The sequence below is a fragment of the Micropterus salmoides genome, unplaced genomic scaffold (genome assembly GCF_014851395.1).
Source record: "Micropterus salmoides isolate LMB-PRFRI ecotype aquatic unplaced genomic scaffold, ASM1485139v1 Ms_hic_scaffold_9, whole genome shotgun sequence".
Lineage (NCBI taxonomy): Eukaryota > Metazoa > Chordata > Actinopteri > Centrarchiformes > Centrarchidae > Micropterus > Micropterus salmoides.
This window is the reverse complement of record NW_024044681.1, coordinates 1,959,125-2,084,833: the sequence shown is the minus strand read 5'-3', so window position 1 is coordinate 2,084,833 and position 125,709 is coordinate 1,959,125. Positions and strand designations below refer to the sequence as shown.

The following is a 125,709-nucleotide window of genomic DNA, read 5'->3' as shown; positions in this document are numbered from 1 at the left end:
CCAAAAGGTGACGACGCAGTTTGCAGCTCTAAGAACTGAACGTCTGTCCGACGCTGCTGTTCCTGTGGGAGGAGTTAGGGAGCGTCTGAAAAGGTTTCAATCATCAATAACCAGTTAGTTTTTCCATTATGAAAATCTCAAACCCCTGCCAATATAGATAGTGAACACCCTTAAAAATGTAACACCTGTGGGTTTGTAAAGAAAAGTTTAGAAAATTAAGTTAATAATTAATATTATTAAATATGTACAGGTTGTAATTTCAACATCTTGCTCATTTCTAAATATATTCACATCAAACCACCTCTCACCTGTCCTGGACATCCTCTCTCAGCGTTCACAGCTGTTCTTTGTAAAGTTTAAATGTTTTTATTAAAAGGAGTGTTTGTTGAAGTACAATGTTTTGCTCTTTACCGTGGTATCCAAGTTGATATTGAGAATCAGGGAATTTTACTGGTATCAACTGCAAAATTCCTTGTATCCCTGCCTTGTGCCAAACAAAGGTGTTTTTTAGGTCTGAAGGATATGATGTGCCCCGCGACCCGACCCCGGATAAGCGGATGAAGATGGATGGATATGATGCGTCGGTCAGGACGTCTCGCAGGTTAGCCGTTCAGCATCAGTTACCATGACGATGTACCTGAAAACCTCAAGTTACCTGGCTGACCTGACATCCTGCTTCGTACTACAGGACTCTGTTCATATGAACTCGCCACCGCGGACCTCCGTCACGCTCGCGTTTACACACAGATTTGAAAATGTGTTCAGTTATCAGTGTGACCTTTAAATCCGCCCGCAGAGAAAAACAAACCCATCAATTCTCAGAGCTGAACGCCGACTTCCTCAACGAGCCGAGACTAAAATCACAGGACACAATAAAACACCGGTTAGTCATGAACAGCAGCTGAACGCAGGCCAAGTACCTGTCTGGTCTGATCTGGTGTCTGTATTTGTTACGGCTACTAACAAATACACTGTGCGAGGATCACGGTCACTGAATGCAGCGCTGATGCTGAGCGTGAACGTGGAAATAAAAGTAGTGTTTGAGGAAGAAGCTGGGTAAACATTACGGAGAAATCAAATTGTTCCTGTGTCCTAAATACTAACTTCTGATCTTACTCCTTGAATGTCCTTAATACTCCTTTAAAATCAAGATACGTTATTTATAAAAAGAAACTTAAAGTTAAGTTAAAGCAAAAGTTAATCTGTCATTTTTAAAAGATAAATTTATTCAGATGTTGCTTCCTGGAGGCTCTAGTGAGCTTGTAATGTCTTTTATTGATGGTTATAGGATTTTATTGGTTTATTATTGAAAAAAATATCCTTTTAATTAGTCCCATTACAGTATTTCTAACTGTTATTCTTATTGTTCTATTGCTATTAAATCCAGTTATTTTGTTATCTGTTGTGTTGAGCTGTATCTGTGGGATCAATAAAGCCTATCTTATCTTATCTTATTAAATAACCCCTGGTGTGACAATTGAGGAAACTTTAAAGGAACAAAGACTATGAGCATCTAAATTAGCCCTTAAACACACAAAAGCCTTTTCAGGCTGCTTACATTTGTATTACATCATCGTGGGGCTGCACCTAGCAATTACTTTCATAACCTGTTAATTATTTTTTAATAGATTGGTTAATAGTTTAGTCAATAAAATGTAAAATCCTCAAGTTAACTTCTTCAAAGGTTTTGTCAGCCCAACAGTCAAACCCCCCAAAATATTCAGTTTACCTGATATAAAAATCACAGAAAATCTGAAACTCTGTAAAAACTGTAACCAGAGACAATGACAGATTAATTTCAGTAACATTCGACTTAAAGTTTTTCAAACAAAAACAGCAAATATTTTAGTTCAGATGTTTATGAAGAGTTTCTTCCTTCCTCCATCTACTAACAACTTTGTTAATTTAAAGGAGGTTTGGCATAAACCAAGTTAAGACATAACGGAGATGTTCAACTTTAATGACAGCTAATAAAAAGTTGTGAAAACAGTATTTAATAATTAATTAGATGAAAGAAATAAGGGTCAACTTCTACAAGAGTTTCTATTCAAAAAGAAGTTTGGTTTGTTTAAGGTGGTATCAAGAAATAATGTGAAAGTAACCTACACTTCATCTACTAAAACTTTAAAGGAGGTTTGGAACAAACTAAGTTAAGACATTAATGGAGATAAAGGGTTTTAACTTCAATGTCAGCTAAGAAAAAGTTGTAAAAATAGTATTTAATAAGTAAATAGGTTAATGAAATGCGTATGGGTCAACTAATACATGAATTTCTATACATAAAGATATTTGGTTTGTTTAAGGTGGTATCAAAATATAGTGTAAAAGTAACCTCTACTAAAAACTCTGTTTATTTGAAAGAGGTTTGGCATAAACTAAGTTCAGGCAATTAATGGAGATGTATGGTGTAACTTCAATGTCAGCTAATAAAAAGTTCTGTAAACAATAAGTAAGTACACGTGTAAACATTCATGTATTTAGTTACACATTACAACAAATGTTTGTTTTGTTTAAGGTGGTAAAAAAGTAACTTATACTCTCCATCTACTAAAAACTCTGTTTATTTTAAGGAGGTTTGGCATAAACTAAGTTAAGACATTAATGGAGGTGTCGGGTTTTTACTTCATTGTCAGCTTACAAAAAGTTATACAAACAGTATTTAATAAGTAAATAGGTGAATGAAATGAGTATGGGTAAAGTTATACACAAATTTCTATACAAAAAATAAATAAAGTTTGTTTTGTTTAAAGTGGTATCAAGAAATAGAGTAAAAGTAACGTAACTAAAAACTCTCTTTATTTGAAGGAGGTTTGGCATAAACTAAGTTAAGACATTAATGGGAGATTTAGGGTTTAACTTTAATGTCAGTTAATAAAAACTTGTGTAGACAGTATTTAATGTGTATAAAGACAGACAGGGTGAAGTTTTAGACGACATTTTCATCAGTAAGCGTTTCTTCTAACGTTAGCTAGCTGCTCTCTGACATTTTCTTGGGTCCGTTTCGATGTTAACGACCGACTGACCGCCAGGCCAACTCCTATAAAAACAACATCTCACTGCGGATAAACACTCGCACACGGTGTTAACTTTCTCCTGAGCGGACACACGGACAACACTTTAACTTTAGGCCCCGTTACAATATTAACTTTACCCGATGCCGCCGCTGTTTTACACTTTGACCAGACATTTCGGTTAAACTCACCGTTTGGAAACTCGACGTCAAGAAGTCCAAACGCGTCTTCAACCGCCGGGGCTGGTTTAAAAATGGAGTCTGACTTGGTGTAACGGTGAAGGGGTTTGTAGAAGAGAAAGTAGACACGGTGTAACAGTTGGAGCTAAAGAGAGAAGACGGTGACTCTCGGTCGGTGAAGTCCTCCTGCTGCCATAAGAGATGAGGTCACCTCGGTAAAAATAAAAGGATGCCGTCATCGAAGCGCCAGTCAAATGAACGCAACAGGCGTCTTAAAGGCGCAGGCACCGTTCCAACTGAGCCGACAGAAAATAACTAACCGGACACTGTGGTTTATTTATGTTTTGGTCATTATAACTTCAAGTTGTCAACAGAGACACGCAGTAACAACAAAAAACTAATTTCCCCTTTTTTCCCTTGTTGTAATTTGATATTTTTAATAATTGTTCCTCGGAAAAATGCTACTGCTGGTCAAAAAGCAAGACATATTTTAAGATATATATTTGGTTTTTAGCTAGTAGTGGGTATTTTTTCACTTTTAAAAAAAATTATTTTGTTGTTTATTTTTTATATACATGTTTTATTCTTTATATGTGACTTTCTGAATTGGCAACATTCATGCCCATAAAGCATATTGAATTGAATTAAAATATAACTCTGCCCTACGCTTATTTCTGCTGGGGGGGAAACAGATAAAGTGTTAAGCAGTGGTACTGTAACTAAGTACTGTACTTAAGTATACATTTGAGGTACTTGTACTAAAGTTGACTATCCATTTTATGACACTTTATACTTCTATGCCACGTCTCAGAGTCAAATACTGTACTTTTTACTGCACTACATGTGTTTGGCAGCTTTAGTTACTACTTTAGACAGATTTAAAAAAAATATATATATATATAGTAAAAAAGAATAGAGTTCATCCATCCATTTCCTGTCCATGTATCTCTAGATGTTTGTGATAAAACGAATATAAGGACAAAGTCGAGGTACTTTACTTTTCTACTTGAGTATTTTCATTTCATGAAGCTTTACTTCTACTCATTTACTACATCTCGGAAGTAATATTGTACATTTTACTCCACTACATGTGTCTGACGGCTTTAGTTAGTTGGCGTTAAACTGCAGGATGAAGAGTTCCTTCATATTCCTCGTCCTCCAGCTGGATAAACTCTTTAAACCTCCTTGGATCAGCGGGAAAATGCATCGTCACAAAGCTGACAACATTCTGTTTTTCTGACTATTCAGAGATACTGCGTCCTCAAACACATGATGCATTGCTGCAGATTAAACTACTCAACAGGATATAAAGGAGTTAAAATGAGCTCCACTTTAATGCAGCAGGAATATTAATCCAGAAACATCAGATATAAAAGAGAAACACTGCAACACGAGTACTTTAAGGGTCTTTTCTGATTATACTTGCACATTATTATAACATACTTCAGTAAAGTTTTGAATTCAGGACTTTAACTTTGTTTTCACAGTGTTATTAGTAGCTTTTCTGAAGGAAAGGATCTGAGTATGTGATAATCACATAGGGAGCAGCCTAGTAAAGAACCGTAACTGTTTTGTTGCAGAAAATCTTGGCTTGCTCAGTGATTTGTAATCACAGCTTAAACCAGCAGCTCCCTGCTATTGAAAAAGACTGACTGCATCTTTATTTGGTGAGTTTATTAATCAGCTAATTCTCATGCAGCTTCTGAGGTGCGGCATTTCAGTTAATTTCAGTTTGAGCAGACTGAGGACAATGGATGTGATGAAAGCAGAAGACAGCTGAAAGGTTTTTCATACTGGGGCAATTAGCATGCATGCATAACTCTGACCTGATGAATGTGAATGAAACGATCAAAGCTCTGAGCTGCTGCAGAGCTGGAAGACACCAAGATACTGAACCCAATGTTAGTGTAATCACGCTGTCCAGGAAAAGTGCGTTTTAAATGGCTTGGCTGGATTGTTAAACTGAGTGTTTGTGTCAGGAATGAGCTTCTGAAGGGTCACTCACATAAAACAGCCATAGTTTTTTTTAAAAGGAGCAGAAGTTTTTTCAGTCTGTTCTCACCAGAAAAACAACCATATGGGTCGTTTGTTGAAGCACGTTACCATGTGCGTTTGAGATGACTGCGTCTGACTTTCAATGACTTCATCAAAAGTCAAACACAAGCTGCAGGCGACTGCAGGGGTGGCGTTTAAAAACACTGCCGCCAAGCCGGAAACACTCTACTTCCCGTGGAGTGTGTGAGCTTTGAACAACGTCCAATCTGGCAGCATTGATAAATATTAATAAAGTATATCTTATTAGCAAAGGCAGATGTGATGGTGATGATCAGGCAAAAGATTCAGACTCAGAAAACTTGTGAAGTCGGACATAATTTCTAACTAACAAGCCTTATTTTAAGTCCAGCATTCATCATGTTAAGCCAGCGTTGCTAATCGCCGCATTAAGTCACCCATTATGACCCACATTTACACTTATTGTGGCTGAAACCTCTAGTGGCCGTAAGATGGTAGCAAAGGAGGAAGTACTTTTGTTATAATAATAATAATAATAACAAAGCAGAGCCAAGATGGAGACGGCCAAAATGCCAGAACGGTAGTCCACAAACCAACGGGTGACGTCACAGCGGCTTTGTCCACTTCATTTGTTCATTCTTAACATTTCATTAATTTTTTTGTTGGCAGAAATGAGCTTCCATATCGACAATATCAGAGTGAGAAGTGAAAAGATTTGGCAGAAGTGGAACAGGGAGGTAAAGGGAAGAGAAAGTTCTAATCTTTCTGTCAGGTGAACTGAGGTTTCTGTTCATCTGACCAAACTTAAGCTGAGTCACTGAACAATGACAAAAATCTCAGTTACAGGAAGCAGAGACAACTTTTCATAAATGGACTTTTTCACAGAATGTACCAGACAGAAAAAGTTGGAGACAAATTTTGTAAAACACGGGTTGCTTTGTTTTAACATGTGAGAAATACACTAACAATAACTTTTATTATAAAGATAATATTAGGCTTTTCTAACATTTTACCTTCTTTGACAGTGGACAATGGTTCCACATTGGCAAAAACAAACTCCCAAGTTTTAACCTTTGTGTAGTCAAACTCTTTTTTTATATTACTGAGGTATCATTTCAAACAACCCTCTATTATACAGCCGCACATTATAACCATTTATAAGGTGTAATCATCTACAACATTAAAGTTGTCAAAAATGTAACAGCAAAAAATAACATTTTGAATTAAAAAAAAACAACAGACTGAGCTCCAACTGGACATTAAGAAAAGTATTATTAGATAAAAACTGAATCATTATCAGAAAGAGCTTTATTGCAAAGTAGTATTTCACACGTACCAGGAATCATAGAGGAAAACATAGACATAAACATAGAGTTGACATAAATAAATGTAAAAGTATATATATATGGAATAAACAGAGTTATAAAAGAACTGTAAGAAAAAACAATGTGGCTGTTATTTACATGTGCATTACTACAGATTTGTTGATACAGGGGGAGAGGATTTATATTTAAATGTAAAAATTGACAAAATATAAAAATGAAAGAAAAATAAAGGAAATGTGGAATATGGCACAGTTTGTGCAGTGATATGCAAAATATCAGAAGGGGCCTGTTTGGATTTTCGCTCTTAAAAAAAAGAAAACAGGAGGATAATGTGATTATTTAGATAAAATAAATAAGAAATTAAACAACATTTCCAATTTTATTTCCTCCCTTACAACTAGTTTTACATCTTAGAGATTTAAAAACAGGTGCTCCTTTCAGAGGTCCACTTCTCACCCCTAGATACCACCAAAACTTACACACTGAACCTTTAATGCACAGGGTTTGACTAGAATGAATAGAAGAGTGGAGAGCGTTTTAACCACACTAAGGTTTGATCATAAATAAAACATTGTTTTAATAAGGTGAAAGTCAATCAGGTGAACGAGAGGACAAGAGGATAAGTCAGAAGATGAGTCAGGCAGGAAGGAAGTGGAGGTTTATTGGGAATTAGGGAGGTGGTGATGGTGCAGTGGAAAAGACACGTGCCTTTTTAAAACACTTAACCCCTTGTTGCTCCAGAGGCGTGCAACCTCTTACATATATCGCTTTGTCAGTCAGCTAAACGAATAAACATAAACGTAACAACAGGAGATGGGGTAACAGACAAGCAGAAACAATCTGAAGAATATAGTGACATTTTATAGGATTTAGGTTTTTATTTTTATTTGTTTTATTTATTATGATGATGATGATGATGTAAAAAAGTCCTCTCAAACAGGCTACAATTCATGCTACATCCTCCGGTGCAGTAGGGGGCGGTGTGCACCTTTAAAGTTCAACCCGCCATAAAATAAAAAGAAGAAGGAAGCTGACGTAAGCGCGTCACGTCAACAGGAAACACGATGTAAACACAGTAAAACAAACATCACGCTAATTGTCTCGGTTCGCTTTTGTTCCGTTAACGCGGACTGACTGAAGTTTATCTCATTTATTATCTCGCGGTTTTAAATAACTGCGCCATTAGCTGACTGCGGCTAACGCGAGTTAGCTGCTAGCACGCTAGCGTTCACCACAATGGATGAAAACAAGGTGAGAAGCTAACAGAAGCTAACACACAGCTGCTTTGTTTTTATTATATTAGCGACATGCTAACTCTTAATTTACAGTTTATAATTTAACCAACACTAGGTTACAGTCCAAATGAGGCTACTGGCTGTAAATTTAACTGTCTAAATGTAAACTGACTAGCTTGTGTGAAGCTAGCTGTGGTAGAATATATGTACGTAACAGTGTGGCTAGCTAACACGGCTAGCAGTACAGTAAGCAAACACGTAGAAATCCTAACGTTGGATTTCTGTCACTGGATTTCTGTATAAATGGATCAATAACTTAACCAGATAATCTAGGGTGGTTTGCTCATGTCCTTTTTTTATTCTGATAAAATGTCATGTGATGTTAAATTTACTTAAAACTTTGTGGTACTTCTTATTTTTAGAGAAGAACTCTAATGTCTGATATAAGTTCTAGTTTTGTATTAACCAGTGACTCGTGGTGTTATTGGACCCAGCTGCTTAATGTCCTCTTTACTGTGAGTGAGTCTGGTATGAAGGTTAGCCAGCTGACATTTTGTCAGGTAGCCCCAAGTCAGCTGAAACAAATGCGGTCTAATACAATAGTCCTGTAATAAATCCTCCCTTTGTGAAGGTCACTGAGTTTTTGTTGGATGTAGTTTGCATTATCAATGAGGGCAGGCTAAATAACAAACCCATTTTTGTATAATCATTATTTTTTAACAAAAACAACAACTACGTCCAACACAATGACCACACAACAAAAGATAAAATAAAGAGAATAAAGATGAGATAAAAACAAACTGTTTCAGACTCTCCTCTCTGGCAGGAGGCCGCTATCCTCATCAACAAGGCCCAGGTCCCCCACTGACACTCCCCCCTTGCAAATAATACGTGTGTCACTGCACACAGTATACACTATTTCATTTCATATCATGCACAAACCGGCATATTGCGCACAAATCCTTGTTCTATATTTTTATATTGTCACTTTATATATTTCGTTGCAATCCATCTGCACAACACAAACCCAGAATAATGAATTTGTTCTGCAAATAGTTGTTTTATTTTTCTCTATTCTCTTTAATATTCTTATATAACTTGCATTGTTTATTCCATATTTAGATATTTCTACATTTATTTATATCAGTTATATGTTTGTCTGCGTGTAGCACCTTATCACCAAATTCCTGGTATGTGGTGAACACTACTTGGCAATAAAGCTCCTTCTGATATTCTGAAATGGTGGACAGCAGATCTCAGACCTGTTTAACTCAAGCTAAACCCAATTACTAAATTTGGGAAAGCTGCTTGACACTACTGTGCACCTTTTTATAAATGGAATTATAGTTGTGGTTCTGAAAGTGGTGATACAACCTGATCTTTTCAGTTGTCATCATTCATAATAATTCAGTCATTATAATGTTAAAAATACCACTAATGAGCACTAAATTCACACTTTACACACTCATGATGACAGTAACTTATTTAGTACATGTGACCCTGAACTGGTCTCAGCTAGGAGGAGGTGCTTTTCTCTCAGTTTTAAGCTGAGGTGTGGACTTCACACTTCACACGACTCGGACTCGAGTCAGAAATATGATGACTTTAGATTTAACATGACAAAATCCAAAAAGACAATGACTTGGTCCCAACTCTGGATAATACAACTTGATCGTTTTAGTTTTTATGTGTGTGTTCCTGATTAGCTGTAATACACATGTATCTGTTATGTTCATGAGGTGATCTGTGATGTCTGGATGGTAGAACAGGTAGAGATGCAGGAGGTGAGGCAGTTGGAGGAAATGTTTATTCCTGCCCTCTGTTTTTTCATAAAGATTGATGCAGCAGACGGATTATTGTTGAAAAATTCAGCCCAATAAAAACTATGTGAAAATAACCATGCTGTCATTCTAGGTTGAGAAATAACTCTGTTGTCCGTGTTGTCAGATGGTGGCTGGTAAAGTTAAGAAACCGGGCAAACGTGGCCGCAAACCTGCAAAGATCGACCTGAAGGCCAAACTGGAACGAAGCCGTCAGAGCGCCAGAGAGTGCAGAGCGAGGAAGAAGCTGAGGTACCAGTACCTGGAGGAACTGGTTTCCAGTAAGGAGAGAGCCATCTGCGCTCTGCGGGAGGAGCTGGAGATGGTAACGAAACACTTTGGTCATGTAGTCATTAGTAGCACTAATATCCAGATTTTTAAAAAAATACTTTGATTTACAAACGCTTGACGCTAGAGTCACACGTGAGGACAGTAAACAAGATTTTGACAGAAACGAACAAACAGGATGTGAAGAAGGAACAATTCTGATGTAGTTTTTTTTTTTAGACCCAGGATCTACTATTCAGGAACTAAAAGGTTTTAGAAACCTCCTGACTGATGAAGACTTTAAACAATAACTCTGGAGCCAGTGTTTAGCGTAACTCCATCAGCTGTTAGCTGTAAACACACAGCAGGAATCGCTGCACACCAGCTGATGTTTCCCAGCTATAAATATGATGCCGACGTACGACATCGGAGAGACTTGTGTGCTGTCTGGGTGCTGATCGTGATTTATTGGTTTGCGAATGTCATTGAGTCAACGTTGGAAAAGAGACAAACAGTAGCAGCAAAACGCCTGAAATGCTCGACTCAATCAATCAGAAATGCACCGCAAGGCACTTTGGGAAAGTTCTACCACCCTGGTATTTAGACTCTGGTCTGGTAAGTTCAAAGGACTGCTGATGTTAAATTGTTAAAGAACTAGGTTAGTTATTCTTGACATTTTACACACGAAAAATACACAAATGACCAAAGACACAAAAAGGAACTGACTCAACAAGTTGAATAACTTCCTGTAACTCAAGCCATGAGTCTAGAGTATATAGGTGTAATAAAATACACAGGTAGGGCTGTCGCGATAACCGCAAAATTGAAATACCGGTCTACAGTGGAGGACGGCAGCAACAACGGCAGTGTTCATACTTTACACTTGAGGTCGTGTTCAATTAATAAATTAGTGCTTCAAAAGGTCCACAGCCGTAACGAGCTCTGTTTCAGGCCAAGGACGGAAACATTTTATATGTCAGAGGCGGCAGCTAAAACTCTTTCTGGAGTCACTTATTCCCCAGTAATCTGACACAACATGTCCGACTGCACGAGTGAGAAGAAGTTCGACCTTCCCCGCTGTCACTCGTTACTTTTGAGATCGTTTTTTTTTCCTCCATCATTTTCCTGATCTGTGGAGTTTAAAGAGCTGCGAACGACACATTTACTGCAGTTCCCGGGGAGTTCAGAGCTCCGGCGTGCCTCTCAGGTAAGAAGCAGGTTAGAGACACTGAGCGCTGGTTTCTGGTGAAGCACGCGGTGAACGGCAGGGCGGCCACGCACGCCCTCAATTAATGTAGTTTTGTTGATTAAATTCTCACGGGTGAATAAATGATCCATTATTTAGAGCTCTGGTCATTGTTGCGCTACATGTTAACGTGCTGATCGTCTGATCTGGGTCAGAAGGGCTGATGTGTGTTTCCCAAACGTTTCCTGAGGCTACATCCACACTACTATGTTTTAGTTTTAAAACTAAATAAATCTCCGCCCACACCAGCACTTTAGCTGCGTATGAGAATTGATCTCCATCCACAGACCCCTCCACAAGTATTGGAACGGTGAGGGAAACTCTTGTTTTTGTTGTTCACTGAAGACATTTGGGTTTAAGATCAAAAGATGAGACAAGAGTTAAGAATTTCAGCTCTCATTTCCTGGTTTTCACTTGTAGATGTGTTAAACAACTCAGGACAAACCACCGTTTGTATCAGACCACAGCATTCTTAGGTGGAACAAATAATCTTAAAGTAAATAACATTTAATATTTGGTGGCAGAACCTTCTTTTGCAATAACTGCCTCAAGCCTGCGACCCATCGACATCACCAAACTGTTGCATTCTTCATGTGTGATGCTATTTCAGGCTTTTACTGCAGCTTCTTTCACTTCTTGTTTGTTTCGGGGTGTTTCTCCCTTCAGTCTCCTCTTAAGGAGGTGAAATGCAGCTCTGTTGGGTTCAGGTCAGCTGATTGACTTGGTCAGTCTAAAACCTTTTTCCTCCTGATGAAGTCCTTTGTTTTGTTGGCAGTGTGCTTTGGCTCATTGTCCTGCTGCAGGATAAACTTCCTCCCCATTAGTTTCAATGCATTTCTCTGTAAACTGGCAGACAAAATGTTTCTGTCCTCTTCTGAATTCATTCTGCTGCGACCATCATCAGTTCCATCATCAATAAATATTAATGAGCCTGATCCAGAAGCAGCCATGACATCACCTCCAGCATGCTTCACAGATGAGCTTCGGATCATAAGCACTTCCTTTCTTTCTCCACACTTTGGCCTTTCCAGCACGTTGCTAGATTAATCTTGGTCTCATCAGTCCATCAGATTGTGTTCCACAACTTTTGTACTTCTTTGCAAATTTCACTCTGTCCTTCTGATTCTTGCTGCTGATGAGTGGTTTGCATCTTGTGGTGTGGCCTCTATATTTCTGCTCTCTGAGTCTTCTTCCAGCAGTGGATTGTGATACCTTCACCCTGCACTGTGGAGGTCGTTGCTGATGTTTTCTTCACAGCTCTCACCATATTTCTGTCATCAGCTACTGTTGTTTTCCTCGGCCGACCTGTTGGACGTCTGTTGCTCAGTGCACCAGTAGTTTCTTTCTTTTTCAGGACGTTCCTTTGTCCTGAGTTGTTGAACACATCTAGATGTGAACACCAGGAAATAAAAGCTGAAATTCTGAACTCTTGTCTCATCTTTTGATCTTAAACCCAAATGTCTTCAGTGAACAACAAAAACAAAAGAACTTGCCTTCCTGTTCCGATACACGTGGAGGGGGCTGTATATTAAAACGACTCACTTCACGTACACTAGTGGGCATGCACGTCCCGGTGTAAACAGGAAGCAGATTGTCTACTCCGCAGTTGCAGAAGATTCGTGGGCGTCATCGTTTTTAAAGTCCCCTGTTTTCACCTGTCCGCACTAAAACGCTACCCTGCAGTTTAAAACCAACACGGGGTCAGACCTCTCTGTTTTAGCTGTTGCGATCCACCGTTTTAGTCTCGACTCAGAAGGTCTGAGGTTTAAAACAAACATAGCAGTGTGGATGAAGCCTGGGGGTGTTTGCTGTCGGTCAGTCAAGCAATTATTGCAATATGATGCAGCAAGTAATGACACGTGTCCCAGTTCATACTGTCTACAATATGTACTATACTACGTACTTGTCATAGTTATACTCTGTTTTAGCTGGAAGTTTAAAGCCTGATTGTTGTGTATTTCTTTGTCACGCCTCATCTCTGTTGTTGTTGTGTTTCTCTCCTCCAGTACAAGCAGTGGTGTTCGGCCATGGATCAGGGGAAGATCCCCTCCGAGATTAAAGCTCTGCTGACCGGAGACGACCAGAAAATGCCTCAAGGCGGCAGCAGCACCAAGTCGTCCAAGAACAGCAAGAACGGCATCAGCAGCAACGGCCAGGTGTAATCCGGCCCTGCGACAGAGACTGATGGAGGGAAACTGCTGCTGTCGATCGTCTACAATCAATATAATTAAGCATTCATTAAGAGCTGAAGTGACTCGCGGGAACATTCATGTACTTACAGGCTTATTTTCTACATTAGTTACTCTAATATCTTTAACAGTGAGATGCATTTATGTAGGTAATTCCTGAAACTTTGATTTTGATGTTTTCAGACCAGTTTAAGCTTCAGAATTTAAACATGTCACTCATTTCTCCTCCAGTTCAACACTTTTTATTCAACAAGCCTTTTTAACCCATCTGTTCTTCATCAAGGGTCGGAGACGGTTTCTCACCGTCTGCTTTCTAGAGCTTTTACAAATCCAAAATGCCTCTGAAGGAAGTTTCAGCCTGAGGCTACACCCACACTCCTACGCTTCAGTTTTAAAACGCAGACTTTCGGCTATGTTTACGCCTGCCGTCTGGACTGAAATGGCAAATCTGAAAACGAAGAAGTTTGAAAACGCTCACCTTTTGGCTTCCTGATTGGCTCTTATCAGTCATGCAAATATTTAGTTTTGGTATTTATATTAAAATATTTTGTACTGTGTAAATAACACTTATACACCTGTACTGTGCATGTCGCAGTATTTACTTTGCGCCGCCGCCGTCTCTCTGTCCTCCCGTGTTCCTTTCAGTAACCGTTCCACCTCGCTGTCGGTCCGTGCAGAGAAATCTCTGCTGTGGTTCTTCTCCATTGCTGTTCTTCGTGGATGGAGATCGTAGGAGTGTGTGTTGAGAGAGGAACCGTTTTAAGGAAGACGTTTTAATAAGATGAGATAAGATTTTTGAGATTTTTACCCATTCATGCTGTGGTTGAACTGAATTATTTTTTAATCAGAGCTTAACAGTATCAATTCCAAAATATTACCTGCAGTGCGACCTTTCGTGCATGTTTCTCAAGACTTGCTGCTGCATCAAACATGTTCAGCTTTGCACAAACGTCCACAGAAGTCCGCAGTTCTTCTTCTGTTCTTCCTGTCCAGCGGGGCATTGCATGCATGGGTTAAAAAAATGCTTCTCACGTGTTTCAGTAAAAAACTAAACTCAAATCTCTAACATCTTTTTTCCATTCTAGTGATCCTAAAGAGAAAATTCTGCTCTTTAAAACTCATTTCTAAACACAGGATACTTGAGACATCCGTTCTTTAATCTCTCATTTCATATGGAGTTTCCTTTTTTTTCTTAAAATTTTCCATGTAAAGCTAGTGAGTATTAGGGCTGAACGATTAATCGAAATCTTTTCAAACTCACTAGATGACCTGAAATTTTCAAATCGCAGGAGGTGCAATATTTGTTAAAGATGATTTGTGTGTGAGAATACCGTTTTAAATTAAACATTTTGCTGCAGAGACGTCCGGGACTGCACATGAAAATCTACAGACTTAAGAAAACGTCTTTGTTTGGTACAGATCCTGGAGAAAAAAAAAAAAATCACACCAGAATTCATTTTAAATATGTTTTTCAGTGAAAATGAAAATAATCACAGTAAGATGTTTTTTTTCAAAATCGTTTAGTCCTATTGTGAAAAGTTCCTAATTTATGAATCATTTAGAGAAATTTTGGATTTGTAAAAGTTTTCTAAGCAGACTTTAACTTCAACTAACGATTAGTTAGATAGTTGTTTGATCCATGAACTCAGAAAATGGTGAAAATGTCGGTCACTGTTTCCCCAAAGCCCAAGAGGACGTCACGACCCAAATATATTCAGTTTACTGTCACAGAGGAGCAAAGAAACCAGAAAATATTCACATTTAAAAAGCTGGAATTAAGAGTTTTTGCTTATTTTCTTTAATCGTTTTGAGTCTTTTTTTTATTTTTATCGATTGACGAATAATCAACTAATCGGTGAAGCTTTACAGATTTCTAAACGTAGTGTTTCTGAGTGACTGACCGATCGCTGTGATGAAGGTGGAGAAAGAAAAACATTTTGTGAATGGACCCGTGTTTTAAACTTAAAGGTATGTTGCTCTTCATGTTTGTGGATGTACTTTGCTCTTGTTGCTGCCCCGCTACATTGTTAGGAATTTAAATCTCGTCGTGGTTCTACAGTAGGCTATATTTTTTTAAACGTGACTAAAGATGGCCTTCCTGCTGTAGCGTTATTTTAAAGATCAGGAGGACAGGGAGTCGGAATGTACAGCGATGTTGATAAGTCTGTTGGATAAATCTGGAGATATATTTTTGTATTTTGTATATCTGCTCAGAGGAAGCGTGTGCGAGTGTTTTGTGTTTTTGTTCGAGTCCGTCTGTTTCAGCACAACAGGTTGGACTTATTACTTAGGTTTTTCAGAGTAAAATGATGTGGTGACGATGAAGTACACAGAACAATGAGTGGGTTCACTGCCCAGAAGCTTCTCTCATCATTTAGTTTCCACATTTCTGTTTGTTGTTTCTCACTTGAATCCAGTAGTTGCAGCATGCAAATCCTCACAGGCGTTAATTTCTGAATGTGTTTCAGGATTTTGTTTTTTGCCGGTGAGGTAATGTAAATGTAATGCCTCGTGTCTTACTGCTTTGATACTAGTTTGATGCTTTGCAACAATAACTGTGTCTGAACTCTTTTAGATGTCAAAGATAGTAAAAGAGTATTTGACTGATGCTCGAGTCCCGTCTGCTGCTTGTCTTGTAGAAGTACTAAATACAAACACTAAAAATGGCTGTGTGATGTGTTATTTAGAAGATAGAATCACATATTTACAAAAATGTGAGGGGTGTGTACTCACTTTTGTGAGATACTGTATATCTATTTCCGTTTTGTCATTTTCGTCGCTTTTATCCAAAGCGACTTGGCGCTTACAGCATCAATGGGATAAATAACTTAGAGGAAGAAGTAAGAGTGAATCGAAAAGAGCCATCAGTACCACATGAAGTGCATGTTAGGGGTGTTAACCACACATCTATTTGTATATGGAGATTTTATCTACTTACAACATTTCATTATTATTTCTATTTTCTTACCATTTTAATTATAACACAACATTTTCCCCTCGGGGAGGAGCAAAGTGTTTCTGGTTCTGAGGCTGAAATCCAGTAACTGCCAGCAGAGGGCGCTGTATCAGAGGTTCAAGGCTGCACTTCAGAAACCTCCAAACCTGTTTGGTAATCATGGTCAGTTAGGGTTGGGACCTGAAGAAAGCCATTACAGATGAACAGTAACAAAAACAACGGTCCTATCTTAACTTATCCCCAAATCTTAAATAAACTATCCGAACTTTAGAATAACTGTTAAGCTGTCTTATCACTTTTCCACCAGGTTGCTAACTTCTTTAATCCCCACGGCTGCTCTTTTAATCTAACCAAACGTTGCATATTTATTCTTGTCTAATAAATCCAGAGCATCCCTTAACTTTACAGCTGTGGTTCTCATACTTCCAATAAAGAACACAAACTCTCTCTCAGCCAGGCTGTGATGTTTAGTTCAACTCGTGCCAAGATGACCGGTGGTTATCTGCTATAACTTGCTAGACACCACAAAGCAGTCCACCTGGGGAAGCACTGCGCTGCTGTCATCCTCTTACGCTCTTAACATGCTGTTTAAAGTTAATAATGTTGGATTACTATTTCTTATTTCATGGGCTATTTGAGATTTTGGTGTAATGCATACATAATAAGTTTTAAAAACAAAGCATTCAGTTTTTAAAAGTTCAATAAATAAGTAAATTATGTTTATTCGTGTTACATAATAGTGATCTCAATATTGAACAAAAAAAAATTATCGTGATTTGAAGATTTTTTTCATTTTTAACTCTAAAAATATGAAATGGTATTTGGTGACGAGCACATTGACTTGTTTAGGACTCGAAACTTGGAACTTGTCGGTCTCGACAGGTGTAGACTTGAGACTTGTGTCTTGTAAAATAATGACTTGGTCGCACCTCTGCTGAAGGGTACTAAGGGCGTTAAAAAGCAACACCGAGGGGTCTTGACAAAGTGTCCGTATGTGACGAGAGAGAACTTATTGATCTTAACTTAAGACAGGAAGTTTCTGTAATACAGCCCCTGACTCAGGATCCTCTGGACCTCCAACTTCTCAAGGACTGACCAACCTGTTAAAATACTTTGTGAATCCCACTCGGACCAAAACCTGCCCTAAAGTCAGGAAGGTGTGTGTCCATAAGTTAGGACTTCTTCTCCTGACTCGGGTAGTTAACAGCTACATTTAGCCTCGAAATGTTTTGGAAATAGCTCCAGGTTTATGTTCAGATAATTTAGGAACCAGCTGCACCTTGAAAAAGTATGAAAATGGCGAGACTCCAGAGGGACGATAAAGCTGCATTGATGAGCTAATCAAACATAAGAGTTGTGTTCTTGTCAGTTACCTTTCTTCCCTCTGCTGTTCAAAAGCCATTTTAATTTTTAAATTAGCGTAGTCATGTATTTAATTTTTAAAAGGACACAAAAGGATCCTCAAGATTTTTAAAATAAACTGACAGAAACAAAGTATTAATAATAAGCCCCACTTTATGCACACTGAATTGGAAATACAGTCCAGATTCATCAAATAAAGAAGAAAGAAATGGCACGTATTAATAACGTGGATAAGTTTATTTAAAATAATAAAATAATTTATTTGTACATAGCACATTATCTTGACAAAACTTCAAAAGCATTGGAACCACGTGTACTGGAAATGTAAATGCATCTCATGTTTGAACTGAATTCATTTTAAGGATAAAGCATGGACCTTCAAATCACAGTATAGTTGACAGTTTACAGAAAGTTTCAAAGACACAATGTTTTTTTACAAGCAGGTAAAGCAGAGAAGACAGGTGAGAATCATCTTTGGACAGGTAGATCAGACTGTAGCGCTGTGGAGTCTGACATACATCCCTATTACGTTTAAAAGAAAGTAACATGACTAATCTTTGAGAAGGCGGCCATTTAAAAACATCTCAGACCTGTCAGACTCGGCTCTACAGATCTGAGCTATCGTCATTCTAAGCTGGACTTAATCTGGGCTTAATGCACGCTAACGTGCTCGCTCCTCGTTGCAGGTCCTGTTTTCACCACCGGCCAATGGTGGCGTGCGAGAAGACGTGACCTAAAGAGGAAGGTCAAAGCAATGCAAAAACGCACACATGAATTCCGACTCTAGAAAGCAAAAGCTGAATCCCAGACATTTTGGGCGATTTAGAAAACCTGGCTGGACGCATTTTTTAGGTCCCAAAAAGAAGACCTGTCCGGGAAAAAGAGGGACGTATTGTCGCCTTAGTTGTCTCATGTTATCGTGTTAGCATACTGACATGCTAATGATAAAATGTTATTATATTAGCAATAATCCAAAACTACAGTTCAGCCTCAGCTGATTAGAGTTCAGCTGACAAAACAATGCTGCGTTGCTGCCGTGGTGTTGAAGAAAAGTTGAGCCTGGTTCAACTTGTTTGCTGGCAAACCGATGTATTTGCATACTGTGAACAGTTAACGTAGTGCGGCCATGTTATTATTTAGTATGTTAAATCAAGTACAGCTGAGTCTGACAGGAATTAAAAAATCTATAGCATCTAGTGTAAAGCAGGTTATCAGCACAGGAAGCCTGCTAACATGTAGTGTTGTAGTCAAGACCGCCCAAACCGAGCCCAAGTAAAAAGACCAAGACCGGAGTTTATCAAGACCGAGACAAGACCAAAACTTTTAGGGGCTGAGACCGAGTCAGGACCAAGACCGAGGGAGGGAGAGACCAAGACCAGTTCCCCACATTACATGACGCACAATAAAATGTGGAGGGAGATCAGAGGTACTCAAATTGATCTGAAAGATCCACATTCCCATTAAAACACCCATATACAAACACTAAGAGGTGAAACCAACGTAAACATCTTTATTCAATACTCCTTTTCCATGCTGACCATCGCGGGGACGGTCGTTAACAGTAACAACACATTTTTAATTAGGGTTGTTGGTTGCATTTGGAGCAATACGTTTCAAATGAATCAAACAATGCAAAAGCAATTAATTGATATTCCCAAAGTTATGGTCTTGACTGGTCTTGAAATAAAATCCCAAGTCCTCAATGTCCGAGACCAAGAATAAATGCGGTCGAGTCTGAGACGAGAACAAGACCATCAAAAAGTGGTCTTAAGACCGTTCTCGAGTACGACAACACTACTTACTTACATGTGCAATGTGACAAAACTGTGATGAATAAATAAGTAGTATTTTGAAGAGCTTGAAGCTGATTGTGATAAAACACCACATGGAACTGGTTTGGTGACCTATAACACAGACCTTTAATTCATGTAGGCTTTTTTACAAACCCCAATCTTTCCCTTAACCCTAGCCCTTAATTTAACCATAGTTTATTTCCTGTAACCACAGTGTTTTCCTACCTTTAACCGTACTGTAATTGCCATGTGCAGATATTTTATTCAGTATGATTTTGAAAAGTAAGCATTGGCCTTAAAAAAAAGAAAAAACGGCCTGTCCTTGAATATATTCCAGAGTTTGCATATGTGTTTTAGCCAAATGTGTAGTTGCCAAACTCATCTAAAACTGATCTGGAATTTTAAAGAGACTTAAACAGTTGAATGTTTTATCAGGTTTCTACAAAGGTATAATCTTCAGCTACGCTCTCCCTTAGCTGAGCACACGTCTAAGCCTTTGCCAAAAATGACCCTGAATACTCCTGAACCTCCTCCCACTTTTCAACTCTTACCATCTCCGTTACTCTTTATTAAACACAAACACCGTGAGTCTTTGAGATGAGTCAGCCAGAATACACTGCAAAGCAGACGATGCTAACGTTAACATACGGCTAGTAGCCACTACTAACGTTAGCTTCTACCACACACATTACTGCAGCAAATCAGATGCATTGACAGGTCACTGATAGATGGCCTCAGACTATGGTTAGCTAGCTAACAAGCTGAAAAAAAACACAAACTCCGATGCATCAGTGGCAAAACGGTCCATCAAAACACAGCACAGAAATAAATTATGATTAAAAGTATAAAAACGGCTAGCTGTTCACAGCTGTAGAGAACCTCAAACGGCTGCCAAAAGGTGTGTTACGTCAGAAAAGAGCCCTTTATACAAACTGAACGCATTCTGTTTCTGGGAGATTTTGTCTTAGTTGAATACAAGCTATCATGTTAGTCTCCAGCTAGCCCACATGCCAACACTGATGTGCTGTTGAAGAGAAAAGTTTTAGATTTTTGTATCTCCACAGTTTCAAAACCGTCCAAACTCACTTAGACAAAAGTATTCGGAGGGTTGGCATTAGTGGGCCAGGCTACTTTCTTTTCCTTTACATCTCGGTCAAATGTATCGGGGGCCGTCTTTGCTTGCACTGGGATGTCCACCACGCCAATATAGTTCTTTTTGGCCATCCGGGAACTTGCCGTGATGGTGTACGCGTTACTGCGGTAGCATTTCATGGATGACATGCAGAAGGTCTCCCTCATGCCCCTTCTGAAGTTTGCATTGAAGACCGAGTACAGGGTTGGCTTGGACGCAGCGGAGCTGAAGGAGACCCAGGCGATGGCTGTGAAGAACAGCAGCCCCTGCCTACCGGGTCCATCAGACTCCCTCGGGTGCCACAGCTGGGAGATGTAGAAGGGCGTCCAGGTGAGGAAGAAAACTGAATTGAGCATGAGGAACATCTTGATGGTCTTGACCTTAGTCCGTGGGACGATATTCATTGTCCGGCGCACCGTGTGTCCATCAGCACTGATCCTCCAGATGTAGCGGACCACCCGCTGGTAGAATGACACGATCAGCGCCACTGGGACCACAAAACCAAACAGGAGGTGAACCGCGGCGTAGGCTATACTGCCCCAGCTGTCCGGAAGGAAAAAGTCACAATGGCTGATGTCTGTAGATGCGGATCCATAGAAGAAGAGGCAGGGCGTCACGAAGGCTGCATCAAACAGCCACGAGGCCAGGATCATCTTCTTCGCCTTCTCTCTCGACACCTTGAAGCTGAGGGGGTAGACGATTGTATAGAAGCGGTCTACAGAGATAGAAAGCAGGACATAGACCTGCACACCCGGACAGAGGTGCTGCAGGTAGCGCACAGCCTTGCAGGCAGGGGCGCTCAGCGGCCATCGTCCTGAGGCGACCTGCAGGAGGATGAAGGGGGCGCAACCCAGGCTCATGAGCAGGTCTGCACACGCCATTGACACCACAAAGTAGTTGGTGGTGGACTGAGTCCGTCTGCTCCGATGGATGACCAGGCAGACGAGGGCATTTCCCAGGATGGAGACCAGCCAGAGCACCCCGAACACCAAGCCCAGGACGGCGACCTCGCCTGAAGTCAGCTCGTACGAGGCAGAGGTCCTGTTCGGCTGGCTGGAAGATGAGCCCTCGAGGCTGCAAAGGGGAGTTGTGGGTAAGGTTGCCAGGACAGTCGAGTTTTCCCTCTCAGAGTAGTTAAATGACATCTGATACGTGAAAGATGGAGAATAAAAGGAGGGATTGACACCAACTGTGTTTGATGACTGGGCATACACCATAGCTAGACTGCTGCACCAGAGAGGAGCTGTGGAGAGAGAAACATTTGTCATTAGTACGATCACTGACTGACTTTCACAGCTGACCAAAGACTTTTTGTGACCCTCAGCTGTAATTACTGTATGTTGTAGACCTATATCCTGACGAACAGCAGTGTATCTGTCCACCCAGTGCTTCTGTGCAGTGTCTCTGGCTACGAAGGGGTTTGCCAAGTACAGTTGGTGAGCACTGGTTTTGGTTTTAGTCTCTCTACCGGCGTGATGATCTCAAACCTGGCAAAACCAAACCTGACGACAAGAAGCTGCACACAGCACTGTCAAGAAATAGCACCAACATGTCAGCATGCAAGGTTGGTTGGTAGATTTCTTTCTTTTGTGAGATTTCTGATACCAGAGGGGCTTCCAGAGAAATGATCACCCAACTTCTGGCACATTACTTAGGACTTTTGGCACATTTCAAAATGTGTATGAAGATATTTGATTGGTAGGTTGGTTGTGTGATCCTTCTGTCAGTTGCTATATGTTTCGGTTAGTTTATTGGGCGGTACGTTGGTTAGTGTTTTGGTATTAAAGTGATGTTCTGTAACAGCTAAAAGAACCCTGGTGAGGATGCTTTTCCTTTGGCTCCAATGAAGACATAGATAGGACTGATGGTATCATCTCTAATTAAGAAAGCCACCGTCGCTGACAGGAACAGCAGCACGCCTCAGCTAGCTGTCGCGGAGTTCAAATAACAGAGGGAAACATATGATTAAGACGTAGTTCCACTTCAGGAGTCCCATCTGGGGAAATGTAAATTCTCAAGAAGGCTTCTTGCGGTTGCAGTTCACAATAATCTCCTAATAACATCAGTGAAGGGAATGCACGGGATTTAGTTGCTCTTAGTACTAGAAGTTTTATAAATATAACCACCTAACAGCTCAAACCCTTCAGCAGCAGCTAATTAAAAGCCAGAGCTGCCGGTTGATTTCATTAATCCTTCGCAGGGATCCACTTTAGTGGCTACAGGGATGATGCTCTTCCCCGAGGTCGTCCATTAAGGGTGTGAAGAAGCCCATGGGGAAAAAGCTCTGTTTATCGTTGCCTTTGTGTTTACACTCCTGGATTTCATCCTTAGTAACCTCATCCGTCCTGACTGATGGTTAGTGGGGTTAGTAGGTGAAACAGTGAAACCAGGCCAGCGCATGACACACACACATATACATAAAGACTTATACTAGACTTTGATTATTATATTAAAATAATAATAATCATAGATTAATCATTACATTAATTAAATTGCAAAGAGTCCCACTTCATGGTCAGAAACAATATGAGTGAGTCCAAAAAAAAGGTAAATAAAGCACAATTAAAAGTATACTACTTTAAGTTTGTGTATAAGTTTTAATAATACATTTTATTTAAGGCACTCAAGGACACCGTACAGGGATGCAAAGACATTTAGAAGCAGCAAAACTATTCAGTATGTTAAATATTAATAGTCTTGGGATAAAAATATGAACGGTTGCATTCAAAATGTTTGATGGATTATTTGTGGGATTTATGTTGGCATCAAAAAAATCCAGTTACGAAATGTATTTATTAGATTTCTGAAGGTGCCGAATTTGGTAGCTCATTACAGAACGGAAGCAAATCAGTCAATTAATCAATTAGTCAATCAGCAGAAAAAGCAATCACTGAAATCAATTTTCAAGAAAAAATACCAAAATATTTCTGGTTCCAGCTTCTCAAATATAACTTTTTACTCTTTTCTCTCAGTAAAGGGAATTAACCCTAATCCTTACTGACGACGTCACTTCAGGTTATGGATATTTCTCTTTTTTTCCCTCTTTTTCTCTTTGATTATTTAAAAAGGGACGGTGTCCATTAATCAACATTAAAACAATGTAAATGTACGCGAGTTAGCTAAAAAGTAATAATTTTCAGTTTTAATCAATAATAAAATAAATTGTTAGATGCAGCACTTCTCAAAATATCTCAAGTTGTACGTCATCATGATCTAAGTTGTAATAAGCCAAGGGTTCTAGTCCATTGTGAAAGTCGAAATGTTTACAATAACGTCTTGTAGGTATGAAAAGTACTTATTTTAACCCAAACCACCTGTTTTTTCAAAACCAAACCAAGTGGTTTTGTAGCTTAAACCTATGTACAGTAAGGTAGAAGTAGCATAAATGGAAATGCGCAATGTACCACAATATTGTACTTGTATTAACTCAGTCACTTTCCACCACTGTTTGAATATGAAATATTTACCTTCCTCTGAAATGTAGTAGAAGTAGAAAGTACATGCATAAAATATATCAAGTTTACTGAGATAAAACACAGAAAACCAGAAAATCTCATTCAGTTTTGTTTGAAAAATGACTTTAAGGATGAATTAATCATCAAAATCAATTATTTAATGATTGTTTCAGCTCTGTACATAAATAAAGCACCTTTAAATTTGTACTAGAGCGCTTAATTGTGTAAAGACAGCTGTACTATATACAGTAGTAATATATTTAAGGTAACCACAATCAAATACTGCGCTCAACACTGTTTACATCTTTACAATTCTCACTTTGAGACATTAAAGGCAACAAACGTCCCTTAAAATGAATCATGTCTTTAATATAAACTGGCCCCTTTAAATCCTCCTGCTCTCAGTGATGAAGACCTCTTCATGGAAAAACACTGAGAGCTGCTGTCTGCTGGTTCACCTCTTAAAGTGAACTGTTATTTACAAATTATTATATTACTTAAATTTAAAAATGAAACATTTAAGGTGTAAAATGAAGCTGTTTTCAGCGCATCACAACACTGTACTGATGGACAGTACTTGAGTACTCGTGTACCTGCCAGAAAACAACATGGAGCTCGTTTCAATTCAATCTGCGAACTAAATGTGAAATTTGTCAATGAAGAAACTTAAAAATACACAAATATGGTTAATAAAAATAGATCTATCTTACACGTCGGACACATTAGAGCGTCTTATCTTCATCTTTAGCCTTAAACATATTTCATCCATCCATCAGAAAGCAGATAAAGAGCCGCGGTGCTGCCACAGAAAGCGGCGGAGCAGCATCGTGCCTCCGGCCTGTAAAGACGCGCTCCTGCAACGGAGGCTCCGCGGTGGAGGAGGACCAAAGCAGGAGAACCACGTCTTTTCAAATCACATCAAAACACCGCACACAGAATAAAGACACGAGCAGGTTTCCCTCCGGAGATCTGCGGCTGACAAGCCGTGCTTCAGACGCAGCTTGGAGCTGGAAACAGCCGCGCACAGCCTCCGTGCGTCGGCGCTCCTCAGCCCGACTGTCAGCTGCGGCTCTGGGGTTAAATGTGGGGAGTTTAGCGGCGAACTCACCGTTTCAGAGCAGAACAGGAAGAGACGCTTCATCTTGTTCATCTTGGAGGAGACGAGCAGCAGCAGCCCGGAGGAGGAAGAGGAGGAGGTCCGTGAGGGCAGCAGACATCATGTCTGTCTGTCCACCACCTGTATGTTTGTCCGTGTCTGCTGGAGGATGAAGCTGCAGCTGATGAAGAAGAGGAGGGAGGTTTTCTGACAAACCTTGCAAAACAAATCAACAACAAATTTTTTTTCACCCCGAATCACAGAGATGCCTTTTCACGAGGTGCTAATGTGATCACATGACTGGTGTTTGGCACAAGCGGGAAGAAGCTCCTTAAAGCTGCGTCCTCTCTAGCAGCCAGCAGGGGGCGACTTAAACCTGCGTCCTCTCCAGCAGCCATCAGGGGGCGACTTAAACCTGCGTCCTCTCCAGCAGCCATCAGGGGGCGACTTAAACCTGCGTCCTCTCTAGCGGCCAGCAGGGGGCGACTTAAACCTGCGTCCTCTCTAGCGGCCAGCAGGGGGCGACTTAAACCTGCGTCCTCTCTAGCGGCCAGCAGGGGGCGACTTAAACCTGCGTCCTCTCTAGCGGCCAGCAGGGGGCGACTTAAACCTGCGTCTCTCCAGCGGCCAGCAGGGGGCGACTTAAACCTGCGTCCTCTCTAGCGGCCAGCAGGGGGCGACTTAAACCTGCGTCCTCTCTAGCGGCCAGCAGGGGGCGACTTAAACCTGCGTCCTCTCTAGCAGCCAGCAGGGGGCGACTTAAACCTGCGTCCTCTCCAGCAGCCAGCAGGGGGCGACTTAAACCTGCGTCCTCTCCAGCAGCCAGCAGGGGGCGACTTAAACCTGCGTCCTCTCCAGCAGCCAGCAGGGGGCGACTTAAACCTGCGTCCTCTCCAGCGGCCAGCAGGGGGCGACTCCAGCGGCTGCAGAAAGAAGTGTGATTGTATAGAAGTCTATGAGAAAATGTTTCTTCTTCTCAGCTGATTTATTCCCTCAATAAACACTTTCCTGATGAGTTTATGGTCTCAGTCTCTAGTTTCAAGTCTTCTTCAACACAGCATGATGTTCATTTAGTAAATTATGGTCCCATTTAGAGGAACAGAGACCAGGAAGCAGGGGAGGCTTTAGGGCGGGGCTAAAAGTCTCTCTTGTAGTGATCACCTACAATCAGGATAGAAGCGACTTGTACATTTAATCAGCGCCGTTGAAAAAGCTTATTAGGAGCTGGTTATTCATTTTTCCCGTAAGTATGTTTTGTTTTAAGCCTGTTTTTTGCTAGCCAAAATTAGCATCCCAGTTAATATCACTGATTTCCTTGAATTACAGATGCACCTAGCTAACCAAGCTAGCTAGCTCCACCCTCTTGCCCAAATATGGTCATATCTTGTTTCAGTAAAAACAAGATGGAGACGGCCAAAATGCCAAACTCGAGGCTTCTAAACGGTAGTTCACAAACCAATGGGTGACGTCACGGCGTCTACACCCACTTCGGGCTGTGGTTTGGTGAAATATGGATATGGAAGGTAATTTGCGTTCACATTTTTTACTTCACAAACTACGGACATAGCAGATTCGCACAGGACAAAGATCGCAAGTTTTTTGACACAATCTTTGAATGAGTTGTTTCATTTAACTTAAAACTTTTCCAGCTCATTTTTATCTGGTTTGTTTTGGCCCACCACTTTAACAGAAGAAGGCTAACACGCTAGCACGCTAAACATTAGTATGTTAACGTACATAAAATAACCAACAAAATATAACTGGTACATATTATTACTATAGCATGAACACACAAACTCAAAACAACTTTTCATCAAGTCTTTACCCCGTACGTAGACTTAGACGTTGTAGTTTAGACGTTGGGTAAGTTGTCTTGCTAGGTGGGATGCGGTCAACACGCTGTAGGTAGTTTATTGTAGAATCATGTTTTGTTATATTTGTTAAAATTCTCTTTACATATCGACAGTGATCAATAAATCAAATGCTCTGATACAGAAATGAAAGAAATCGGGTATCTGTGGCTGCTGCAGGACTGTGAGACGCACGGCAATGATTGGCTGGTCTGTCTACCTGCCTCCTCCTCATCATCGACATCATCCTCCTCATCTTCATCTTGATCATCCTCATCATCTTCATTCTCCTCTTCCTCCTCCTCTGTGAGTGTGGCTGTAGTTTAAGATGATTTTATTGAGATTAAGAAGATGATTTATTTAACCGTTTTATTCATCCATGTTTTCTCCCTTCATGTGTTATGTATGCTGCTGCTGGACAGACAATTTATATTGATCAATTAATATTTTTCCAGCATGCATTACAGAAGCAGGGTAACTCTGAGGTGTCGCCCGCCGACCTTCACACCGGGACGAGTCTCTCTCTCTCTCTCTCTCTCTCTCTCTCTCTCTCTCTCTCTCTGCCTGCAACATGTCTGCTCTATAAAAGGAAATTATGCTGTCCATCTGCAATTATTGGTCGGATGCTGACGGGGGTTGCTTTCGCAGCACGTTGCCATGGCAACCACAGCGCCGAGGAGATGGCGATTTTCCAACAGGGCCGGGTTGCCAAGGGAAACCAACAATGGTGCTGATGGGAGGGAGGGAGAGAACAAACAGGGCTCGAGAGGACAATATTATTTTATTTAAAGATTTTAGTTCTTCAACAAACCGTGTCGACGTCAGTAAGTCAACATGAACTTTTCAAAGAACGTCTGTAAAAGATGTTGGCGTGATTTTAATTCAAATCAGCATGATACTTAATAAACACCTTAAAGGTATGGAAGCTCATTTCTGCCAAGAGAAGTAAAATCACAACAACATATGGATTCCAAGTTTGCAACAATGAAACTAAAAATCTGCTCCTGGTCAGTCACAATTATCAATCTAATCTCTTAATTTGGACCTAAATTATGAATAATTATGTAATTAATTTCTTTAATATGTACAAAAGTTTGTCTTTTTCATAATTTCAGTATGTAAGTGTCAAAATTATGACTTGTTACCATTTAATTTAATAATCTTGTACTATTAGTTTTTTTGTTTCATACATTTTGTCAATGAGCTTCCACATAAACGTAGCATCATATCTACAGTCCTGCCTTTCATAATCTTAGTAAATCCATATTTTATATATATAGTATCCTATAAATTAGATTTTTCTTTATCTAATATTTCATGTACTTTATGGGCTTTAAATGGGCCTCCAAATCACATCTACAGTGCTACAAGTGTTTACCATCTTATCAGAGAATTTAAAAAGTGACTGTGCAAAGTGGCTGTGAAACAAAACAAAAATTTAGTCTGTATGTAACCTCCATATATATATATATGATGATATACATTTCAGATCAGACACATGCAGACCAAACTGCCACTTTTAAGTCAAAAACAATAAAGGGGCTTTATTTAAAACCTATATGGAAGCTAATTTCTGCCAAGAAAATAAAAACAAACACAACTGAAAAATAAAAGTTTGACTTTTTAAGATGAGACGTTTTGAGATAATGAGTAACAATTAGGTTTACCTTTACCTTTTTGTTGATCTAAGTTTGGCTCTATCATTTGATTTTGACTTAAGTCAGTATTTTTGCTTGAATTTGGATTTAGTGAGTTACACATCTGACTTCTCATGATTTTAATTTAGTGATCAAATATATTGCACTTAGCTCTTTTGACTTTGTAAATCTCAAACATTTTATTTAATAATGTAATGTACTGTATGTTTGTCCCGGATACAGGATGTTCACCATCTTACCAGAGACGTTCAAAAGACTGACCTCCTGACTGGACCAGAGTCAGTGAACTTTGGACACCAAACAAACCGCTTCTCAATCAGACAATAAGAAGGTAAGGTACTTTGTTTGATCCTCAAATGGAAGCTAAGTTCTGCCAAGAAAATAAAAGCTAACACAACTGAAAAATGTAGTTACAAATAAAAAATTTCGTTTACCTTTACTGTTTTGTATCTCATTAGTTTGACTGTATCATTTAATTTTGACCTATTAAGTCAATACTTTCACTTTATAATAATAAAATTTTAATTTAGTGATCAAATATTTAGCACCTATGTCTTTTGACTCTTTAAATCTGTTCTCAAGGCACACTGCCCTTGGTCGCTATCACTGTCGTCTGGAATGACTTACAAAAGATTTTACAACTTTCATTTCACAGTATTTGCTTTCAGGAAATCACTTGTATTAGTTTTTTCAAATGTTTGCAGTTGTTTTACAACTTCATCCTTTTAGAAACTTGTGCCATGTGTTTAAAGTTTTTCTAAAAGCCCCTCACGGCCTGTTTTATCTTCTAATTCACTCATAACCTTTTAAAGTGTGTTCCATCCTGCTTCCACCATGATGTTATTTGATCATATGTCGTCTTGCTGCCCTGTTTCCCGTTGTGAAGATTGTTTGTATTTGTGTTTTGATTCTTATATCGTTTCATATGTTATGTCTCATTAATCTGATTGTCTCTGTTTATCTTTTTTTTAAAAACCCTTTATTTCTGTATGTCCCTTCCTTCAATAGGAGGTATTTTTCTTCCCAGGTGGTTGTAAACAAGAATTTGTTCTTAACTTGCCTTGTTAAATGAAAAATTATTTATTTAATAAATGTAATGTGTTTGTCCCTTATACAGGATGTTTACCATTTTACCAGATGTACAAAAGACTGACTTCCTGACTGGACCGGAGCCGATGAACGTTGGACACCAAACAAACCTCTCTTCAGTTGAACAGTAAAAAGGTAGGTTTTGAACCTCGTATGGAAGATAATTTATGCCATAACAATAGAAACAAAAGTATTATTGGTGAAACAAAACTGACATTTAAAACTACTAATAAGTTTTTTTTTTTTTTAACTTTATTATATTATTATAACATTTTATATCTTTAACTCTCAAATCTCAGAGTTTAGACAAAGGAAGTCAAAATTTTCATTTTAATTTAGTAATCTCGTAGTTTTAACCTAATATCCGTTTGAACAGAACACAGACATTTTTTTATATTTATTTATTTACATGTCATTGAGCATTTTCAATGTTGACAAAACAAAACATTAACAAAACCGAACATGAACATCTTCTAACGAGTAAAAGGTGAAGATGATCTGAGGTGAACGGGCAGGAGGTATTTCTGCAAGTTACAAATGATCGACCAGCAACTTCTTGTCTGGAGAGAAAATGTGACAAGCTAATAAACTCATAATGATTATTGATCGCCCTTTTAGAACAATAAATAAACATCTAATATAATCAGCATTTTTCAACTTAGTCCCGTAAAATTCTTACCCATTAATAGTTAAGGGAGGAGATGATTAATGTATTTTTAAAGGATTATCTGCACAGTTGAAGGCCCTTTTAAGGGACTGAAACCCCTTAATTCTTGATATTTAAATTATGAATTTGAATTTAAAATTCAGTTCAAAATATTATTTGGTCCATTTTAAGGGTGCCTATAACTTTACAGTGTTCATTTTAAGGAGTTTTTACTCCAAAGACACTTTGTAGTAAAACTCAAACATGCATAAAACCTGTATTTATTACAGTCACCATGACATAATAATCCTTAATTTACACCTTTAATCTGAATCAACATATTCTGTTAGCCCGAAGTCCTTAATTTGTCCATTAATTTAACAAAGGAAAATCCTTTAACACTTTAGTTTCAAGACCTTAATTAACTAAATGAAGTAGATTCTAATGTACACATCAACTTTTTAGTATTTGTCAAATCCATGAATGATGAATGTAAGGTTTTAAGATTTAAGGTGTACGCTAGACTTTTAACTACAAGTTAATTGTTAAATTTTAAGAGATTCTTATTCAGTATTAATTCCATGTTTAAATGTAAAAATGAATTAGCGATTTAGGTATAAACAAAGGGGGACCTGTAATGTCGATTTTTAAAATTTAAGGGGTTTTTTTATGCCCAAAGAAAAGACATTAATGTATATATTGCTTTAAATCAATAAGAATCTCTTAAAATATAAATCATTAACACAGAATCCCTTAACCCTAAATAGCACCTTGATTTTATCATTATTGGATTTGTCAAATATTCCACATTAATGTTTAAATTAAGGGGACAGTTAAGTGTCCAATAGAATCTACAGTATTTTATTGGCTAATTAAGTGATTGCTGTGTTTTCAAGGGTAAGTTAAGAGTTAATGAAATAGTTCTGAGTTTGTTGACTGACCATCAGGTAAACAAAGCATTTGAGGCCGAGCGAGTCTGCAGGAGAGTAACAGCGCCTTCATACAAAAAGCTTCGTCTTACAGTCTCAAGTTATTTACAAGATAAACACACTGAATATTTACAACAATTGTGTCTCTCAGCCTCTCAGACCTCCGTCCAGCGTCAAAGTCCCGAACCTGCAGGAGAAACACATGTCAGCATCTCATCAGCCATCGCGTACTGGAGGTAGTGATTAGCTTAGCTTAGCACAGAGACCGGGCTTAATTTAAACTTCAGATTGACTTAATGGATATGTCTGTTTTCTTACAGGTTGAACCCAAATTTAGAGTCATTAATAGATATTAATCTATAGGAATTTTAAACAATAAAACCCCTAAAACCTTAAAATTGACTAAATATCTTGAAAGCTGCTCTTGAACTTTGACCGTAAACAATAAAGTATCGGTTCAAAACTCAAATGGGAAATAAAATAATTCATTTTAATAATTTCAATCAAGCAGGGAAAGTGTCTTAAACCTGCGTTCTCTCCAGCAGCCAGCAGGGGGCGACTCCAGCGGCTGCAGAAAGAAGTGTGATTGTATAGAAGTCTCTGAGAAAATGTTTCTACTTCTATGGTCCCATTTAGAGGAACATAGACCAGGAAGGTGGGGAGACCTTAGGGCGGGGCTTCAAGCTAATTAACAAGTGGCGACCTGTCAATCAGGATAAATTACATTTTTTTAACTAGATAACAAAGAAAGAACTGAATTTGCACCTTAACAAGTCAATTTGAAGTGCAAATTCAAAGGTGCCCTTAATGGAGCCAGGCTAGCAGTTTCCTCCCGTTTCCAGTCTTTGTGCTAAGCTAGGCTAACCATGTACTTGTTGTGCTGACTGACCTCTCTAAGAAGTGGTTGTTCTCTGCCAGCTCTTTGACCACTCCCTCCATCTCTTCCTTCAGCTTCTTCATCCTGAAAAACAACAAGTCACGTGATTATGTGATGAGGTCACCAGAGAAATTAATATTATAGGAAAATTGATATGTAAATCATTACTAAAAATAAAGTTTTTTTTGTTATAAATAGTACTTTAAATAGAAATAATAGTGTTTTGTTTTTTCCCCTGTCAGATGTCCGTAATGATGATGAGATCTCACCCGAGTGTCATCTCCACCAGCGTGTTCTGACTCAGGTAGGCTGACTGAGGCTTCATCCCACTGGACACCAGAGGAAGAACTTTCTGAGGCAGCTGTTCCTGAAGCTGCACAAACACAGTAAAACCTCGTTTAATGTACTACAGCTCGTTAGGAAACCAACATCTAATTAAAGCTTCAAGCAGTGTTGGATGGGCCCTCGCATGTCGGGGCATGTTGCGGCGACAGGGCAGTTGCTCATCAGCATGGCTCTGAGTTATCATGTGCTTTTGATGCCTCACGAAGAAGTTAAACGTCACTTCCTGTGTCCCCTGTGGCGCTAGAGAACATCCGCAAAATCTACCAGTACAGTAAGTAAGTAAGTAAGTGTGTTAAATTAAATGAGCACCATCATACAAAGCGTACTTCCTGTTGCCAGTAGGGGGCGCTATAACATTAATTGAATATCAGGTGCATTTCAGATGATTGCGGCTCGCTTTCGCCAACTTGATGACTGCAGGGGGGGGGGTATAAAAACGGCGCCGTTAACTTGGACACATTCTACCTGTGTGAGCTTACTGTGAGCTGAAATCAATGACAAAAGGTGATTCCAACTTTGTGTAGCCGGAGAGCAACTGCGGTCGCTGGACTCCTATGCTCCTGTGAGGTTTTAATGTCATGTGACATGGTGACGTTTTGCAGCGCCGGTGAAAGTCAGAAACAATTTCTAACCAGCATGCAGTGGAGGCTGGCCAACAGAGGGAGCTAGGGCGCCGCCCTCCCTGGTGGTGGAAAGTTTTTGATTTTTCTTTTCAAAATAAACATTTTTGAAGTAATAATAAAATAATATTGGCGTTAAATAATTTCTGACTATTTCACTAAGCGCCGGTATCCTGCAGTTTGTGCTGAACTGTATTGGAACGGTTACTGGAACTGACTGGATATGGCACAGCCCCACCTAAAATATCTTTCACTAGTCAGCGCTGCATGAAATCAAATGCACCTCTTGGCTTGTAGGTGTCTTCAGAGCGGGACTGTCATCACACCTGTCAAATTTGTAAAATATGTGAGCATGTACACTGAAGTTATAACAACTTCCCGTTTTATAGCGAATCATCAATTTTTGACCCCACGCCACGGACACGCCCGTCGACGAAAACTCACAAATAGCACAACTTTTCATCGTCAATGCCTTTAGAATGCAATGCAAAAAATGTATGTTGATCGGATTCATTCTCTATGAGGAGTTCATTAAAGTTTGGAATCACCAAAACTTTAAATTAAAATTTTTAAATTTAAAATGAAACCGACTTCCGGTTGGGTTTTTTAGTATTGCTCCAAGAGGATTTTTTGTAGGTCTGGATATGATGCACCTTCCACAAAAACTTCATACAATTTGGTGAAACGCGGCCAAGGGGCTGCTTTTATCTCTTTCGCCACGCTGGAATTTTGGGCTCTAATTACGGAGTCTTCCTCAGTGTACGTGGAAAATTACCTTGATGGCTCTCTCCATCAGCATGGTCACCTCCTTCTCGGTGCTGATCAGCTGACCGGACAGACCGAGAAGCTGCTTCTTCACGTGATGAACCTTCCTGAAAACATTAAAACGAGACGCTTTTAACACACCGAGCACGCACTGTTGATGCTTCACTAAGCCACAGAGAGACTAGGGCCACTTCCTGTCTGTGGTACATAGGTGAGGTGTGGAGGAAGAGGAGAAAGTTTCTGTGTTTTACCTCATCCACTCTTCACTCTTAGAGATGAAGAGACGATACTTCATGGCACACTCCTCGGTGAACAGCGATCTGGCTTTACCGGCGTGAAGGACCAACTTCTGTCTGTCAGAGAAAACACACACACAGGTTTAAGACTTCGAAATAAAACCCGACAGAAGGAAGTTCACACTAATGGGATTTTTATATCTTTTCAGGATGATTATTCCCACTGTCATAGAACCCGCACAATATCCGAGAACTGCAAATACTGCCCTAAATACTGCAGTATCTACAGACATGTGTTCCCTCAGCTTTCTGATGCACTTTAACCCGTTTAGTGTGATTATTTTTTACAGTCCATAGCTTATAGAAATCCACTTTTACTGTTTAAAGTTTATGTATGTCAGAGTACAATTAATATTTATACTAAAGAGTACGGAAATGCATTGCCAGAGTACTGCCGTAAAATATATCTACTCGTGCCACAAACTGAGGACAATCAGTAGAAACTCAGACTGATAAATATCTTAAATAATGCTAATTTAAATTTTTCAAATTATTATTATTTTAGTTATTGTTCCTTTGTTTTTTTATATTTATTTTTTGTCTATTAACACACACACATTTACTGATTTATTTATTTTATGAAAAATATCAATTGAATTCCCAACACACAATTACTGTTTGTTTACTTTTACTTTGTTTTCATATTATATATTTTTATTATTTTTTAACACTTACTGTTTTTTTTAATATTTACTTTTACTTTGTTTTCATATTTTATGTATTTTTTAATATTTACTTTTACTTTGTTTTCACATTTTATGTATTTTGTATATATTTTTACTATTATTCTTTGACAGTTTTTTTTTACTTATTTAATGAAATGTATGAAATTAATTGTTCTTTTGTAATTTTTTTTTTTAGCTTTGGCAATATTGTTGTTTTACATTCATGCCAATAAAGCTAAACTGAATTGAAATTGAATTGAGTGTAGTAATACCCAGAGTGCAGAGTAACAGCTAATTTAGAAATCTGTCTTCACAGAAACATTTCTATGACATGACTTTCAAACAGAAGTCAGATACAGGTTAAAACTACATGTTGACCACATATGCAGGTCACAATTGTTTTGCCTTTGTAGGGCAGTACACATGTATACATGTCAGCGATATCTCATAAAAAACTGCTGTTAATTCACTTACTTGTCAAATTTATGGATCTGTTCTTCGTTGTACGGCAGACCTAAACACAGGATGTAAAATAACATCTTACTGATCATCACAAGCAGCAGAAGAAACAGGCAAAACAGATAAAGAACTATTTAAAGAAAATAAATGAAATCTTGGTTTTAACAGTGTGATTTTCTTTAGATTAAATTAGCATGCTAAATTAATCCAAGATGGCGAACACATAATACAACAAAACTAATAAGGAGAGCTAACGTTAATGTTAGAAAACAGCTGGGTTTTCGAACACGCTGTATCCCCCCCCCTCCGCTGGCCACAGTTATACTGTCCTTCTGTGGGAAACACTGCAAAGATTTTTGCTTCGGTACATTCAAAGTAAAAACTATAACCACAACCGTACTCTAACAATGTCTGTTTAGAATAATAAAGCAACAGTCACCTTTCATACTTCTGTAGTTTATTTTTCCAAAGTGCTTATAAGTTTTATTTGTGGAGAATGTTCTGTAGGCGACAGCACGAGCCAGATGTTTCTTGATTTACTTTAAAATGTTAAAGCATTACTCAGATTGCAAAGACAGAATAACAGCGGTACGAACACTGAAACTATCTTACAGCTGTGGCCTTTCCTCTGCTGATCTGTTGTTGTAACTGGGACCAGGGCGCTCTGTGGGCGAGACCGGCCGACCACTAACCTCGCGGGCGCTTGTGGAGCTTCTCAACCCCCGAAAACATTTTTGATTCGCCATCAACTTTGGTAAAACTGCCGATATTCAAATTCTACTCAGTTGATTTCTCGCCTCAAAAGAGTATTTAGTGATGAAATGTTATACAAAACTTGTAAAAACAAAAAACGTTCAGCTGTTCTGCCTCTTTCTCCGCTGCTTTCCGCTTCTGGCGTGACAGCTTCTTCTTCGTGAGTAGTCAGTAGTCGACACTGCAGTTAGCAATCTTCATATTAGGAACATTTCTGGCTGTTTATTTCTATCCTCCCTTAGGCCCTGATCAGACAGAAAGCGTAGGTTCGAAAACGCAGAAGCCCCTTTTGGTTGAATTTGGAAAAGGGCAGTGCGCTGCGTTTTTTTCATGTTGCTATAATCAAAGATTATAGCGCCAGCGATCTGAAATCTCCGGTTTGCTGCTAAGTTATAACGGTCATATTAGCAGAAACTTGATCACAACTCACAGGTCTGAGTCTTTTGTTGCTAAAAACATCTGCTTTAAAAAAAACAGACAAACGCAGGGCGCCTGCTCGGGCACTGTTTGAGGGTGAGAGGTGAACAAACACGCAGGAGACAGGAAACGGAGATCTGTACCGCCAGCTGGTCCAGGGGCTTCGTCTTAATGATTGTCGGTTCAAGGATTATTTTAGGATGACTCGGGGACAGATTGTTGCGTCTTCGGACAATCCGAGCAACTTCCGTCAGCACAACTGAGGACTCGTCTGTCCTTTCATTCGATTGGACAATGGGAAAAACAACGCGGGTGACGTCAGGCGCTTTTCTGCCCAGAGTTGAATTTTTTTCAACTCTGTGTGCTCAGAGCGCTCCTTCGAAAAGGCGCAGCAGGCGGCCAAAACGCAAGACGCCCAGGGCGCAAAAACACACTCTCACTGCAAAAAACCCGTTCTGTCTGATCCGGGCCTTCAACGGCATCTCTGTAACACGCGTCTACAATGAAATTTCACGTCTACGAATTTTTTATAATAATCGACGCCTTCGATCACGCCGACTAATCGTTGCAGTCCTATTCGACCTACACAGTCTATGAAAATCCTAACTAAGAATTTCACTCCAAACTACTGAGTATGACTGGACTGGATATATAATATATTAGCCCCCCAGTTTTTACAGCTAACGAGCTCTTTATTAGACTATTGTTTGTTTGGGAGAACTCACGTCTTTCTGCCTTGTCCTTCTTGAACTGTTGGTAGATGGCCGTGATGGCGTCCAGCAGCACTTTGATTTTCTCCACACTGCAGAGACAAGCTCACCGTCACACATCTAGTTATACTGTACCATGCTTATATTACACATTACTACATGTAAACACACACAGACAGACGGCCTTACTTCCTGTCCTCGGGGTGTGTCCCCACTTGTTGTGTCCAGAGGTCAGTCAGCAGGCCTCCTGGGAGAAATTTACTCTTGATGTCTTGTGTTGTTCGTTCAATGGGCTCCAAAGAGCTGGAGATCTGCACACACACCAATATGTAACACGAGTACATACTAATAAACACCAACAGACCACTCAGTAACACCTTAGCAGTCAATATAAACATCTCAGTCAAATCTAAAGTTCCCCATGTCGCACGGCTGCTCTGCCTCAACGCTTTATGTGATTTGCGGAGTTTGCTGACAGAGATAGCGTTACTTGTTGCTAAAGTAACCGCGGCATACTAGCTGCTGTTTTCTAGCGGTGAGAGCTGACTCAGTCTGGACTGGGAGCTCAGAGCACCTGGGGTGTGTGTTAGTGTTAACGTTACACCCCTGGAGGTTTTCAGGCCGGCCTGTATTCCCTGTCGTCGAATTGGCCTCCGTCGGTCTTGGAGGCTGTGTTCAGACCCGGTCTCGCTGCAGTGTTCATTCACTGGGAGCTGGAACCAGTCTGCATGAGGAGGGGGGGGGGGGCGTAACGCACATTCAGCGCTACTGGCTACTGTAAACGCCAATCAATATCCGCAACAAGTCCCTCCCTGTCTTTGTGATTTTAAATATGCAGAAGCAAACGGCACGTTCTTTCTTGGTCTTACAAACCAACATGAAAATGAATTGTGACAAAATCGTGATCCTGCCTGAAATAAATCGTTACCTCTAGCAACCACAGAGGAATGCCTTGCTCGCAATGTAGTCACTTTACTTAAAGACATGAATGAAGTTCCCGACCATAAACAGCTAAACATGTCAAAACCTAAATACAGCGAGCGCTCACTCTGAGAACTTTCTTGTGCATGTCTGCGATCTCGTCGTATTCTGATGACATCACGTTGGCCCGCATCAGCACCTCAAACCTGCGCGACAGGAGACAGGAAGTCAGGAGGTCACATGACACGTGTAAAGTTAAATTCTGTTTATTACTGTGCGTGCGAGTCACTCACAGCTGTTCAGTCTTCTCCAGGATCTGTGTGCAGTAACTACAAAGATGGAAAACCTCCGACTTCTTGTGTTGAATCTCACTGTAGTCCTCCTTCATCAGCTCGCTGGATAAAGACAGACAAGAGATTGTGTTTTCAACATCAAAGCACTACCGCTCAAAAGTATCACAAACACTAAACCTTAAATGGTACATAAGGAAAATAAAAACAATATTTACCAAAACAGATATTTTCAGATCTAAAATTAACAATTTAATTAAAGAGTTTTGTTCATTATTTCACTGTAGGATCAACTGATGACCAGCTGCTCCGTCTGCCTTCATTAATATATAATATATATATAATAAAAGTACAAATAAAGCCTCTGGGGGTGTATTAACAGGCTGTTCCAAGGTGCTTCTATAGAAATGGGTTTCAAGGCTTCATTTCCTTCCACTGCTGCAGAATAACCAAAGAAGGTAAAGACAAAGTTTAGGTCAACAAAACTGGGGAAAATTGTAAATTTCAGAGATTTGCAATATTCAGGGATTAATAATGAGTTAACAACTTCAAGTTTTCCTGCAGCAGTGGAAGGAAAGTAAACACGTAACAGTAAGCACCTTGGAACAGCCTGTTAATTAACCTCAGAGTTTTTATTTGTACTATATATATATATTAAATAATATTAATGAAGAAACACAGAGCAGCTGGTCATCGGTTAATCCTACAGTGAAATAATGAGCAAAACTGTTCATTTTAGATCTAAAACTGTCTGTTTTGGTGACGTAAACGTTTTTAACTTTGTCAGTTTGCTTAATTTGGTACATTTAAGGTTTTTCACTGGACTTGAACTACTTAGATTTACATAAAAACTAGAAATATGGGGGCGTTCTAATATGTTCACACACATAATAATAATAAATACACGTAAGTAATGTAAAGTATATGTAAATTGTTTTGTAATAGCTTGCAGTGTTGGATAAAGATCCCTAAAAAGATTTCTGACCAAAGTCACTTGTTTGCATCAAGATGTTTCCTAAATTCTTATCGGTTTTCTTTGACTGACTTGATTTTTCTGCTCAGGAAGTGAGCTAAATCTAAACCAGTCTGCTCACTGGGCGGACAGTCAGTCAGTCCTTCAGCAGACGTGTTTATTAGATCATCTGCATCTTTGAGTCAAGAAAAACCCAAACAAAAAGGAGTCCAAGCTGATGCCTTTATACCTGGAAAAACCTTCATGCACAAACACACAGAGTCTGATGTGAACTCACATTAAACCACGAACTCCTTTCCGTACTAGTTCCTGATAGACCAGCAGAGACTCTGAAGTTTTCCATAAATGTCCAACATCACCTGCAAAAGTCTGAACAACAACATCAGCGAGTAAGTTCAGCTGTGCTCAAACAGTGTATTCACTTTAATAAAGGGCACTTCAGGTTAAACTGTTGAGGTGTCCAATCACGTGAGCAGGATTCTCAGCGGTAGATCAGATATTTAACAAAAGGCAGAGAAGTGGATCTAATTTTACTTTATGGAGTCAAATTATCGTAACGACACACTGGATCTGTTTCTGTGATAATCTACTGCGACGTCTGGACTGTCACGCGGTGAAAGTAAAGTATCTTTTTTTGTCCATGTAACAGGTTTGCAAAGTGAAAAAGTCCACCGCAAAGAGAGTTCCCATCTCCCACAGAAAACTCTGTTCCTGAACTGAAAACAGCTCGTTTGTAGTGCAGCCTTTAGACCGTCCACACAGTCAGAGGACATAAAGCTGTTCCTGTGATGTAGAGACGATAAATAAATGTGTTACAGATTAATAACTTGCCACTCTGAAACTCTTGCTCCAGTCTAGTTTGTGAAGCTGGTTCAGAAACATGTAGATATGAACTGAAGCCTTTGGCCCAATCCCAATGTCCCCCCTAAGCCCTGAGCCCTGAACCCTCACAGACTTTACTGACGTCACTTGGAAAGTGATTGATTGCTCAAAATGCTGTAAACAGGAACAGGACAGCACTTTGCCACTTTATCATGTTACCTGCTGAAACACGTTGCAACCTTTTTTTTTTCATGTTTTTGCCTTATTTTTAAGTCCTGCAGGCTCTCGCCCTACAGAGTGGAGGAGAGGTAGCCTAAATGTCAATATATATTTGTAATTAATCAATACACTATTGTTGGTCAAACAGCATCATTAAGCAAAAACTAAAATAAATAGTTGAATAAACTTAGTGTGTAATGAGGTGATTGCGTTCCTCTGACTTCATGTGTTCTATGCAGCATCTTAAGTTAAGAACACTTTCAACAGTTTTAACATCAGCGTTGGTGTCGATGCTTGTTTGTTTACTGTTTTCTTCTTCTCTTAAAATGCGGATTTGCCGTCATACTTCTCTCTCTTCCGGGCTTCCCCCAGTAACCCCCGTGTTTTACGTCATACCGCTATGAACTGTGGGCAATTCCCTCAGTCAAAGTCTGCAGAAATACGGACTTACGAAAAGGGTCTATAAAGGGCTCAAAATGTCCGCGAGAGAGCCCTCACACACTTGATGATTTGACAGCGGGACGGCCCTGTGCAGCCTTTAGACCGTCCACACAGTCAGAGGACATAAAGCTGTTCCTGTGATGTAGAGACGATAAATAAATGTGTTACAGATTAATAACTTGCCACTCTGAAACTCTTGCTCCAGTCTAGTTTGTGAAGCTGGTTCAGAAACATGTAGATATGAACTGAAGCCTTTGGCCCAATCCCAATGTCCCCCCTAAGCCCTGAGCCCTGAACCCTCACAGACTTTACTGACGTCACTTGGAAAGTGATTGATTGCTCAAAATGCTGTAAACAGGAACAGGACAGCACTTTGCCACTTTATCATGTTACCTGCTGAAACACGTTGCAACCTTTTTTTTTCATGTTTTTGCCTTATTTTTAAGTCCTGCAGGCTCTCGCCCTACAGAGTGGAGGAGAGGTAGCCTAAATGTCAATATATATTTGTAATTAATCAATACACTATTGTTGGTCAAACAGCATCATTAAGCAAAAACTAAAATAAATAGTTGAATAAACTTAGTGTGTAATGAGGTGATTGCGTTCCTCTGACTTCATGTGTTCTATGCAGCATCTTAAGTTAAGAACACTTTCAACAGTTTTAACATCAGCGTTGGTGTCGATGCTTGTTTGTTTACTGTTTTCTTCTTCTCTTAAAATGCGGATTTGCCGTCATACTTCTCTCTCTTCCGGGCTTCCCCCAGTAACCCCCGTGTTTTACGTCATACCGCTATGAACTGTGGGCAATTCCCTCAGTCAAAGTCTGCAGAAATACGGACTTACGAAAAGGGTCTATAAAGGGCTCAAAATGTCCGCGAGAGAGCCCTCACACACTTGATGATTTGACAGCGGGACGGCCCTGATCCCTCACGGACTTCCCGGGAACGCGCCTCAAAGTCTGTGAGTCTGTGAGGGGGGACACTGGGATTGGGCCATAGTTACCTGCATGCCAGGACCCGCCCTACTCAGCTTCTGATTGGCTAGTAGTCCTAGGTACTGCGCATGTGCAACTCCCAACAAAGATCTTGCGGAAGGGAGATGCTTCACTCCGTAGCTAAAACGGAGCGTTCAACACAGGGTGAAGAGAGGAGCTGCAGCAATGTGCAGTCTGACAAAAATATAGTGTTTTTTGAACCATGTAAACCTGTTCTGGTACGACCCCTAAAAACAATATGAACCTGAAAATGAGCAGAATATGTTCCTGCCGCTTTCAGCGAACTGTGGATGAAATCTGTGGCTCTGAAAAGCAAAAACTGTCCTTTCTACATTATTAAAACACTGTGTGGTGTGAAGGTCACTGATCTGTTAACTTGTCGCTTCTTTTGACTTTTTAAATGTTTTCAGCAAATGTAGATTCATCTGAGATTCTTTTTTTAACATGATGTAGTTAAATCAGTACCTTTGCGTAGCTGGCGTCCAGATCCAGATCGTAGCGAGGCTGAACTTTAGGAGGACTAGCTGTGAAGACAAAAAAAAAAAGTTGCGAGTTAAACTTTCCATCTTCACGTTTAATGATTTAGGATTTTCCAAGACCTGCACACGCAAGAGATTCTCCAAATAAAGCATGACAAACCATTTTAAGGCTTCCTGGAATTTAAGTTAATGCCAACTTAAATCCAAAACACAAACGAAGCTAAGTTAAATGAGCCTCTGTCTAAATAACCGTGACGCACATTCTGAACGTGGTCAGTGTGTTTGATAATGTAAATCACTGCGCTGCTGACCTGCAGAATGAAGAGATAACCCCTCTAAAGATCTACTTCAGTTGTTTTAAGACCTTTTTAAGTTCAGCCCTGCAGGCCACTCTGCAGCACTACGTACGGTCTTCGAAGATTAGTCCCACAGTGGCGACGGACTCGCGGCTGACGAGCATGATCGGGTTGTCTCTGGAGGTTTTGGGCAAGGACTGCGTCTGGCGGTTGGGGTCCAGGACGAGGCGGCGGCCCTCGTACAGCAGCTCCTGGTTGTGCAGCGGGATGCTGGTCCTGCGGGTCAACAGCTCCTGGAACAGCGCCGCCCTGTGGACACAAGGAGACACACAGTGGGCAAAGAGCCAGTCCAACCCAGGGGGAAGCCTGATCTGAAGTTACAGGTTTTAACAATAAACACAACATTATCAGAGATTTTGGGATACTGAAATGAATGAAACCAATTAAAGAAGGCTTGTTGAAAATGTCTCCATCCTACAAACTAGTAAACAGAATATTCCCTCTTTCCTCTCTTACGTGTTGTATTCGTGGATGTAAATGTGGTGCAGCGTTGCCTGCTGCAGACTGAACACGTAGACCACGGTCCGGTGCAGGATGTCGTTGGTCTCAGCGAAGAACTGGTCGAAGCCCCAACACTTCTCCTGATCGGCCTCCAGGATTTTGGCGAGCACCGGAGTCAGGAGGCTCTGCAGACCCCTGAAACACCAAACCACAGGACGCAACAGGCGGATTCACCGCTATAATTTAAGATTTTCATATTTGAGATTCTGGTATCAAAACTTTTTGTTGATGGACAATTAAGAGAGGTAGAGATAGATTGTTAGATTTATTCCCAGATTTAATAAATGATTTTTCTTGGATCTCTACATTTGTACATAAATATATATGATCTTAATATATTATTTGTGTTGTGCCCATAAATACACAAACTATTTATGCAAAGTAACTTAAACTACAAGTTACTTTTATGCTAATCGTTTTTTTCTCTTAAAATAAATATAAAAATATAAATGTATAATTTTTTTTTACCATGTTAACACTTCATTAAAAATGTTTATCACAATGTAGTTTTTTTTATGGTAGTTTTTTGCTAAAGTTAATTGCTTTATGCTGATGTTACACTAACCTTAAACACTTTATTTTAATGTTTTGTTTGAAACAAATCTTGCTTTGTCCTCCAAAAGAAATAAAAATATATCAGTATAATATAATTATTATTAAAATGCTTTGTTTACCATGTTTACGCATTACATAAACATTTGTGTTAAGTTACATTAACCTTTAACACCTTATTTGTTTGGAATGAATCTTGCTTTGTCCTCCCACTAATACTATACTATAATTTCTAATTCTTAAATACTCCGGAGGTCCAAGAACTCCTGGTTGGGGATCACTGGGGTAGAAAACAACTTGACAGAAGGTTTGAATGTCGGCAATACACGACGAGATCCCAAACACTGACATGTATTTACTGCGCTGTCTTACTTGGACAGACTGCAGGACACCGGCATCTCTGTGCTCCACTCGATCTTCCCGTTCTCACACTTCTGAAGCCCGGAGATCGTCCCAGACGGTTTCTCTGTGATGATTTTATACCTGAGGAACAAGCAGCTCAGTCACTTTAACTCTCTTTAGAAACAAGTTAACGTTGCACTCGAGCGGGAACCTCTGCGTTTGCAAAGTGAGGCCAAACTGAAGCTCCTTAAACCTGCGTTCTCTCCAGCAGCCAGCAGGGGGCTGCAGAAAGAAGTGTGATTGTATAGAAGTCTGTGAGAAAATGTTTCTTCTTCTCAGCTGATTTATTCCCTCAGTAAACACTTTCCTGATGAGTTTATGGTCTCAGTCGCTAGTTTCAAGTCTTCTTCAACACAGCATGATGTTCATTTAGTAAATTATGGTCCCATTTAGAGGAACAGAGACCAGGAAGCAGGGGAGGCTTTAGGGCGGGGCTACAAGCTGATTGACAGTCAGGATAGAGGCGACTCGTATCCGCTGCTCTGTGTACATTTAACCAGCGCCGCTGAAAAAGATTATCAGGAGAATTTTTCCGGTAAGTGCGTTTTGTTTAAAGCCTGTTAGCATCCCAGCTAATATAAAACAAGATGGCGACGGCCAAAATGCCAAACTGGAGGCTTCATAACAGTAGTTCACAAATGGGTGACGTCACGGAGGCTACCTCCACTTCTTTTACACCGTGTGATTGCACTCTTACATGACTTCCTTGTTCCTGCGTGGTCCTTCAAACGGTCTGAACGGGAGGCTGCCGGTGGCGGCGTGGTAAAACGTGACTCCGATGCTCCACAGATCCACCGTGGCTCCATATTTCTTCTGGTGGTCTTTTCTCAGCACAGCCCGCTCGTACATGTCGGGGTGCTACACAGGAAACACATGAAGAAGACGCAACAGGTCAACAAGACTTTAAGACGTCACCTTGGACTCCTGGGAAACTGTGATGGGCAGCTAACTTTACTTTTTGATGTTAAAATTTTTATGCTAGCATTTTTTATGCTAACTTTATTTTTATATGCTAACCTTACTGTTTAATGCTAACATTTTTATGCTAACCTTACTATTTTATGCTAACCGTACTATTTTTATGCTAACTTTACTTTTTATGCTAACCTTACTATTTTATGCTAAATTTACTTTTTATGCTAACCTTACTATTTTATGCTAACGTACTATTTTTATGCTAACCATAATATTTTATGCTAAATTTACTTTTTATGCCAACCTTACTATTTTATGCTAACCTTACTTTTTTATGCTAACCTTAATATTTTATGCTAAATTTACTTTTTATGCTAACCTTACTATTTTATGCTAACCTTACTATTTTTATGCTAACCTTACTATTTTTATGCTAACTTTACTTTTTTTATGCTAACCTTACTATTTTTATGCTAACTTTACTTTTTTTATGCTAACCTTAATATTTTATGCTAAATTTACTTTTTATGCTAACCTTACTATTTTATGCTAACCTTAATATTTTATGCTAACATTTTAATGCTAACTTTACTTTTTTATGCTAACCTTACTATTTTATGCTAAATTTACTTTTTATGCTAACCTTACTATTTTATGCTAACGTACTATTTTTATGCTAACCTTAATATTTTATGCTAAATTTACTTTTTATGCTAACCTTACTATTTTATGCTAACTTTACTTTTTTTATGCTAACCTTAATATTTTATGCTAAATTTACTTTTTATGCTAACCTTACTATTTTATGCTAACCTTACTATTTTATGCTAACCTTACTATTTTATGCTAACCTTACTATTTTATGCTAACCTTACTATTTTTATGCTAACTTTACTTTTTTTATGCTAACCTTAATATTTTATGCTAAATTTACTTTTTATGCTAACCTTACTATTTTATGCTAACCTTACTATTTTTATGCTAACTTTACTATTTTATGCTAACATTTTAATGCTAACTTTACTATTTTATGCTAACATTTTAATGCTAACTTTACTTTTTTATGCTAACATTTTTATGCTAACTTTACTTTTTTATGCTAACCATCCCATTTTATGCTAACATTTTTATGCTAACCTCACTTTTTTTTGCTAACCATATGTATTTTCAATCTAACCTTTTCACTCCACTTTTCAGTGTGGACGTTCAGAACAACTATATAAACTTGATTTTTGCCAACAGCTCGTTCTTTTCCAGCTTGAACTGACCATTCGTTGCGCAGTGCAAACTTTACAAAATATTCAGTAACTTTGAACAGTAAATCTCCACCTACAACAAACTGGTTCCTAAGAAATGAGGAAGGACTTTACACCCAAACTTAGGAATTAGCTCCTGAATATCTCCTGCTGGTGATTCAAACACAGATCTCTTTTCTGACATGTTGATACGAAGAGGATTCAAACTGACACCAGATGTCAGATGTTTTCTCTCACCAGGTATTCCTCGGTGCCGTACAGAGACACAAACTGCTCGTCGTCCTCCAGCTCTCTGGCTGCTCCAAAGTCTGTCAGTTTGTAGACGGACCGTCCGTCCTCTCCGATCACACGCATGATGTTTCCTGGTTTGATGTCCCGGTGAACGATACCGTACTCTCTCAGGTGGTTCATACCTGCCACTGAAGACACAACAGCCAATCAGAAAACACCTCAGAGTCATCAAAACACAACAGGTTAGTGTTTTAAAGGCATCCTTATGCTGGTTTAACACACAACGTGATGACAGTGCTTGGGGCGACGCGATTACATACAAAGTCAATTCAAAGACGATGCGGAGTGCGATAAATCACGTGCGAGTTGAAATATCTCAAAACAGGAGACTGCTTGGAGAAAAGTCAGCAAGGCAGTTGAACTACCGGGTAAGTAAAGAAAACTTGATTACTTGATTCCTGCTATCGTTGTACTTTGCTATGAAAGACGTTAGCATAGCATAGCATAGCCCCGATTGATCCAAACTATATTCGGAAAACAAACATTTTAAAAATTGTAAGCTTGTAAACTTGCTGACAGACCTGATTAAGCATAACTTAATATGTTTAACATATCGGCATCTTGATGTAGTTACATTGGCATCCGTTTGATCCGTTTATTGAAACTAATTCACAGCAAAATGTTTATTTTGGGTTCATACAGTAATGCTGTAGTAATGTTGGGTCGCGTTGTGTGAGAACACTCATGTAGCCGCTTGAGTGTTCTCCATCATTAAAACTCGTGCGATAAAAGCGATGCAAGTTTAAAAATCGTGTTGTGTGTGAAACCTGCATTAGAGTCCTAAATATTTCTCTGGTTAAAATACGTCAAAGTAGAAAGTAGAAGTGACGGTAACTAATCAGTGAAACAGTTAGTGGACTATACATGCGGAACATGAGGTGAGTTTCCAGGTAATCGAACTGTCCCTCACCCACGTCGTGCAGAACTATGAGGAACTCGTCCTCAGGAAGCCCGTAAGCGTTGGACGACTCCTCTAACACCGTGTAGAGACTTCCGCAGGGACAATACTCCATCACCAGGACCTTGTGACGGGTGTTGGACTGACAGGAAGAGGAGGTCAAACACATGTTAACGCTTTTCTAGGCATCTTAAAAAAACACTTTTCATTTCATCATGATGAAAAACACAAGTCTAAAACTAAACACAAAGTTTTCTAAACACACTGTTTCACCTTATTCATTTGTCTTATTCAACAATCTGCATGGATCTGAAGAAAATATCACTTGTTCAGAAGTTGATCTATCTTTCTATTGATAACAATCATCTTATGTTCAGTAATGTTGAGGGTTGGGTATCAAGAACCAAATCTCCAAGACCCGTGGACTGGATCAGACCCGTGCGTTTGGATCCTGCTTCTCGGTTCCTGACTTCCTGCATATCTCAGCTCCTGACTGAACTGCAGTCAGCATTTTACAGCCCATCAAAGTGTCTCTGATCTGCCAGGAGCTGCTGCGCCGACCTAACATTTGTTACGACGACAAAGCATGAAGAATAGAGTCCTTCTGGTTCCGGTCTTGGACCGTGGCGGGTCGCAGCAAACGCTCCAAAGTTTGGTTTAGCTTCACCAAAAAAAAAAAGAGAACGACACAGCAAACTGCAGCAGCTGCAGTCAGGAGGTTTGGTGCGAAGGAGGAAGCAGCTCAGACATGACGAAGCGTTTCCTTCAACGCGGCGTGAATCTGAAGGAACGCTTCACCGTGTTCAGCGTGTCGCGCTCTCCAGCTAACGCCAACAGTAGCAACGTCTCAGGTACAGAACACAGGTGAGCCGACGTTCACCTTTTATACTGAAGGGAAACCAATGAAGGTTACAGATGAGACGAGTCCCAGAGACGCCGCGATATATAAATTATGGTAACTAGGACAGAGACTCCTTTCACTTTAGAGACATGAAGGAGGAGGAGGAAGAAGAGGATCCGTGAACGGGTTGAAGTCAGAGCCGAGATAAGTAGAATCTGAATCGATAAAATTGAAGTGATACCCAACCCTTGAAACGTTGTGTGTGTCAGGTTATCTGATGATTAAATTAATCTACAGTTCGACAGGAAGCAGCAACAAAACAGCTGAGACCTGAGAACAGTGTTTATAAAAAGCTAAGCTAACGTAGCTTCGCTGCAGTTACTGACCTCTTCCTCCACCGCGAAGAGTTTGACGATGTTCTTGTGGTTGAGTTTCTTCAGAACCTCGAACTCTCTCATCTGGACGTCCAGCGGCCTCAAAAAGCTCAGGTTGTTAAACACTTTGACGGCGTACAGGTCCCCAGTTTTCTACAATTAAACACAAAAACATGAACTCAGACACATTTTATACTCTGAATGTCTAAATGTGGAGTTCCATTGGAAGATTTTGCTCCGTCACAATCCTCCTTCTCAAATTACTCATTTTTATAATAATAATAAAATTGATAAAATCTTTAGAGCACTTATTTTCCGCAGGTTTCCTGAAATTGTGTGTAAACTCCTGGAACTTAATAAAACAAGTGGAGACGTACCACACCCCGCTTTAACTTGATCTGACAGACCTGAGGCGACGACGTTAAATGAGACGTGAGATCCCAAATTCAAACAGAAGATCATGTTCAGACGGATCCGCAGACTTTAAAGATTCAGGTCTAACGCTGTGGGAAATTCCCCCTTTGGTGCAGTTTACAGGCTGACGGCTCTTCTGGATCAACTATAAAAACAAACTGTGACGTCTGAGAGATGAAACCTGAGTGTTTTAGATGTAAAAGAAGAGACAGTTCACATGTAAACAGAATCTGTGATTTCCATTCAGATTTCCGCCTCCTGCGTGAGGAACCACAGGTGTATCCTGAGGAGGTTTTTACTGGACAGCAGCACCTGCTATCTGTTTACTGATTGGTCAGCTGCTCTGATGGGAATCTAACACTAGCTAGACCTGCAAGCATAACTTGCGCATTTTTAGTTTATCCATTTCATACTGGATGCACAAAATTATAACCAGACTTCAGACTTTCCCCCGAGCTTCTTTTATTTCAGTCCCAGTATGATGCTATCAAAGCTCTAAGCCCCGACCAGAAACTGCTATAACCCACAACCATGTTGGGAAAATCAGGAAACCTCCACCCTTTTCCGGGGAAAACACCTAAAATAAAATACCTAAAATGAACCAGGAATAACTCCTCAACCATTAGGCCTAGATGCAGAATTCTAAGGAATATAAATCCATTGTAAATTCACATATTTATTTTACCATTACAGACTAAATAGAGATGCAATAAAGAAAAATATGATATTTTCATCCTTGCCTGGTAAAAAAAAAGCTTTATTTTAATGCAATAAACCATCAAAACCATCATAAAATAGATTGTAATGCAACTGAATATCTTCTAATGCACCTGGAATGCAATTGTAACTGTAAATTTGATGAAAATGAACTACAGTTATCTTATCATTTAAAAATAATAAATGTATATGAATGTCCATATTTTGGCCATATTTACTGTTCCAATGTTGACTTTTATTGGGAGTTATCTTTAAAACATTTCTGAAATGTTGATAAAAACAGTGAATATAGATCAATATTCCTGTGACTAAAAGCACACCCATGCTTTACAGGCAGATAACTTCAGAACGGACCTTTCATTTGATACCCAGGATCTCTATTTAGCTACTACGGGTCGGCTGTCAGACCACGAAAAAGACTGCGTTTTCCAAAGCGGCACTTCTCCTCCTCTGCAAAGAAAAGGTGAGAGTATGCAGCCACAGCTCCCAGGAATATCAGATTATTTTATCTTTAATACACAGATGATGCTGAGACACTAATAATTTAGTCAAGACAAAAAATTATGGTAACTGATGTATTTTGCATTGATTCCTCGGTTCGTTATTATAATGTCAACTAGCTTGTTGAGCAGCTTGTTGTATAGTAAGTCTTGCACTAAAACTAACACGGCGATAAGCCTGCGTGTGAACTGATATCAGGTTAATACTTTAGATCTACCGTTGGGTTGGGTTTTTCTCAGGATGACGTAAAGTGGCAGATCAGTGCTGCAGCTGAATATCTCAGTAAGAGACGTCCTCTGTCCCAGACAACCTATAAATCTAAATCAGACTTAAACAACTCTCGCTTTGTGTAGTTGGCCAGATAAAACCACCGCCATGTAAGCACAAAAAGTCCCCATATTAAGGTGATTTTGTAACATCAGTGTTTGCATGCTACACTAAGAATATCTTATGCAACTGTTTGAATTTACGCCCGTGCCGTCAGAGTCTGGTGTCAGTCGGTACCTTGTGTCTGCCGCGGTAAACGTTGGCTGTCGCTCCCTGACCCAGCAGGTCTGAGATGAGCCACAGGTAGTTGGTGGTGCTCTGCATCCTGACGGCTGCAAGGGATCCTGGAAACACAGAAACAACGTCCGGTCGATAAGATCAATACTCCGGACGGGCTGAGTCACTTACGTGCATCAAATGTCTGATCAGATTCTGCGTCTTGTTAAGTGGAACCTCAGATTTGTTGCACCACCCGCCTCTAATGCTGCAGCCTATAAATCAAACTAACCTCTCATTCCTGTCATGTTGTGAACTGTTTATTTCATTAACTCTGTAGTCTTATTAATTTGATTATTCACATTTACTGTATTTTCTTGCACATTTTTAACCCCCATATGACATCTGTTCTTGTAGCGTTGCAATTATATAATAGTGTTTTTAAATATATCCATATTTGTTCTGTTTTATTTATCATTTTACATATTCATTAATCTTATATAATCGTATTGAGTTACATACGTTTGTATAAGTTTTACGTTGTGACATTTACTTCTATCTTCTTGTTGTTCATTATTTTATAATAATATAATAATATTAAAGCTATATTACTTTCACTTCTTGTTGTATATCATCATTATTTTTTTATATTTTGTCACAAAGCAGCAACAACAGTAAAAGTGCAAAGCAAACTATTAAAATTAATTCAAGTTCATATTTCTTCATATTGTTTTAGATATGTATTGATATTATATAATACTATTAAGTTAGATATCTATATATATTTTTACTTTCTTTTATATTTTGCAAACGTTATGCAACAACAGTAATTCAGCAAAACAAACAATTAAAATCAATTAAAATAAAGCTTCCCTATATTATTTTTTGTATTTATTTGTTACATATCTTTATAAATGTTTTACTTTGTCAGATTAACTTCATCTTTTTAATGTATATTATTTTATAAGTATTTATTTTGCAAACGTAAAAACAGAAACAATAATAGTAACACTACAGGGCAAAACAAACAATTAAAGTTAGGCTCATATTATTCTCTATATTATTTTACATATGTATATTGTTACATATCTTTCTATATGTTTTACTTTGTCTTCTCTTTGTATATTATTATTATTATTATTTTTATTATTTGCAAACGTTTTGTGTCAGAATGCGGCAACAACAGTAACACTGCAAAACAAACAATTAGAAATAAATTTAAATAATAGTTACGCTGCCTGCTCGACGTTCACACACGTCACTACGTATTACGCGGCGTCACGGTGGGAAATTCCCGTTTCAGGCCTCAAACAACAAAAAGCTGTTAGAAACATAATTCGCCGTGACTCGACAATAATGCAGCGGATTATGATAAATCTGATTTAATGTAAGTGAAGTTGCTGTTTAACGTAATGTCACAGCAAAACAGCTACACATAAATAAATATCTTCCAACATCGGCGGGTTTAAAAACGAGCCAGGAACATTAAAGTAAGTGATAAAAACACAAACACACGGCGGAGTTCAGCTCCTGGCTGTAAATGTCTTTAAATGTGAGCTGTGTTTTATTTTCACTTCCTGCGGACGCGGAACGGAACTGATTTAAAACTGCGTCGTGCTAACAAGCTAACCGCTTTACCTGTGACTCAACACCGGGAGCGTTAGCCAACAAGTCGAGCTACGAACCGGCACCGGTGAATAAACCGCCATCACGGGGCTTAACGTTTAAAATTAACCATTTTTATTTTGTTTATTTCCTCACCCTTCTTTCAGCGGCCGAGTCCTCTTCTTCCGCGGTCATGTGACAGACGCGGGCCAATCAGCACACATTGCGGGGAAAAGGGGGCGTGTTTACGAACACCGTAATGATCAGAATAGCAGCGGGAAATAAAAGTTGTGCGCCCGCTCTTAGCTGCAGATGTGAATTAAAAAAACAAAACAATGCAGAATCCCCCCCCCCCCCCCCCCTGGTTGCTCTTCTTGAACCTCTCACCTGCAACCGTGTTACTTTTTTTGTGGATTAACAGTTTCTACTGCCGGGGGGCGGGCTCTCATAACGGTTATTACGGTAGCTGCAGAGGAACCTAAAATGAAGAAGGAAATCAAAACTTAAGGGCGTTTTGTTATGTAATAACTAGGGTTATATTTAACACTGTGATGATAACTTCACTCTATACACGCAGATATGCAAAGTCAAAATCCCTGCAGTGAGTCACATATGATACATATCTTTTACAGACCTCTACATCATCAGTGTGATAACCCCCCCCTCAAAACCCCCTTATGTATACAATCAGATACATGCAATGCACCGATCATCCACCAGGGGGCCGATATTCATTCACCATAGGCCCTATAATTGACACAACCAAAACAGAGGTTTCAAAAAATTCAGATAAGTTCAGATAAGAAAAACATTCAATTCAATTTCTGATACTTTAATAGCAATATTTACTGGATTGATGCAATTTATAATTACGTATTTCATTGTAAAATCGTGTTGAAAATGTGTGTATCAACTTAGATACAGCAGATATGTAAGGTAATAAATGTATACAAATGTAAATCATATTTTATTTTCCTTCATTATGCATTTAATTAGGCTGCATACACTTTTTAGATTATTTAAGTAAACTAATTCAAGGTTTAGGATAAACTTTATTAGACATATTTAGAGCAGAAATTTAAATATTTTTAGCATCTATTGCATTTTCCTGCTGTATCAAGATAATAAATGATTCAATAATTTGTTTCCAAGGTTCACTTCCTAATAATTGTCTGTTGCTCATTGATTTTAACTAAAAACTGAGCAATTCAGAGAATAGGCAGTAATTTGTGTTTGGTGTGTATTTGTCAATTACTTTCCAAATATATAACGTAATCCTAAACAAAACTCATTTATGCAAAGTGATATTAATTAATTTTTTGCCATAAGGTATAATAAACGCTCTAATTTCAAATAATTAGATGTTTCACAGGGTTAAAATGAAACTAAAATGTAAAAATGCCTCTAGATAATGCGATTAGATGGGACCGTATATTGTGTAGAAGAGTCATGTTTTATTAATCTATTTATTCTTTTCATTTAGAAGTCACTTCTGCTTCTGTAGGTTGTCTTTTGTAAGATAATAAATAAATAAATGAACATTAAAAAAAACTATTAGGTAGTTGTTTTAATTATGACTGAAAAGTAAAGCTGCAAAGATTAGTCACTTAATGGATTAGTTGTCAACTATTACAATAATTCCCAGCTATTTTGATAATTGATTCATCTCTGCGAGTCCTCATTTAAAGCAAAAATGTCAAAATTCTCTGATTCCAGCTTCTCAAATCTGGATATTTCTGGTTTCTTTCCTCCTCTATGACAGTAAACTTATATATTTGTGTTGTGGACAAGCAAAGATCTTCGAGGACGTCATCTTGCGGTTTAGGGAAACACTGAAACACTTTTTACCATAAAAATAATCATTAGTTGCCGCCCTAATGACAAATACGCATTACGTATAACACAAAACACATTTAATAATACCAAAGGTTTAGTTTGTGATGTACATTTTGGTTTTGGAAACTTAAATTCAAACTGGTGAAAACTGAAAACTGATTTTATACATTTTGTATTCGGATTTATAAACATTTTTATTAAAAGGAACCAGATGAGAATTTTGTATATAATATTAAATACATAACCTTAATTTAATCGGGGAAATATTTTGCTTGTAAAGCCAAAATTTAATGAAAAATGCAAAAAGTTAAATCTTGTAAATTAGTGATTTAAGAAAAGTTTAGATTAAGGATGTAACATTTTAAATGTCAAATCAACATTTACATTTTGTTTTAGAAGAAACAAATTACTCAAATTTCATGCAAATCTCAACAGTAGTTCAAACCCTTGTGTGGACTTAACTCCCCATTTTTATGTGTGTTTTTGTGGTGATTTTATAACCAGGTAGTCAAAAATGATCCTAAGACAATATTTCTACCCAGGTGGTTTACAGCTTACGTGAAAATATGAACAAAGGCAATTTTTTTTAATTCACTCATCAAATTTTCAAAGTTGGAAACAAATATTATTTAGTTTTCCCCCCTCTGCTGTTAAACAAAAGGGGCAGGTCAATTTTGACCCTTAAGACAACACCAGGTTAAGAAATTTCCTCTTTGCAAAATTATATTGTGAATGATTAAAAAAGTGTCAGCGGCGTTAATCCAACCCCCCCCCCCCCAAAAAAAAAATCAATCAGCACACAGACGCTCATTTTAAGTTCACTCACTTTATATTTAACAAAAAGGGAAAGAAAATCAGCATTTCATGAGTTACAACAGCTTATAGTGGTAGCTGGATGAGATGTACAGGTCCATCTGAATCTCTGGCTTACAGGTGAAGCAGTCATCGTTTAAAAACTTAGACTTTTAGTGGAAATTAAACGAAACACGACGCACCAAATGTTGGTCGCCTCCACAAAACGTCCTCGCAAAGTTCCATGAGAGCAAAATGACGAAGGATAGCGTTTCAAAAAACAAAACAAAAAAACAAATCTCTGTTTTCCTGTCGAAACCTCAGATAAAACCGGGAGACAAAAGTGCTTTGAAAAGAAAAAAAAAAATTGACAACCTTTTTTTAATCTTTTTACATTTCTACTTTCTTTGCTTTCAACCATGTTCGTCTCAATCTGTACAAAATGTCCATTTTCAAGTCAAATCACGTTTTAACGACACGCTGAGGCGTCTTGATTTTGTCTCGTTTCACTCAGCCAGGTGTCGTCATTACATATTTATCTTTTACTGTACCTTTCTGTCAAATCTGTGAAGCCCTAAAAGAAGACAGGAGTTTCGAAAAGGCCGGGTATCGAAGCGAAACACTTATTTGCACCGAATTCTGTCCACAGCACTGAGGTAGTAAAAGTTAACATTAATCAGTCAGTTTGAGAATCTTGTTGAATTTTCTTTTCTCACGATTAAAATGTAAATTTGCACGTTTTCGTGGCGTCCAGTAAACATCACGTCATCCCTCTACTGTCAGCCGTCAAGTCAAAACATAAAATGCCCCTAATTAACAATATAAATATAAAAATGGCAGAATTTAAACTTTATTTATCTGGACAAAGTTCTCATTTTGGCGGCTTGAAAGTTGGCTCCAAATAAGTGTTTCTATTTCTTAAAGTAAGGTTTAGAAAAAACATTTTGGTACAAAGATCCGTAACGCGACACCCAGCCCAACATATCAATAATCAGTGATTTCACTCCTTCAGTTTAGTGATTTATACCCTCAAAGCTGGGATTTTTCTTGGTTCCCTTAAAATATTAAATCAAGTACTCAGATTACTTAATTAATTCCCTAAAATTCCTAATTGTGTCACTTTGAGTGCTTTTAGATTCAGTAGTTTCATTTGATCTTTGTCTGAATTAAATGGATTTTGTCTTAATATTGTCACCTTTGACATCCCGTATCACACATCAGGACGACAGATTGTTTCACTACGTTTGTGATACTTCAGATGTTTTCCCAGTTCAAAAAACTATTTTTTGAAGAAACAACTCCGCTCAGAGGAGAACACAGAGTGATTTAGCCTTTAAACAAAACTGTACAAATCATTAATCCAAGAGAGCAATGAGGTAAAACTGAAGGTTTGAGTCACTAAATTAAGGACAAATATAAGCATAGCAAAATAAAAAATAAGCATAGTGAGCTCAATTTATTTGTTTGAGGAAACAATTTACCAAAGAAAAAAAAAAAAAAAAGTTCCTCGACACCAACCAGACTATAAAAACTCCTCTTCCCCAAGTCAGTCATCAGTTTCGGACTCCGTTCACAACTTTCCTCCAGCTGCACGACAAAATTGAAGTTCTGTACCAGAAGTCAAGATAAAAAAATAAACGTCCTGTAAAGTGCAGTTTAGAGAATGAGAACGTCTCCCCAAAAATGTTCGTGTGTGTATGTGTGATGCTTATGAGCGCCGTCGGCATGAAAACACACCTGGATGTGTAGTGATTGTACCACAGGTAGGTCCTCAGCTGTCCGACAGGTGTGGACAGATGCTGAGGAAGTATGGAGGCAGCAGGGAGCCAAAAAGACATATTCATGCACTGGTCCAAGGGGAACTGGACTATTGGCATCTTCACTGGTTCTGTTCTGAATAATAATAATAATGTTATGTAAAAAAACCCGACTCCTCTTAAATGAGCAAAAAACTGAAGGGAGTATGGTTTAATTATTTCACTGTTTTCCAGAACAAGTCATTCTACGGAGCCGCCTGAAGCCCATAAGTATAATATATTTCTTAACACAAGAATTTGTGTAAATTTCTTAAATTATCTGGGCCCACGATTATAACTTTGGCGCCCAACATATCAATATGTGCCCCGAAACAATAGATAATAACTGCATCACTAAGACAATAACTTAACAAAATGTTAAAGTTTGTGTCTTGTGTGCACACAAACTAACAAGAATGTTTCAGAACTTCGCTGGCTCTTTAGATCTTTTTATATTCCTCAAAGAATAATAATAAAAAGGGCTTTGGTATCTGTTCCAAAATGTCAGGTTGTATCGGCAAACGATACCCGGCTCTAACCAATGGTAGGATTAAATGAGCCGAGAACAGACGCCACTGTTCAGAGATGATTTAATAATCTCTGGAAAACGAGAGGAATTGTCTCTTTAAATGAAAACAGTAAAATGCCTCATTAAGACAGGATGTTTTGTGCTTTCAATGTGAAGAAAAGAAAACGACCTTTGTGAGTAATGAGCCTGAAGTGGTGTGTTGATGTGTAAAGCATTGAGATTGTCAAATTCATGCTGGTGTTACTTTTCTCTTTGTGACTTTCAGAAAACAAAACAAACGGGTCGCTCGCTACGAGTCATTTTGAAAAATATATTTCTGGTCGTCACGAGAAGCATAAAGTCAAGAACAGATTTACAGAAAAACTGCGTAAAAAGGCAACAGAACGGATGCCGCCTCCTGTTTGGCCTCTGGTCCCGGCTTTCTGCCTCCACAGCGTTAAAAAAAAAAAGAAAAAAGATCAACAGTCTTTCAAACGTCAGACTGACTCGAACAGACGCTAAAAAACCTGGATATGTTCTTCGAGCTGACGGGTCTGAGATTGTCGGCGTACGTTTGAAGTGATATTCTGTAGAAAAATATAATGAGGCAATATAAAAAAAGACGGAATGAAAAGTACTGCAAGAGTTCAATGGACAGATTTACAATGATTTTTTTCTATATAGCTTATAAATACGTTATCTACACAATATGTGGTACAAAAATACTATATAGCATTTAGTGGGCACTGGATTTCCTTTGTGTTTTTTTTTTTCTCAAAGTACCAACAACATAAAACATTTAAAATAAAAAAAAAAGCATATGAAGATGTTGTAACTGGTCAGGCACAAGATCGTGTTCTTGGAGGGAGACGCTGCTGCTTCCTCCGTGTTTGACAACAAGGGGTTAAAAAAAACAAACAAAACAACAAGATTAAAACCAAGAGGTGGAGGGAGAGAGTGACGGATGCAGCTTTGGGTCGTTTTCACTTAAAACAGTTGCAGTCGAGCATTCGAACGTTTCAACGAGACAGGAAATGTCACACACGAGCGTGCGTTTTGGTTTAAACCGTATGGGATGCGAGTCATGTTCTCAGCGGCCTGATCTCTTAGCGTGTAGTGGGAAAAAAAAATTTGATTTGTGCGTACGGAGGCCCTGAAGGGACAAGCGGAGTTCTGCTAAAAAAACAAAAACAAAAAAAAGGCAGATTGTCTTGAGATCTTCGGGACCTTCCCCTCGTGTCCCTCCAGGGCCTCCGTACTCTAGCTCTGCAGCCTCGCCAATACTTGGGTAATAAATATGTGCCTTGCGTTAGTGTTATTGCTTCACCTTTCAGAACCTGGTGTCACATGACTCACATCCACGACAGACACAACCGTTTTTTGTAAAACGAGGAGGTAAATTTTTAAATCAAAGACCCAGTACCACGTTCTCCAGCGTTCCAGTTTACATGGTAACTACAGACAAGATGGCCGCCTCCGGGAGGGCGGGGTGGGGGGCTTTTCTCTTCTTCTCCTGTAGCGATTGATGTTTTTCATATTTGGCATCGGATAAGTTAAATCGTCCTGCTGTTTGTCCTTCAGCCTCGTTCTCCTCCTGCTTTTAAGGCAACTTATATTTGTGATGATTTTAATAAAACATTTTTCTTAAAAAAAATTTACAAATTTCTTAATACAAACCTCGATGGCGTCATCAGTAAACACTGTATAGAAAATATATAAATATGCTTTTTCTCTTTTTCACTGTACAAATGTTCTGCAGCTCCTCCTTTTTTGTTCCTCTTCTCGTCTCGCGCCTCCTCATCAGTCTCTCTTCCCATTTTTAACCTCTTTATATGCACAATTGCTATTTACAGTGAGGGGGCGGAGCCGTGCCGAGGGAGGGGGGGGGGGGGTTAGCTCACGAGGAGTCCGTGCAGGGCGACGGCGGCGGCGGGTAGAGGTGGTGGGAGTAGCTGCGTTCGGTGTAAGGCGACGGCGGGCAGCTCTCACAGTTCTCCTCCGCCGACAGGTACTGGCTGCGGGGGGTCGGCGGCGGCGGGAAAGGCTCCGAGTCGTAGTTGAGGTCGCTGGTGTAGCCCTTAGCGGCGGCGGCGGAGCTGGACTTGAGCGGCGCCCGGCGTCCCGGCGTGTAGTCGCTGTCGCACACGTCCGTGCTGCAGGGGGTGGTTGGGGGGGCGAAGTGGCGGTAGGTGTAGGGGCGGTAACTGAGAGAGAGAGAGAGAGAAACAACACAATGAATGAGAGGCGACGTCTTTTTTATTTTATCCCCATTCAAGTTAGCCGAGGGCTGAACAGGAAGACTCGACGCAGAAGTATAAATCAGGCTTAAGGTCTCGAGTTGTGTCTCAGGTGAAGAAGCTACAAACGGAGCTGCGAAGGATTTAAACCCAGCGAGCGTTCAAGACTTGAAAAGCAAAGAAGCAGACTGCAGTTGAAAGCAGCTCTGTGAGATGGAAAACAATGGGAGCAGTTTGTGGATTTCAGGAATCAGTTTCAGTGAAGTCTGCGAGTACCTGTAGGATCTGTGTGTGGAGGGACTGTTGGAGGAGTAACCAAACTCCATGGTGTACTGGGAGCGGACCGTGGCAGGAGACGGAGGAGGATTCAGGATCTGTACCGAGAAAAGACACGTCAGTTTCACTCTGAACAAAAAGGCTATAAAACTAAATAACCGACGTTATCTGCAGAACCGCAGCGACGCTTTATGATCCCTCGTTTCACTTTCGTACCAGTTGCGTTTAAAAGCAGTTTGCTTTCTTTAAATTTCATTAAAGCTGCTTCATTTAAACCCAAGAAAACAAATTAAAAACTGCTGATATTTTACTTTTAATCATTATAAACGTGATTCTTTCCACCAAACCTCTTTGAAAATAAAGCGAATTTAAAGACCCGTTAAATAAGTTGTGGAGTCTGATGTTTGTCTGAATTAAGAAGCACTCAGGAAATAAAGATGAACCTCTGACAGAACACTTGACCATGGATGATTGATGCAGTGGGAGGAGCTGAAAACTCACCGGGGGGAAGTAGGTGCCCTTGGTGCTGGACGAGCTGCTGGACGAGGCCCCGGTGACGTGAGCGCGGTCGTACGGGGGCCCGCTGCTGCCGCCCATGATGCTGAGGGAGCCAATCACAGACTTCCCTCTGGACATACCTGCGAAAGTGTTTTAGAAACGAGCGTCAGCGTCACATCCGTTAAACGAAGAGTTAAGAGGTAACGAACGCCGTGTCGGCCGCCCCACCTGGCAGCGAGCTGGACAGCGAGCTGGGGTGCGGCACGTATCCCAGCGGCACAGACGACGGCCCGTGGACCACGAAGTCGTTGGTGACCGTCTCGCCGTCGTCCTTCATCTGGGGACAGAGGACGCGCTGACACACGAAATACACGGCGCCCACCACGAACAGCGCCATGACCACGCCCACGATGGAGCCGATGGTGTTGTTGGACGGAGGAGGCGGCTCCTCTGTCGGATCTGAAACCACAGAAGAAGAACAGAGACATCAAAACACGTTAATACAGATTAACAACATAGATGAGTCCCAGAAAACAGAGTTGTTTAAAGTTTCCTCACTAAAATGTTCAGTTCAGCACATTAAATACAGAAATACACAAAAATATATGAATATTTATATATAAATATGCTAAACTATATATTTTTTTACCGAACCACAAATGTGAAAAGCCCATGAAATTAATCTTAATTTATAATATAAGGTCGACGGTAAGCAAAAGGCGAACATCGCACAGTCTGTGGCGTGCACATAACGTGACCCCTATATTCAGCATCACTGCTGCTAAATGAACGAGCACCGTTATTAAAATTTCACACAATCATCTCTCTAATAAAAGGAAGAAATCTGTGTGCGTCTGTTTGCATTTTAATTATATCAGGAAGCGTTCAGTCAATAGACTTTCAAACGTGGCGTGTGTGTGTTGCCGGGAGTGGCGTGTCGCATTTGTTGCTATTTGGACACGCAACACGTTCAAAATAAATAAATATTAGGGCTTAGGGCTGATCGCAAATAGTCGAAGATTCGATGCTTCGATGGGCGGAGCCTGATTCGCCTGTCAATCTCACAGTCGAATCTTCGCAGTGGCGTTATGAAAGTAGGATGATATAATTTTGGCGATATGGGGGAGCTCGACGACTCATTTTACATAGAACTACCGCTTTTATCCCAATAAGTCAATATGCAGCCTATTATGATACAAAATTCAACATTTAATGCTGTAAATAAAACTGAAAAGAAAGAAACTTTCAATAAATATTTTAAAGAGCGAGAATGAATCCAAAGATTTAATTGTATTTCATATTCTTTTTTATTTTATATAATTTATTTATTATGTGTAATTATGAAGTTTGTTTAAAAAATTGTAAACTTCATAATAAGCCAGCAGTAATTTAATATTTGCATTTTTTTCTCTCCTTACTGTATGAAAATAAACCGAACCATAAAAACCGAACTGTGATTTTTGTGTACCGTTACACCCCTAATAAATATACTAGAGAACAGAGCAGAGCGGCTCACACGGCGAGGCTAATGTGCGCTAGAATAAATAAAACTAACAAGCGGTGGTTTGGAGGTTAAACAGCTGTGACTCCCTGCCAGTCAGGAGCCTGTCCAGCTGCCCTTGATTTTAACCTTCCTTGACTTCCTTGCTAGAAATTAGAAACAGGTCAGACGCTGAGATCCGACAGCAGGTGGAGACTCACAGCAGCCGAGCTCGTCAGAGTTGTCCGTACAGTCCATGTTGTGGTCGCACTTCTTGTGTTTCCCGATGCACTGACCGTTGGAGCAGGTGAACTGGTCGGCGGGACATCGAACTGCAAGACAAACGTTAAACCATCACGAAGACGCTCGTCAGCCGCGTTTACCCACAGGCGCCTCTTCTGTCACATACTGAACATATTTTCCACACACGACATTTTCTACTTGTCAACTTTTTATAATTATTTCTCTCTTTCACATCTTGATCAGCAAAGTGATCAATACACGGCGTCTGATTCTAAACGCTGCTTCTTTCTTTCTTTCTTTGTTAGGAGTTTATTCAAAGCTGCGTCCCAAAGCTCAACAGGACTTGTTTTTTCCACAACCCAAATATATTCAGTTTACAGTCAGAGGAGAAAATAAACCAGAAAATAGTCACATTTTAGAAGCTGGAATCAGAATTTGGACGTTTTTTTCCTTTAAAAAAAGGCTGAAAACAATTAATTGATTATAAAAATAGTTGGTGATTCATTTAATAGTTTGAAACCAATCGATTAAATTGACTAATTGTAGTCAATTTAATTCGCAGCACGAACAGCAACAGTTCACAGCAACGAACACCTTCAAGAGGTTTAATAAGGGTAGTGCTTCACTACATGGATCTGACAGCTGTACAGATTTTCAGATTAAGATTAAAAAGAGTAGGCCTGGACAATTAAACAATAACAATAATTACTGAGATATATTTTTTTTCAATAACAATATAACAAATGTTCAAAAAATATTCAATAAATTTTTGATTTATTCTCTTGAATTTTACATAAATTGGGACTTTGTTGAGAAAAGAGGACTGAAAAAAAGCTTTTACTTCATTTTACTTGTGCGTATTTGTTGACAAAGATTTTATCCTAATTGTTTTGAATGTTGTGATGTGATTCACTGTTTGGCCTCAAGTGTTGCCCATAAAGAAAAGTTTAAAACCACAATTAACCATCAGGTTTCTTCAAACTGCCTTTAAACTCAAGAGAAATAACAATTTGATCCTTATCGTGATTACATTTTTGGCCGCATCGTCCAGCCCTAATGAAGAGTTTATAAAATATGATGTTTTGTTATAAATCTCCAAGTACAGCAGAAACGATTAGTCGGTTAATCACTTACTCTATTGACAGAAAATTAATTTTGCAGTTTCTCTAATGTGAAGAATTTGCTGTTTTTCCTTTAAATGTTTTGAATAATGTTCATTTAATAATCATTTAAGCACCAATAAATATCTGATCGGTCTCAGCAGATGATCAAAGGACCAAACAGAACATGTCCACATGATACCCGTCCCCGAGCAGACGTCCTACCTGCCTCACCTTCACACTTGTTCTCGTCGGAGCGGTCCTGGCAGTCGTTGTCTCCGTTGCAGCGCAGGCTCAGGTCGATGCACTGCCGGCTGTCGCACTGGAACTCGGACTCGGAGCAGACGGGACAGTCGTCCTCGTCGCTGCCGTCGTCGCACTCGGAATAGCCGTCGCACCTCCACGCCTGAGGGATGCAGTCCACCTCGCCGGACTTACAGGAGAACTGCTCCGGGGAACAGGTGGGGGGCTCTGAGGGAGGACCACGAGACCGTCAGATTCATGTTCGGTTTACCTCTGAGGTCGGCGCTGGGAATGACGGCGTTCCAGTACGACAACAGATTTACGTTGGAAAACCAAGATTGATGCCTCTGGTCATGCGTCTACCAGATCATAACGATTTTGCACATACAAACACCGCAGCAACACGTCCACAGATGTAATCAGATAACGTTACCACAGCTTCACTACTGTTGCTTCCGTGGGTTTTGGAACGCACCATCAGCCCTGTGAAAACCAGTAAGTGGATCTTGATTTAAAGGGTCATTTAGCGACACTTACCTCCACAGGTGAGCTCGTTCTGCAGCAGCACCAGGTGGACGGGACACGAGCAGCGAGTCGTCCCGTCTCCCTTCACGATGCAGATGTGGGAGCAGCCGCCGTTGTCCCAGGTGCACGGGTGTTTACCTGCAGGGACGGAGGCTCAGGTGAGGATTTACAGTTTAGTGTACCAAGCTGGTGGGAGGAAGGTGACGTTCAGGTCTTAGCCGTTAATAATACTTACCAAAATGTGATATATCTTTTTACAGAGCTTCGTAAGGTGAAACACAGACAATGCTCTGGTCCATTTTCAGATTTTGCTTCCTTAACATGTCTTCTTTCAGACTAGTGGAAAGAAAACATCCAAAGATACATTTAAGTAGTTTATTTTACTGCAGTTCGTCTCCGAGAGTCTGTAGATTTCTGCTAAAAATTTCCAACGTCTCCTCCCGCTCACCGGCACCGATGGAAAGCTCTCTCCCTCCTGCCCGGATCCAAATACGGTTATTTCTAGAGATGCACCAAATGTTCGGCCACCAAAATTAATCGTCCGAAAATAGCAAAAAAAAAAAACACTGAATAAATTTTACCGAACAATTACGTTGACATGTCGGCAGTGTGGAAGCATTTTAAAGTGTCGCCGTTTGCAGACGCTGTTCTGCTGAATCGTCTCCCAGCACATCCGCTCCATCTGTGGCTGACTTCTTAGAAAAGAACCGCTGTGAGTGTTTCTGTCTCTCGTCTGTGAGAAGCTGATTAAGCCAGCTAAATTTGGAGTGCACACGTATTCAAGCCTTTACGGTAAGTGAAGCGGCCCAGAGCGAGCTGACAGGCAGGTTAGAGACTTTATCCTGTCAGTTTGTCTCTTTAGTATGAAGAGAGGCTGTGAAGACGAGAACCACATCCAACATTATTTATCAGACCGGGTCGGACTGGATGGATTTAGCGCGAGGAGGAAACACATGTGACAACGTCCAGTTTTCAAAATAAGGCGTCTGGACAGGATGGAAATAATATTAATTGGATTATATTCACAGAAAGTAGAAAACATATTACATGTGTCCATTAAAAATAAATGGACTCATGGAATTTACTTCACCAGACCCCCTCGGGCCCCGGACCCCCCGCCATAGTCTCTCCACATCCAAGAATTTCTGTGCATCCCTAGTTATTTCATTTGTACCAGAAACAAATCATGAAAGCATAAAGCTGGATTTAAGCTAAGCCTGAAATCTCATTGGCTAGTGTCAATTTCTGACATCGTGATTGGTTTAGATGCGTCACGTGTCTGTGTGACTGTTCAGACATGCTGTTACTCAGTTATCAGTTTAATATGTTTTAGATGTTCTATATTATTGTTGTTAAGGATTTGATCAGATATTGGTCTTCTAAATATTGATTTTTGACTTTGAGCCTGAAATTCAGCAGTTATATACACCAAATTTCCCAGTTGTCTTCCTGACTTTATTCTGAAGGTGTTTACAGAGGGGTTTGTTCATATACCATTCAGCACCTGAATTATAGAACAATTTATTCCCCAAAACATGGCGAAAATAGATTTTTATTAATGCCTGTTGAGTATTTTCTGACTTATGAAAGCATAGATATCCAAAATCCCCTCTGTAAAAACATTTGAGTCTAATATGTCAACAAAATAAACAATAATTTTGAACCTGACTTAATCCAGTGTTCAGATTTCAGGTGTTAATAGATGCAAATTAGCGCATATTTAATTAGATACGGCCTCATTAGCATATTTAAACACACAATCTCCGAAAACGTGTAATACAAAAAAATATTGTCTGAATGTAAGTAATCAACTAGGAAAGTTTCATGGCGATATCTGTTAGTTAAATTTTTTACCCTATTCACCTGCAGCTTCAGGAACATCCAGTACAGTTCTAAGATAAAACACCAGCCTGTTTCCATTTTGTATTTCTAAAACAAGACGTTGCTGTAAAGACCTGGTGCTGTGACGGGGACTCACCGTACTCCCTCATGTCCAGCTCGTGGACGGCGTGGATGTCGCTCAGGTAGGCGATGCGAGCCTGGATCTTGGTGCGTCCCTCCCTCGTCGTCTTGTCGATGCGTTCGATCATCTGCTGCTGCTTGTCGATCCAGTACAGGTGGTTCCCGAACACCGTCAGACCCACCGGCTGCAGGATGTTGGAGTCCGCGATCACGATCCGATTGGCTCCTGGATTTTTATTTTTATTTTTTTTTAAAGAAGCACAGAGGGGATCGGGAAAAAAAACAAACAAAACAAGGTTGTAGGGCAAAAAACCTCAGGAGCAAAGGCAACAAAACGGGTGAGAAACTGAGGGGTGAGGCAGGAGGGGAGGCAGGAGGAGTGGACAGCGATACACCGAGGTCAGCTACAAGGCAACAGAGAACAGACTACAAGAGCTAAACACCAGAGTGTGGTCTTTCACCCAGCTGGTGTAGAATTTATTTAAAATAAATGTCACTACACTCCTAAATTCAAACGTTCTCAGTGCTCAACAGTGGCCCTTCTGCTTCCTGGTTAATTCTGGTAAATGGAGTCAACGTGGTGAAATATTTGTTATTGATGGGAGCGACCTGACGGGGGCAGCAGCAGCCTCTGCAGAGTAAATCTAAGTTTCTCTAAACTGTCCTGTTCAGTCTTGCGTCTGGAAGCGGGAGCTCAGGAAACCAGGACCCAGGAGTGACGGTGTGCTGTTTACAGATGCTTTACATTCCTGTCGGCCTGCGTGGGGCTCCGGGGAATCGCAGGAATGTGCTGAGCATTTGAGGCTTTCAACGCACAAACCTCCTCGAGTGCTTCAGCTGCTGCTCGACTCCAGAGAAAACTTTATTCAGAGCACTGATCCACCTCCCTAAAGCCTCGTTTCCACCAAAGTACCCGGGTACTACTTTTTAGTCCCCGGATCTCTTTTCATGGAACTAAAAGGTTCCTTCACCAGCGAAGATTAGGCAAATTCACCAGCTGACGTAGGCTGCAGGCCTGCACGCCGTACTAAGCGTTGTACAGGCATCATTATTTGTAACCATGAGCAACATTTATAAATGAACATCAGATTGACGGCAACATAATGAAAAACTACAGGCTGTGTTTGACCATTAAAGCAGCTTTTTTTGTGTGGGGGTATAATAAAGAGACGCGATAAAGTTTGTTACACATTTACACGTCTGTGTCGCCTGAGCGTCGGAGGAACGGGATGTTTAACGAGCTTTATTACCTGCTGTAATCAGCTGTCCGCTTGTTTTGGAGAGGAGGAGACTGACTTCAGCTCCGTGCAGAAACCTCCTAGATCCTAGAACTAAATTCAGACCCTGGTCCCTCCTCCAAAGGTTCCTGGTTCCGGGTCTAGTTCCTTTGGTGGAAACGCGGCTTATTTCAGGTGAAGTTTGACTGGGGCGGTGTGGCGGCCTAGTTACCTTTGGACAGGTGTTTCCCCCCTTTCTAGTCTTTATGCTAAGCTAATCAGCTGCTGCTATAGTTTCTTATTTAGCGTAGAGACACGACAGAGCATCCAACTCTCAGGGAGGATGAGAAGAAGAACATTTCACTGAATGTGGAACTGCTGCTTTAACAAATTTACTGTAGTATTTTGGTCTCTGCCTTTGATCAATGTAGGTCATCGCGATAAAAACTTGTGGATGTAAACAACTACTTTCTGTTTTTTACTGTCTTAAAAGACTTAATTAAGAAATTCTATGAGGAACGTTTATTTTCTCTGACAAGAAAATACCTTATTTTAACTTCAGTACTCTCTCCCGCCCTCCTGTAACGGCGCCCTTCAGACTCACCTGACAGGTCGCTGCTCTCGATGCGTCGCAGGTCCGAGTCGACCCAGAACAGCTTCCCCACCTCGTTGTCGATGGCCAGAGCGACGGGTTTCCCCAAACCGCTGAAGAACAAAACCTCCCGCTCGGTACCGTCCAGCGCCGCCCGCTCGATCTTCGGAGAGCGCTCCAGCAGGTTGGTGAAGTACATGTACCTGCAGGACAACGAGCAGGGAAACGGCTCCATGAAACCGGAACCAGAGCATCCTAAATAAAGAGCCGGACCCGGAGGACACTCACCCTCGCTCCGGGTTGACCACGATGGCTCTGGGCTTGTCGTGCTCTCCTCGCAGCACCACGCCGACTCTGCTGCCGTCCGTCCGGGTGACGTTGATGACGTTGGTGACCTCGCTGGTCCAGTAGATGAAGCGGCTGTAGATGTCGATGCTCAGGTCGTACAGCTGCAGACCCTGACTGGGTCCGGTCAGAGAGCTCGACACCACCGTCATGCTCTGACAGGACGAGAGCAGAGAGACGCCGCGGGTCAAAGACACATACGGGTTCTCTGAACAGTTTGTGTTCAGAGGCTACTGGAGAGACATCTTGTGGAAGCTGAACGCCACATTTTTCTGGTCTCCTCTCACCTGGTTTCCGTCCTCCTGAGCTCGGCGGATGACGTTCTGCTTGGAGTCGATCCAGTACAGCTGTTTGTCCAGCGGGTCGTAGTCGATGGCCCGGACGTTCCTCAGGCTGTGGATCGGCAGGATGATGTCGGGACTCTGCTGCTCGTCGATCACCATTCGGTTGATGGCCGTCTTCTGGCTGAACAGCAGGAAGGACGTCGGGGCTGAACAACAAAGAGGGAAACATTAAAAACATGAATGTCTAATTATACTTTTACTCCAAGTGGGGTAAAAACAATATCAAGTCTGGCTAAGGATGAACCAGGTCAAACCTCCCGACGGTTAACATTACCGTACACATTTTAATTATTATGATAACCGTGTTTGATTAGCGCGCTTAGGAAAAAAAACTCAACGTGGGTTTGTTTGGGTCAACGACAACACGGCGGAGATTCTTCAGCTGCTCTGAAGCGTGGTCGTATTTAGGTTTTTATAAGAGTGCTGAAGGAAACTTTTAGCTTTGGTTTGTCTGTCTGACTTGCATAAATACATTAATTCTAAAAATACAGAAATAGCCTTTTTCTGTAACAAAAATATATTTAATTTTAATTTATTTATGTATTTAATTATTTATTATTTTTGGTCGCCCCTAAAATGAAGAGCTGAGCTACCTGGTGAGTTCAGAAAATATGTGACTGATACTTTATTCTAGCAATTGTTGCAGTTAGCATAGTGACTGAGCCAAACTCCATTCGGAAAACGAGCATTTTAAAACTTGTTTGCTTGTCATATTTGCTGACAGACCTGAAAAAGCATGAATTAATATTTTTAACAAATCAGCATCATGATGTCGTTTTTTCTGCATCAGTTTGATCCGTTTATTGCAACTAAATCACAGCAAATTGGTTATTTTATTTTATTTTTAGCTGTGGCTGGTTAAGGTCTAAGTGACGCGTTTTGTGTGAAACCAGCATACGATGTTGTATAAAGGTAATAATATTTCATTACTATTTCTTATTTGATGGGTTATTTGGGATAAAGCATAAAATTAAGCATTCAATTTTAAAAGTTTAATAAATGCAATAATGATGTTTCCTACGTCAACAAGTAATCGTGTTTAAAAATTGTAAATGTGACCAAAATAATCCTGATTATGATTCTTGCGATAATCAAGCAGCCCTATAAGGAACTTCACCGATTTCTATTCGTCTCTTAAGTTTCCTGGATGCGTTTAAATATTTCACAGCTGCCTCAGTGTCTCAGATGTTGTGGTTTGAACAGCTCATGTTATGCAGGTTCACGCCGGCCTCACCGCTGCAGGTCTTGTTGTCGTAGTTAAGGGAGAAGTGGGCGGGGCATCCGCAGACGAAGCTGCTGACGGGCACGGCGAGGCACAGGTGGGAGCAGTGTCCGTTGGTGGAGGCGCAGGCGTTCCAGCCGCCCTGTCTGGACGAGTGGAACACCAGGATGTCCATGACGTAGTCCAGGTGGCCCTGGATGACGGTGCGGTTCTGACCGCTGGTCTTGTTGGCCCGCTCGATGCTGCGCTGGCTCCAGTCGGTCCAGTAGATGTAGTCCTGGTACTGGGTGAGGCCGAAGGGGTGAGGGAGGTCGTCGGCTATCACCTCGCGGTCCTGACCTGCAGGGAATCAAGACACACGGGAGACGTTTTTGTCAACTGGCTGAAACGTTTTCTCCAAAAACTAAATAGAAAGTGACTCTTTTTATATTCTTATGTTTGTCTCTGTACAGTTTTATGTTCATCGGATAAACGCAGGAAATGTCTGGATCTGCTTGACTTGATCAAAGCCTGGTTTATCCGCCAGGTTTAATTATGATATTTATATAAGTTGTCATGTTTGATTTTATGTATTTCAGACAACCGTGTTCACAACAATCCCACAGGAAAATAACCTCCGAACCAAAACCAGACGAAGTCTAAATAATGAGGAACTTGTGAAAACAAAATGTTTTGCAGATTTTCTCAGTGAACAAAAACTAAACAATGTCAAAGACTGTTATTTAGCTGCACTAATAAGCAGCAGCTTTGTCTCTCTGGTGGTAAACGTTGGCTACAGAGATAAAAAATAAACCCATATTTAGCCGACAGAAATATTTCCAACACTTCTAAACTTGTTTCAAACATGTCTTCACGGCATACAGGAAAGCACCAATATCACGATTCACCACTTGGAAGGACTAAAAGTTAAAAATACACAAAGAAATAGAGTAAAATTTTGAGCTAAAACTCAATTAAAACCAAGTGCCAAACTTTACACTGCATCACAAAACAGATGAAAAATAATAAAGACTCTGGTGCAGCAGACGTCTGCCTGTGAGGGTTATTTTCTGTCCTCGCCCCGAGCCAAGACCGAGGCCTGCACACAAAATTGGTAGTGTTGTAAGAGCAGTGAGAGTGTGTGCTGAGCCTCTGGTCTAATAACAGCGTCGTTTTAGGAGCTTTCTGTGAGGAATATTTTGGTCCTGGTTTAGGTCCACCGACGTGCTGAGTGGGGGAAACACTTCAGGACAGAACTCCACAGAGCACAGCAGCTTTTGTTTCTGCGGCAGCAGAGGAAGAAACAGTAGAAACGGTATAAAGCAGAGAGGACAAGAAGAGGGACGACAGACTGTTGCAATTACACCTTCAGCATCTTTAACGTACTGACGGCCGGCAGGTCCTGGTGGCAGCTTTCGGTCTGTGCACGCAACTGTTAAGTTCACAGTCACATGATACACCGTTGGGAAGCTTAAGTCCTCGTGATTCGACCAATGCAAACCAGTACAATCAAGATAGACGTGACTCACCTATGAAGCCTCATAGAAATCCACCGATTTATTATATTCAGACTTAAACGGTCTTGTTACGTTGTCAAAGGTCCAGACGAACCACTCCAGTAAAAACATTTAGTCCAAAACACATTATTCCATCAGTAAATCCCCAGGGACTGCTGCCGCATCGCTTTCCATTAGCTGACAGAAGTGCCTAATATTTCATTATAACCGTAATAACTCTGGTTTGGAAGTAAATAACTGCGGTATCTTGATTTCAAAATGTCTGCTGAACTCTGACTTTTTGATTGACAGCTAATCCAATAGGAGCTCTCACAGTTTCACAGCCTACAACAGCCAATGAGAGCCCGCGCTGTAAGGAAGGGCCAGCCCGTTAGTTCCTGGGTAGGCCAAGCCAATTGCAACCAATTGACGCTTTGTGTAGCCAATAAACTTCTGAAAATAAAGCCCCTTTTCCACTGCACAGTAACAGCTTGGGGCGGCACGGTGGTCCGGTGGATAGCCCCAGAGTTTGCGCGTGATCCGCCTTTCGCCTGATCAGCTGGGATTGGCTCCAGCCCCCCGCAAGCCTGTACGCAGGATAAGCGGTTGACGATGGACGGAACCATCTCGACTCGCCTCTGTTTGGTTTTCCATTGTGGAAAAGTTGTACTTGTACCTGCTACCAGGTACTTGTTCGTATCACATCTGTCACGGTTCCAAGCGAGATGAGAAGATACTAAAATGTGACGTGAGGTCAGAGAGAGTCGTCACTATTCACTGCATCATCACTGCGCGCCGGACAGAGGCCAGCAAAAGAAAGTTTTATATTTTACAGGTTTCGTATAGAATTTCAAGTTTTGAGGTGAGAAATCTATGACAGCCAGCTAAATTGAGGGGTATTATCTGCACTGGAAAACGGAGCAGGGCCAAACCGAGTCGAGTCGACTTGAACTGGTACTGGTGATGGAAAAACGGCATAACTGAAGATCTAGTTTCAGCTAGGAAGTTCATGATGTACCGGCAAACGAACATCAGCGGAAAGTTGCCGGCTAATATGGAGGGACGCCGTTTTTGAGAAAAAAACAAAGCTTAGTCATATCATCCGGCTGTAGTTTTCTGCATGCACGTGTTTGCAATTACTTTCAAGTGGAAATGAAAATCGATTACTGTGTGTTCAAACTTAGGAGGTTAAACTCATTAAAAACCAAGTCAGGGGCTACTGTCAGTTTGTGCCAAGGCCCCTGTGAATCTGTCTCCTGACATATGTTTAATTAATTAATAAATAATGAAAAGCAGGTCAGAAAAATACCATTCCAACTTTTTCTGCTGAATCTGTGAAACTTAATTGTAATAATTGAAGAAGTCTATCTTCGCATTGCTGTGGTGGATGTAAACGCCACGCAGGAGATATTTATTCTTACAAATGTCGACACTCACCGAGCATGTTGGACGATTCGATGAGCGTTGTGTCGAGGTCGGTCCAGTAGAGGCGGCGCTCTGCGTAGTCGATGGTGAGTCCGTTGGCTCGGCCCACGTCGGCCACCAGAGTGATCCGACCCGTCCCGTCCATCGCCGCTCTGTCGATCTTTGGCTTCCCGCCCCACTCAGTCCAGTACATGTACCTGCGGAGAGGAAGCACCAGGCGCTCTTACTCGTCTCTGATCCATTTCAGCCTCTTTTATTGCTTATGCTTCAAATGACTAAGGCTGCAACGATTAGTCGACGTGTCGTTACATAGATGCCGTTTAAGGGAGAGATCGCAATCTAACCGCAGTGCACTACAGGAAGTGCTGGGAGCAGTATCGCTTCCTCTGTCTGCCATGACTGCTCACGAAGAAGCGGAAAGTAAAGTAGAAAGAGGCGAACAGCAGAACGGCTTTTGTTTTTACACGTTTTGTTCACTATTTCATCACTAAATACACTTTTAAAGCAGCTTTGAGGAGAGAAATCGACTGTGTAGAACTTGAATATTGGCAGTTTAACCAAAGTTGATGGCGAATCGAAAATGTGCTCAAACGTTTTCGGGGTTGAGAAGCTCCACAAGCACCCGCGGGGTTAGCGGTGGCGGCCGGCCGGTGCCAGTCACGCCCACAGAGCGCTCTGGTCCCAGTTACAAAACCACTGCAGCAGCAACAACAACAGAGGAAAGGCAGTGTTTCCTATACGTTTATTTTATACTGATACTTATACTGGCCTATTTAAAATCTTATTTGATTGCAGCTCTGCGCCGCAGCGTCTCTCCCCACCTCTCCCTCGTGAACACCGCAGCACAAATCTGTCCAACGCAACGCTGGCAATGTCGGAGACCCAGCTTTAAAAAACTGTTAGTAGTGAGTAATGTACGTCAAGGAACATCTGGCTCGCGGTGTCACCTACAGAACATTCTCCACTGAGTTACTGCCTAAAACCTATAAGCACTTTTGAAAAAGAACTTTATTGTTCTAAAAAGACATTGTTAGTGTACAGATGTGGTCACACTACTTGCTTTTAATTTCCTTTACTTTAATATAGTTCCAAAGCAAAAATCTTTGTTCGACAGTTAAAGTTTGTATAAGGATATAGGAGGAGCCTGCGCCGTCTCGTCTTCTTCACTGGTTTCCCCCTGGCGCTGATACTGGTGTTCACTCTGAAGAGTAAACCTCGTTCACTTAATGGTAACGTTAGCTAGTCAGGCTGAGTGTTGGAGATCAGTAATTCAGTTTAATTAGTTAAATGGTGACAAAAATAATTGTGACTAATCGAATAAATAATTAAGAGATTAGTCGACTATGAAAAGTTGCAGCCCTACAAATTACACTTAATTCCTTTCACCTTACTTTTAAAAAAAAACACCTAAACGACTGCTTCTTGTGCTCCTCGCACTTCAACTCCTCACAGAAAATGGTAGTGGCGCCAACTTCTTCAGGAATAGGACTAATTTATCTGATAAACTGAACCTCCAGGGTTCTCACCCTTCAGCGGGATCCAGAGCCAGAGCTCGTGGACTGTCCAGATCCTTCCAGACCAGGACCTGCCGGTGCTGCCCGTCCAGTTTGGCCACCTCGATGCGATTGGTGCCGGTGTCGGCCCAGTACAGGTTCTTCCCCAGCCAGTCCACCGCCATGCCCTCCGGGTAGTCCAGACCGAACTCCACCACGTGCTCCAGAGCGCTGCCGTTCATGAAGGCCCGGCTGATGGTCTGCAGGGGGGACGAATTATTGATTATTGATCATTCACGTGAATAAGGAGATGCAGGCTGTTAGGACAGAACTGTATTACTGTAACGTCTTAAAAAGAAGCAACTTTAAAAGAGCGGCATCACGACAGCGCCGTGTTTCCTTTTTGTCCCCACGCAGGCCTGATGTAGATATATATCTATATCAGGATGATCAACAGGAGGAGCGCGTTTCTGTTAGTGGTGGTCACAGGAAATTGATTTTCTTAATATTACTTCATGGCCCCATGTTTAAAGTCATTTCTGCACCACTGCTGTCACGCTCACTTAATGTCACACCTGTGTCATCTCATGTTCGGCTGTTACTTCAACGCCACATATTTCACAAAATTCAGGAGTGGCGAAAAATTTTGTATTTTGTGGGTTTCGTGCATGGGCGTGGAAAAATGGCTCGCTAGCGCCCCCTACAGTGCAGCCCCCGGGTAAAGTTTCACCTACATGTATGTAATTTCTGTGGTACGTGTATCATGTCCAGACGCATAAAAAAGCCTCTTGGAGCAATTGCCTAAACCCAACAGGAAGTCGGCCATTTTGGATTTAACGGTCATTTTGGGCGATTTACACACTCCGTACTTTAACGAACTCCTCCTCGGGATTTAGTCCGACCGACTTCAAATTTCTGCTGTGCCTTCTAAAGGCATTGACGATGAAAAGTTGTGCTATCTGTGAGTTTTCGTCGATGGGCGTGTCCGTGGCGTGGCGTCAAAGATCAACTCTTGGCCATGACACAGGAAGTTGTTGTAACTTCAGTGTGCATGCTCACATCTGAACAAAACATTACGTGCTTGATAACCGTCATGCCCCGAAGACATCTACACGCCAATATTAATTTATATTCATAGCGCCAAGTGCTATGTAGCGCCACAAAGGGGACACAGGAAGTGACGTTTAACACATTCACGCAGCGTCCGAACCGCGTAGCAAATTCACAGCCGCACCGGCAGAGCTCCAGAATATGCAGCTACATGTGCGAGGGCCCGCCCAACGCTGCTTGCAGCTTGCATCATAACAGAGCAGTGACGAGGAATTCACACTTATTTTAAAATACTCTGCTGTGATCATTGAGTTAATGAACTTTATGTGTCTCTTTTTCAGGATGACTGAATTACGTTTTGATGCTTTCGTGGATAAATTATATATCTGTTATACTAATCTAATATTAAACTAATAGAAAAATACTCTTGACAATATCAAAGTACTCGTTGGATGAATCGATCGCAGCCCTACACAGCCTTTAGCCCAAATGTTTGTCTGAGGCTCTGAAGAAAATAAACGGAACCCTCTTCTATTTGTACCGACGGGGATGACGAGGATCTCATGTTCAGTCTGGAGAAGAAGAAGAAGAAGAGAGAGGGGATGGAGAGATGGAGCAGGGGTTATTCCCACCCTGGCGTCTCCTGGGAGCCCATTACAGCGGGGCCTCCAGCCAACCAGCAGGACGTCTGCGCTCACGCGTCCCCGCTCTCTGAAACTCACCTTCAGAGTGATGTCGGTCCAGTAGATACGGTTATCGGTGACGTCGAAGTCGAGCGCCGAGGCCTCCTTGACGCCGGTGAGCGGGATGGCCACGTTGTTGTTGTTGGTCTCCAGGGAGATGCGGCGGATGTCGGTGTGGCGGGAGAAGAGCAGGAAGGCCTCGGGGACGATGCAGGTCCTCATGTCGGCGATGAGCTCCAGGCCGATGGGACAGCCGCACTGGACGGCCTGAGGCTTGTAGAGACAGAGGTGGCTGCAGCCGCCGTTATTCTCCGCACACGGGTTCGTACCTGGGGGGGGGGGGGGGGTCACAGGTGAGACATTCAGAGGGGACGGGTTTATAGATGTTGCAGAGACGGCTCGGATAAGTAACCTTTCTGTTTCTGGCCAACTTTAACAGAGTCAGCAACAAATCCCACATTTAAAATTCAATTCAAAATCCGTGCATTCAGACCAAACCTGAACTACTGCGATTACTACAGCGGTATGAAGCCAGAGTGAACATTTTGCTGGGATTTAACTGCAATAAACGGATCAAACTGATGCCGAAATATCTACAACATGATGTTGATTTGTTAAACATATGAATTCATGCTTTGTCAGGTCTGTTAGCAAGACAGCAGGACAACAACTTTTAAAATGATTGTTTTCTGAATGGAGTTTGGATCGATAAGGGCTATGTTATAACTTATTTCTTAGTAAAGCTGGAATCACGACAGTTAAACTACCTCGCTCACTTTGCTCCAAGCAATCTCTCCCTTGAACTATTTATCAAATATTTGTCAACTCAAATTAAACAGCAACAAGTCAATTACTTCAGAAATACAACAATAAACAACGTGATGATGATCTAGAATGAAATCTCACTACGCAGAGAGAACACAAACCGTTGCTCCTGTTTTCCATCACGGACAAGAGTTCATCTCCAGCTTCTCTTGTTCCATGTAACTATCACGAAATCACCAAACAAAGATCCCCACGATACGTTTCAGCTTCTTACCGTGAAGAGCTGCGACCTCTGACCTCTGGCTCTAAGCTCATTTAGCCTGTAGCTGGAACATTAACAAGCTTAACAACCGTAAATTAGGGCTGAACGATTAATCGTTTTCAAATCGAAATTGCGATTTGAAAGAACGCGATTAGCTAATCGTGACGACGGCGATTAAATGTAGATTAATTATACACAGAGCATCTAACCCGTTTCAAACAGTCTTGCAGTTACAGATTCATGCCGTCGTTTTCCTCGTGTGACAATCCTGCTCGCCAACCACAAGCGCCATGCGCCTCCTGTTACGGTCCTACTCACCAATCAGAGCAGGCGCAGGGCGTCCACATTTTACAACAACAAACGAAACTATTGTTCTGTAGCTACGTAGTTAAATTGTTTCTTTTTTGTCTGTTTTAACTGTGTTTATTGTAGGTCTGACCCCGAATAGTTGAAGATTCGATGCCTCAATGGGCGGAGCCTGATTTCACGGTCAATCTCACAGTTGAAGCTTCGCAGTGAAAGAAGGATCGCGCCATTTTGGCGATATGGTGGTGCTCAACGTCTGATTTTACATAAACCACCAGTTTTCTCTCAATCAGTTAATATACAGCCTGTTACAATATAAATTTAAACGTTTAATGCTGTAAATAAACATGTAAATAGAATAAAACTGTTAATAAATGTTTTTAGTGTGCGTGATTGTAACCCTAACCCGTGTCGTCAGTGCGCATGTGTAGGCGTAGCGTTTATTTAGTGGCAGTGGAGGAACCCTTGCTGAAGAGTCGGAGCTCCAGCTTCACCGTTGTTGTGCCGATTTGTACGCACCTCGCGGGACACAAAACTGCACAAGACCGGTGAATGGCGAGAGAGGGAGAGAGCGAGAGCGAGTGAGAAAATGGTCTTCAAAAAGCCTCAGTTTAGCTGGAAACTTACAGTGTAAGTTGAATGAATAGAGATTACAGCTCCCCCCCACCGCAATCGCCGCACACAAACACAAATGATTCGACTATCAGTTATAGGCAGGACTTCAGGACTGGACGATTCTGATTCGACTATGTAAATACTTAGTCGGGGACAGCCCTTCTTTCTTGTTCACGTACAATCGGGAGTCTGCAAAGGGAGTTTTATTTTGAAAATCGACCGGATTCTCTCTGCCGTTCTGTGTCCGACTTCCTGCCTGGTTCATCTGCTCTGTGCTGCTTGACGCGGCTTCAGTCAAAAATAGACTGGCCGTGAATATTTAACTTTAGCAAAACTTCAAAAAATAATAAACGCAAATTGAATCGTAATCGCGACATTTGGCACAAAAATCACAATTAGATTTTCCCCCCCAAATTGTTCAGCCGTACCGTAAACCCAGGACACCGTTACTGTATCCTGGGTTTCCGTCAGGGCTGTTTCACAGGGTCCCGTACTCACCGAACACCTTGTGTACGTTAGTGGCCTTGAGGCCCATGAGGTCGGGCAGCTGGTCGATGATGAACTCCCTCTCCGCGGTGCGTTTGTGGACGCGTTCGATGCTGCGGCGCTGCCAGTCGGTCCAGTAGATGAAGTCGCCCAGAAGAGTGAAGCCGAAAATGTGAGGAAGTTTGTCCTCCACCAGCACCCGTCGTCCCGTCCCGTCCATGTTCATCACCTGAGAGACAGACAGACATACAGAGAGGAGGGGCGTTACGCAGTGAGCGCGCTCAGAAGACGGCGTCCTGCGTCACACACATCTGCAAGTAATGTGCATCAAATCAGCAGAACAATAAATATAAAAACCTAAAAATAAGAAACTGAAAAGATATACAGAATATTAAAGAACAAATACCATTTTAAATGGATTTAATGAATAAACAGCAATGGAAAAAACTATTTAACGACACTCTGAAAATGTGCTGTGGTTCCAGCAGCTACTTCTTTAAGCTTGAAAATAAAACTATGTTCCATCAAGAGGCAACAAATCTGAAAGAATCGCACACACGCGGCACAAAACACAGAAGTGGAGGACGTTTAAACCTGCGTTTTAGCCGCAGGATCTTTACCCTCTTTACAGGATGCCATGACAGCAGAAATTTAGTACTTGATACCAGCAAAAACTCCACGATTCTCGATACCAAATTCGAACCACGTTAAAACAAAATCAATGAATCCCATCATGTCTTTCAACAAACACTCCTTGAAACATCACAAACAACAACTAACAGCTGAGAGAGGATGTCCAGGACAGATGAGAGGTGGTTTGATGTGAATACATTCAGAAATAAGCAAGCTGTTGAAATAACAACCTGTGCATATTTAATTGTTCATTAACTTTCTAAACTTTTCTTAACAAACTCACAGGTGTTTACATTTTTCTATCTATATTTGCAGCTGTCTGAGATTTTTAGTTTAAAAAACAAATCAGTTATTGATGATTGAAATGGATCGTGTTGCCCTTTTCAGACGCTCCCTAACTCCTCCCACAGTAACAGGAGCCGAGCTGCAAACTGCATCCAGGCTTTGAAACAAAGTGAAACTAACTTCACCTGGTTCCCAAACTCTTTTCTATTGGACGAGTCGATGTGGAGCCGTCGCTGCAGCTGCATCTGTCGCTACCTTCCACATGTCGGATCTCCGATACTTGCAGTACCGACATGTTTTAAGAATTTTTGATTTGGTACCCAAGTATCTGTTCTTGTGACATCCCTAACAGGGACTAGGAACCTTTCGAGGAACCTAGGTCTAAAATAAGTTCCAGGGACTTTACCTTTTATTTGTTTTACACTGCGTGAGAAGTTAATCAGTCCTGTATCTACAGTGAAAACACGTCTCTTCCTGGAACTAAGACTACGTTCCCTTCAGTAAATATTCTGTTCATCACTAAATCTGTAAACCAGAACACACGTTTTCTCCCCCTTTTCTTTTCAGCTAAAACAACTTCTTAAACTTCAAACATCATCTTATCTTACTACGATCGACTGTCTCTCATGATCAAGCACTTTGTGACTAGTTGTCATCATCATTATATTTATACCTGTTTATGAAGTAAAAATTAACATGTTAAAAGCATTGACCCTAATATGCAGAACTCCTCCTGTGGAAGGTTAAAAAGGTGAACAGCCGCCACAATAAGACGACTCAGCAGGTGAATTCGGTCCAGCGCCTCCTCTGACAGGCGGACATTTTCCATAACTAGAACCCCGTACCATCGTCTCTGTTCCCATCATGCCCGGCGGATGTACGGATGTGGGCCGAGCAGACTGATGAAGTTTCCACATTGTGTTTCTCGCTGTGGATACCGAGCGCGCTCAGAAGAGCTCAGGCGACCTGGCAGCACATCGCAGCGCCGCTAATTAGAAGCAACAGCCAGAGCAAACAAACAACGGCAGCATATGGCCGCCACATTTCCTCTTCTTCTCCTCCTCCTCCTCCTCTCACACACACTTTGACATCTCACTCCTCCGAAGCAGCGGCAGCGCTTCTAAACCCAGAACTGAGACTTCCAGGAGCTGCTCGACTAAACCTGGAACCGACTTTAAAACAGATGGTAAAGGAAAAAAAAACATTTTTATGACTGAACGAGACTACAAAGTTCTGCTGAACAAAGCTGCCATATGAAGCAGGGAGCTCAGGGTTTGGGTACAAGTTGTTAGCCATATTTCATTAACCCTTTAATGCCAGAGTATGAGCAGGATTCGCCTCATTTTAGAGTCTGCAGATAGACACACTACAGAAAAAGATCATTTCCTACAGCTGTATTTACATGTAATTCAAGGCATGTGAGCGGCGTGCACGACTTTACCTTCAGTCTAATGTAAGTTGCATGTTTTTATGTTGTGTCATTCTTCAGGTATTATGTCTTGTTTAAGTTTCTTGTCCCATACTGGACTGAGCGTCTGTCTGTGTGTTTATGTTGGACCAGCCTTTTATTCATTTTAGGGATCATATCTGTATATTATCGTTACTTAAGCCGCGTTCAGACTGCAGGCCAAGGTGACTCAGATCTGATTTGTTTATAACAGTGTGAACACGTCACAAGGACTCTGTCATATGTGGTCAAAATCAGACACAGGTCAGGCCGTCTGAATTGTGGACAGTCAGATCGGAGTTAAACGTGAAGGCTTTTTCTTGACCGTATATGTAACAGTGATTGCGTACTTGTCAGGTTAAAAGCTTGTCTTGCGAGACTCACGCAATTCACATTTTCCACACGCCGTGAAAAACAAATGATTAACTGATAACGTCGACAGCGAAAAAATGTTTTTCACTTTTCCAGCTGTTTGGGAAACAACAGACGGACTTTTCTTGGTCTTGAGAAGCTGACACACTGTAACCCACACTCAGACAAACACTCGCTATACGCACCTCCCGATACCTTATAACAGCACCTGTCACGTAGATGATGATGGAAAATTTAGTAGCGGCGGTCATAATTCAGCAACATGCAGAGCGAATCAACTCCAACCAGCTGATGCAATAACTGGCACACGACGTGATAGTAATCAAGTGAACCTGACAGTTGAGTGGAAATGTAGCTGGTAGAGTTTTATAATATGAACATCTAATAAAAACTAAAGCAGCCTCGCTCTGTTTGGGACGGTGAGCTGCTGAAGTTCACATGTGAGGATTTGTGGTGAGATTTCAGCCTGATCACAAGGGTTTCACCTAGTTTCAGTTTCCGCTTCCTTGTCTCATCCTAACATACAGTCCCAAACGGGTTTCTGTGTCTGTCAGACGGCCTGAAGGGGAAACTACTAGCTGGGCAATAACATAATGCGCAGCAGAGTATAGGACAGGTAGACAGGTAAAAAGCTGCAGAAACACAGGAGCTATTAAAGTCCAGGAGTTTCTAACTGAATTAATTTCTCATTGAGGTGAAAAGGAGCCACATGCACATTTAAAGAGGTCACTTCCCCAAACAGAGACACAAAGAGGAGGGAAGGCTGAATCATGAGTAAGCAGGGATGATATTAAATAAGAGGAGAAACAGATCTGAGAGCAGCACAGACTTGGATTCTGTAGAGGTTTAGAAAAAATTCATAAAATTCGGCATTGATTTCTTAAAAATAGTGTGAAAATCTCTTCCGTCACACCCTTAGTGTTCAGGCCTGTTCATGTGAGACTCTGCAGCGTTGTTAGAATAATGACCAAATAAAGTTTCATCTCTCCAGATACTTCTTGTTAAACTTCTTGTTAAACATTTTGGTGGATCAGTGCTTTATGTGCTGCAGTTCAATCATTTCAAATTCAATGCAAATAACAACACATGGTTTTTTTGATGCTGAAAAGCCACCAAACTTGACATGCTGATCCAGTCTGTCCAGCGGGTGGCGCTGTCGCACATATTTTACGGTAAGATTTTAGCTCCAGGTCACCAAATCCAGCATGTTCTCCAAAACTGTACTCACAAAGCCAACGATGACAGTGATCGGCCCGGTTTGACCGACCTTCTGAGCCTGGTTTACCTGCTTCAAGTCCAGCTGGTGGTGTTTTTAGAGCTGGGTTATTCAAACTAGGTGCTGCAAAGTTAGTCTGATATGAAGCTTTTGTTCAGTTGGGGAAAAAAACCACAGCGGAGGTCGAGAATTAGACGAAAATAGCCTCCACGGTTTTCTGCGTCAGGAGCACGGCAGCAACACAGAGTGACAAGAGTTAAATCTTGTCCTACAACATGCAGAGAGACTTTCAGTGTCAACAGCCGAGAAATGTCAGGAATCTACAGACAGAAAAAAACCCAGCGAGGCCTGTAATCTGCGCAGTCCTTTAACTGATCAGCGACGCTATTTGCTGCTCCCAGATCAGCCCCTGCATGGCCGGCTGCCATCTTTCAAAACATCCCACACACACACAAACTCGGCTAGAGCGGTATATAAATATAAAATGAAGTTTCCATCCTCAGTGCGATGGCCTCAGCCAAAAGGTCTCCGCTGGTTTGGGAGTTGTGACCGCAGTGCGGCGACGGTTTCAGATTCGGGGTCTATTCTAAACAGAGCCGACCGCAGCTGGAGTGCAGGCCACAATCGGAACCAGATGTGGGATTTGGCCGCAAAAACCGGGTCCTCCGAGAAACCTGAGGGAGGCCAGCGGAGGCCCCTCGGCCCCTCCCCGAGCGAGCGAGCGAGGCCAGAACCATCATCACCACTTTTAAAAGGGGGCTTTGAAAGGGGGCTGGGGGCAGGCGGGGTGGTGGGGTCATGCCAACCCCGGAGAGGAAAACCAGAAAAATAAAAACCAGGGTGAGATGGCGTGAGGATGCAAACCACAGAGAGAGAAAAGGCTCCATCAGAGTCGTGTTTTCATACCCAGCAGGACTGTCGACAGCCGACAAGCAGCTCTGACTGAAAATCATCTCTGTTTGTACCAGAATTCTTATTTTCATGTAAAATAAATGTATTTCCATAACTGGCTAATGTAAGAAATCCAAATACTTACGATCCCAAGATTTCTGAAGACTTTAGTGATCCCCTAACTTTTCCTCCAGCGCCACCAGCGGGTCGATGTTTAGGTCAAGGCTTTGCTTTAGAGCTGCATTGCATCTGTTCTCATTAAACCTGAACTTGAGGATGAATAAACTGTAAAATCATTTATTAAATGCATCTGTTAGTGATGCGGCAGCCTCGTCAGTGACCTGCTGGTGATCGGTTTTAGCGCTCCTTGAGAGTTTTGGGGACGTAGTGAAAGACTTAGTTTGGAGCCCTAAATGTCCTCAGTCCCCATCATCTTTTTCTAAACGTGAACACGCTTTATCCTAAACGACAGCATTACTGGCTAGTGTTGAATATATAGTTATACTGTTGAGACTAATGCAGCTGAATGACGTCACTTTTGACAAACTGAATCCTGCTCTCCTTTAAACAGCAGCCACGCTATGAAATCTACAGCAGAAACAACGTGTTAATGACGGAGAGAACATGCAGATGAGACCGGACTCTGCAGGAATAATGGGATTATACATGACTTGTCTTTGTTTTAAATTCGGCATTCTCAAGGGCTTTAAGTTGAAAAGCGGTGGGGACAGATTAGGGGCGTGGCGTGCGGTGACGATACACGACACTGGCTTCACAAGAACGAGACGAGAAGATATTTTACCAGCATTTTGAAGAAATATAGGCCTGGCAGTCCTCCCCCTGAAAATTATGAGCATTAAACACTTAATTTCTTGCATTCTCTTGAAATGATCAGCACCAGTTTCTGTCTTTTCTGCGCTAATATGGTGGAAATGTTATTATTTATATAAAGGGAAACACAAAATTCAGGTAGCAGTTGACAATTCAAACAAACAAATATAATCGAGTTGTTTTCAGATATACTGGAGATCAAGTAATATCATCCCTGCTGAGTCATGATTTAGTCAGAAAACTTGGCCAAAAGGAAACTGTGTCAAGGACTTGTGTTAAAGTTACTCATCGCCGCATGTTTTTGGGTCATTTTATAAACAGTAGCTTGTTTTTTGGACAACGCACATTTGTTTCTTCTATATTAACAGTGAATGTTTTCTTACTGTGCAAACAGACCTTTCTCAAAGCATTTCCATTTCCTTGTTAACATTTCTTGTCATGCTATTTTTCACAACAGCTAAATCGTCCGTTTCTGACAGTGATGGGAACATGCCCCCAGCATCCTCAGCGTAAATGACACATATCAGGGGATTACATGTCAGCCGCCGGTCGCCCCGCTCTCTAAATATCGCTAGTTTTTGTCTGCATATGTAAAAGTATTTGGGTGCAACACAAACACATCGACTCCACCTGCTGTACGCCGTCCAACAGTTCTAATTATTCATATTCATCATCGCGTGGAGTTAACTCAGTTCCATCTGAGCCCTCCTGCTCGACTCCCAGAACGCACCTGGTGCTTCAGTCATTTAAGCTATCAAGGGTAACTGAAGTCCATCTGATTTCCAGCTGTGACCTGGATGAGTGAGAACAGACGGTTTCTTGTCTGACCCTGGGTCGTGTTCCTGTCATTTAGTACCGCAGGGGCAACAATCACTCACCTGTGAGCACCAATAATCAAACTGACGGAGTGAGGCGGGTAAGTTAAGGGCACAAATGACTGATTTAGTATAAATACCGGCAACCTCACAGAGTGACTGTTGGCGACACTTTATTCTGAAGGCCGACGGGAAGCATCAGGCGGCCTCTCGTGGCCTTTGGCTCGCTGCTCGGCCCGGCGGGAGGCCGTGTTCAGCAGATAACCGTCACAGCGAGGAGCCACCGGGAGCCAGCAGGGGCTCGGCTTCAAAAGGAGGCAGAGAGCAGGAACTCCAAGCATTCAGCTGCACGGATCGTCCGGGTGACTGCAGACTGAATATTAAACGCCCAGGTGACTCACGCACGCAGAATGGAAAGACTGACGGCAGATAAAGACACCAACCTCGATCTTATCGGTCTTGGCGTCTCCCCAGTAGATTTTGCGTTCGTCGTAGTCGAGGGCGAGGCCGTTGGGCCAGCCCAGCGAGGTGTTCACCATCACCACCCGCTCCATCCCGTCCAGATCAGCTCGCTCGATCTTTGGCACCTCGCCCCAGTCGGTCCAGTACATGTACCTGGAACAGGAAGAGAGAGTAATCACTGCAGAGCTCGTTTCTACTGAAGACAAACGGAGCACTGCAGAGCTGCTTCCACTCACTTTTGTTTCTTTTATGGAAGTTTCTGAATGCTTTTCAGTCTCATGTAAAATATCGCTCCAAAAGGTGCTACACAAATAAATCAGTTTGTCTGGCTGTAGTTGTGAAAGCCGCCGCCGCCCTTACGCACAACACTTTGTTCCTGACCGTCATTATAACGGAGAGGTGGACAAATTTTAGCTGCAGCGAAGCACATCATACTTTGTGCAACGAGTCATTAATCAGCAACTAATTTGATAAATCATTATTCAGAAAAAAAGTAAGAATTCTCTGCTTCTTCCAGCTTCTTAAATGTGAATATTTTTTTTCTTTTCTTTTGTTTCTTTGATCCTCTGTGACAATAAACCGAATCTACTTGGTTTACAAAACACGACACGTTAGAACGTCATCTTGGACTTTGGGAAACACTGATTGACAGTTTTTACCCTTTTCTGATATATATATATATATTTTTAGACAAAACAATCAGTCGAGAAAATAATCGACAGATTAGTTGACACAAACTTCTATTGAGTGACTGACTGAAGTACTGATTGCGTCCTGTTGGTTGATATGTGACTGATTGATATCTTGTACATATAATTATTTACAAATAAACTTGAATATGTATATTTTAATTAGATCAAAATGACTGTATGATCCAATAAGGATGGGCAATAAAATTATAATAATAATCGCGATATAATCCTCAATATAACAAATGTTCAATAAATGTTGGATTTAATCTGAAACATGAACAAATTAGTAGTTAATTTTTCTATTAAGATATTTATTTTGTTGGAGAAAACAGACTGAAAAAAGATTTTACTCAATTTTACTCAAGTATATTTGTTGAAAACGGTTTTGAATGTTCTGCCTCAGATGTGAGAAGTGATCCACTGTTTGGCTTATCGAGACCAAAATGATATTAAATCTTTTAGCTTGGTAACATTTTAGGCCACATCGCCTAAACATTTTACATAGAACACTAAACTTGTAACTATGGACTTGTTTTAATCAGATCACCAGTGTTCAAAGTAGTTTCCCAAAAACTAATAGATTTGTCTGACAAACAATAAAAAATGGAAAAGCAAATATTTACCCTTTAAAATAAAAATCAGATCTGACTGGACTCACCCGGCCACAGGGTCCAGTACGATGGCTCTCGGCTCGTCCAGGTCTTCAGAGATCAGGATCTTGCGCATGGTCCCGTTGAGTCGGGTCACCTCGATGCGGTCGGTCCCGGTGTCGGTCCAGTAGAGGTTCCGGGCGATCCAGTCGACGGCGATGCCGTCGGGGTGGTTCACCTGAGACGTAACCACGAACTGGGCGTCGCTGCCGTCCAGCAGGGAGCGGCGGATGGCCTTCACGTCGTCATCCGTCCAGTAGATGTATCCCTCCACCGGGTCGTAGTCGATGGCGATGGCGTGGCGGATGTCGTCCACCTGCAGGATGATGTCGGTGAAGTCGGGCATGTCCAGAGAGATTCGCCGCAGGTCTGTTCGCCGAGCCAGCAGCAGCATCTGAGTGGCACCTGAAGGGCAACACGAAGGTCGGGGTTCAACTGGGGTTCAGCTGCTTTACAGGGTCGAGAGTCTCGCCATGCACCACAGGCCGCCGGTGAGTACGCAACGCCGTTTTTTAAATAGTTAAACCTGAGTACTGACAGAAAACTTTCCCCACATTGGAAACACTACCCACGTTTTATTTATCGTTTTTAAATGGGTCAAAATTAAAATATAACCACTTGTCAGGTTTCCAACCAAAAGTCGTTCAAATTGTTTCTTTTTTTAAAAGATTTTTTTGGGCATTTGGTCTTTATTTTGATAGGATAGTGGATAGCGAGGAAATAAGGGAGAAAAAAGGGGGCGACACGCAGAAAAGCTGGCCCGCTGCAGTAAAGACTTGTACATGGGGCGTGTGCTCAACCGACGTAGCTCAAATTTTAACCAGATTTCCAAAATATTTTCAACAGAAAACCTGACTTGCTGCTCGTGTCCACCCACTGCTGCTGGAGCCGATTCGCCAGTCGCTGCCGTCAAACCACCGCAGCAGCAGAAGGAGGACGCAGCGAGGTGACGCTGTTAAAACGATGAAAAACCACGTGTGTTATTTTATAGACCATATGTGACGTCTTCAAAACCCCAAACATATTCAGTTTATAAATATATAAAATCATAAAACAGCCACATTTGAATTGTGGATTGTACCTTTAACTCCCTGAATCCAAATCATCGTTTTTTTTTTTGTTGCGACGTTGAACAAAAAGCGACAAATTAGCAAAGCTTCAACATCCCAAACTTCACGATGTGTGGCGTGCTGGTGAGGCTGGTGGTGGAGGGGCGGCTGCAGTCAAACAATAAAAGCTGCTAACCTTTGAGGTCAGACTGCGACCACGTTTTAACTCAGACACTCTCTGATTTAAGCAAAAAAAAAGAAAAAAAAAGAAACCCTACTGAAATGGTTAAACCCACGGCAGTGAAAGGACACATTGTCTGCGGGGGGAACATGTGATCCCGTCCTACACAAAAGCCCCCCCCCCCCCCCCACCTTCAGTGCTCCCTCGCTCCACGGGCTGCAGGACCAAAAAAATGTAAATAGAAAAGGCAGAGAGGAGGAGGGGGGGGAGGGGGGTGTCCAGAGCTGCCATTCAAACTGCTGGGGCCGGTGATGGAGTGGGGTTACCATGGCGCACACCACCTTTACACGCCTCAAAAGACGAGCGTTCAAAAGACGACGAAAGTGATTGATGCGACGGGGAGAAGCGCATGTAAGACTTTTATTTAAAAATCAGAGAAAAAGCTAATGAGGTTTGGTCCCAAAGTCTGGTTTCCCATTCCTGCAGGAACACAAAACACACACTAATGAATTCAATATGTCCGCTCGGGCTGAATTCTTGTAAACAGCTTTTCCTTTTTCTTCTTTCTGAAAATAATAGATAATCTCCAAACTTTTGTGTGTTTTCACTGACGCAGCGCAGGAAGTATTTGGATCCTTTTCGGTTTCCACTCGAGGGCCAAAGTGCAGAAAATGAGAGCGAGTTTCCTCTGCTGAGGTTCACTTTCAAAATCCACCTTCTATACGCCGATTTCAAGATTAACTTTAAGGTGGACGTCAGGTCTAAGATGATGTTTCTTAATATTTCTGACAACATGATATAGACCTGTATCCAGCTGGAAATGATCAAACTAAGGTGAGTCTTAATGAGGTCACGGGTCTTGGATATCAGCCAACCCTAATCTGCAGAAGTTGTATCGGTGCATCCATATCCAAATGTTCGGTTTGTCTGTGAAGAAAACAAATCTAGAAGCATCAACCCGATCTGCTTTAACCTGTTGATGAAATGTCTTTTTTCAACTCATTTAAACCAAAGAGTACAGAAGCTTCTTTCTCCACGAGCTTCCATTCAAAGCCACCATTTCTAAAATCCCTGAAAACACAGTGGGACGCTTGAAAACCAACTGAGTAACTGATCTGAGGTTTCTTTTCAGATGTTTGGATGGCGTGCCGATGATGCGCGTCCTCACCGTCTCTGCAGGTCTTCCCGTCCTCCAGCAGCCGGACCCCGGTGGGACAGGCGCACTGATAGTAGGGCTTCAGCGGAGAGAGCAGACAGAGGTGTGAACATCCTCCGTTCTTCACCGAGCACGGGCTGCTCACCACTGTGGACACAGAGCAGACACTCGTTAACAATCAGAAAACCCGACGCTGCAACGGACTTCTACTGAGCTTAAAACAGGAAATACTTTTCTGGTGACTCGGGTCGCATCAGAACTTTTAGACACCAGCGTTGATACGACATCTTCAGTACCAAAAATTCATTTTGATTTCCAAAAGAAGCCAAACATTCAGTTTAAATTATGATTATTTTGGGTTCATAACGCCGTAGTAAACCAGATTAAGAGTGAATATTTGCGTGTTGTGTTTACTCGCGCGACTAACGATGCGCTTCCGCCTGTCAAATGCTGCAAAATGCCCAAAAGGTAACCTCCAAGTGTGTTGTTGACTTCCTCTGACTGAATTTGCTTACATCCTAACTTCAAACCTGAAATGTACAGATTTAAAATGTTGGCACAGAACCAGAAACAGCCCTTTTGGTCGTCTGTCTGCGCTGGGAGGACGTTTGGACTCACATATGTTTTGTCTCTTGGCGCTGAAGACGTGGATGTCCATCGGCGAGAAGATGTCCGAGTGGACGATGCGCTGTTCGGTCCCCGTCTGTTTCCTGCAGGCGTGAATGGAGTGGGTGTTCCAGTCGGTCCAGAACAGAGTGTCCTCGTACAGGGTGAGGGCGAACGGGTGAGGCAGCTCTCCTTTAACCACCACGTCCCTGAAACACACGGCACACGTCAGTAACTAAGTCACGTTCACGCCACTCTCATTCACCTGTGCTGGTTTCGTACCTGGAGGACCCGTCCAGGTTGCAGCGGTGGATGAAGTTGTGTTTGGCGTCGGCCCAGTACAGTTTCTGCTGGCTGTAGTCCAGAGTCAGACCGTTGGGCCAGTAGATGTCTTTATCAATGATCATGGAGCGATTCGTCCCGTCCATCCCCGCCCGCTCGATCTTTGGGATCTCACCCCAGTCTGTCCAGTACATGTACCTGAGGACACAGGGGGACACGTATATACTCAGTACATGTACCTGAGGACACAGGGGGACACGTATATACTCAGTACATGTACCTGAGGACACAGAGGGGGACACGTATATACTCAGTACATGTACCTGAGGACACAGAGGGACACGTATATACTCAGTACATGTACCTGAGGACACAGGGGGACACGTATATACTCAGTACATGTACCTGAGGACACGGAGGGACGCGTATATACTCACTACATGTACCTGAGGACAGAGGGGGACGCGTATATACTCACTACATGTACCTGAGGACAGAGGGGGACGCGTATATACTCACTACATGTACCTGAGGACAGAGGGGGACGCGTATATACTCACTACATGTACCTGAGGACAGAGGGACGCGTATATACTCAGTACATGTACCTGAGGACACAGAGGGGGACACGTATATACTCAGTACATGTACCTGAGGACACAGGGGGACACGTATATACTCAGTACATGTACCTGAGGACACAGAGGGACACGTATATACTCAGTACATGTACCTGAGGACACAGAGGGGGACACGTATATACTCAGTACATGTACCTGAGGACACAGGGGGACACGTATATACTCAGTACATGTACCTGAGGACACAGAGGGGGACACGTATATACTCAGTACATGTACCTGAGGACACAGAGAGGGACACGTATATACTCAGTACATGTACCTGAGGACACAGAGGGACGCGTATATACTCAGTACATGTACCTGAGGACACAGGGGGACACGTATATACTCAGTACATGTACCTGAGGACACGGAGGGACGCGTATATACTCACTACATGTACCTGAGGACAGAGGGGGACGCGTATATACTCACTACATGTACCTGAGGACAGAGGGACGCGTATATACTCAGTACATGTACCTGAGGACACAGGGGGACACGTATATACTCAGTACATGTACCTGAGGACACAGAGGGACACGTATATACTCAGTACATGTACCTGAGGACACAGAGGGGGACACGTATATACTCAGTACATGTACCTGAGGACACAGGGGGACACGTATATACTCAGTACATGTACCTGAGGACACAGAGGGGGACACGTATATACTCAGTACATGTACCTGAGGACACAGAGGGGGACACGTATATACTCAGTACATGTACCTGAGGACACAGAGGGGGACACGTATATACTCAGTACATGTACCTGAGGACACAGAGGGGGACACGTATATACTCACTACATGTACCTGAGGACACAGAGAGACACGTATATACTCACTACATGTACCTGAGGACACAGAGAGACACGTATATACTCACTACATGTACCTGAGGACAGAGGGGGACGCGTATATACTCACTACATGTACCTGAGGACAGAGGGGGACGCGTATATACTCACTACATGTACCTGAGGACAGAGGGACGCGTATATACTCACTACATGTACCTGAGGACACAGGGGGACGCGTATATACTCAGTACATGTACCTGAGGACACAGGGGGACACGTATATACTCAGTACATGTACCTGAGGACACAGGGGGACACGTATATACTCAGTACATGTACCTGAGGACACAGGGGGACACGTATATACTCAGTACATGTACCTAAGGACACAGGGGGACACGTATATACTCAGTACATGTACCTAAGGACACAGAGAGACACGTATATACTCAGTACATGTACCTGAGGACACAGGGGGACACGTATATACTCAGTACATGTACCTGAGGACACAGGGGGACACGTATATACTCAGTACATGTACCTGAGGACACAGAGGGACACGTATATACTCAGTACATGTACCTGAGGACACAGGGGGACACGTATATACTCAGTACATGTACCTGAGGACACAGAGGGGGACACGTATATACTCAGTACATGTACCTGAGGACACAGAGGGGGACACGTATATACTCAGTACATGTACCTGAGGACACAGAGGGGGACACGTATATACTCAGTACATGTACCTGAGGACACAGGGGGACACGTATATACTCAGTACATGTACCTGAGGACACAGGGGGACACGTATATACTCAGTACATGTACCTGAGGACACAGGGGGACACGTATATACTCAGTACATGTACCTGAGGACACAGAGAGGGACACGTATATACTCAGTACATGTACCTGAGGACACAGGGGGACACGTATATACTCAGTACATGTACCTGAGGACACAGGGGGACACGTATATACTCAGTACATGTACCTGAGGACACAGGGGGACACGTATATACTCAGTACATGTACTTGAGGACACAGGGGGACACGTATATACTCAGTACATGTACCTGAGGACACAGGGGGACATGTATAAAAGAACACCACGTACTGAAGGTTTGATCCAGATCAAAACCCAGATTGAATCAGGTGATCTAATCTGTCAGAATCCTTTTTCTTTTCCTTTTAACATTTTCAAGATTTGATCTGATCACATTACTTCTGAACAACTGGGCCCAGGTGAGTAAAAGAAACTGAAGGTTGACTCGAGTGTTATAAGCAAACTGTACGTAAAAACAAAACAAAAAAGCATGTTTCAAAACGGAGAAGTGACCCACAAACAGACGGGCCTCTCCACGTAATCCCATTCAGCCAGACACAAAAGCTTTAACCGATAGTTTGCCCAGGAGCAAAAAGCAGCTACAGCCTTTAAACACAGCAGCTGGTTGGGTTTCACTGCAAACAAAGCAAACTCCAAAACCACCAGATGAGCTGCGAGCAAACCTGCACCAAAGACTGACGCTTTCAAAATCCACGTCAGACCAGAGTACAGAAAACTACAACCCGACTCCGAGTGTAGGAGTTTAAACGTGTCGATTCGCTCGAAACTTTCAGGTGCGTTTACAGCAACAGGAGAAACGGCCCCGGTGAAATGTGGAGCGCACAAACGCATCCCCTCACCACAAGAGCCGCTTTGTGTTTGGTACCTGATGCATTAATCATCCCAGTTGAACAGAGTCCAGCTCTGCGTTCCAGCGTGGATTTGGAAACTCTGCTGCAGAACACAGGCTGACAATATGTGCACAAATCCCACTGCCACAGTCCTGCACTCGCAGCGTGTAACCGCTTTACAGTTTAACTCGTTCTTTACACATCAAATTAAGACTTTTTATGGCTAGAGTGTAATCTAATTTGTTTTTACTCCACTGTAGGTTTTATTTTGAGACACTGCAGGTGAATGGGGTCAAAGATTTAACTAACAGATATCACCATGAAACTTTCCTACTTTTTTTACTTAGATTAAGACAATATTTTTTTGTATTACAGGTTTTCTGAAATGTTATGTTTAGATATGCAAATGAGGCCGTATCTGATGAAATACGTGCTAATTTGCATCTATTTCAAGAACTGAAATCTGAACTCTGGATTAAGTCAGGTTCAAAATTATTGTTTTATTTTATTGACATATTAGACTCAAATGTTTTTACAGAGGGGATTTTGGATTTCTGTTTTGATTATTTAATAAGTGAGAAAATACTGTTAACAGGCATTAAAAAATGTTTTTAGGAATAAAATGTTCCATAATTCAGGCTGTGAATGATCCATGAACAAACCGCACCTTCATAATATCGTCTGCTGAAGTGATTTCAGGCTCAGAGCGTGAGGAAAAGTCTTTTTGAGAAAACGGCCTACACATTTTCATTGATAATCGATATTTACAGATCAAATCCTTAACAAACAACAACAAAGAACATCTCAAACATCAAAACGGATAAAGCCAATGAGAGCAGGTAGCTACTTTTTCAGAACACTCGGCATCTCAGACGATCCTGCTACCCGCGTGTGCCGATCCATTCATTAATCCAGATTCTTTGTCTTTATAATAACAAACAGCTGTTTCGTGCGCAGGATCGCTCATTTCCTGTTTCACATTTTACGTGCGTTTTCTTGATGAAACGTGGTTTGGAGACCAGCGTACCGGGGATCATACGGAGACAGACAGCGGCAGGTCGGAGAAACCTACAGACGCACAGAGACAAACTGGAGTAAAACAAACGAGATGATTTTGGATGTTTTCTCTCCTCTAGTCTGAGAGAAGACATTTTATAGCCCAAAATCTCATTCTGTGTCAACGCCATCAGACTTTATTGTCCTGAAGGAAATTTGTTAAACTGACAAACATCATGTGTGTAAAGGGGAAGGACTCACGCTCTCCATCACATATAAAGGGAAATATCCACGTAGTAAAGGACAGACACAGAGTCGTCTCGGCATCTTCATCCTCTGGCTGGAAAAACAAAACATCTGCCGTGACAACAATGGGCCTTTGTGAAGCAACAACAACACAAACAGGACGCACGCAAACCATTTCACGCACCGATGACCAAGCCTCGGAGCTTGTAGCGGTCACGCTAATGAGACGGATGATGTGTTTCTGTACACACAGACACAGCAGGGAATGTTAAATCAGAAGCTGGCGTGGATATTTGTACAGGAGTGTAAACACAGCTTTGTTCAACACAAATCTGAATCAAACGCCACAGAAAGACTTCTGAAAGCGAGAGTTTGCCCTGTGAGCACAGGAATACAGGCGTGCAAAGGAATGTAGTTATAGTTAGATGTTTTTTTTACTGTGCCAGAAATGAATAAAGTGCAAGTATCAAGTCCAGTAAGAGCTCAGAGCACTGCGACAGAGCAGGTATGAGGTACAGAGGAGTAAACATGACAGGTAGCTCACTGATTGGACGAGCCAACTAGGTGCTCAGGTAACAAAAAGGAACAAAACAACTCGGCGAGAGGATGAAAGGAAACCACAGCCTATACACACTCGACAGGGAGGCTGAATCCTGAACAGTCAGCCAATGAGAGCTGGACACACGGATGGTCCCGCCTCCACAAAAACTTCAAAATAAAAGCACAAACGTCTCTCAGTTACAAACAGTGGAAATTAACCTTTTGGCTCACCTGCCAAGTAGACTGGTAGATGAAACAATCCCTCGGCCAAGCTTATTTTCTACCAGCAAAAATAATAAAAAGCCTTTTTGTATCATATATACATTTGTTTCAGTACTTTTATTTGAGATAATAAAGGTATTACTATATAGTATACAGAAGAGACCAGAGTCAAATCTGAAGCTAAATTATATTATTGCTATTAAATGTACCTAAAACATAACCGTAAATTATTTTCTAAACTTACAAGATGCTTATTTATCATTCAACTTAAACCTCCTCATCATACTGCTCACTTTCTAAAATCACCCTCTTTGCCTTGTCCAGCAAAATCTGGCCTCTTGGTTCTATCAGAGTCCTGGTGCCACAGCGTCACAGCTTTCGTGGGATCAACATTTTTTTATCCAGCCTATGGATTTTTGTATGTTCTGCTTCAGCCTGCTTTTATTTTGTTGGTTTTGGTTACTGCACCTGGTGGTAGTTAAATTCCAGAAGTATTACGCCGATTTGATCTGCTGATAGTAACAGAGGCGGAACGACATGTCAGTGTTTGTTACACGTCTGTTTTTACGCCGCTGCTTCTGGTAAAGCTGGATCGCAGTGTGAAAGCACACAGGGTTGCAGCGTTTTATGCTGCAAACTTTTGTTCAGTATTGAATGAGCGAATGCGGCATTTTGCCAGATAATATTTCTGCGGTATCTCTGTGTCAAAGTAGCTTCACTCTCCCCCTTTTTCCTCTGCTGACTACAAAGGCTTGTTGTGTTTAACGTTGTACACCTTTACTCAAGCACTGGAGATTTTCAGGCCAGGCGTCAGAGAGCGGCGCCCAGAACCGGAGCCGAGCGAGCGGCAGTCAACAGAACTGCGCTCAGCAGCTTAACGCACATTCAGCGCTTTTGGTTACTGTAAACGCCAATCAGAATCTGCAACAAGTCCCTCCCTGTCTTTGTGTTTTTAACGGCACGTTCATTCATGGGGAAAATCACATCACAAAATGTATATTCAAATCTTTAAAATGTTAGAAGAACAAAATGAGTCAATTCTTTGTTGTTTAAATGAATCATTAGGCTATATTGTTTATGAGAAGTAGAGCTATTTAAATCTTTTAAAACCAATAACTTACAAAATAGTCAGGAAAATGAATCGTGATCCTGCCTGAAATAAATCTCGACGTGATATTTTTGCCATATCTCCCACCCCTACAGATAAAAGTCCATCAGTAAATGTTTGGCCACTCGTCAGTACGGAGTGACGCTGCTGGTCTCAGTGTTTATGAATCAGACTGAAACGACTGTACGATTCTGAATAAAGTGCACGCAGTGATATCAGCTTTGTGTCAGCGAGCGGCTCGGTGCGACTTTCATCTCCAACGCCGCGGTGCATCAAACGCCGAGGAGGAAGAGTTTCCATGAATAGGAACCCAAGAGAAAAGAGAAAGAAAGACGGCGACAGCTCCAAATTTAAATAAAAACTAATGAATACATTACAGGCCTCTTTTATCCGAGTCCTAATGGATTTACATCCTAATCCTACGCCTCTCTGGAGTCTGATGCTGGAGCCCGGAGGGAGAGGAGGGAGCGTGCTGATGAAGGGCAGGAAGAGGAGCGAGAGTGTTATATAGGTCCGACATCTCTGGAATAAACATCCCTTACTCTCCAGCAGGGTAACGGAGCGCTCTCAGGGCGGCAGCTGTGGATCACCGTCAGAGAATAAAACAGGAAGAAGGCAGCTGACTGCGTTAATATCATGTTAAATAAATGTAACATAAGCATTTGTTTTCTCTTTGCTGTCCGGCACAAAGAATTAATATGAAGGCGTCTGGATTGATCTGTAGCCATCGTTGGTTTCCCTTCAGTATAAAAGGGGCTAAGGATTATTCTATCGATTAATGAAACGAATAATCGACTATTCGGATTACGAATCCCAAAATTACACATCGCCTCTCAATTAGCTATCAGCTTTTAAAATAAACTTTAGGTTGTTTAAGTCATGTGCTAATGAACAATCAAGCAATAAAAATTAATACTGCTTTCAAAAATACATCTTTTAATGAACGTTTCTGCTGCAGCAACAGAAGATTCTGCTGAAATCGAGTCCTTTCATGGACCAAACAGGTGAGCAGTGAGAAATAACTGAGTGTGCAGCGCTGATCTGAGCAGCTGATGGAGCAGCTTACACGCCGGCGGCACTGCAACACACCGGACAAACGGACACAATATTTATAGAAAGAAAGGAATAATTTCTTTACATTTGCCGAATTTACAAGAGAGGACCAATAATAACAATTTTGTAGTAGACAGCGTTTCACAACGTTTATATATTTTCCCTTTAGCTCAACAACTCACAAAACTCTGATTTTTTTTAAGGGAGTCTGGGGCGGATTAGCCGCCACCTCGGCATAGACAGGAGGACTCTTATTTTTATAGTATAAACTTGTCCGGTGTAGTGTAATCTTCTGCACTCGGTAGCAACACGTTCTCCAGCTGTTGACGTCGCCATGAGCGATGCATTCTTTATAATTGTAAATTTAGGGCACATCTGCAATCCGTTGTGTAATTCATAATTATTTGCTACTCTCAGCATAATTAACAATCAATTAACTGACCAAGGGAAACGGTATAGGAAACGTTACAGCTCATACGTGAAGGGACAGCTTTAACGTGAAGCTAGTTTGCGAATTTAATATTCTATTTTGTCGTTTAGTTGTTGCACCTCTATTGGAAACCGAGGGAAGTTAGTTTCACAGCTGCTTCCTTCAACAGCTCCGTGACAAAGCCTGGATTTCTCCCAGTTCTGGATCTGTTGGAGAGCTGATTCAGGCAGACGTTTCACCTGAAAATCACCAAAAGGTGACGATGCAGTTTGCATCTCTAAGAACTGAACGTCTGTCCGACGCTCCTGTTACTGTGGGAGGAGTTAGGGAGCGTCTGAAAAGGGCAACACGATCCATTTCAATCATCAATAACCGTTTTGTTTTTCAATCTGAAACTCTGCCAGTATAGATTGAGACCACCCTTAAACATTTCACACCCGTGAGTTTGTAAAGAAAAGTTCAGAAAAGTGCTGAATTTAATAATTAAATATGCACAGGTTGTAATTTCAACATCTTGCTCATTTCTGATTATACTGACATCAAACCACCTCTCATCTGTCCTGGACATCCTCTCACAGTAAAGTTCATATCTTTTTATTAAAAAAGGGTGTTTTTGTTGAAGTACATGGGATTTATCGTTTTGTTTTTTATTGTGGTATCGAATTGGTATCAAAAATCATTTTACTGGTATCAGTTTCAACTACTAAACTTCTGGTATCGTGACATCCCTACTAACGAATGAGGCGACGTTAGGTCGGCGTAGCAGCTCCTAGGACGCATGAGACATGGACTGTAAAATGCTCACTGCAGTTCAATCATATGCAGAAAGTTAGGAACCGAGAAGCAGAATCAAAACGCACGGGTCTTTAAAATTTGGTTCTTGGTCCCCAAACCTATCTAACGGGCGCTTTCATAATCAATCCTTCAGCTAACCGTTTTCCCAATCAATCAATTATTTGTTTGATCTCCAGAATGTCAGAATACACTGTCAAAATGTCCTCAAATCCAAGGTGACGTCTTTATCAGCTCAGGTCACATGACACCTGAGTTCTGGGTGTATTTGTATGCGAGTGTTTCGCCTCCTCTCTCTCTTTATCTCCAGCTGATAGAAGACATTCCTCCGCCGCCGACAGCGAGCTCTTCGTCTCTCCTCATCCTCAGCAGAGATAAATCCTCAACACTGATGCTGTTGTTCTGTTTCCAGTAGGACTCGATGGACGGCGGCCTGCTGGAGGAGCAGCTCACCCGCCCTGCAACCCAATCTGATCCAGGACAAGCTCCAAACAAAGCGGCAGAAACACACCCCTCCTCCTCCTCTTGTTCAGGAGTCAGAGCCTCGGGCAAGTCAAACCTCCGCCGCCTCTGCGTTCGCACACATCTGCCCAGCAGAGAGGTTTTTAACCACAAACACACACACAGAGCTCATTTCCACACCGACAGTGTGAGTATCTGCTGTGAAAACACACGTTAAAGACTTTCTAGGAACGAGTCGGGCTCTCACTTCCTCTTTTCTGATCCGAGCTGAGTCTAAAACACGTCAGAGACAAACAGTTTACTGTGAAATAAAACTTGAACTACAGATAATCCAGTTTTGCCTTGTGACGTTAAATTAATACTTTTAATTAGCTTTCTTGCCGAGCGTTAGATAAGCTACAGCCAGTGGCCAGATAGCTTAGCTTAGCATAAAGACAGGAAGTAGGGCTGCAGGATTATTGGGAAAAAAATGCTTTTCTGTGTTATATTGCATTAAGAGAAATTACAGGAATTTTCACCAAATGACTTCAATGGGTCCATTTGAAAAGAATTAAGCATCCTATAATTATTGGGGTGATTTGGTGGGAAAATCCATAGAAAATAAAGATGAATAAGCTGAAAGTTATTTTAACTCTGAAGACTTTTTGTTGAGTGCAAACTAACTGTGATTACGATTCGATTTCACAATTAAACAAATAAACAAAATCTGGCGAGACAGTTCCTGCTGCTACAGCTAACATCACAACAGCAGCGTGTCTTGGCGAACTATAAAGTAAGCGGAGTGTCCGTGGGCAGGTCATTTAACGTTACCTGACTGACACACGTCATGGCTCGCACTGCGGGACCGTGTTGTGTGGCATGTCCATTATTTTTAATGCAAATTTCTTCCCTGTGACACCGGCACATGTGAAAGAACGGACCGTAGCGAAGTTAGTTTCAAGCTGGAGATCAGTTTTACATTGAACATTTGATAGATGCTTCCAACTTCAAACTAACTTCACCGCGGTGCAAAGCGCCGTTCCCTCACCAAAATATTACGGTAAAGTGTGCAATTTGCGACACAGCGATATAAAAGCTAGAGCACAACCAGCACCGCGTCGTGGCCGGCGCTCATTTTCAAGATGTTGACCAAAACTAACGGGGGCGGAGCCTGCTTTGGATGTTTGATAAACTGATCAAGAACAGTATTGTGATTGGTAGTTTGCTGTGCATGCAGAGCCTGTTTGTCACGACTCACTAACAACAGAAGCTAAAAATACCCAGATGTTGTACTGATTCTCCTGTGTGCATTGTCCCATAATGGTGTTGTGTGTAATGCCACAAATGCCCCACAAATATGTTTCAAAAGCTCCTAATTCAGTCACCGACACTGACGATTCAGTTCAGCGTTAAGTTTTAGTGAACTCCTCCCACTCCGACCTTCATCAGGACGAGCTAGCTTCACATCACAAGTTAAATGTGGTGCTTTTTAACCTTCAATCAAGACTCAAAGGGAACCAGGAGACCACCACTGGTTCCTGATGCCCGCTCTGCTGTGAACCGGAAGGCAACAGACTCACCCTCGTTCTGGATCCAGGGCGATGGCTCTCGGCTGATCCAGTTCCTGCCAAAATAAAACTTTCCTCAGAGTCCCGTCTAGCTCCGCCACCTCGATCCGATTGGTTTCCGAGTCCGTCCAGTAAAGTTTACTCCCTAACCAATCACAGGCCAGTCCATCTGGGGAGGCCAGACCCGGGACCACAGTCTGGACCGCGCTGGCCCCCGACTGATTAAAGACTGTTCGTTTGATGGCTTCCTCGCTAACGTCGCTCCAGTAGATGAGGCCCTGTGAGTAGACGTAGTCCACAGCAGCGGCGTCCTCCAGCCCTCCCACCACCACGGTGGCGTTGGCCTTCTCGTGTGCCGCGTCCACGAGCCGAAGGTCCCGCCGGTTCGCATACAGCAGCAGCGGCACGCCTTGAAGAGATGGAAAAATACACAGTTTAAACTACGAAAAATGCACTGGGGAAAACAGACAAAATACACAGTTTCAACTGGGGAAAACACAAAAATACACAGTTTCAACTGGGGAAAACACAAAAATACACAGTTTCAACTGGGGAAAACACAAAAATACACAGTTTCAACTGGGGAAAAACACAAAAATACACAGTTTCAACGGGGAAAACAGACAACAATACACAGTTTCAACTGGGGAAAACAGACAACAATACACAGTTTCAGCTGGGGAAAAACAGACAAAATACACAGTTTCAACTGGGGAAAACCACAAAAATACACAGTTTCAACTGGGGAAAACCAGACAACAATACACAGTTTCAACTGGGGAAAACCAGACAACAATACACAGTTTCAACTGGGGAAAACAGACAAAAATACACAGTTTCAACTGGGGAAAAACACAAAAATACACAGTTTCAACTGGGGAAAAACACAAAAATACACAGTTTCAACTGGGGAAAAACACAAAAATACACAGTTTCAACTGGGAAAAAAACAAAAATGATCCAAACGATCTTGAAAACAGTAGAATTCACTGTTGAAAAGGGGAATATTGTACTTTAGGTAGTTGTAGTCAGACTGTGGGAAACTGTGGCTGCCATTTTAGACTCAATAATCAATTGAAAGGCGATTAGATAAATGATTTGTTCGCTGTAGCTTCAGGGAAGATAAACAGGTTTTTCTAGCTGCCACAACGTCCAGGTCCACTTTAGTCTTACTAACGAGTTATTAGTGAAAATCTATTAGCAGCAGACAAACATCAGCAGGCTGATAATCCGGCGTTGATTTGAGTTACAGAACTTGACGACTGTGAATAAGCTTTGAGAAAACAAAGCCTGTGGTCGGTCTGCTAACGCGACGTGTTGACAAGGCAGCGAGGGCCAGCCGAGCCGCTCCGTTTCCTCTCTGCTGGATCCTGGCACTCGGCCGAACCCACAGTTTCACACCTCCAGCGTCGGACCACAGAGGAGGTCGCCGTGAGCCCCGCTGCATCCGGCTGCCGGCCTCTTTTCACTTCACTCAGGGGGGATTTCCTTCTCCAAATATTTACTGAATCACTTCAGAACCTCTCGAGGTAATGTCCTTTCATTACCAGTTTAACACGTTTATCTAAATGTTGTTAAACTGACTATCTTTGGGTTTTCGACAAAACAAGACATTTGGACTTTTTTAGTTCAAACTAAAAATCATATAATCAAGACAATCAGCAGATTAATTAATAATGAAAATAACCTTTCATTCAAAACACAAATCACTGGTCTGTAACGATCAGATCTACTCCAGTAAACTAGATTCTTCTTGGGGACAAATATCTGCGATAAAATATTCTAAACTCAAGGGCCACACAATTGCTTTCACCACATCTCACAGGCTTCTTCAGCGACTGGAAGCTGCTCAGGTGTTCCCTCGTGGTCCTACATGGGGGAGACTGTAACCCGGACAAGCTCCAGAAAACTTGAGTTTAGAATATTTTATCTAAGACAGACAGCTGTTTACTGATGCACAAATGGAGAAAACTAAACCGATCAGAAAAACCTGACAACAAACGTCAGACAGACCGAACGCCTGACGAAGCAGATTCAAAACCACGGATGGTGAAAAATGCTGAAAACTCGTCTTTATGTCAGATTCACTGAATAATCGTAGCAGCTGTGGCTCGCTCGGTAACATGGGGTTGGAATCGCAAACCGAACATTTAAGAGACAGACTGGTGAAAGGGTTTGTTCTGTCCAGTAACAACTTGTTTACAAGAGTGGAAAAATAAAAACTGGTAAAACTAAATAAGTTGGTATCCTCTTTACTTTGTGCAATAGTGACATTAAAGTTAACCCAAACTGACAGTTGTTATTAGCTTTGATAATCAGCCCATCTGTGAACAGTTTCTTACATTCAGTGTAATTAAATAAGTCATTTAACATGAAAATATTAACGCATATGTTAATAAGTTCTCCATAATAAAGTTCAGAGCTGAAAAACATAAGTTCAATAATCAGGTAGTCGATCTACAGAACATTTAAATGTAGCTGTTAATTAATGAATCGTTTCATGTCATATTTCATGGATCGCTCCAGCTCGTCCACCGTAAGGCTCTGAGAAACATTTATTCACATTTTACTGCCATTTTGTCCGTTAAACGATTAAATCCGGAATGAAACAAACACCTGAATCAATAATGGAAACGATCGTTATCTGCAGCCACAGATGAAATAAACACAGCGGTGTTCGTGTTCAGAGAAAAGCTCCGTTTAAATCCAAGTAAACATGAACTAATTACAGAAAACTGAATCTCTCCGTATGTTTAAGTGCTGTGTTTGTTCAGCTTACCTGCGGCGACTCTCTGGGTTTTACTTTTTTTTTTGATGATCAATTAATCATTTTAGTCACAAATATGTCAAACATTCTTTGATCACAGCGTCTCCACTGTGGGGATTTAGATTTACAGTGTGTATTTCTATCCATCTATACACATTTACCTTTATAAAGTCAAATAAACCAGTGTGTTGGTGAGTCCTGGTGACTAGAAGGAGTTTGTTCGTTAGCTTAACACCACAGCTATGACACACATTTCTGTAAATGACAGTGGTGGACGAAGTATTCAGATCTTTCGCCTAAGTAAAAGTACTGATACCACAGTGTAAAAGTAGTCTATAACAAGTAAAAGTCCTGTAAAAAGTAAAAATGTCTCCTGTGACTGTGACTACATAGTATATCAGAGTATAATTCCTCATGCCTTCATGTTAAAGCAGGATGTTACTGCTGTAGCTGTTGAGTTGGAGCTCATTCTGAACAACAAATCACATCTGATTATATTATAGCACAAGTAAATAATTGTATTTATTCTATCAATCCCATATTTTTTTTAGATATCTTTATATTTACATAGGTTTGTTTATTGTTATTGTTGTGCACCTAGTCGCCAAAACAATTTCCTTGTATGCGTAAAAACAACTTAGCAATAAATCAGATTCTGAGCTATTTTGAATCGGACTGCAGCTCATGATTATTTTCATTCTGCTGAGTATTTTCTGCATTAATCGAATAATTGTTTGTGAAAAAATCTGAAAATACTGACAAATGCAGTCACAGCTACCCAGAGCCCAAAGAGACTCCTTCATTATGTTTGTTTTCTCCAAACCTCAACTTTATTCACAAACATTTAAATTATTAAAATAATTCATTTGTGAAGCTGGAACCATGAAACGTTTTTCCATGAAAAAATGACGTAAACGATCAAAATAGTAACCAATAAATTTTCTGTCAACTGACTAATCGTTTCAGCTGCACTTGTAAACTGCTGGGGAGTTTAATTTATAACAAAACATCATATTTTATAGAGTCTTCATAGGTTCTGTGTGTAAACGTCTTTATTTGTAAAGTAACTGAAGCTGCCAGATAAATGTAGTGAAGTAAAAAGCACAATATCTCCCTCTGAGATGTGTTGGAGTAGAAGAAAATACTCTAAAGTACAGGTACCTCAAATTTGTACTTGAGTAAATATATGTAGTTATGATTATCTAAACACCAATAATAAGCAGCGAGATTATTTATTTGCTTTATCAAATTGAATCTGTTAGAAACTGGTGACATTTCAAGCCTGTTTACGTGACTAAATCCAGAGTTTGCAACAGCGGTGGACAAAGTACTGTACTTAAGTACAAATTAGAGATATTTTTACTTTACTTGAGTATTTTCTTTTCATGCTACTTTCTACTTCTACTCCATCTCAGAGGGAGATATTGTACTTTTTACTTCACTACATGTATCTGGCTGCTTCAGTTACTTTAGAAATTAAGATGTTTACACACAAAATACATGAAGAGTTTATAAAATATGATGTTTTGTTAAATAAATAAACAAGTACAGCTGATAGGATTAGTCAGTTACTGCCAATTGTTTTGATCATTTCTTCATGTGAAAACACTTCATGGTTCCAGCTTCACAAATTTATCAATTTAATAATTTGAATGTTTGTTAATAATGTTGAGGTTTGACAAAACAAGCATTATGAAGGTGTTACATGGGGCTTCCGGGTATCTGTGCCGTCATTTCTCACTAATTTCACAAAACAATCGATTTATTAAGAAAATAATCAGCAGATTGATCTAAAATGGAAATAAGCATCAGCTCCAGTCCAATACGAAATAGTTCAAAATGAGCTCCAGCTCAACAACTACAACAGTAAAATCCTGCTTTAACATGAATACATGAGTAATAATACTCATGATATAATGTGAAGTAGTAATACAACAGTCACAGGGGGCATTTTACTGCATTGAGTACTTTTACTTTTAATACTTCCAGCACATTTTTCTGATTATAGGCTAACTTACTTATATACTTTTACTTAAGTAACATTTTCAATGCAGGACTTTTACTTGTAACCGAGTACTTTTACATCGAGTATTAGTACTTTTTCTGAAGTAAAGGACCTGAATACTTCGTCCACCACTGGTTAGCAACAAGCTAACAGCCGCTGCTAACGTGTTGTAAATAACAAATCCAGTAATAAACAGGGGCTCCGGGGGGCCAGCGGGACGAGGAGGGAGTCTGGTGAGATCTCCCCCCTCCACCCAGCCAAGTCGGCTCACACTCGGGTTAACTTAATTGTGGTTTTATCCCCCCTCTGCTCCAGAGAAAGCTCGCATAGCTTGGCCGGCTAACGTTAGCCTCGCTCGGGAGAAATCAAAGGCAGAGGCAGAGAGAGAAAGAGGGCCCTGGCCCGGACACTGATCCTAAATATCCCGCATTAAAGCTGCTTCCACACACCTACAGCTCACACGGGAACCGACAACAAAGCACAAAGGGAGGATTTTAAAACATTTAAAAGAGAAACTCACCTCGTATGAGAAAACAAAAACTACACAACAACAGGCTCCGCAGCACGACACCCATCTTTCTCCCGTTTCTTGGCCCTGCCGCCGCTCGGCTCCTCAGCGCAGGATTCCCATCGCTGCGGCCGCTTTGCTCGGGCACAAACTGCGGCTTTCCGACAATATTCAGGTTGGAAATTCAGCTTTAAAATGCGCCTTAAATTATCCCCTCGTCCATCTTGGCTTCTCGCTAAGTGCGTCGGATCAACTCTTCAGTGTCTCACATTGTCCTGCAGGAGATCCGTCGTCTCCTTCCGCTGTGAGGAAGCTGCTCCCCCCTCTCCTCCTCCTGCTCCTCCTGCTCCTGCTGCTCCTCCTCCTCCTCCTCCTCTTCCTCCTGCTGCTGCTGCTCCTCGGCTCCGCTGATTTCTATTGTTGTTCTGATTTCATGCTCTCGAGCCAAAAGATAATATTACTTCACGGAAATCACCCCGCTGCCTTCCACCTTCAGCCGGAGCTGAATTATAAGCAAACCAGGTGCAAACCAGGAGAAAGGAACAAAGCGGAGTCCAGAGTTTACACGCACATTCCTGCGGGACTAGTTTACCACAGAGAGAGTTCACACACTGTGTTATGGGGATCCACTCAGCACATTGAAGGAAAGACACCACTGTGTCCAAAATCAGGACTTTAAATCTCTCAGTTTTCAGATTTCAATTTTGCAACTTATTATCATACTTTTACAAAAGGTACAAATCAATCTTGAATGGTATTTAATATTTCAAGTTATTTTGCTACTTGTTGTAGTTGCGCACCTAGTGACCAACTATTGCTGCTTTGCAACCACTATTTGCAACTATTACAAGGTAAAAGATATGTTTATTTGCTATGCAGCAGACAATATACAGTAGTATAAAAGCAATTATAAAAATGGTAAACAGAAATAAACAATATTCATAGAACAGTGCTGAGGAGGAATTTTAGTTTAAAAGTCATATTATCATTATTATTATTACCATACTTTAATAAAATTAACAAAACTCTCTTAAATACTATACTATATATATATATATATATATAACATTATTATTTGTCTATTTTATACCAAATCGGTTAATCTCAGATTGAGTAAATTTCATTTTCCATGCTTGTTAGTATTTTCCATGTAAAAGTTAAACAGGTCTTTTTAAAACTGTCCAAATTATCATAAATCAGTTGAAAGTTTTTTTTCTAGAGCACAAATGTTGGCTAGTTTATATACACAGTTTCTGAGATCTTATAGCAAGACATTTAGAGGTTTCTTTTAAACATCTTTCATCATTCTTATTTTATGCGGCATATAATCTGTACATTTGTGGGAAAAAAGGATCCGTCACACATATGAGGGATATATTTTGAATAATTCAATGAATAAATATATTTTGATAGAATGTACCTTAAATGTCTGTCCATTTGGTATATTATCACAATAAAACCCCAAAACATCATCTTACCAATATGCTGGGAAAAAATATATTTGTGGCATAAGCAAATCAGTGCACATTAAATGAGGAAATACCTCATTTGCATATAAAATACATTTAGCTTGTAAAGTTTCATTGTGACATTAGGAAATTGAGAAAAAAGCCTATTTGACTGAGGTGTCTCACCTTAACATGGACAGAATTTCTTCTTATTCCTGTCTCTCGAACATTTTAATGACAAATGGGTTTCTAAATTAAAACACAGAAAGAATATTGATCACTGGTTGCAACCGGAAGTCAAACTTCACATTGTGTCCACCTGATACAGAAGATAAGGAGAGCCGAGTGCAAATAACTTTCTAAATTTATTTGTTATTTGTACTTAATTGTAAAGTTTTAAGATCTTTAAGCTTCAGGCTTCGACGTAGATTTGACACAGAAGTATCAAGTGGCCTTTAGTTGGGCAAAAAAACATTATGAAACATTTAGTTGCAGAAAGTTGTTTACTTCAGAATTATAACTTTAAAAAAAAATCAGTCTGTGATTGTTTTCTTTTCTGTCAGAAAAGTCAAACTTCTGACTAGAAAGTCACAGATTGTCTGAATTTTAACTTCTGACAATAAAGTCAGAAATATTTCCTCGTTACATGGTCCTCAATCATCTTCCGTACCACCGATCAATATAACTAGAATCTAATATTTTATAGATGAATGAAGCCAGCCTGAAACCAATTTGATGACTATATATTATCCACCATCTAGAAGTTTATAAATATTTACTTATATCCATAATATGTCCACATGTCCACACAACAAGTTTTAGGAAAGATTAAAGTGCTACAACAAAACAACACAGCTTTGTTTTACACCTGGAGGTCATAATTCACCCCTTTTATCAAATCAACACATTAATGTGGCTGAAATATCTAAATTTCAGTAAACATTATAAAGCATTTATTTGCAGAAAGTTGTTTATCTCAGAATTATAACTTTTTTTAAATAAAAGTCTGTAATTGTTTTCTTTTCTGTTAAAAATTTCAGAAAAGTCAAACTTCTGATTAGAAAGTTACAGAATGAATTTTAACTTCTGACAATAAAGTCAGAATATAATCTCAAAATTGAAATATTTTCTCGTTACATGGTCCCTAATCATCTTCCGTACCAGCTTTTACCATCTTCATGGATTCATGGTATATCCACCATATTGAAATTTATAAATCTTTACTTCCATAATATGTCCACGAGTGTGAAGCTTTTCCAATTGTTATACAAGATAACACAGCTTTGTTTTACATTTGGAGGTCATAATTTACCCCTTTTATCAAATCAACACATTAATGCGGCTGAAATATATTTTTACTACAATCATAAAGTGTTTAGTTCGAGTGATGCCGCAGAGACAGAACTTGAAACGACAACACATTCAAAAATCACGTTTTTTTTTAATCCTTACAAGAACAAAAACATCAAATTCCAAACTTATGCAAAAGCATCACTTCACAAAACAAGACAAAACTATTTCCATCGATGTAATTAAGTAGACGCTGTAAAAATCAAAGAAGTGAAAACATCTCAACAGCTTCAGCGTCTGCATCAGGCTGCTGCTGCCACCTGGTGGTGAACTGACTCTGCAGCAGCTTCTGTCTGCACACTGACACCCCCCAAATACACTGACATCCCATACAAATGTACTTATTATAGGAAAATAGTGCGCGGCCAGTGTACTCTTAGCTCTTACTCTTAAAAAGAAGCATATCATATTTATCAAAAAACACGGGATACAATAGTGCATCAATTTTTCAAAGAATTGCATCCATCATTTTAAATATTTATCCACATGTGAAACAAGAAAATGTGGACAAAATACAAAAACAAACACAGTGATAGCGTGAGTCTGACATCTAGAGTGAATTGGTGATTTAAGAAGAAGTCACAGGCTCGTATGGCTGAAGCATGTGTAAGTAAAAAGACATGCAGGTGTACTTCTTATGCACAAAGGCTAAATTAACCCAATGGCAAAGAAGGCCTCGAAACCAAAAGGCCCAGTGTACATATATCTGTGTCCACTCGTACAATCCAGTGTTTCTCTACATTAGCTCAACTTCAGAGGCTTCCTGAGATTCAGGGAATTAAATATTGCTGTTTTTTCTTTGTATTCCAGCTGAAGTTTTGTCTACAGTCAACAGGACAAAAAATAAATTAACTGACCGAGTCGATAATAATAAAAGTCAGTATGTAATTAAAACTAGCAACATAGAATTATGAGAAATAGCTTTTTAAGATGAAGTCAGATTTTTAAGGAAGCATATTCCTGCCAATATGACAAAAAAAAAGCTCAGTGTTCTTTTAAAACACGTAAAGTTTCTTTCAGTTTAACTGAGATCCTTCTCATGTTATAATCCAAACAGGAACCTCCGGGTCTGATGAGTTAATCCAGTGCTGAAGCAATTTAAACCTGCGTTCTCTCCAGCAGCCAGCAGGGGGCGACTCCAGCGGCTGCAGAAAGAAGTGTGATTGTATAGAAGTCTATGAGAAAATGTTTCTACTTGTCAGCTGATTTATTCCCTCAGTAAACACTTTCCTGATGAGTTTATGGTCTCAGTCGCTAGTTTCAAGTCTTCTTCAACACAGCATGATGTTCATTTAGTAAATTATGGTCCCATTTAGAGGAACAGAGACCAGGAAGCAGGGGAGGCTTTAGGGCTACAAGTCTCTACCATGGTGAGCTGTCAATCAGGATAGAGGTGACTCGTAGCTGCAGCGCTGTGTATATTTAACCAGCGCCGCTGAAAAAGCTTATTAGGAGTCGGCTGTTCATTTTTCAGTAAGTACATTTTGTTTTGAGCCTGTTTGTCGCTAGCCAGAATTAGCATCCTGTTTAATATCACAGCGCCACCTTCTAGTCTGAATATGATATAACAAAACAAAAAATATTTTTTAATGATTTTAAAAAATATCTTGTTATAAAAAAGAAACTTCATCTTATGACAAGAAAGTGAGCAGATATTATTTTGTCATGTTGGCAGAAACAGGCTGCCATAGGATTTCAGAAACTGAATTTGAGATCAAGTCTGAATTGTCAGGAGAAATATGACAGATGACAAAAGTCAAAAAGATTAGAAAAGCAAGACTTCAAAGAAAAGTCTCAGATTGAATTCTATGAATTAGAAGTCCTGAAAGAGAATTAAAAAAAAAATAAATACAACCTTGAAAGATCACCAGGAGCTCAGAAAAGGTTTCTGAGAAAAAAAAGTCAGAATCACTTATGAAAAAAATAAATAATAGTCAGAAATAAAATTTTATTAAAACCAGAGTCTCAAAAAGCAGAGCTGCTATTTAGTCTTTTGAAGTCCAAGTCAAGTCTTAAGTCTTTAGAGGGCAAATTCAAGTCTCATGTCCTTTGGACCGTCAACTCTAAAATTCTTTAGACAAGTCCAAATCAAGTCCTTTGGACCTAGTCCAAGTCAAGTCCCTAGTCCTTTGGTCCTAAACAAGTGTCAAGTATTTGAGACATGGCTTACTGTGACTCTGACTTTTGTAATTTTTTAACATTACAGAGACTAGTTTAGACGGACTGTTTCGTTTAATATTGTCAGTTTGAGCTCCAAAAGGCAAAACTACATTCAGCAGAGCAATATTTATGGGTCACCAACTCATGTCTCCTCAGCTTTTTTGTTTCCAAGTCTCAAGTCCAGTCTCGTCTTCGGGCATTCAGGTCTGACAGCAGACGAGTCCAAGTCTAGAGCTCTGTCCAAAAGTCATAACTGTGAAAAAAGTTAGATTTCTGGTGATAAAAGTCGAATGTGACGGTGCTGAACTCTTTGTGGTTTCCAACAGAGCCAGACGTGGATCACACAGGTGATCATACGTGAGAAATCTTGCTATTATTAAAGATAAAGTGTGGGCAATATGATGACTTTATACTGTGGTATTTATCCCTTAAAACTCTTTCTAGGTATTGCTCAAATCAATGGTCAGAACAGATTTATGGCAATATATATAATTTTAGCATTACTGTGAAGATGTTTCTTGATTTGTCATGTGTCACATTTTCTGGAGTAACAGATCCCAGTCTGTAAATTTACTGTATCACAATATACATCGATATTGTGATATAAAATTATTTATCTGCGCTGTCCATGAAACACCATGAATCTCCAAAATGACAACTGTTCAACAACTACAGGCCTGTTTTCAGCTTTGTGACAATGCATTTTTGAGATATGTTTCCGATAAACTGAAGACACTATGCCAGAGTTATTTCATAATAGTGCACACCCTCTACCCAATCAGAATGGAGTGTTTTCCGCGGCCAAGTATAACGCCTCTTTAAAATAGTGAAGTAGACATTCAATTATTGTGTACTTTGTGCTGTTTTGAAATTAAAATGTTAGCAGATGAACATTAACAATCTTAAATGAACATTCATTTTAAGTCTTGTTAATTGTCCTTCTGAGCTTCTGTCATTAAAATTCCTTCCTCAGACCTCGTAGTGCAGGTCATTGAGCTCCAGTCTTGTGTAATGGCGCCTGTCGAAGGACTCCAGAGCCTTGCGGCCGCCGATGGCCAGGGCCAGCGTGAGCACGGCGAGCCCCAGCACCATGAATGCTACCAAGCCGCTCTTCACCGCCCCCTGCGCTGCTACTGTTTTTCCCCGGCCAACGCTCGAGTTCTGGAGGGTGTGGTCAGACTGGACGGCGCCTTTGGGGACGATGACCAGAGTTACTGCCGGAGTCGTCCTTGTGGTGGCCCAATCAGTCGTGGTTGTAGTTGTAGTTGCTGTAGTGGTGGGAAGAGGAGTAGTAGTAGTGGTAGGAGTGGTGGTAGTAGTAGTAGGAGTAGTAGAGGTAGTAGTAGTAGTAGTAGTAGTGGTAGGAGTAGTAGTAGTAGTGGTAGGAGTAGTAGTAGTAGTGGTAGGAGTAGTGGTAGTAGTGGTAGGAGTAGTGGTAGGAGTAGTAGGTGGAGGACGAGTAGTTGTAGTGGTGGTAGGAATACTAGTGGTAGTTGTAGTAGTAGTAGTTGTAGTAGTAGTAGTAGTAGTGGTGGTGGTAGTGGTAGGGGAAGTTTCAGTGATAGGCTGTGGTTTTTCAGTAGTTCTTGGTGCAGCCTCTTTGCTGGATGTCACAACAGGAAGTGATGTGGTGGGCCGGGTGGTTGTTGGGGTGCTGACGGGATGAGGCTTTACTTTCTTGGCCGTTTTATTTTGCTTTTTGCTGTTTTTGCTTGGCTTTTTCATTGTGGTGGTGGTGGTGGTAGAAGCTGCTGTTGTTGTGGTGGTGGTGGGTGCTGTTACAGGAGTCATTGTTGCGATAATGATGATGGGTGGCGGTGCTGTTGTGGTGGCGGGAGCCTGCGTGGTTGTGGTGGCGATTGGTGTTGTGGTTTGCGCAGAGGTTGTGGTAGTTGTGGTGCTGGTTGGTGCCGTTGTTGTACTTTGTGTGGTGGTTGTGGTGGTGGTGGGTTGTGTGGTTGGTGGTGTAGTTGGGGCCAGAGTGGTGGTGGTGGTGGTGGTGCTTTGTTCTGTGGTGGTCATCATGGTCACAGGTCTCATTGTGGTGGGATGAATCACGCCTGTGCAGGAAAGAAGACAGAGTGAAATGTAAAAGGTGAGACATGACATATTATTATTATCAGCATATAAATTAGTTTATGCTAACATGTTAGCAAACAGCTGCCCACTTCCACCAGTCTGAGTCTGGTGGGTCCTTTAATGTAACATTATGTCTCGAGAGTCAAGTCATGTCATTTATGGTAGCCAAAGGTAGCCAGCTAGGCTGTGCAGTGAGTAAACCTCACTCCCTGACGGATGCACTAGTGATAGACGCTAGTATCCATGGGTTTTAGCCTCCTAGCTAGCGCCTCTGCCTCCCGTACCCAAGGGCGTCGGTTCGAGTCAGGACCGAGCAGTACAACCCCCCCAACAATAATATCTGGCCCGTGGCCAGATTGCTTTGATAGCAGAAAATAAAAAATAAATAAATTGATCGCGGCTGTTGCTGATATAGATCTCAGACATGACAGCTACAGTTACTCACATAATCACTTCCTCTTAAGTGATTGTGCCTCCAAAATAAAAGGGTGAGAACTTTTTTTGCAGCAATGCTTTATGACAAGTTTATTGAGAGCTTTTACTTTGAAGAGTTCTGAAGGACATTCAAAAAGGAACTCTTGCTTGCTTGACACACCCCTGAAAAAGCCGACATTAAACGTGTGATTGGTTTCCCCTTAATTTCCTCAGGGAAATGAAAAAAAGCGTCCGTAGTTTTATGAATGTGGATCAAACACCGGGATGCAAATACACACTGCAACACATGCTTTATTGTGAGCATGTGCAAAAGTGTCCTTATAATCAAGGGAGAAAAAAATATCTGCAGTTAGTTGGAATAGATCTTACCACCTTTAACGAGAGTCCCGCACTGTACCGACTGAGCTAAACATGCACACAATTATATAAGGATTTGAAATTATTTTACTTGTAATGGCCATGTAACGGCTAGAAAAAAATTTGGCCCGATGCCAGACTTATTTGCCGACCCCTGCTATAAAACCTTTATGGGTAAAAAGAAGACAATACTTCATCAATAGACAATATGTATTCCAGGTGAGGGGCCAGACTGAAAATGGTTCATAAAGACGCCTGATGAAAAAACGAGGAAGAGGAGGAGAGACCCTGCCCGGAGGAAGCCCGGGGCCCCCGTCTGTAGCCAGGCCCAGAGGGAGGGCTCACCAGCGAGTGCCTGGTGGCCGGGTTTGCCACGGAGCCCGGCCGGGCACAGCCTGAAAAAGCAATGTGGCACCCCCCTCTCCATCCTTTGGACCCACTATCCATAGGAAGATCCACAGGGCTTGGGTGCACTGCCACTTGGGTGGCTGTGAAGGTCAGGGGCCTCGACGGACCAGAACCAGGCAGCAGAGGCTGGCTCTAGGGACGTGGAACGTCACCTGTCTGTGGGGGAAGGAGCCGGAACTTGTGCGGGAGATGGACCAGTTAGATCTGGTGGGGCTAACCTCCATGCACAGTCTAGGTTCTGGAACTGTACTCCTTGATAGGGGATGGACCCTATTCTTCATTGGAGTTGCTCAGGGTGTGAGGCGCCTGGCGAGTGTGGGGATACTCACAAACGAGCACCGCTACGTTGGAGTTCACTCCGGTGAACAAGAGGGTTGCCTCCCTACGCCTTCGGTTAGTTGGGGATGGAATTGTGCATATATAGGCTGAAGATCGATGATCGATTTTGTAATCGTTTCATCTGATTTGAGATGCCAAAACGGGTAGTGCGGGTGAACTGGGAACGTCTGGAGGAGGCCCCTGTCCGTGAAATCTTCAACTCAAACCGCTGGCAGAGCTTTTCTGGTATCCCTGTGGAGGTTGGGGACATTGAACATGAGTGGGCAATGTTCAAAGCTTCTATTGCTGAAGCTGCAGCGGGAAGCTGTGGTCTCAAGGTCTTAGGTGGTCGAGGTGGCGGTAAACCTCAAACACCGGTGGTCAGGGAAGCTGTCTGACTGAAGAAGGAGGCCTTCCGGGATTTGTTGTTTCGGAGGACTCCAGAAGCGGTTGCAAGGTACCGACAGGCCCGAAGGGCTGCAGCCTCTGCTGTGGCAGATGCAAAGCAGTGGGTGTGGGAGAAGTTCGGAGAAGACATGGAGAAGGACTTTCGGTCGGCACCAAAGTGCTTCTGGAGAATTGTCCACCACCTCAGGAGGGGGAAGAGGGGAACCGTCCAAGCTGTGTACAGTAAGGATGGAACTCAACTGGGGAGGTAAGTGGGCGGTGGAAGGAACACTTTGAGGAACTCCTAAATCCGTCTGACATGCCCTCTCTAGTAGAGGCAGAGCTGGAGGCTGATGGGGGATTCTCTTCAATTTCCCTGGTGGAAGTCACTGAGGTGGTCAAACCACTCCACAGTGGCAAAGCCCCAGGGATTGATGAGATCCACCCAGAAATGCTAAAAGCTTTGGGTGTGGAGGGGCTGTCTTTGATGACACGTCTCTTTAACATTGCGTGGAAGTCGGGTACAGTGCCAAAGGAGTGGCAGACTGGGGTGGTGGTTCCCCTGTTCAAAAAGGGGGACCAGAGAGTGTGTGCCAATTACAGGGGTATCACACTTCTCAGCCTCCCCGGTAAAGTCTACTCCAAGGTGCTGGAATGGAGGGTTCGGCCGATAGTCGAACCTCTGATCGAAGAGGAACAATGTGGTTTTCGTCCTGGTTGTGGAACAATGGACCACCTCTTTACTCTCACAAGGATCCTGGAGTGGGCTTGGGAGTATGCCCATCCAGTCTACGTGTGCTTTGTAGATCTGGAGAAGGCGTATGACCGGGTCCCCTGGGAGATACTGTGGGAGGAGCTGCGGGAGTACGGGGTGAGGGGGGCCCTTCTCAGGGCTAGCCAATACCTGTACATCCAAAGCGAGAGCTGTGTCCAAATACTCGGAAGTAAGTCGGACTCTTTCCAAGTGAGGGTTGGCCTTCACCAGGGCTGCGCTTTGTCACCAATCCTGTTTGTGATATTCATGGACAGGGTATCGAGGCGTATCGTGGTGAGGAGGGGTTGCGGGTTCGGTGGGCTTGGGATCTCGTCACTGCTTTTCGCGGATGATGTGGTCCTGATGGCATCATCGGTCCGAGACCTCCAGCTGTCACTGGATCAGTTCACAGCGGAGTGTGAAGCGGTTGGGATGAGGATTAGCACCTCTAAATCTGTGGCCATGGTTCTCAGCAGGAAACCGGTGGAGTGCCAACTCCAGGTAGGGAATGAGTCCTTACCCCAAGTGAAGGAGTTCAAGTACCTCGGGGTCTTGTTCACGAGTGAGGGGAGATTGGAGCAGGAGATTGGCTGGAGAATCCCTAGGGAGGTGTTCCAGGCACGTCCAGCTGGGAGGAGGCCTCGGGGAAGACCCAGGACTAGGTGGAGAGATTGTATCTCCACACTGGCCTGGGAACGCCTCGGGATCCCCCAGTCAGAACTGGTTAATGTGGCTCGGGAAAGAGAAGTTTGGGGTCCCCTGCTGGAGCTGCTGCCCCCGCGAACCGACCCCGGATAAGCAGATGAAGATGGATGGATAGAAAGTGTTATTTTAATCTGTTCTTTCCACAATCTCTTGTCCTCTATGTTTTATATACGCACAATTCTAATCCTGTAATGAATTTACAAACAACCAGGCAGCTAATATGTACGGATTTTCTTTATATCGCTGAGGCCGTCTTCACGCCCTCGATCGCTTCTTTCTCATTTGGTTGCTTGCTGGGATGGCTGAATGTGCAAAGTGGTCAAAGGCTTGGCATAATATCACTAAAGCCAAAGATAAGAAGGGAGTGAAATGCCATTTATGTTCCAAGTTAATTTCTTGTAAGAGGGTGAATGCAACGTTAAAGGACGTCAGGTAAAGGAAAAATGCAGAACCTCCGACTGTCTTCGAGTTCTGGCCGCCATTTAGTCTCGTCTTACCAAATAACCGTCACCAAATAATACAAAAGTATAGGTAGTGGTATCAATAAAGACTCGGATCGTTAAGCAGTATCACGGTCAATAAAAATTAACGACTGCCCTCCCTCTGCTGTACTGAGATGATGCAAGGATGGTATCTCAAAACCTCATCAAATAAAACTGCGTGGTGAGGATGAAGATGATGATAGAGGTAGATGACTTTACCTTTGTAGATGTCGTATGTGTTGATGCCACTCTGAGTCTTCATTAAAGGACAGTCCTGCTCTGTCTGGCAGTGGAACAGGAAGCAGTTATCGTCACTGGCGTGTTTGTTGGCGTTGAACACAGCCATGTTGCATTTGGCACCTTCAGAAACACAACAACACGGTGTCATGGATGTACCTATGTATTGATTTTAATAGACTGAAAGAATATTAAAGGAGAACTTTTGTAGATACTGAGTACAGACATTGTGTGTGTTTAAAATAAGTACATTTTACACAGTATATTACACAGCAAAGCACACTAATATGTTTTACTAGTAAAAAGCCTGGGATGGCTCAGGTTTCATTGTGAGACATTTATATATTTAAGTATTCCACAGTTTGCACCAGTAACATGTATAATACAGCAAATCATGTGGTTTAGTGTTTTTTTAGTGATTGGCGTGGTAGTGATGTGACGATTTGCTTTATTTTGCATGATGCATTTTTTTTTCAGAAGATTTAACAGTACTGGTGTGTACTGCGTCACACAGTGGGAGATCCTTTTTTTCAAACCAGAAAAATCTGTCTGGACTCCGCTTCAAAATTAAATACCTTGAAGACAGATTATATATTAAAATACTGATAAAATCCTCCCCTCACTCGCGATGTAAAAACCTAGATGTTATTCTTTTTGAGATATGACCATCTAAACGATATAAGACACAGTCTTTCTTCCCATTCACTATCATCAAAACTGCTGACAAAAGTTTAGCTGCAAACACAGAAAAATCTGTGTAAAATCTGTTGAGCAAAGTCTGCGTAAACGCACAGCGTAAAAAAACGAGAGGGTAGGATTTACAGTTTTGGGATTTTAAGCATTTGTTTGAAATGCAAAGTGGTGGCTAACGGGTTAGCAACAAGCTAGCGAGCACAATTAAACTTCCCTCAGAAATGTTCTAGTTAAATATATTTAAGTGATTTAAATGGTGAATTATAGAAGTGCAGTGTCTTTGTCTTTTATAAATGTGGGTACATTTTAAAAAGCATTTAACATAAAAAGACGTTCCTTTACCAAATAAAAACTTTTTTTTTCTCCCTCCACTTAAATGCATGGTGTAGTAAACCAATGGTGAGAGATGTAGGACTAGGGGGGTTTTGTCGACGTAATCGATTACGTAAATACGTCGACTCGCATCACGTGTGTCGAAGCATCGCTGCATCAGGAATTCCCCCGGACAAGCTACCAGACCGCACCTTCGACCGTCTAAAGTTTGGGAGTATTTTAGACAGACACTCAACAACGTGCTGTGAACTGGAAATAGCTTCACTGCAGCACAACTGCTGTCCACAAATACGTGAAGTATCTCGATGTCGGCCTTTTCATATTTTCTGTTTATTTAACGGCCACGTATGAGCGAGAAAACAGCAGAAACTAACATTACAGACAACAATAACAGCAAAGTCTGTGAATCGTTTCAGGTGTTTTCTTTGCTCCACACTGATGCAGACATACATTTGACTATCATTCTGCATTACTCAATACTGAAATAATCCATGTCAGAAACATTTAAAGTTTGAAGTAAAGTGGCCTATTTATTGTCTGTTCTGTACTATTCTTGTTATTAGACATCAGTGATATAAAATAGTGAATAAAATATAGATTTATTGATTAGATATTTATTTTGGATAAATTGGTATGTTAATTGAGTAATAAGCAACTTTTTTTTCTTTAGAATATACAATAATAGTCTTAGATTAATTGATTTGAAAAATAATCATTATGTACAGCCCTAGAAAGACCATTTAATTAAGTAAAAGTGGTAATGTTACTTAATCACAGATATTCAGTTAGAATTACAAGTATGCATTCAGAATTTAACTTTTTAATTATCTAGTAGTACAGTACAGAAACATTACAATAAAACTTTAAAAGAATACTACACTGAATGATCAGTGTTATATGTATAATACACAATTACTCATATGTAAACAGCATTTTAATGTTGTAGCTTACATCTTGTTGGGTCATTTTCTATATCGCTGCATCATAAATTGTACGTTGATCAGATGTTTTGGATGTAAAACCTTAATCTGCTTGTTGTTGAATAAATGTAATGGAGTAAGAAGTACAATATTTTACTCTGAAATATAGAGCAATAGTAATAATAAGTACAAGTAACTCAAAGTTGGACTTGAGTACAGTACTTGTGTAAATCTATTTTACAATGTTCAGGTCAGTTTTTCCTTTCTGGAGAGTCTTAGAAGAAAAACAACTATGCTCATTCTTTGGTTTGCTATTTAGTCCACATATCTGTCTAATTTTATAACGTGACCAGGTTTTAACTGGTACGATCCGGAGCCTCTAAAATATATCTGTTGCCATGTTCTTGGAAATGAAAGCAGATTTCTGAGTAAAGCTCTCACATCTCAGCCTGAAACACTACAAAAAGCCCGTCCCTGAGTCTCTCTTTGACCCACTTCAGTGTTTTCAAAGGCAGACGTCTAGACTGGATCCCAATATGTACCTCGAGGCTCGTCTTTCTTGGCTCCCACAGGGACAAAGCTAACGGAAGTGTAGCTTGGATGTTTGGAGACATTTATCATTCTGCCTTTGTAGGAATATATTAGTGTCTTTATTTAGCGTTTAGCTAAATGATGATACAACATTTGGGAACAAGGTCTAGGACAATATTAAAGAAATGTTCCTAGAGGTCATTTATTTATTTTTTACTTCTTTACTATAAATCAGTATTGTAGAGAATGAAAAGATTATGCTGGTGTTGTACTTGAAGAAGTGGACAAAATAATTCCCTAAAGGCCTCAATCTTTTAAATAAATGCACATTACACTTCTATTTACTATGAGGAACCTTTAGAAGATTCAGTAAAACCCAACACAGTCTGTAGACTTTAAGGAGTTTGATATTTTGGGAATCTTTCTTATTTATTTTAATGCGCAGTTTCATGAATAGATACGTAAATTCAGCTTCATCTCTGTATGTCCAGTATATAGACAAGTAAAGCCTTCAGAACATTTACTGGTAGCAGGGTGAAAACGCTAGCATTTTCAGTGTTATGTTAGATATTAATAGCTCGCTGATGTTATGCAACAAAGCTACAAGCAGTTGGCACAGACAGACTAGCTGTCTGTAGCTAACTGTTGTTATGCTACAAAGCAACAAAGGGCCCATGTCCACCAAAGCGTTTTTGCCTGCTGAAAACGCCAGCTACTCTTCTGCTAGCTGTTGTTATGCAACAAAGCTACAAACAGTTGGCACAAACAAACTAGCTGCGTGTAGCTACCTGTTGTTATGCAACAAAGCTACAAAAAGTTGGCACAAACAAACTAGCTGCGTGTAGCTACCTGTTGTTATGCAACAAAGCTACAAACAGTTGGCACAAACAAACTAGCTGCGTGTAGCTACCTGTTGTTATGCAACAAAGCTACAAACAGTTGGCACAAACAAACTAGCTGCGTGTAGCTAGCTGTTGTTATGCAACAAAGCTACAAACAGTTGGCACAAACAAACTAGCTGCGTGTAGCTAGCTGTTGTTATGCAACAAAGCTACAAACAGTTGGCACAAACAAACTAGCTGCGTGTAGCTAGCTGTTGTTATGCAACAAAGCTACAAACAGTTGGCACAAACAAACTAGCTGCGTGTAGCTAGCTGTTGTTATGCAACAAAGCTACAAACAGTTGGCACAAACAAACTAGCTGCGTGTAGCTAGCTGTTGTTATGCAACAAAGCTACAAACAGTTGGCACAAACAAACTAGCTGCGTGTAGCTAGCTGTTGTTATGCAACAAAGCTACAAACAGTTGGCATAAACAAACTAGCTGTCTGTAGCTAGCTGTTGTTATGCAACAAAGCTACAAACAGTTGGCACAAACAAACTAGCTGCGTGTAGCTAGCTGTTGTTATGCAACAAAGCTACAAAAAGTTGGCACAAACAAACTAGCTGCGTGTAGCTAGCTGTTGTTATGCAACAAAGCTACAAACAGTTGGCACAAAAAAACTAGCTGCGTGTAGCTAGCTGTTGTTATGCAACAAAGCTACAAACAGTTGGCACAAACAAACTAGCTGCGTGTAGCTAGCTGTTGTTATGCAACAAAGCTACAAACAGTTGGCACAAACAAACTAGCTGCGTGTAGCTAGCTGTTGTTATGCAACAAAGCTACAAACAGTTGGCACAAACAAACTAGCTGCGTGTAGCTAGCTGTTGTTATGCAACAAAGCTACAAACAGTTGGCACAAACAAACTAGCTGCGTGTAGCTACCTGTTGTTATGCAACAAAGCTACAAACAGTTGGCACAAACAAACTAGCTGCGTGTAGCTAGCTGTTGTTATGCAACAAAGCTACAAACAGTTGGCACAAACAAACTAGCTGCGTGTAGCTAGCTGTTGTTATGCAACAAAGCTACAAACAGTTGGCACAAACAAACTAGCTGCGTGTAGCTACCTGTTGTTATGCAACAAAGCTACAAACAGTTGGCACAAACAAACTAGCTGCGTGTAGCTAGCTGTTGTTATGCAACAAAACTACAAACAGTTGGCACAAACAAACTAGCTGCGTGTAGCTAGCTGTTGTTATGCAACAAAGCTACAAACAGTTGGCACAAACAAACTAGCTGCGTGTAGCTACCTGTTGTTATGCAACAAAGCTACAAACAGTTGGCACAAACAAACTAGCTGTGTGTAGCTAGCTGTTGTTATGCAACAAAGCTACAAACAGTTGGCACAAACAAACTAGCTGCGTGTAGCTAGCTGTTGTTATGCAACAAAGCTACAAACAGTTGGCACAAACAAACTAGCTGTGTGTAGCTAGCTGTTGTTATGCAACAAAGCTACAAACAGTTGGCATAAACAAACTAGCTGTCTGTAGCTAGCTGTTGTTATGCAACAAAGCTACAAACAGTTGGCACAAACAAACTAGCTGCGTGTAGCTAGCTGTTGTTATGCAACAAAGTTACAAACAGTTGGCACAAACAAACTAGCTGTCTGTAGCTAGCTGTTGTTATGGTAGCTGCAAACATTAACAACCTGTTCTCTCTCCCAACTCGTCACATATGGATGATTAAAACCCGTTGGCATCACTTTGTAACACACTGGGACATTGAATTGTCACTTTTAAATGCTAAAGGTAGGTATGGGATATTTAACAGAAATGTTTGGAGGTAGTTGGGGGTGACGGAGAGCCAGAAACCAGACTTTCAACCAGGACACTGGTGTTGCTTTCCCGTGTGAAACAAAAACTAAATTAAATGTTTTTAATTAAGCTATGAAGGTTACGTAAGTTGTGTAAGTTATGTTACTTAACTTCCTAAGTTAACTGACGTAAATAATGTAGTTATTTTAACCCGAACCAGGATCTTTTCCTAAACCTAACCGAGCAGTTTTGGTGCCTAGACCTGACCAAACAGTCCAGTTTGTCTCACCTGGCTTGACTTCCTCTGAGCAGCAGGCCAGGACGCAGTCCCGCTCTGACCGGACCACCCGAGTGTCCATGGCCGTCGCCGGCCTGTTTAAGGCCAGTCTGACGTTGACAGTAACGTCCTGGTGTTGTCTGGAGAAGCACGTCTCTGGTTCCACAGCGGACACAGGAAGTGATGTCGTTGTGATCATCAGCAGCAGCAGCACAGTGGCGACGAGACGCCTGAGCGTCTGCGAGAGTCGAGTGGACGCCGGAGGACTCATGGCAGCAGCAGATCTGCACTCTGTGATCAGAAGGGCGTCAGTGTCCACAGCAGGAGAGCAGAGATCCACACAAACGTTCTGCAGGACACAAGAACAAAACGCACTACGTGTTATTTACTCTTCATTTTAAACTGCAGCAGCTGACAAACGAATGTGTGATTCAGCTCTGTGACGTCAGATTACACTGCAGCACTTTAACAACCTGTAATTATAATAATGTGAATGTTTCAGCACTGTGTGAGACTTTGGCACGAGGTCCTTGTTGTGTTTCAGCTTTGCGTACCAGGACATTTTGAAAAGCTGCCAGCAGGACAGACGTCATACATATACGTCATATAACTGTAAAGATGTCATTATGTTAATGAGGCTTTCTGGAAGCCAACTGGAAGTTCAGGAGCTGTAATATAGCTACAACAGCAGGACGTTAAACTCTGCAGTATTTTACTTGCGGGTGTCGTTTTGAAGCGGAAACGACAAATGAAGCGGAGCGGCGTCACAAAGCCATCTGGAGGTGTTGTCAGATGTTACGAACGTGCCCCTCCTCAGCAGGTGAGGCTCATCAGATTTACAATACGAGTCTGGTGTATCCAACATTTGCACGAATGAACTTAAGAAGTTTAGGACGGGAATCCTGGAGAAACCAGCAGGAGACAGCCACCGCTTCATGGCTCCCTCCAAAACCACTCCCCCAAAGCACATGTTGATGCACACAGAGTGCAGGTAGACAGGCCAGCCAATCGAGCTTTAGATGTGCATTCAGACCAAACGCAAGGGGAGAGTTGGGCGCGCCAATTCCTGCTGGGCGCTGCGCAGGACACGAGGGATGCGGGACTGGTAGCCGGAGAGGTGCCAGTTCACCTGCTGGGCGCTGCTGAAGGAGGCCTTGAGCAACCCCCAAATCTGGGAGTTCAGGGGCTCTGACATCTCTCTGTGTGTTGCTATGGGTCCTGTTTCTGCGTGTCCTGTGTGGAAATACTAACATAATAATAACAGAGTGAAAACATTGAGTATATGTAAACTTGTGACACATCTGTGGCATTGTGCTGTGTGATGGAACTGCACATTTTGGAGTGCAATACTGCTGTCTGATCAGCGTCTTGATATGCCACACCTGTGAGGTGGATGGATTATCTCTGCAAATGAGAAGTGCTCACTAACACAGATTTTGACAGATTTATGAACAATATTTGAGAGAAACAGGCCTTTTGTGTACGTAGAGAAAATCTTAGATCTGTGAGTTCAGCTCATGATGAATTGGGGGCAAAAACAAAAGTGTCGCGTTTCTAATTTCGTTCAGTGTACCTCTTTGATGTACATTTGTTGGGATGGGAAACGTCACAGGACACTGCAGTCTAATTATGAGTCTGATTAAATACTGATATAATGAGAAAGACTCTGGCGTTAATGAAACACATTGTGTCGCTTTCAGGGAAAGTTCACAAACTCCTGATCAGTTAATCTTTAAATGAGTTTCTACAAGTTTCCAAACTACGTTAAGACCGATTGCTTTGTTGGATGTTATCAGCTTCGTCTCAGTGACAGATTCTACTGTATGAGACACTACAACGTCCCCGAGTCCCAGATCTGTCTCCGCTGACAACACAAAGAGAACGAAATTAGAAATCAATCTGTGGAGGAAAAAATAGAAATCTAAAAATGGAAGCTTCTCCTTCAGGAGCCGAAAGCAAAGCGGCTTCCATTTTTAGATTTCTACTGGAAGTGAATGAGGTCAGTCAAGGTTTTATTAAGGGACATTTGTCTTTCAGGTAAAAAACAAACAAATATGTTGTATTTCGAGCAGAAACTCACCAGGCTGACGGTGTGAACAGTCCTCCATCAGATGCCCAGTGGATCTTTGGGTCCACAGTCGACAGACTTCACCCCGTCTCCTGTGAGGAACAGGGAGGCTTTATTTCACCTTATCTCCTTTACAGCTGATGCTATCTGACCCACTATCAGCAGGTCTGCACCTTGATCACCCTGGGGCTTCACACTGACACAACATGTTGATGTCTTTTTAATGCTTATAATAATTATTAACTTTGCATGAGAACTTTGCCTGCGAAAATCAAAAATTTAATGACAGAATATCATTAACCAAATAAAAATAAAAGTGGAGAGAAACAGAAACGTCTTCATGCCGGACACACACTAGAGGACAACTGGGATGATTTGGGTCTGAGGATCGTGTGGGGTGTGCGTTCTTAAGATAGCAATATTAATTCTGCCTTTATGTCTGAGGTACCCCACGTTTTTTAAATCACCACAATGTAGTTCAAGCTCAGAAATAAAGCTGGTAAGTGGGCCTTGAGTTAATGTTTTCAAATTAAAATTAAGATTTTTGTACTTGTATCAGAGCAGGAACCGAGTCTGACTGAATATATGTTGAAATAAATGTTGGATATAAAAAAACCTCACAAAATATATAACATGTTTCATTTTGTAGTGTTTTGAGTTCATCTTGTGATGATAATGACGTTAAAGTGAAATCTAATTCTATGAATATTAAGGTCGGAGTGCTCTTTAGGAAAGTTATGACTAACCACCAAAACATTTTATTTTCTTGCCTCCTCCACAAACCGAGAAGAATAATTCTCAGGGAGATTTTGGTGTCAGAGAAATACAACAGTATAGAGTAATCTATGTGTGAATGAAGTATTAGTTAAGAGCATATTATACAGAAGTATAATAGAGAGGAAATCTCCTGTGTCCTCAGTTGCAGTTGTTATTTTCTGAAATAAGACTTTTTCTGTTTTTATTAAAATAAATTAAAAAAAGTACTTGCGTATTTCCAATACTATCTTTACGCCTCTCCTCCACCGCACTCAGAGGGACAACATTTTACTTTAAATATTAAGAATTTAATTACAAAACAAATAATCACTTTATAAAATATGGTGCATTATAAAAAAGTGTTTAATCTGCATAATAACTGACTTTACTTTGATTCTTTTGTACATTTTACGGATAATGCTCACATACTTTTACTTACGATGAACACTTCTGCCTCAGGTTATTTTAAATCACTGGAGTTCAAAACATCGATTAATTAACAACAATTAATAACAGGCGAACTGTAGCCATAGTTCGCCCCAAACCCGGAAAGATTCGACCTCTGCGGGCGAAAGAGTCGAGCGAAGAACACAAGGGACATGTCAGAGAAGACGTGGATTAAAATAGGTTTTTAAAACAGGTCTGAGTGATTAATGTAACAAGCAAGCACCAGCACTTTCACACAAATACACCTTTAGCTAACTAGCTGTTTGCAGCTAACAAGAACTTGGAGACACATACTTGAGCGAAAGCGAAGCTTCGCGTATCGTCAGAGCGAACAGGTCTGAAGATGCTAGCTTAAAGGCCATATAGCAAAGTAAATAAAGTGTTACACCT

At 41.2% G+C, this 125,709-nt stretch overlaps 4 protein-coding genes and 1 long non-coding RNA gene across 7 annotated transcripts; 2 read left to right on the top strand and 3 right to left on the bottom strand.

Annotated features, from left to right (window-relative positions):
- The first annotated feature begins 7,558 nt into the window (after nucleotides 1–7,558).
- On the top strand, nucleotides 7,559–15,952 carry crebl2 (cAMP responsive element binding protein-like 2). Its single transcript, XM_038708472.1, has 3 exons — nucleotides 7,559–7,779; nucleotides 9,711–9,908; nucleotides 13,103–15,952. Exons 1-3 carry the CDS (start codon nucleotides 7,765–7,767, stop codon nucleotides 13,256–13,258), a joined length of 369 nt encoding a protein of 122 aa, XP_038564400.1. The 5' UTR covers nucleotides 7,559–7,764; the 3' UTR covers nucleotides 13,259–15,952.
- Nucleotides 15,953–17,812: 1,860 nt separating this feature from the next.
- On the bottom strand, nucleotides 17,813–25,472 carry gpr19 (G protein-coupled receptor 19). The gene is made up of 2 exons (XM_038707456.1): nucleotides 25,092–25,472; nucleotides 17,813–21,771 (listed from the first exon to the last, which is right to left on the bottom strand). The coding sequence occupies exon 2, from the start codon at nucleotides 21,743–21,745 to the stop codon at nucleotides 20,483–20,485; it is 1,263 nt and encodes a 420-aa protein (XP_038563384.1). The 5' UTR covers nucleotides 21,746–21,771; nucleotides 25,092–25,472; the 3' UTR covers nucleotides 17,813–20,482.
- A 3,327-nt stretch (nucleotides 25,473–28,799) lies between these two features.
- LOC119895286 lies at nucleotides 28,800–33,041 on the top strand. Its single transcript, XR_005443052.1, has 3 exons — nucleotides 28,800–28,918; nucleotides 29,705–29,811; nucleotides 32,371–33,041. It is a non-coding gene; the product is annotated as an uncharacterized LOC119895286 (long non-coding RNA).
- tbk1 (TANK-binding kinase 1) lies at nucleotides 30,063–52,620 on the bottom strand. 2 transcript variants are annotated; one of them, XM_038708273.1, is made up of 21 exons: nucleotides 52,560–52,620; nucleotides 50,820–50,926; nucleotides 48,696–48,836; nucleotides 47,481–47,610; nucleotides 46,517–46,698; nucleotides 44,806–44,966; nucleotides 44,079–44,189; nucleotides 43,110–43,289; nucleotides 42,706–42,902; nucleotides 42,284–42,342; nucleotides 39,620–39,711; nucleotides 38,373–38,474; nucleotides 38,207–38,285; nucleotides 37,348–37,469; nucleotides 37,174–37,250; nucleotides 35,294–35,333; nucleotides 34,110–34,211; nucleotides 33,869–33,965; nucleotides 32,398–32,501; nucleotides 32,141–32,212; nucleotides 30,063–31,438 (listed from the first exon to the last, which is right to left on the bottom strand). In XM_038708273.1, exons 2-21 carry the CDS (start codon nucleotides 50,904–50,906, stop codon nucleotides 31,399–31,401), a joined length of 2,175 nt encoding a protein of 724 aa, XP_038564201.1. In that variant the 5' UTR covers nucleotides 50,907–50,926; nucleotides 52,560–52,620; the 3' UTR covers nucleotides 30,063–31,398. The 2 variants fall into 2 exon arrangements, with proteins under 2 accessions (XP_038564201.1, XP_038564202.1); XM_038708274.1 differs by lacking the exons at nucleotides 50,820–50,926; nucleotides 52,560–52,620 and adding an exon at nucleotides 49,091–49,187.
- A 5,869-nt stretch (nucleotides 52,621–58,489) lies between these two features.
- Nucleotides 58,490–105,882, bottom strand: lrp6 (low density lipoprotein receptor-related protein 6). 2 transcript variants are annotated; one of them, XM_038707625.1, is made up of 23 exons: nucleotides 105,553–105,882; nucleotides 100,273–100,669; nucleotides 89,748–89,945; nucleotides 89,478–89,674; nucleotides 88,872–89,006; nucleotides 86,482–86,878; nucleotides 85,113–85,284; nucleotides 78,192–78,408; nucleotides 75,785–76,074; nucleotides 74,046–74,272; nucleotides 72,532–72,716; nucleotides 69,632–69,958; nucleotides 68,341–68,543; nucleotides 67,997–68,208; nucleotides 67,721–67,911; nucleotides 65,916–66,125; nucleotides 63,950–64,075; nucleotides 63,395–63,640; nucleotides 62,048–62,158; nucleotides 60,575–60,805; nucleotides 60,350–60,486; nucleotides 59,849–59,946; nucleotides 58,490–59,539 (listed from the first exon to the last, which is right to left on the bottom strand). In XM_038707625.1, the coding sequence occupies exons 1-23, from the start codon at nucleotides 105,605–105,607 to the stop codon at nucleotides 59,233–59,235; spliced, it is 4,869 nt and encodes a 1,622-aa protein (XP_038563553.1). In that variant the 5' UTR covers nucleotides 105,608–105,882; the 3' UTR covers nucleotides 58,490–59,232. The 2 variants fall into 2 exon arrangements, with proteins under 2 accessions (XP_038563553.1, XP_038563555.1); XM_038707627.1 differs by having other exon boundaries at nucleotides 63,404–63,640; nucleotides 105,553–105,881.
- Nucleotides 105,883–125,709: the final 19,827 nt, after the last annotated feature.

Coding starts and splice junctions, on each gene's coding strand:
- crebl2 (XM_038708472.1), top strand. Junction 9,909..13,102: donor TGCGGGAGGAGCTGGAGATG/GTAACGAAACAC, acceptor TCTCTCCTCCAG/TACAAGCAGTGGTGTTCGGC.
- lrp6 (XM_038707625.1), bottom strand. CDS start 105,607: ATGGGTGTCGTGCTGCGGAGCCTGTTGTTGTGTAGTTTTTGTTTTCTC. Junction 60,806..62,047: donor CTCTGACGAGCTCGGCTGCT/GTGAGTCTCCAC, acceptor CTGTGGTTTCAG/ATCCGACAGAGGAGCCGCCT. Junction 60,487..60,574: donor GCTGTCCAGCTCGCTGCCAG/GTGGGGCGGCCG, acceptor ACACTTTCGCAG/GTATGTCCAGAGGGAAGTCT.
- gpr19 (XM_038707456.1), bottom strand. CDS start 21,745: ATGGTGTATGCCCAGTCATCAAACACAGTTGGTGTCAATCCCTCCTTT.
- tbk1 (XM_038708273.1), bottom strand. CDS start 50,906: ATGCAGAGCACCACCAACTACCTGTGGCTCATCTCAGACCTGCTGGGT. Junction 48,837..50,819: donor TTTACCGCGGCAGACACAAG/GTACCGACTGAC, acceptor GTTTAATTGTAG/AAAACTGGGGACCTGTACGC. Junction 47,611..48,695: donor TCTTCGCGGTGGAGGAAGAG/GTCAGTAACTGC, acceptor TCTTCCTGTCAG/TCCAACACCCGTCACAAGGT.